At 37.9% G+C, this 144179-nt stretch overlaps 2 protein-coding genes and 2 non-coding genes across 6 annotated transcripts; 3 read left to right on the top strand and 1 right to left on the bottom strand.

Moving 5' to 3' along the window:
- Window positions 1-8038: 8038 nt before the first annotated feature.
- LOC135231498 (U6 spliceosomal RNA) lies at window positions 8039-8145 on the bottom strand. The gene has a single exon (XR_010322192.1). It is a non-coding gene; the product is annotated as a U6 spliceosomal RNA (small nuclear RNA).
- A 19820-nt stretch (window positions 8146-27965) lies between these two features.
- MOB1B (MOB kinase activator 1B) lies at window positions 27966-94189 on the top strand. 2 transcript variants are annotated; one of them, XM_010594149.3, is made up of 6 exons: window positions 27966-28139; window positions 66815-66981; window positions 76517-76610; window positions 85045-85178; window positions 87879-88042; window positions 91239-94189. In XM_010594149.3, the coding sequence occupies exons 1-6, from the start codon at window positions 28126-28128 to the stop codon at window positions 91314-91316; spliced, it is 651 nt and encodes a 216-aa protein (XP_010592451.1). In that variant the 5' UTR covers window positions 27966-28125; the 3' UTR covers window positions 91317-94189. The 2 variants fall into 2 exon arrangements, with proteins under 2 accessions (XP_010592451.1, XP_064141794.1); XM_064285724.1 differs by lacking the exon at window positions 27966-28139 and adding an exon at window positions 28304-28824.
- A 7190-nt stretch (window positions 94190-101379) lies between these two features.
- LOC111751734 (U6 spliceosomal RNA) lies at window positions 101380-101484 on the top strand. Its single transcript, XR_002786824.1, has one exon. It is a non-coding gene; the product is annotated as a U6 spliceosomal RNA (small nuclear RNA).
- Window positions 101485-103553: 2069 nt separating this feature from the next.
- DCK (deoxycytidine kinase) lies at window positions 103554-133480 on the top strand. 2 transcript variants are annotated; one of them, XM_064285723.1, is made up of 8 exons: window positions 103554-103916; window positions 109992-110107; window positions 117417-117524; window positions 123733-123926; window positions 124917-125064; window positions 127241-127356; window positions 128026-128116; window positions 130132-133480. In XM_064285723.1, the coding sequence occupies exons 1-8, from the start codon at window positions 103826-103828 to the stop codon at window positions 130156-130158; spliced, it is 891 nt and encodes a 296-aa protein (XP_064141793.1). In that variant the 5' UTR covers window positions 103554-103825; the 3' UTR covers window positions 130159-133480. The 2 variants fall into 2 exon arrangements, with proteins under 2 accessions (XP_064141793.1, XP_003414209.1); XM_003414161.4 differs by lacking the exon at window positions 117417-117524 and having other exon boundaries at window positions 130132-133459.
- The last annotated feature ends 10699 nt before the right edge of the window (window positions 133481-144179 follow it).

Genomic DNA, 144179 nt, shown 5'->3' with positions numbered 1-144179 from the left:
CGGTTCTCAGCCCCCTGCCTTGTTCAGAGCGTGACCCCCTGCTGCAATCAGATACAGGTATATACACCAATCACCCCTGCCCCTCTAAGACTGTATGACAGAGCCTGTACCACATACTTGATATCAGCTACCCGGAAACCTGAGCTGAATTCATACAAGAAAACTGAATGGACTCCTAGACTGATATACCTGATAACAGCTCTAGCCAGCTGGGGACAGGACACCAGAGCTCCAAAGGCAAAAGTAATCAAGCTAGCTCACTCAAGCAACCCATAGGGGTATACCAAAACAAAACAAAGCAAGCAGCTACGACACAGTAAGCAAACATAAACTAATACAATAACTTGTAGATGGCTCGGAGACAAGAGTCAATATCAAGTCACATAAAGAAACAGGCCATGATCACCTCAACAGGTTCTCAAAACAAAGAATCCAGGGATCTTTTAGATGTAAGTGCATTCCTGGAATAACCAGAGGCAGAATACAAAAGTTTTGTATACATAACCCTTCAAGACATCAGGAAGGAAATGTGGTAATACGCAGAACAAGCCAAGGAACACACAGATAAAGCAACTGAAGAACTCAGAAAGATTATTCAGGAACATAATGAAACATTTAATAAGCTGGAAAAATCCAGAGACAGACAGCAATCAGAAATTCAGAAGATTAACAACAAAATTAGAGAATTAGAAAACTCAATAGAAAGTCAGAGGAGCAGAATTGAGCAAGTAGAAGCTAGAATTTCTGAACTCAAAGATAAATCACTTGGCACTAATATATTTGAAGAAAAATCAGATAAAAGAATTAAAAAAAAATGAAGAAACCTTAAGAGGCATGTGGGACTCTATTAAGAGAAATAACCTAGGAGCTACTGGAGTACCAGAACAGGGAGGGATAACAGAAAATACAGAGAAAATTGTTGAGGATTTGTTGGCAGAAAACTTCCCTAATACCGTGAAAGATGAGAAGATATCTACCCAAGATGCTCATCAAACTCCACATAAGGTACATCTGAAAAGAAAGTAACAAAGACATATTATAATCAAGCTTGCCAAAACCAAAGATAAGGAGACAATTATAAGAGCAGCGAGCAATAAAAGAAAAGTCACCTACAAGGGAGAGCCAGTAAGAATAAGCTCAGACTACTCGGCAGAAACCATGCAGGCAAGAAGGCAATGGGATGACATATTTAAAAAATTGAAGGAAAAGAATTGCCTGCCAAGAATCATATGTCCATCAAAATTGTCTCTTAAATATGAAGGTGAAATTAACACATTTCCAGATAAACACAAGTTGAGAGAACTCGTAAAAACCAAACCAAAACTACAAAAAATACTAAACGGAGTTCTTTGGGTAGAAAAATCAATAATATCAGGTATTGACCCAAGACTAGAACACTGGGCAGAGCAACCAGAAGTGAACCCAGGCAGGGAAATCCAAAAAAAAAAAAAAAAAAAAATCCCTACACAGGGTAACGGCGATGTTATTATGTAAAAGAAGACAACATTAAAATAATAAAGAGGGACTAAGAAATGTAATCATACACCTCCCATATGGAGAGGAAGATATGGCGATACAAAGAAATAAAAGTTAGTTATAAATTTAGAAAAACAAGGGTAAATAATAAAGTAACCACAAAGGAGATAAACTATCCTACTCATCAAAATAAAATACAAGGAAAAAATACAGTCTCAGCAGAAACAAAATCAACAACAACAAATATGAGGAAAAGACAATATATAAAGAAAATCTACTCAGCACATAAAATCAAGTGGGAAAAAGAAGCTATCAACACACAAAAAAAGACATCAAAATGATAGCACTAAATTCATACCTATCCATAATTACCCTGAAGGTAAATGGACTAAATGCACCAATAAAGAGACAGAGAGTGGCAGAATGGATTAGAAAACAAGATCTGTCTATATGCTGCCTACAAGAGACACACCTTAGTCTTAGAGACACAAACTAAAACTCAAAGGATGGAAAAAAATATATCAAGCAAACAACAATCAGAAAAGAGCAGGAGTGGCGATATTAATTTCTGACAAAATAGACTTTAAAGTTAAATCCATCAGAAAGGATAAGGAAGGACACTATATAATGATTAAAGGGACAATACACCAGGAAGATACAACCATATTAAATATTTATGCATCCAGTGACAGAGCTGCAAGATACATAAAACAAACTATCAGCATTGAAAAGTGAGAAAGACTGCTCCACAATAATAGTGGGAGACTTCAACACACCACTTTCAGTGAAGGACAGGACATCCAGAAAGAAGCTCAATAAAGACACAGAAGATCTAAATGCCACAATCAACCAACTTGACCTCATAGACATATACAGAACACTCCACCCAACAGCAGCCAAGTATACTTTCTTTTCTAGTGCACATGGAACATTCTCTAGAATAGACCATATATTAGGTCATAAAGCAAGCCTTAGCAGAATCCAAAACACTGAAATATTACAAAGCATCTTCTCTGACCATAAGGCCGTAAAAGTGGAAATCAATAACAGGAAAAGCAGGGAAAAGAAATCAAACACTTGGAAACTGAACAATACCCTGCTCAAAAAAGACTGGATTATAGAAGAAACTAAGGATGGAATAAAGAAATTCATAGAATCCAATGAGAATGAAAACACTTCCTATCAGAACCTTTGCGACACAGCAAAAGTGATGCTCAGAGGCCAATTTATATCAATAAATGCACACATCCAAAAAGAAGAAAGGGCCAAAATCAAAGAACTATCCCTACAACTTGAACAAATAGAAAGAGAGCAACAAAAGAAACCCACAGGCACCAGAAGAAAACAAATAATAAAAATTAGAGCTGAACTAAATGAAATAGAAAACAGAAAAACAATCGAAAGAATTAACAAGACCAAAAGCTGGTTTTTTGAAACACTCAACAAAATTGATAAACCATTGGCCAAACTGACAAAAGAAAAACAGGAGAGGAAGCAAATAACCTGAATAAGAAATGAGCTGGGCGATATTACAACAGACCCAACTGAAATTAAAAGAATCATATCAGATTACTATGAAAAACTATACTGAAACAAATTTGAAAACCTAGAAGAAATGGATGAATTCTTAGAAACACACTAAAAAAAAAAAAAACCTACCTAAAATAACACAAACAGGTAGAAAAACTAAATAGACCGATATCAAAAGAAAAGATTGAAAAGGTAATAAAAAAAACTCCCAACAAAAAAAAGCCCTGGACTGGATGGCTTCACTGCAGAGTTCTAGCAAACTTTCAGAGAAGAGTTAACACCACTACTACTAAAGGTATTTTAGAGCATAGAAAAGGATGGAATACTACCAAATTCATTCTGTGAAGCCACCATATCCCTGATACCAAAACCAGGTAGACACCACAAGAAAAGAAAATTATAGACCTATATCCCTCATGAACTTAGATGCAAAAGCCTCAACAAAATTCCAGCCAATAGAACTCAAAAACATATCAAAAAAATAATTCACTATGACCAAGTGGGATTCATACCAGGTATGCAGGGATGGTTCAACATTAGAAAAACAATGTGATCCACCACATAAATAAAACAAAAGACAAGAATCACATGATTTTATCAATTGATGCAGAAAAGGCATTTGACAAAATTCAACACCCATTCATAATAAAAACTCTCAGCAAAATAGGAATAGAAGGAAAATTTCTCAACATAATAAAGGGCATTTACACAAAGCCAACAGCCAACATCATGCTAAATGGAGAGAACCTGAAAACATTCCCACTGAGATCGGGAACCAGACAAGGATGCCCTTTATCACCACTCTTATTCAACATTGTGCTGGAAGTCCTAGCCAGAGCAATTAGGCTAGATAAAGAAATAAAGGGCATCCGGATTGGCAAGGAAGAAGTAAAAGTATCTCTATTTGCAGATGACATGATCTTATACATAGAAAACCCTAACGAATCCTCCAGAAAACTACTGAAACTAATAGAAGAGTTCAGCAGAGTATCGGGATACAAGATAAACATACAAAAATCAGTTGGATTCCTCTTCACCAACAAAAGGAACATCGAAGAGGAAATCACCAAATCAATACCATTTACAGTAGCCCCTAAGAAGATAAAATACTTAGGAATAAATCTTATCAGAGACTTAAAAGACTTATGCAAAGAAAACTACAGTACACTTCTGCAAGAAACCAAAAGAAACTTACATAAGTGGAAGAACATACCTTGCTCATGGATAGGAAGACTTAACATTATAAAAATGCCTATTCTGCCAAAAGCAATCTATACATTTAATGCAATTCCGATCCAAATCCCAACGACATTCTTTAATGAGATGGAGAAACAAATCACCCATTTCATATGGAGTGGAAATAGGCCCCGGATAAATAAGGCATTACGGAAAAAGAAGAACAAAGTAGGAGGCCTTACTTTACCTGATTTTAGAACCTATTATACCGCCACAGTAGTCAAAACAGCCTGGTACTGGTACAACAACAGATACATGGACCAATGGAACAGAATTGAGAATCCACATATAAATCCATCCACATATGAGCAGCTGATATTTGACAAAGGCCCCAAAACAGTTAAATGGGGAAAAGACAGTCTTTTTAACAAATGGTGCTGGCATAACTGGATATCTATCTGCAAAAAAAGGAAACAAGACCCATACCTCACTCCATGCACAAAAACTAACTCAAAATGGATCAAAGACCTAAATATAAAATCTAAAACGATAAAGATCATGGGAGAAAAAATAGGGACAACTTTAGGAGCCCTAATACATGGCATAAACAGTATAGAAAACATTATAAAGAATGTGGAAGAAAAACTAGATAACTGGGAGCTCCTAAAAATCAAACTCAACGCACTGGGTTTTTTTTTTTTTTTAATGCTCATTCAAAGACTTCACCAAAAGAGTAAAAAGACTACCTACAGGCTGGGAGAAAGTTTTTATCTATGATATTTCTGATCAGCGCCTGATCTCTAAAATCTACATAATACTGCAAAAACTCAACTGCAAAAAGACAAATAACCCAACTAAAAGAATGGGCAAAAGATATGAATAGACACTTCACTAAAGAAGACATTCAGGTAGCTGACAGATATATAAGGAAATGTTCGTGATCATTAGCCATTAGAGAAATGCAGACCAAAACTACAATGAGATTTCATCTCGCTCCAACAAGGCTGGCATTTATCCAAAAAACACAAAATAATAAATGTTGGAGAGGCTGTGGAGAGACTGGAACACTTCTACACTGCTGGTGGGAATGTCAAATGGTACAACCACTTTGGAACTGGATTTGGCTCTTCCTTAAAAAGCTAGAAATAGAACTACCATACGATCCAGCAATCCCAGTCCTTGGAATATATCCTAGAGAAATAAGAGCCCTTTACACGAACAGATATATGCACACCCATGTTTATTGTAGCACTGTTTACAATAGCAAAAACATGGAAGCAACGAAGGTGCCCATCAACGGATGAATGGATAAATAAATTATGGTATATTCACACAATGGAATACTACGCATAGAACAGCGAGGAATTTGTGAAACATTTCACAACACAGAGGAACCTGGAAGGCATTATGCTGAGTGAAATTAGTCAGTTGCAAAAGGACAAATATCGTATAAGACAACTATTATAAGAACTTGAGAAATAGTTTAAACTGAGAAGGAAACATTCTTTTGTGGTTATGAGGGGGGGAGGGAGGGGGGGTGGGAGAGGGGTATTCACTAATTAGATAGTAGATAAGAACTACGCTAGGTGAAGGGAAAGACAGCACACAGTATGGGGGGGTCAGCACAATTGGACTAAACCAAAAGCAAAGAAGTTTCTTGAATAAACTGAATTCTTCGAAGGCCAGTGTGGCAGAGGCAGGGGTCTGGGAATGGTGGTTTCAGGGGACATCTAAGTCAATTGGCATAATAAAATCTATTAAGAAAATATTCTGCATCCCACTTTGAAGAGTGGCATCTGGGGTCTTAAATGCTAGCAAGCAGCCATCTAAGATGCATCAATTGGTCTCTACCCACCTGGATCAGAGGAGAATGAAGAACACCAAGGACACAAGTTGATTACGAGCCCAAGAGGCAGAAAGGGCCACATGAACCAGCAACTACATCATTCTGAGACCAGAAGAACTAGATGGTGCCCAGCTACAACCGATGACAGCCCTGACAGGGAACACAACAGAGAACCCCTGAGGGAGTAGGAAAGCAGTGGGATGCAGACCCCAAATTCTCATAAGACCAGACTTAATGGTCTGAGACTAGAAGGACCGCGGTGGTCATGGCCCCCAGACCTTCGCTGCCCCAAGACAGGAACCATTCCCGAAGCCAACTCTTCAGACATGGATTGGATTGGACAATGGGTTGGAGAGGGATGCTGGTGAGGAGTGAGCTTCTTGGATCAGGTGGACACTTGAGACTATGTTGGCATCTCCTATCTGGAGGGGAAATGAGAAGGTGGAGGGGGTTAGAAGCTGGCGAAAAGGACACGAAAAGAGAGAGTGGAGGGAGAGAGCGGGCTGTCTCATTATGGGGAGAGTAATTGGGAGTGTATATGGGTTTTTGTGTGAGAGACTGACTTATTTGTAAACTTTCACTTAAAAAGCACAATAAAAATTATTTTAAAAAAGTTTCCTAATTTTTTCATGATTGACAATTTTTTTTAATTTATCAAATTTATTGGTATCTGGTGTATGCATCTATGTGGATTGTGTAGTCATATCACACTTACAAAAGCCTTCTCCCTGATGAGATTATTAAAAATTCTTTCATGTTTTTTCTAGTATTTCTATGGATTCAATTTTTTTTTATGTTTAAATATTTGACCTATCTGGAATTTAATTTTGTGTAATAAATTGATGTAGGGATTCTACGTTTTTTAGAATAATCTAGCATTGTCTTTCTTTATATATTTTTGTCTACTTTCATTCTTTCTTGTGTGACACATGCAGGTTGTTGCAGAGCCGAAGCAGTCACAAGACTACTAGGATGAGGACCCCAGCCAGTAGCATCAACATCAGTCTAATTTGGTTGAGACACACACACACACACAAACGAGACACTCAAAGTGTTGGCAAATGAAAGCAGTTTAATTACTCACAGAAAACAGACAGCAAACAACAGGAACAAGTTCACGGTGAGCAGCAACCCTGCTTGGAAAAGCTGTATGGGCAGAGATGGAGACTCTGCGTGCCCCCGCTTTGCCCCGTAGGTGAGGGGGCTCAAAGTCCGTTCCCCAAACAGTTTATACTCCATGAGGGCAGCAGACCAATGGGAAAAGAAGTCAGGAGAAGAAAAGGGAGGTAAAAGAAAAATAAAGATGAATTTTATGTACTTAGTAGCCCAACACTTTTTTAAGTTTTTGGAATAATTTTAGCTTTTTTTTTTTTTTTTATTGTGATTTAGATGAATGTTTTCGTAGCAAATTTGTTACTCATTAAACAGTTAATACACAAATTGATTTGTGATATGGGTTGCCAACCCTGCAGTGTGTCCATACTCTCCCATTTTCCACCCCAGTTTCCCTGTTTCAGTTCATACAATTTTCCTGTCCCTTCCTGCCTTATCTTTGCTTTTGGGCTGGTGTGCCCATTAGTCTTGTATACACGATTGAACTATGTAGCACATCCCTCATGTGTGTTATTTTGGCCCTATAGACCTGTCTAATCTTTGGCTGAAGGATGAACCTCAGGACTGACTTCAGTATTGAATTAAAAGGGCGTCCTGGGGTCATACTCTCATGGTTTCTCCAATCTCTGTCAGACCAGCAAGATTGGTCTGTTTTTTTTTTTTCTGGTGAATCTGAATTTTGTTCTACATTTTTCTCCCGCTCTGTCCAGGACCCTCTACTGTGATCCCTGCCAGAGCAGTCGGGAGTGGTAACTGGGCACAATCTAGTTGCTTTGGGCTCAGTCTGGTCGAGGCCATGGTAGTTGCGCTCCGTTAGTTCTTTGGACTAATCTCTCCCTTGTGTCTTTGGTCTTCTTCATTCTCCTTTGCTTCAGCTGGGATGGGACCAGTAGATGTAAAAATATGAAAGGGTTCACCAGTTTGCACTTAATCCTTGCACAGGGACCATAGTAATCTTCTCTGTATCATCCCGATTTTAGTATATGTGCTGCAGAAACGAGCACAGAATACTTTTAGGCTTGATAGGAAACCTAGAGCATATTTATAAACATGCAAATAAAAATTTACAAATTTTAGAATTGTTTTTCAAATAACAAGGACTTAGAGCTTTGTTTACCAAACTTCAGTTTTCCCCCCAAATACGTTTAGATGTTATTGTAACTAAGTACAATTTTTACCTAATTTTTTTCTCTAAATCAGTCTTTCTCAATCAGATATAATTTTGCCCCACCGGGGCCATTTGGCAATTTCTGGAGACATTTTTGTCATAACTGGGGGAGGGGAGGTACTGGCATCTAGTGGGTAGAGGCCGGGGATACTGCTAAACATCTGCAATGCACAGAATAGCCCCCTACAACAACAAATTTTTTTTTTTGGTTTTTTTTTAATTAACTTTTATTGAGCTTCAAGTGAACATTTACAAATCAAGTCAGACTGTCACATATAAGTTTACATACACCTTACTCCGTACTCCCACTTGCTCTCCCCCTAATGAGTCAGCCCTTCCAGTCTCTCCTTTCGTGACAATTTTGCCAGCTTCCAACTCGCTCTATCCTCCCATCCCCCCTCCAGACAGGAAATGCCAACACAGTCTCAAGTGTCCACCTGATATAATTAGCTCACTCTTCATCAGCATCTCTCTCCTACCCACTGTCCAGTCCCTTCCATGACTGCTGAGGTGTCTTCGGGAATGGTTCCTGTCCTGGGCCAACAGAAGGTTTGGGGACCATGACCGCCGGGATTCCTCTAGTCTCAGTCAGACCATTAAGTATGGTCTTTTTGTGAGAATTTGGGGTCTGCATCCCACTGATCTCCTGCTCCCTCAGGGGTTCTCTGATGTGCTCCCTGCCAGGGCAGTCATCGGTTGTAGCCGGGCACCATCTAGTTCTTCTGGTCTCAGGATGATATAAGTCTCTAGTTCATGTGGCCCTTTCTGTCTCTTGGGCTCTTAGTTATCGTGTGACCTTGGTATTCTTCATTCTCTTTTGATCCAGGTGGGTTGAGACCAACTGATGCATCTTAGATAGCTGCTTGTTAGCATTGAAGACCCCAGCCGCCACATTTCAAAGTGGGATGCAGAATGTTTTCATAATAGAATTATTTTGCCAATTGACTTAGAAGTCCCCTTAAGCCATAGTCCCCAAACCCCCGCCCTTGCTCCGCTGACCTTTGAAGCCTTCAGATTATCCCGGAAACTTCTTTGCTTTTGGTCCAGTCCAGTCCAGTTCAGCTGACCTTCCATGTATTGAGTATTGTCCTTCCCTTCACCTAAAGCAGTTCTTATCTACTAATTAATCAGTAAAAAATCCTCTCCCACCCTCCCTCCCTCCCCCCCTCATAACCACAAAAGTATGTGTTCTTCTCAGTTTATACTATTTCTCAAGATCTTATAATAGTGGTCTTATACAATATTTGTCCTTTTGCTTCTGACCAATTTCGCTCAGCATAATGCCTTCCAGGTTCTTCCACGTTATGAAATGTTTCACAGATTCGTCACTGTTCTTTATTGATGCGTAGTATTCCATTGTGTGAATATACCACAATTTATTTAACCATTCATCCATTGATGGACACCTTGGTTGCTTCCAGCTTTTTGCTATTGTAAACAGAGCTGCAATAAACATGGGTGTGCATATATCTGTTTGTGTGAAGGCTCTTATTTCTCTAGGGTATATTCCGAGGAGTGGGATTTCTGGGTTGTATGGTAGTTCTATTTCTGTTTAAGATAACGCCAGATAGATTTCCAAAGTGGTTGTACCATTTTACATTCCCACCAGCAGTGTATAAGAGTTCCAATCTCTCCGCAGCCTCTCCAACATTTATTATTTTGTGTTTTTTGGATTAATGCCAGCCTTGTTGGAGTGAGATGGAATCCCATCGTAGTTTTATTTTGCATTTCTCTAATGGCTAATGATCGAGAGCATTTTCTCATGTATCTGTTAGCTGCCTGAATATCTTCTTTAGTGAAGTGTGTTCATATCCTTTGCCCACTTCTTGATTGGGTTGTTTGTCTTTTTGTGGTTGAGTTTTGACAGAATCATATAGATTTTAGAGATCAGGTGCTGGTCGGAGATGTCATAGCTGAAAATTCTTTCCCAGTCTGTAGGTGGTCTTTTTACTCTTTTGGTGAAGTCTTTAGATGAGCATAGGTGTTTGATTTTGAGGAGCTCCCAGTTATCTGGTTTCTCTTCGTCATTTTTGGTAATGTTTTGTATTCTGTTTATGCCTTGTATTAGGGCTCCTAAGGTTGTCCCTATTTTTTCTTCCATGATCTTTATCGTTTTAGTCTTTATGTTTAGGTCTTTGATCCACTTGGAGTTAGTTTTTGTGCATGGTGTGAGGTATGGGTCCTGTTTCATTTTTTTGCAAATGGATATCCAGTTATGCCAGCACCATTTGTTAAAAAGACTATCTTTTCCCCAATTAACTGACACTGGGCCTTTGTCAAATATCAGCTGCTCATATGTGGATGGACTTAAATCTGGGTTCTCAATTCTGTTCCACTGGTCTATGTGCCTGTTGTTGTACCAATACCAGGCTGTTTTGACTACTGTGGCTGTATAATAGGTTCTGAAATCAGGTAGAGTGAGGCCTCCCACTTTCTTCTTTTTCAGTAATGCTTTGCTTATCCGAGGCTTCTTTCCCTTCCATATGAAGTTGGTGGTTTGTTTCTCTGTCACCTTAAAAAATGACATTGGAATTTGGATCGGAAGTGCATTGTATGTATAGATGGCTTTTGGTAGAAGAGACATTTTTACTATATTAAGTCTTCCTATCCATGAGCAAGGTATGTTTTTCCACTTAAGTAGGTCCTTTTTAATTTCTTGTAGTAGAGCTTTGTAGTTTTCTTTGTATAGGTCTTTTACATCTTTGGTAAGATTTATTCCTAAGTATTTTATCTTCTTGGGGGCTACTGTGAATGGTATTGATTTGGTGATTTTCTGTTCGATGTTCTTTTTGTTGATGTAGAGGAATCCAAGTGATTTTCGTATGTTTCTCTTATAACCTGAGACTCTGCCAAATTCTTCTATTAGTTTCAGTAGTTTTCTGGAGGATTCCTTAGGGTTTTCTGTGTATAAGATCATGTCATCTGCAAACAGAGATAATTTTACTTCCTCCTTGCCAATCTGGATGCCCTTTATTTCTTTGTCTAGCCTAATTGCCCTGGCTAGGACTTCTATCATGATGTTGAATAAGAGTGGTGATAAAGGGCATCCTTGTCTGGTTCCCGTTCTCAAGGGAAGTGCTTTCAGGTTCTGTCCATTTAGAATGATGTTGGCTGTTGGCTTTGCATAGATGCCCTTTATTATGTTGAGGAATTTTCCTTCAATTCCTACTTTGGTGAGAGTTTTTATCATAAATGGGTGTTGAACTTTGTCAAATGCCTTTTCTGCATCAATTGATAAGATCATGTGGTTTTTGTCTTTTGTTTTATTTATGTGGTAGATTACATTAATGGTTTTTCTGATATTAAACCAGCCTTGCATACCTGGTATAAATCCCACTTGATCGTGGTGAATTATTTTTTTGATATGTTGTTGGATTCTATTGGCTAGAATTTTGTTGAGGATTTTTGCGTCTATGTTCATGAGGGATATAGGTCTGTAATTTTCTTTTTTTGTAATGTCTTTACCTGGTTTTGGTATCAGGGAGATGGTGGCTTCATAGAATGAGTTGGGTAGTATTCTGTCATTTTCTATGCTTTGAAATACCTTTAGTAGCAGTGGTATTAACTCTTCTCTGAAAGTTTGGTAGAACTGTGCAGTGAAGCCGTCCGGGCCAGGGCTTTTTGTTTTGGGGAGTTTTTTGATTACCGTTTCAATCTCTTTTTTTGTTATGGGTCTATTTAGTTGTTCTACTTCGGAATGTGTTAGTTTAGGTAGGTAGTGTTTTTCCAGGAATTCATCCATTTCTTCTAGGTTTGCAAATTTGTTAGAGTACAATTTTTCGTAATAGTCTGATATGATTCTTTTAATTTCAGTTGGGTCTGTTGTGATGTGGCCCTTCTCTTTTTTCGTTCGGGTTATTTGTTTCCTTTCCTGTATTTCTTTAGTCAGTCTAGCCAATGGTTTATCAATTTTGTTAATTTTTTCAAAGAACCAGCTTTTGGCTTTGTTAATTCTTTCAACTGTTTTTCTGTTCTCTAATTCATTTAGTTCAGCTCTAATTTTTATTATTTGTTTTCTTCTGGTGCCTGATGGATTCTTTTGTTGCTCACTTTCTATTTGTTCAAGTTGTAGGGACAATTCTCTGATTTTGGCTCTTTCTTCCTTTTGTATGTGTGCATTTATCGATATAAATTGGCCTCTGAGCACTGCTTTTGCTGTGTCCCAGAGGTTTTGATAGGAAGTATTTTCATTCTCGTTGCATTCTATGAATTTCCTTATTCCCTCCTTGATGTCTTGTATAACCTAGTCTTTTTTCAGTAGGGTATTGTTCATTTTACAAGTATTTGATTTCTTTTCCCTAGTTTTTCTGTTATTGATTTCTAGTTTTATTGCCTTGTGGTCTGAGAAGATGCTTTGTAATATTTCGATGTTTTGGATTCTGGAAAGGTTTCTTTTATGACCTAATACGTGGTCTATTCTAGAGAATGTTCCATGTGCGCTAGAAAAAAGTATACTTTGCAGCAGTTGGATGGAGAGTTCTGTATAAGTCAATGAGGTCAAGTTGGTTGATTGTTGTAAGTATGTCTTCCATGTCTCTATTGAGCTTCTTACTGGATGTCCTGTCCTTCTCCGAAAGTGGTATGTTGAAGTCTCCTACTATAAATGTGGAGGTGTCTATCTCACTTTTCAGTTCTGTTAAAATTTGATTTATGTATCTTGTAGCCCTGTCATTGGGTGCATAAATATTTAACATGGTTATGTCTTCCTGATCAATTGTCCCTTTCATCATTATGTAGTGTCCTTCTTTATCCTTTGTGGTGGATTTAAGTCTAAAGTCTATTTTGTCAGAAATTAATATTTCTACTCCTCTTCTTTTTTGCTTGTTGTTTGCTTGATATATTTTTTTCCATCCTTTGAGTTTTAGTTTGTTTGTGTCTCTAAGTCTAAAGTGTGTCTCTTGTAGGCAGCATATAGACGGATCGTGTTTCTTTATCCAGTCTGAGACTCTCTGTCTCTTTATTGGTGCATTTAGTCCATTTACATTCAGCGTAATTATAGATAAATAAGTGTTTAGTGTTGTCATTTTGATGCCTGTTAATGTGTGTTGTTGACAATTTTATTTTTCCACTTACTTTTTTGTGCTGAGATGTTTTTCTTAGTAAATTGTGAGATCCTCATTTTCGTAGTGTTTAACTTTATGTTTGTTGAGTTGTTACGTTTTTCTTGGCTTTTATCTTGAGTTATGGAGTTGTTATACCTCTTTGTGTTTACCTTAATATTTACCCCTATTTTTCTAAGTAAAAACTAACTTGTAATGTTCTATCCTGCCTTGTATCACTCTCCATATGGCAGTTCTATGCCACCTGTATTTAGTCCCTCTTTTTGATTATTGTGATCTTTTACATTTTGACTTCATTGATTCCTTGTTATGAGCATTTTTTTTTTTAATTAATCTTAATTTGTTTTTGTGATTTCCCTATTTGAGTTGATATCAGGATGTTCTGTTTTGTGACCTTGTGTTGTGCCGGTATCTGATATTATTGGTTTTCTGACCAAACAATATCCTTTAGTATTTCTTGTAGCTTTGGTTTGGTTTTTGCAAATTCTCTAAACTTGTGTTTATCTGTAAATATCTTAATTTCTCCTTCATATTTCAGAGAGAGTTTTGCTGGATATATGATCCTTGGCTGGCAGTTTTTCTCCTTCACTGCTCTGTATATGTCGTCCCATTCCCTTCTTGCCTGCATGGTTTCTGCTGAGTAGTCTGAACTTATTCTTATTGATTCTCCCTTGAAGGTGACCTTTCTTTTCTCCCTGGCTGCTTTTAAAATTTTCTCTTTATCTTTGGTTTTGGCAAGTTTGATGATAATATGTCTTGGTGTTTTTCTTTTTGGATCAATCTTAAATGGGGTTCGATGAGCATCTTGGATAGATATCCTTTCGTCTTTCATGATATCAGGGAAGTTTTCTGTCAGGAGATCTTCAACTATTTTCTCTGTGTTTTCTGTCCTCCCTCCCTGTTCTGGGACTCCAATCACTCACAAGTTATCCTTCTTGATAGAGTCCCACATGATTCTTAGGGTTTCTTCATTTTTTTTAATTCTTTTATCTGATTTTTTTTCAGCTATGTTGGTGTTAATTCCCTGGTCCTCCAGATTTCCCAGTCTGCATTCTAATTGCTCGAGTCTGCTCCTCTGACTTCCTATTGTGTTGTCAAATTCTGTAATTTTATTGTTAATCTTTTGGATTTCTACATGCTGTCTCTCTATGGATTCTTGCAACTTATTAAATTTTCCACTATGTTCTTGAATAATCTTTTTGAGTTCTTCAACTGTTTTATCAGTGTGTTCCTTGGCTTTTTCTGCAGTTTGCCTTATTTCGTTTCTGATGTCTTGAAGCTTCTCTGAAGTCACTGGCGAAAAACAAGGCTCCAGGAATTGATGGAATATCAATTGAGATGTTTCAACAAAGGGATGCAGCGCTGGAGGCGCTCACTTGTCTATGCCAAGAAATATGGGAGACAGCCTCCTGGCCAAGTGACTGGAAGAGATCCATATTTATGCCTATTCCCAAGAAAAGTGAACCAACCAAATGCAAAAATTATAGAACAATATCATTTATATCATCCACAAGCAAAATTTTGCTGAAGATCATTAAAAAATGGCTGCAGCAGTATATTGACAGGGAACTGCCAGAAACTCAGACCAGTTTCAGAAGAGGATGTGGAACGAGGGATATCATTGCTGATGTCAGATGGATCCTGGCTAAAAGCAGAGAATACCAGAAGGATGTTTACCTGTGTTTTATTGACTATGCAAAGACATTTGACTGTGTGGATCATAACAAATTATGGATAATGTTGCGAAGAATGGGAATTCCAGAACACTCAATTGTGCTCATGAGGAAACTTTGCATAGATCAAGAGGCAGTTGTTCGGACAGAACAGGGGGATACTGATTGATTTAAAGTCAGGAAAGGTGTGCGCCAAAGTTGTGTTCTTTCACCATACCTATTCAATCTGTATGCTGAGCAAATAATCCGAGAATCTGGACTACATGAAGAAGAACAGGGCATCAGGATTGGCGGAAGACTCATTAACAAACTGCGTTATGCAAATGATACAACCTTGCTTGCTGAAAGTGAAGAGGACTTGAAGCACTTACTAATGAAAATCAGAGACCACAGCCTTCAGTATGGATTGCACCTCAACATAAAGAAAACAAAAATCCTTACAAGTGGATCAATGAGCAACATCATGATAAATGGAGAAAAGATTGAAGTTGTCAAGAATTTCATCTTACTTGAATCCACAATCAACACCCATGGGAGCAGCAGTCAAGAAATCAAAAGATGCATTGAATTGGGCAAATCTGCTGCAAAGGATAAAGTGTTGAAGAGCAAAGACATCACCTTGAAGACTAAGGTGAGCCTGACCTTAGCCATGGTATTTTCAATTGCATCATACGCATGTGAAAGCTGGGACAATGAATAAGGAAGACCGAAGAAGAACTGATGCCTTTGAATTGTGGTGTTGGCGAAGAATATTGAATATACCATGGACTGCCGGAAGAACGAATAAATCTGTCTTGGAAGAAGTGCAGCCAGAATGCTCCTTAGAAGCAAGGATGGCGAGACTGCGTCTTACATGCTTTGGACATGTTGTCAGGAGGGATCAGTCCCTGGAGAAGGACATCATGCTTGGCAAATACAGGGTCAGGGGAAAAAAGGAAGGCCCTCAACAAGGTGGATTGACACAGTGGCTGCAACAGTGGGCTCAAGCATAACAACGATTGTAAGGATGGCACAGGACAGAGCGGTGTTTTGTTCTGTTGTGCATAGGATCGCTATGAGTTGGAGCCGACTCGATGGCACCTAATAACAACAAAAACAATAACTAACACTTATTGAGCAACAGGAACCCTAGTGATGCAGTGGTTAATCGGCAGTTCAAATTCACCCGCTGCTCCTTGGAAGCCCTAGGGGCAGTTCTAGTCTGTCCTATAGGGTCAGTATGAGTCAGAATTGATTTGATGGCAATGGGTTTTATTGACCAAGAGTATATTTTAAATATTGTTCTAAGAGCATGATATGTAACATCTCATTGAGTCCACACATAAACCTTATGTGGTGCATGTTGGGCAACTTATGTTATACATAAGGTTACTTGTGAATCAGAGCTGACTCGATCTATGGCAACCAACAACAACAACACAGATGAGCAGACTGAGAAGGATTAATTAACCTATCCAAGGTCAAACAGATAGTAAGTAGCTGGACTTGGGTAGTTTGATGCTAGAGATCTTAAGGTTAACAAAGAAAACCCATTGCCAGCAGAGTGGATTCCAACTCATAGTGAACCTATAGGACAGACTAGAACTGCCCCATAGAGCTTCCAAGGAGTGGTTGATTGATTCGAACTGCTGACATTTTTGTTAGCAGCCAAGCTCTTAAGCACTGCACCACCAGGGCTCCAAGCTTAACAAATAGGCTATACTTCATATCACTACTATAAATGGAAACCAGTATCGCATGTCTAATGTGGAAGAAAAACATAAAAATAAATACAATAAGAACAAGATGTTAAGTTCTAGATTGATATTGTTGCCTGCTGAAGTCTCTAGGTCTAAAACCTGTGCTTTCTGTGGGACACTAAGTATCAGAAAGGTGCTAAAGACATACTAGGTCTCTGGGTGGTAGAAAAGGTTTGTACTGGACTACTAATCTAAAGGCTGGTGTTTCAAACCCGTCCAGTGGCACCATGGAAGAAAGGCCTGGCAGTATGCTTCCATAAACATTACAGCTAAGAAAACCCTAGGGAGCAGTTTTACTCTGTAACACATGGAGTTGCCATGAGTCAGAATCAACTCGACAGCGACAAGTTTGGTTTTTTGTTTTAAAGACACAGTACCATGAAACCAAGACTTTCTTCTTTATATAATCAGAAGAACTAAATGAATTTAAAAAGGAATAAATTTCCTAATACGTGAGTTAATATTATACAATGCTGTGTTTATGAACCAACTTAATATCCAACTCTTAAATAATATAAAGCCCCGAGATGGTTTAATTTTTCCTGAATTTGATAGATCCAGGTTGAAATTCTGGATCCAGTACTTTCTATTGGGGCTGTAGTAGATGTGATTTAATTTCCTCATCCATAAAAGTGGAACAATAAAATCTGCTTCATAGGGTTGTCACGAGAATAAAATGAAATGTAGTCTTGCAAGGTTACTGGCAGAAAAATACACAGCAGAAAATAATTATTAGTTCCTCTCATACCTTGAAGATTCTGTGGTCTGTTTTCAGTACTGGCTTAGACTTGCATATGTATCCATGATTATTTAAGCTGTGTATGAGCCATGGCAGGTCAGGCAGCCACAGGTGGCTCCTGGGTATCACAGGGAACAAAGAGTTGCTTTCAGTCCTATCCAGAGTAACCCCATGGGCCTTCTGGGAGGAACCTGCCTTTTGAACCACGCTGTGTAGTCTGGTGAGGGTTGTTGATGATCCAGGCTAGATTTATGGAGATTGTAAGCATTGAAGGCCCTGTGACAGTGACTCTGATAGATGACCCACGTCCCTGGGGGTTGCCAGAGGGAGGAAGGAGGCAGGTGGCAAAGGGGAGGCTTTGTTTCTAGCAACAGAGCAATGGTTCCATTTTAACTTCTTTACCCACACACAGACACATACTTGCTCCATTTGGCCATACAGTCATTGAGTTTATGGCTAAGTATTGTACTTTAAGTTTTCACAGTACCTCCTATAGGATTGGATTTGTGATTCTGTTCAAATGAGTTCAAACAAGCATTGGAACTATTGCCTCCTTAGCTGTCAGAAGTCCTTTTCCTTTTTGCTGTGATTTCAAAATTTCTTCTCTACATGATTCCTGATGCTTTTTTTTAGTACTTATTTAGATATTCTTTTAACAAGACTTGAGATTTTCATGCCATAATTTGGGGTAATTAAAATGCAAATACAACTAGAGAGTGAATACATTGACTTCAATTCAAAATATCTACTTCCTACTAGAATATAAGCTTCTTGAGATCATGGACTTTGTATCATACCCTACCGTATGAGTCGGATGCGACTCGATTGAAGGCATTGGTTTATATCCCCAGTGCTTAGATAAGTAACTGGCATATGGTTGGTGCTCAAAAAATATTTGTTGAATACTAAAGTGTAAATGGCAGATAGCAGTCAACATTTCCTTTGCCTATACATGTATTTTTTCATGCCTCTGGGCTTTACACATGTTGCATCCTTTTTCTGCAATGCCAAACCAAACCTGCTGCAGTGGAGTTGAACTGCCCCATACGGTTTCAAAGGCTCTAAATCTTTAGGGAAGCAAACTGTCACGTCTTTTTCCCGTGGAGCAGCCGGTGAGTTGAACTACCAGCCTTTTGGTTAGCAGCTGAGTGCTTAACCACTGCGCCACCGGGGCTCTTCTTTGCCTTTTACTCCTCCATCACCTTCTTCCTCACCTGGAGAAAGTCTACTTACCCTTTAAGGCTCTGCATAAATGTTAATTTTTGGTAGAACTCTTCCTGACACCTCTTTCCTTAAATTAGTTACACTGTTTTACCAGTTGGATTCCTGTAACCCTTTGCATATATTCATGTTAAAAGAGCAATCATTTTGTGCTGTAATTGTTTATATACCAGTCTCTGCCATTAGCCAGTGAGATCCTTGAGGGTCATGATGGATGTTGTCTAATTCCTTTGCATTCTCACCTTTTACATGGTGCCTGGCTTATGATAGATCTTCAATAAATGTTACCGATTAACACATTGACTACAACTTGCAAATGGTCATTTATCCTGCAGAGCTCCAGAAAGGCCTTAAATAAATAGGAGTGCTTTACAAGGTAACTTCTCTCAAAAGCCTTGTTTTGTGTAGGAAATCTTCCTGTTCACTATGGTTTTATTTTGCTAAATTCTTTGATTCTATACTCAAAAAGGAATGATTACTGTGAAAACACAGAATATGGCTTATATATAAGGATTTGTAAATATCTGGTCATATATCAAGCTGGGATTGATTACCTTGGTCTTCTGTTCTATGGATGCTTCCTGGTTACTGTGATATCATAGAGATCTCATGAATAATGGTGTTTTGGGAGGGTTAGAATATTTCTCCCAAGGAAAAACAAGTAGTTTGCCTATCTGGGACCAGATTCCTGTCTGTGCAGGGCAGGGGAAGTATGTCATGTAAAGCGGTATCTCATGTCTCTAGCTATAAGAGGACTGTGGTCTGCTCAGGTTGTTATAGCTGTGACTATGACAACTACAGAGAGACGCCAAGAAGAGGGTGCGGTAATAGCCACAGGCAAGAGAGAACAAATGGCCAAGACTAGGGACTACCTTATGTCCCTGGGGGTGCCTGCAGCCCAGTGGCTGTATAGGCAGGGATTCAAGATCAGATATTTAAAGATTTGACTTCCACATTTTATTATTTACACCGATGGAAGCCCTGCACTGCTCAAAATTGATCCCTTTCATGCTTCCATTCTGCTTTATGTCACTCATCAGAAGGGAATGGAGTAGGGAGAAGCAGCGTAAATGCCTAGGGCACTACCCAAAGGGCTGCAGCTCTTGGGAACAGGCACTATTTAATTAAGCCAACTGTGAAGTTCTGTGGGTGAAAGTAACAGCTGCTGGTTCCTAGGATATTTTTTAAGTTGCACCCAGTTGGAATACTCTCTGTGTCTATATATGGTCCTCCACACTAAAGCACCTCGTGCAGATGGATGGGCTAAAACATAGACTCCTTGAAAACTACATTATCACCTCTTAATGCTTGACAGCACATCAGCAGCCTGCTCACTGGGAAACTTCAGTAAGGTTAAAAGTTAAGCCACTCATCTGACAAACCCAGCAGCGATTTCTCCATATCCCCCACATTGTTGCTAGGCTTTTCTGAGATTCAAGGAGAGACTTATTTGCTTTGTTCCCATATACTTTCAAGCTGCTTAGTTACCACATCTTGTTCACAACATGCACTGCAGGCAGACTAACTTTTAAGAGCACAGCAGATTGAAGCAGCAAGCTAGCCTAGCAGATTGAGCCCCCTGAGCCCATGCGCTATATGCAGCAAACCAAAACACAGCTGGTGGAGTTAATTTTAGACTTTCCGACCTTGGCAATGTCCTATCATTTTGGGAGAAAACAGCTTTGAGGAGACTTATAAAGGACCCTCTCTCCTCCTCTCTATGCAGCTTCCTTGTTTAATGGGAAAAACAACAAATTGTGGGCAGCGGTAAAGTTGACAGATCAAGAAATTCAGTCCAACATTTATTGAGCAAGCACAGGTTCAGGCAAGAAATCTTTTATAATTTTTGTCCTGTGGACTAAGATCTTCAACGTTATGCTTTAAGTAGCACCTTAGGGAAATTTCTAAAAGATTGGCTTCCCAAAATAAAAAAATCAATTTCTATATTGTGGTGCTACAAAACACCCAAAGTGGGTTGGCAATGATGAGTGGGGTTTATATTAAATAATGCTGTTTATAATGTAACAACAATTTAAATGGGAGGAAAATATATCAGTGATGATGAAGATGGCGGGGATCAGGAAATGCTTTGTTTTGTTATACATAAAGTCACTATGAGTTGAAGCTGACTAGTTGGCAACTAACAACAACAAAACACATTGACTTCTGAGTCCCTGAGTGGTGCAAATGTTTAATGCACCTGGCTGCTAACCAAAAGGTTGGAGGTTCAAGTCCACCCAGAAGCACCTTGGAAGAAAAGACTGGAGATCTACTTCCAAAAAATCAGCCATCGGAAACCCCATGGAGCACAGTTCTACTCTGACATTTCATAAGGATGCCAAAAGTAAGAGTACACTTGACAGCAACTGATTTTTATTCTGACTATACAGGGTCGAATTATTCTCTGACACTCCAGAATAGGTCAGATCCCCTTAATATACACTCACATAACAGGGTGGACATTTCCTTTATGACACACTGCTTACAATTTTTCTTTTATTTATCTGATTGTCTATTTTCCCTAAAGACCTATATAATTCATGATGGCCCTGTATTTATTTTTTGTTCATAGAGACCTACAGTAGACACTCAATAAATATTTGCTGAGTGAATAAGAGATTTGAGTCTTGCCATTCCCTAAAATCTAGACATTCTATTGCACAACCTCAACTTTAAAAGAATAACCAGCTTGAAGGGAAGGAGGTTGGGTTAGGGTTGGGGTCAATAGAAGATTCATTCTTCCACTTTAAATATTACATAAGAACCTTTATTATATTTTTTTAAATTTTATTATGCTTTAGGTGAAAGTTTATAGTACAAATTAGTTTCTCATTAAAAAAATTATATACAAATTGTTTTGTGACATCGGTTGCAATCCCCGCAATCTGTGAGCACTCTCCCTCTTTCTCTTTCCACCCTGGGTTCTCCGGGTCCATTCATTCAGTTTTCCTGTGACTTCCTGCCTTCTCATTTTTGCTTTTGGGGAGGTGTTGTCCATTTGGTCTCATATATATGATTGAACTAAGAAACACGGTCCTCATGTGTATTATCATTTGTTTTTTAGGCCTGTCTAATCTTTGGCTGAAAGGTGGACTTTGGGAGTGGCTTCAGTTCTGAGTTAGCAGATGTCCAGGGGCCATAGTCTGGGGGTTCTTCTAGACTCTGTCAGACCAGTTAGTCTGGTCTTTTTTTGTGTGTGTATTTGAATTTTGTTCTACGTTTTTCTCCAGCTCTGTTTGGGACCCTTTATTGTGGTTCTTGTCAGAGCCATCGGTGGTGGTAGCCAGGCATCATCTAGTTCTTCTGGGCTTAGGCTGGTGGAGGCTGTGGTTTATGTAATATTTTCCTTGTGTCCTTGGTGTTCTTCATTCTCTTTTGCTCTAGACAGTATGAGACCAATGGATGTATCCTAGATGGCCTCTTAGATTCTAGGCTTTTAAGACCCTAGAATCTACTCACAAAAGTAGGACATAGAACATTGTCTTTATGAACTATGTTATTCCAGTCAACCTAGATGTCCCCCAAGACCATGGTCCCCAGCCTTCAGGCCGGTAACTCAGTCCATCAAGGTGTTTGGATGTGTCAGGAAGCTTCTATGACTTTGCCTTGGTCAAGTTGTGCTCACTTCCCCTAAGAAGGTTTATGAGTTTTAGTGAAACATGAATGCACTGAAAGATGCCAGCCTTCATTAAACCAACCTTTCATGTTTCCACACTTTTCTGTTGTATCAAATGAATATGTCCTTGAGAAGTTTTTATGTACAAATGACATAGAATTAAAACCTATAGAGCATTGATAGAGTCAGGCTGAATTATTAGCTGTGTTAAGTGGGATTGTGTAGCATGCCAAAATTCACTTAGAATATATCCAGGCTAATTTAGGCCATCTTGGAAGGGAAAACTGATTTTCCTGAATTAAGATTATATTTACTAGCTGTGTGATCTCGAGCAAGTTACTTAACCTCTCAGCATTGGTTTCCTTATCTATAAAATGGGGGAAATACAGGCACTCCCTGGAATAGGAAGGAGATCCGTTCCTGCGTGTGTCTTCAATAATTTGTAGGTAAGTCAGAACAGGTAGATACAGTTATTATTTAACTTTACTTTAATGTAAGAGGAATCCCTGGTGGCTTAATGGTTAAGGGCAACAGCTGCTAACCAAAAAGTCAGCAGTTCAAATCCACCAGGCACTCCTTGGAAACTCTATGGGGCAGTTCTACTCTGTCCTATAGGGTCGGTATGAGTCAGAATCTACTCGAAGACAGTGGGTTTGTTTTTTTAGTGCAAGAAGTCGCAATCGACTCAAAGGCAATGGGTTTGGTTTTTTTGGTTTTAGCGCAAGAAAAAGCTCAAAGCCTTTCCAATGATTTAAAAGCCGCACTTACAGCAAGTAAAGGTGATTGTGATGAATTTGCTGTGAGTAGGGGTTGGTTCAATTGTTTTAAAGTGAGGACAAATTTACATTAAAAAAAAATTTTTTTTTTTTTTAAAGGGTAAGTACAAGAAGTTGTCCTTAACTTGGACTTTTATAACCCAGGGACTTACTGTAATACCTAATACCAACCTCATGGGACAGTGTAAGGAAAAAATGAAATAAACATAAAATAGAAGAAGTTTAGCAGAGTGATTGTCCCATAAGAAAGTCAATAAATGGTAGCTATAAAAACACACATAAAAACAATCTTATGTAGTTGAACCAATTAGGTGAAATACTTAGCATGTCAATTTAAGTATTATACAATCAAAACACTCCTACACAACAGAGTACACTTCACTGAGTCACTAAGGATTTGTTGCCCAGGTATAGCTTTTCTAGCATTTGTTGTTCAGGAATCTATTCTTCCAGAGTCAGATCACAGCTGCTTAAGAAATACTAATGCACGTACTAAGGCACAGGGTTTGAACTCAGCATTTCTCCGCTCTAGCATCGATAACATCTGTTTTAGCCTTACAGGTAAAAGAACATCTTTATATATTAGACAGAAAAATCTGCCTCAACAGGTATTGGTGACAGTTGCACAAGGTGATTAATGTAATTATTGTTTCTAAATTGTACACGTGAAAAACCTTGAATTGGTAAATCTTTACAACAACAAAATAAGCTGCATAATGTGAGCACAAGGAAAGAACCCTCTAGTCCAAAACATTATCTTCCATATCAGCTCTTCTTAAAGCCCATCAATTTTAGCACTTTTTCTAGGCCTTTTCAAAAGGAGACCCATTTTTGTTTGTCTTTTTATTACAGAAGATTTAAAAACTAAACAAAAATAGAATGGTACCGTGGCTACCCCCAACCTCTATACTCATCATCTGGCTTCAACAGTTATCAACTCACGGCCAGTCTTGTTTCGTCTATACTTCTGTCCATTTCCCTCTCCCATGTTATTTTAAAGCAAATCTGACATAATTATTTCATCTCTAAATCATTTTGGTACATATTTCTAAAACATAAAGTCTCTTTTAAGAAAAAACACAACCACATCATTACCCCAATTCACAAAAAATCCTTATTGTTATCAAATATCCAATCAGTGTTCAAATTTCCAGTTATATCATAAATGACATAAACATTTATGGTTGTTTTTCAGGCTGCTTGTTTGAATCAGGATCCAAATGAGGTTCACACATTGCAATTGGTTGATATGTCTCCTATGTCTCTTTCAATCTCTAGGTTTTTCTTCCAGTTCTATTTTTTCCTTGCAATTCGTTTGCTGAAGAAATCAGGGCTTGGATAGTTTCCTCACAGTTTAGATTTTGCTGATTGAATCCATGTGGTGTCACTTAACATGCTTTCTTACACATTCTTCTGTTTTCTGTAACTGGATCTAAAGGCTTCATCGGGTTCTATTTTTTTGTGTGCAAGACTTCTTCATAGGTGCTTATGTACTCCGTCATCAGGAGGTACATAAAGTCTGGTCCTCGCTCTTACTATGATATTAGCAGCTGTTGATCAATGCCTAGATCTATTAATCTATGAGGTTGCAAAAGTGGTGATAGTCTAAATAATAATTCAATCGTTTCTACTTCATTTTTTAATCTGAAATACTTCTATAAGGAGAAATTTCCCCTTATTGACTGGCTATAACTAGTATTACTTCATTCAGGAAAGGTCATGTATTAATCAGTACCTCGGAAGTGATTAATTTATCTGAACAAAAGTACTATCATCTTCTTTAAGGTGGTAGAAATCTTAACCTTGACAGAGAGGAAAAATGTGTGTAACCTAACCCAGTACCGTCGAGTCGATTCTGACTCATAGCGACCCTATAGGACAAAGTAGAACTTCCCCATAGAGTTTCCAAGGAGCGCCTGGTGGATTCGAACTGCCGACCCTTTGGTTAGCAGCTATAGCACTTAACCACTACGCCACCAGGGTTTCTATATATATATATATACACATTTATATACATATATACACATTTATATACATGTATATATATTTTTTGTATGTATTTCCATCCATCCATCCATCTATATACACATATGGAAACCCTTTTGACATAGTGGTTAAGAGCTACAGTGCTAACCAAATGGTCGGCAGTTTAAATCCACCAGGCGCTCCTTGGAAACCAGATGGGGCAGTTCTACTCTGTCCGGTAGGGTCGCTATGAGTTGGAAGCCACTCAGTGGCAGTGGGTTTGGTGTGTGTGTATATATATATATATGTCAGCTGTTAAATCCAGACAACTCTCCTTAGCAGGTGTTTTTGCAGATTCTCTCCTCTGCCAATCTTTCTCCTGATTCAGTGTCATAGGAGTCACCTAAGCTGTGTCAGACAAAAAGTTAGGCTACTTAAGTCAGCCTATCAAATCAGGGAAGAGTTGGGCATTGTGTGCCAGTCATTTGAAGAATGCTCCCGGCACGACAAAATTTTAGAACTGGAAGATATTTTACAGATCATGTAATAATCTGATGCCTTCGTTTTAAAGGAGGTAGAACTGAGGTTCTGACAGATTAATTGATTTGCTCTTCTCAAATAATTTCTGAGAATTCTGGTAATTCAAGTCTTCAAAAGAACCATAAGGAATTATATAGCATGCTAGTTTTCATATCAAGATCCAGAACTGAGGGCTTATATATCAAAAATCCATTACATTCATTATATTAAGATAAATCCTTCGTCTCTTCCCTTGTTTTCTGCATCTTTTGAGTCTTGAAGTCTTCCCAAAATATTCCAGTAACCCTCTGCCGGTCCTTAGGTAAGTGTCAAGATTCCAATATTTTATATATTTTTTAATGTCTTGCCTTACCAAGTGCCAAGCTAATAATGCACAATGTTGTTAGCTGCCGTGGAGTCAGCCCCTGACTCACGGGAACCACATGCACAGTGGAAGGATACACCGCTCTGCCCTGTGGCAAACCTATGATCATTTGTGGATTTGACCATTATGATCCACAGGGTTTTCATTGGCTGACTTTCAGAAGTAGATAGCAATGCCTTTCTTCTTAATCCATCTTAATTTGGAAGCTCTGCTGAAATCTGTTCAGGATCACAACAACATGGAAGCCTCCACTGACAGATGGCTGGTGATTGCACACGAGGTACATTGCCAATCAAATAAATTTCAAATTTGCACCCCCTTGAAATCTACTATGCCCTTTGTGATGATATGCCAAAAACCAAAAAAACTAAACCCATTGTCATCCAGTCAATTCTGACTCATAGTGACCCTACTCGACAGGGTAGAACGGCCCCAAAAAGTTTCCAAGGAGCAGATGGAAGATTTGAACTGCCCAGCCTTTTGGTTAGCAGACATAGCTCACCGTAGCTCTTAACCACTGCACCACCAGGGCTCCAAATATCTGAACACTAATTTTTGTCCTGGTTCTTTGAAAGCTTACTTGTAGATTTGATGATGTTGTGAGTAAAGAACAGGGACACTTTTTGTGTAAAATACTCCCCCCACACCTCCCACCCTCCACCTCCCCAGCCCCCCCCTCCCCGAAAAAAATCTATCTTGGAAGAAGTACAGCCAAAATGCTCCTTAGAAGCAAGGATGGTGAGAGTATGTACTCACATACTTTGGACATGTTATCAGGAGGGATCAGTCCCTGGAGAAGGACATTATGCTTGGTAAAGTGGAGGGTCAGTGAAAATGAAAACGACCCTCAATAGATGGATTGACACAGTGGCTGCAGCAATGGGCTGAAGCATAACAATTGTGAGGATTCCTCAGGGCAGGGTTTCCTTCTGTTGTACATAGGGTCACTATGAGAGTGAACCGACTCAACGGCTAACAACAACATATTTTCCTAGCAATTGATAATGCTATGGTGACTCGTTCAAGGAATGTGGGCCATTCTTAAATATATAAAGATTTGCCCCATGCCCCTTAACCATGTGAGAATGAAAGGCTCTCCGTAAGGGGGACTGGTGCTTTCTCGCCTCTACAACGTTTTGCGCATGAGTGTCCAGCGGTTATAACTGACGTCAGCCCATACGTGCGTAATCATTATTGCCACTGCTGATCAGCCTACCACGCTGGGACCCATGATGAACTGGCCTCAGCTCTCCCCCTTGGCACCTTCGGTTTTCCCAGTTTTGAAGACAGTCTAGCTTGCCAGTTCAGACAGTGATGATGGACCTTGACCTCCTCCTAGTTCAGGGTTTTAAAATATACCTACAAAACGACCAAGATGTTGAAAATTAGTCCCTTTCCTCTCCCGTGGCAGAGCCACACCCAAACCATTTCAATCAGATGAAACTCCATCCTATTTTTAAATACCAGCAGAGAAAGAGTTTCCATAACCTTTCATCGTCCCTTGCTGGGCACGATGGATGGAACTCTGGTGGCAATTCCACCCCTCACTGCAAGGCCCTGACATCCTGGATTTGAAGCCCACTTCCTCCCTGACCGCTGAAACCCAGCACAGCAGCCCGGAGCGTTCTGCCGGGACCCCCAACCGGATGGATAGGCCTCAGTGAACCCGGGATCCCGAGGCACTCGCCAAGCGTGGTTTCTGGCTGCAAAGGTGACTAGAGGTGAGCGCACCCTTAGCCGCAGCCAGAGGGGCGGGTTGGGAGCGCACCGCTCTCGCGAGAGCTGTCGGAATCGGGGGTGGCAGGGGGCTGGGGAGCAGGACTTGCGGCATGGTTGGGGGAGAGGCGCGGCGGTAGCTTTGCGTTCTCGGAGGAGCTGGCTGGCTGCCCTTGCCCCGCCTACCTTTCCTTCCCCTCCCACTGAGAGATTCGAGCCGTGCGCTTCCCACTTCCGCCCCCTCTGCCTGCCATTGGAACTAGCGAGGCCGAACAAGTTGCTGCCGAGGAGCAGCCGGCGCACCCCTCCTCCTTCTCCCTCCCGCCTCTCCTCTTCCCTGGCAGCCGCCGCCGCTGCCGCCCCGAGGCCCCGCGACCGCTGAGCCTGCAGCCCACGCCGCAGCCGACATGAGCTTCTTGTTGTGAGTAGCCAGGTCCCGAGCCCCGGCTTTGTTCGGGCGCGATCTGGGCCGCCGGCCCCTCACCCGCTGCCCCGCTCGGTCCGGCCGTGCCGGATGCGGGCCGCCTCGGTCCTTGCTGCCCGGGCGGGCGTTTCCACCGAGCAGGGCTCCGGGAACCTGCCGGGAACGCTGGCGCTGCCGGACCGTCGCCTCCTACCCAGCGCTCTTCGAGCGCGCGTGGACTCCTCCAACCCCTAACGAGGCTTTCTCCCCGGACCCCAAGGTCCCGATACACGCCTCTCCCTGCTCCCGGGTTTCTCCCATCACCTCAACCTCTCCCTTCGTACTTATCCCCGGGTTTGTTTGTGTGTACGCTCTTCATAGCTACCTCCCACTCTTCCGCGTGACCCGTATCCAGCTCTTGCGGGTCCGCTGTGCCCGTCCGGGCTGCCAATTTTTTCTGATTGTCATGCACTGAGATAAAGCTTCGTACTTTTCCCGTCGCTCCAGGACTCTTTTAATCCCCCCCACCTTTTTTTTTAAAGGTCTTAAAGGAGCCCTAGTGGCGCAGTGGTTACGCGCACGGCTGCTGACCAGAAGGTCAGCGGTTGGAATCTACCAGCTGCTCCGCGGGAGAAAGATGTGGCAGTCAGCTTGCATAAAGATTATAGCCTTGGAAACCCTGTGGGGGCAGTTCTAAGTTGCTGTGAGTCAGAATCGACTGGACGGCAGTGGACTGGGTTTGGTTCTTGGGGGGCGAGAAGTTGGGGAGACAAGTCCTGTGGATGTTAACACTGAAGTGAGGCTGCTTGCTGCTCAGTATCTCTTGATGGCAGCTGGGGATCCTGGGGGCAAGAATCTGGAGCAGCTTTTTGCTTTCCCTAGGCACCCTTTCTCCCAGTGTGCTTCCCTGAAGAGTACGGGCTTTTATTCTTTCAGACAACCACCAAATACTGTCTGGTGGGTAGCGTGCCCTAGGTTGATTAGGTCCACTGGAGAGTTGTTTTGCAAGTCATTTGTAAAGGCCAACTTTAGCATCACGTTTAGTGCTTGTCATTATTTCACTTATTGTTTATTTCAGAGGAATTTGAGAGGGGAAGGGCAGTAAGATGGAATGACCAGATGGAGTTATGGAGGCAAAGTACAAGCTTTCAGTCATCCTAAAACAGGGAATTACACCCTGAGGAATTCCTCTTTTGACAGCTTTGTTTTGCCTAGAAAACTCATTAAAATCTGGAGGTTGAAACCCACCCCAAACTCTACTTTAGAGTCGTGGAGAAAATAGCATTTAAAAATTACCTTCTGGTCCGATTTTTTTTTTCCCCCACTTCCTGTAATATTGAGTTATCAAATTGGCATTTGAATCCTGACACTTCAACCCACACTAATTTTCACAAATCTGGAAATTTTTTTAGTGCATGTAAGCAAAATTGAGCTGTCACAGAAGGCTGACCACCAGGACTTGCCAATATTTCTAAAAAGCACAGGGGACCTGGCCCCTGGCTGGTGTCAACCTGCCTAATGTGTTTAATCTTATGAAACCCCTTTGTTAGGCTCATCCTAGAAGTTGATTTTGTCAGATTGAAATAGTGCTAGATGAGAGGACTGAGTGACTTTAAAGAAGTCTTTGTTTCCAGTTTTAGTTTGAATCGACATGTACAGGCATCTCAGCTTGAAGCTTGAGTATAATTTTATATTGCTGATGTTTGATTCTTTTCAAGATTTAAAAAACTGTTTTGGAAATAGTAATGTAGATGATGTCAGTGGCTGCTGTTGGTGGGCTTGAGTCTCTTGGAACTCATAAGCTAAATTTGTCCAAGCTGGGAAGAGCCATATTTGGCTGGAAATAAGGGGTGGAGAAGGTCCTGGTACTATTTTCTGAATACAAATACAATAGGTTCCTATTTTTACATGGCTCGATGTTTATAGATTCAGAAATGGCATGGATAAGTTCCCTTTTTCCTGAAGCACATTAGCTATGTAAGAAAAATCTTGCCATAACTGATGTATATAGCACATTAGGGGGTTTGCACTCTTTGAGGCACAACTTTTCAGTCAGTTCACGTAGCATTTAGAGTATTCGCGACATTTAGCCCATCCATGTGCTACACAATACAAAAAGTTAATCAGACATTTTTAGATTTAGTGTTTGTCTACCAGTAGCTTAAAATCTAAAGGGAAGACCGTGTAGATCAGTATTGGAAGTGAAAGGGGAAAGTTTTGATTATTTTATCTGTTTGTCATTTGGTATAGTTTCCTGAATACTATTTCTGTACTAAAAGATGCGTAGAGAAAGGAAGAGTTACAGTTTCGGAGTTAAGTAAAAATATTTTCCTCCAGTTCTTGGAAGCCTACTTAGAAGGCTACTCTAAGTGGATGGAACAGAGGAAATAAGGGCAATGTGAGATAGGGTTCAGAAAGTGATGATTCATGACTCATGAGGGCTGTAAGAAATGGAAAGAATTTGAAATTATTCATTGTGCCAGGCACTGATCTAGGCACTGGCTATCATTAATGAATAAAACAGACAAAAATACCTGCCCTAGTTCTAGTAAGGAACCATAAACTCTAAACATCAGTAAATTATATATATGGTAAAACCAGTTGCCGTCAAGTTGATTCCAACTCATGGTGATCCCATGTGTGTCAGAGTAGAACTGTTCTCCATAGGTTTTCAATGGCTGGTTTTTTGGAAGTAGAACCACGTCCTTCTTCTGAGGAACCTCTGGGTGGACTTGAACCTGAAACATTTAGTTAGCAGCTTTGCGTGTTTAAGAGCTTGCACTAACCCGTGACTCCTTATTAGGAGGTTGTAATCCATGGAATAATCTGAGAAGCTGGACTTTATGAAGAAGAATACAGTATCAGGATTGGTGGAAGACTTATTAACAACCTGTGATATGCACATGATACAATCTTGCTTGCAAAAAAAACCAAACCCACAAACAAACAATACCTGCTGTCTTTGTTGTCAGGCAATGATTTAACTGATTTTAGTACTTCAGCTCTGGGTGGCACAAATGGTTACCATTTGACTGCTCAGCTACTAACCTAACAACTGGTGGTTTGAACTACCCTCCCCACCACCCCCGCCCATGGCAGCCTGGAAAAAAGACCTGGAGATCTGTTTCTGTAAAGATTACCAAAAAAGTCCAAATCTGCTATTCTGACTCGTAGTGAGTGACCCTATAGTACCCGGTAGAACTGCCCCATCGGGTTTCCAAGGAGCGCCTGGTAGATTCGAATTGCCAACTTTGTAGTTAGTAGCTGTAGCTCTTAACCACTATGCCACCAGGGTTTCCCTGTAAAGATTACAGCCAGGAAAACCCTATGAAGTAGTTCTACTCTGTAACACATGGGGTCGCTGTGAGTTGTAATCAACTTAACAGGAATGGGTTTTTGGTTTTAGTACTTAAGCATTCTCACCTGTAAAAAAAATTAATAGTTATCGTAATAATAATTATAGTTTGCTGAGTGCTTACTAGGTGCCAAGCACTAAGTGCTTGAAATAATTAACTCAGTTTAGTTACTAGCAGGAACCACATTTTATAGATGAAGAAACTGGTACAGAGAGTGTCTTAATTACCTAGTGCTGCTGTATCAGAAATACTACAAGTGGGTGGCTTTAGAGAACAGAAATTTATATTCTCATAGTTCTGGAGGTTAAAAGTCCAAATCAGAGCCTCAATAGTGTTGATTCCTTGTTTGTCTGTAGCCCTGGGCATTCCTGGGTTCCTTGGCAATCTTCTCATGACATCTGTTTGCCACTCTGTGTGCATGTCTCTGTGCCTGATGTCTTCTTTTTGTAACTCAGAAGTGATTAGATTTAGAACCCACCTTAGGTGTGATCTAATTGACACAACCAAGAAACCCTGTTTTCAAACAGGATTACATCCACAGGTATAGAAGTTAGGATTCTAACACCTGTATTGGGGGATACAATTTAATCTGTAACAACCAACCAAACCAAACCTGTTGCTGTCAAGTCAATTCCGACTTATAGCGACCCTATAGAACAAAGTAGAACTGCCCCATACGTTTCCAAGGAGCGCCTGGTGGATTCAAACTACCGACCTCTTGGTTAGCCGCCATAGCTTTTAACTACTGTGCCACCAGGGTTTCATAACAGAGAGGTTAAATAAATGACCCAATGTTGTGTAGCCAATAAGTGACATAGCTGGGTTTTGAATCCTGGTAATCTAGATCCAGAGATCCTGCTTCAGACTTCCTTATGTATAATTGATAAAACTCTAAGAAAGGTTTTATTTGAATAGGCCTTATTTTTAAGATAGGTCTTCTGTTAGCAGGTATTGATACCTCACATGGTTCAGACCATTTTCTGAGGTTTACCAAAAATATAATGATGACAGAGAAAATAAAAACTTTTAAGTTTAAATAATACTTTAAAATTATTTTTACCTTCTATTTTTAGTGTAAAAATAGTACACATTAGAAAAATCACTGGATTGTGCAAATGGTGAAGTGCGTGACTAAGGGTCGACTGTCCGAACCCACACAGTGAGGCCTCAGAGAAAGACCTGGTGATTTGCTTCTGAAAGGGAATAGCCACTGCAGACTCCGTGGAGTGTAGCTCTGCTCTGCACACGTGGGGCTGCCTTGAGTTGGAACTGACTTGATGGCAACTGGAACTGGAGAGAAATCACAAAATACTCATAAGAAAAGGAAAAAAGAAAAGCTTATAATCACACTCTAGAGATAACTATTGTTAGTATTTTAGGATATAACTTCTTAATTTTTTCTGTTGCGTTTTTGTCTGTATATTTTAAAATAGCAAATGAATCCCTACTGTACAAAAACCAGACCTTTTTACTTGCGAATCTTTTATGTCAATAAATAACATCTACAATATCATTTTGAATAGCTGTCGACTAAGTATTATCCTATACTTTTGTAATCTGACAACCTAATTTAATGTTACTTTTTCGGGAGTGGGGAGTAGAAGTTAGCATATAGGGCATTGTTGGTTCAGCGATAGAATTCTTGTCTTCCGTGGAGTAACACAGGTGGGCGACCCAGGTTAATTTTTAGTGCACCTCATTCGCAGCCATCATGTGTCAGTGCAGGCTTACATGTTACTGTGATGCTGAACAGGCTTCAGCAGAGCTTCCAGACTAAAACAGACTAGGAAGAAAGGCCTGGCAATCTACTTCCAGAAATCAACCAGTGAAAACCCTATGCATCACAACAGTTTGATCTGCAACCAATCATGGAATTGATGCAGGAGTGGGCAGCTTTTCGTTGTATTGTGTACGGGGTCACCATGAGTCAGGCAGACTTGACAGCAGCTAATAACTGCAACAACAGAAGTAAACGTTATCATCTATTCAGAACTGTGGTTTTGGGGTTATAGATACTTGGTTGGCCTTAGTTTACTTTTCTCATCTGATGCAGGATTGCTTTTATTTTACATAAATGAGTGCAAAATAATTGCCATGTGATTACTTTTACCTTTATTGACATTTTTTCCCCAGGTGTGATAACAGTTTTTATACCTTTGGGGTTTCTGATATGTGAAAAAACATGTAATATTTTTCTCTAATTGTATCTTTTATTAGGAGGTACTGAGGCAAAGTAGCTATGTGTTACTTTATTTTTATTTTATTGTGCTTTAAGTGAATGTTTACAATTCAAGTCAGTTTCTCATACAAAAACTTATCTACATGTTATTATGTGACCCTAGTTGCTCTGCCTACAATGTGACAACACACTCCTTCTCTCCACCCTGTATTCAACCAGTTCCTGTCTTCCTCTGCCTTCTCATCTCGCCTCCAGACAGGAGCTGCCCACATGTCTCTATGTGTTATTTCTTAAAAAATATGAACAAGTGGTACCTTTTAGGAATGTCAGACTATGTCCTATAACTTATTTTTGCTACAGATTCTCTTAAAAAAATTATTATTTTTTTGTTGTTGAGAATACACACAGCAGAACATACACCAATTCAACAATTTCTACTTGTACAATTCAGTGACGTTGATTATGTTCTTCAAGTTGTACAACTATTCTCACCCTCCTCTTCTAAAGTGGCCCTCCCCCATTAACATAAACTCACTGCCCCATCAATTACCTGTCCAGTTGCTGTTGTTAATTTGATCCCATATAGATAGTTCTTAAGAGAGCACAGTGCTTCTGGCAGACATTGTTTACTAATTAAGCTAAACTGTAAAAAAAAAAAAAAAAAAATTTTTTTTTTTTTTTTTTTTGTAGTTTGGTTTAAAGAACACTTCAGGGGACATTTTTGTTTTAAGGTTTAAAGTTTAAAGATTATCTGAGGGCAGTAGTATTGGGAGTTCTCATAGCCTCTATGGCTCCAGAAAGATTGGATTACGTGAGAATTTGAAATTCTGTTCTGCATTTTCCCCCTTTTGATCAGGAATCTTCTATGGAATTTTTGATCAAAACATTCAGTAATAATAGCCGGGCACTGTCCAGTTCTTTTGGTCTTACGGCAAAAGAGACAGTCGTTCTTGGAGGCAGTTAGCCATGTGTTCCGTTTCCTCCTCCTGTTTCTGGCCCTTCTTCTTTCTTGTTACTGCGGACAAATAAAGACCAATTGTTGTACCTTGGATGGCTGCTTGCAAGCTTTTAAAACCCCAGGCACTACGCAATGAACTAGGCGGTAAAACAAAAGCACTAAACATGATATTAGCCTGATTAACTGGGGTGTCCCAAGAAACCATGACCCTAAATCTCCAGATCAAGAAACCGAATCCCAGGAGGTGCTTGGTTGTACATAAGCAGCTTCAGCAACTATTCTTTTTCTTTTGCTGTTGTTGTAAATATATCTAGCACGCAACATTTGCAGTTCAACTTTGTACAGGTGTACAACTTACTGACATCAGTGACATTAAATGGCCATGCAATCCTTACCCTTAATCAATGTGATTTTCCCATCACCGCATACTAAATACTTCATAAGCAATAACCCCATTAGTCTTGTGATAACCAGTAATAAACTTTGGTCTGTATACATTTGCCTGTTCTTGTCTTTCTATATAAGTGAGGTCATACAGTATTTGTCCTGTGATTGACATATTTCACTCAGCATAATGTCTTCAAGCTCCATTCACGTTCTAGCAATATAGAGAAATTTTTAACCGTCCTTTCCTCCCCCCACTTCTATATTTGTTTTGTATTAATTAGCTTAAGGCCATCTTTTATGACAAGTTTAAATTGAAAGTGTAGCTGTGAAATCTTTTCATTTGCAGTAGTGTTTTATAAAGTTATTTTGAAACAGTTTCAAACTTACAGAAAAGTACAAAGACTAACACAAAGAACTCCCACATATGCCTCATCCGGAGACCCCCTTGAGTTTCCTCAGTTGCCCCAATAATGTTACCTCAGGATCCAGTCTTGAGTCACATGTTGCATCCAATTATGTATATGTAGTTTCTCAGGCCTTCCTTGATTTTCATGACCCTTATATTTTTGAGGATTATAGGCAGTCATTTTGTGGAATGCCTCTCAATTTGGGTTTGTTCAATGTTTTCCTTGTGATTAGACCTACTTTTTCATTTGGGGCAGAAATATAATGAAGTGAATGGTGTTCTTCTCTTACTGCATCTTCTCAGGTGGCACATAGTGCCTATTTGTCTGTTATTGGTGGTGTTAATTTTGATCCTTTGATAAAAGGTGTCTACCAAGTTTTTCCACTGTAGAGCTATTTTATCTTTTTTTCCTTTTTAATTAATACTTTGTGGGGAGGTATTTTGAGACTATGTCACTATCCTGTTTCTCAGTCCATTTTACCCACCAGTTTTCACATCCATTGATGTTTTCTCAATTACTGTCATTATTGCCAAAGTTATTTCTGTTCTGTCATTCCTTCTATACTTATTATTCGGTATTTCTACTGTAAAGAAGAACTTACTCTTCTTTCCATTTGTTTATTTTTTTTTTTATATCAGTGCCAACACACAGATTCCTGTTTTATTCAATGGATTATAATCCATAACAATCATTATTTATTTTAGTACTCAAATTGTCCCAATTTTGCCTAGTGGGAGCCCTGTTCTACATGGCTTGTGCGTCCCTTTGACTTGTTCCTATTTTTCTCTTCTGAGTGCTTCCTTACTTTCTGGCAACACAAAATATTCTAGTTTCATTTTCTACTTTCTCTGCCCTTGCTCTGAAATGGGCCATTTCTCCAAGGGCTTGGGTTCTATTTGGTGGAGAATGGTATTTCAAAACCAAAATCTGGGTAATAGATGTGTTCATTACTAAAGATGTGTTGCATATCCCAAGCCTTCTCGGTGGACAGTGATATAAAATACACACTTACCCTGTACACATTTACATCTATACATTTTTCCTATGTCTTTCAGAGCCCTGGTGGCATAGAGGTTAAGAGCTATGGCTGCTAACCAAAAGTGGTTTGAATCTACCAGTCACTCCTTGGAAATCCTGTGGGGGCAGTTCTCCTCTGTCCTGTAGGGTTGCTGTGAGCCACAATCCATTCCATGGTAATTGGTTTTGGGTATCTGTATGTATTAAACAAGTTCACACTGATACCTGCAGTTCCAAATCAATAGCACAGGATTCATTCATCCCTTCCCCTTTCCATATTTTTCTGTCAGTGAGAAAGGTGGCTCCCATAATCCTCATTATACTCATTTGCCCAGTCCCCTGTAAACAACTATTCTCTTGACCCTGCCTGGCAACGCTCCTTGTGACTGTTGTCCAACCACCATTATTGCCCTACTCCTCTCCTTGGGCATGTGTGGATGAAAGCACTCTGAGACTCCCTCATTGGTTATGGTGTATGATAGTAATCTGTGATGTCTTATAGGCCATTAAGCATTAAAAAAAAATTTTTTTTTCTATGAGCCTCTGTTTAGGACCAATATTCCAGAGATGTTGGCAGTGTTGTTGTTTTTGTTAGGTACCATCGAGTTGGTTCTGTCTCATAGTGACCTTATGCACAACAGAATGAAACACTGCCCGGTCCTGCGCCGTCATCACAATTGTTATTCTTGAGCCCATTGTTGCAGCCACCGTGCCAATCCATCTCATTGAGGGCCTTCCTCTTTTTCGCTGATCCTTTACTTTACCAAGCCTGATGTCCTTCTCCAGGGACTGGTCCCTCCTGATAACATGTCCAGAGTATATGAGACGAAGTCTTGCCATCCTTGCTTCTAAGGAGCATTCTGGCTAAACTTCTTCCAAGACAGATTTGTTCTTTCTTTTGACAGTCCGTGGTAAATTCAGTAGTCTTTGCCAACACCACAATTCAAAGGCATCAGTTCTTCTTCAGTCTTCTTTATTCATTGTCCATCTTTCGCATGTGTACGAAGCAACTGAAAAATACTCTGGCTTGGGTCAGGTGCACCTTAGTCCTCAAGGTGATATCTTAGCTTTTCAACACTTTAAAGAGTTCTTAAGCAGCAGGTTTGCCCAGTGCATTACATCGTTTGATTTCTCGACTGCTGCTTTCATGAGCATTGATTGATTGCGGATACAAGTAAAACGAAATCCTTGACAACTTGTCTTTTCTCCATTTATCATGATGTTGCTTATTGATCCAGTTGTGAGGATTTTTATTTTCTTTATGTTGAGATGTAATCCATACTTAAGGCTGTGGTCTTTGATCTTCATTAGTAAGTGCTTCAAGTCCTCTTCACTTTCAGCAAGCAAGGTTGTTTCATCTGCATAACGCAGGTTGTTAATGAGTCTTCCTCCAATCCTGATGCCCCGTTCTTCTTATAGTCCAGCTGCTCGGATTGAATAGGTGTGGTAAAAGAATACAACCCTGATGCACACCTTTCCTGACTTTAAACCAATCAGTATCCCCTGTTCTGTCTGAACAACTGCCTCCTGATTTATGTACAGGTTCCTCATGAGCACAATTAAGTGTTCTGGAATTTCCGTTCTTTGCAGTGTTAATCCATAATTTGTTATGATCCACACAGTCGAATGCCTTTGTGTAATCAATAAAACTCAGGTAAACATCTTTCTGGTATTCTCTGATTTCAACCAGGATCCATCTGACATCAGCAATGATATCCCTGGTCCCACGTCCTCTTCTAAATCCAACTTGAATATCTGGCAGTTCCCTGTTTATATAATGTTGGGAGTATTAGATATTCTGAATATAAAAGGCCTAACTCAGTAGATGGTAGTTATGTTCAGCAGTGATAACTAATCTAGTTTGTTGTAGATCTCATAGTGTGATTGTTGCTAGTAGATGTTATTACTTATATAAACTTATTCACCATTTCTTATTACCTAAATCATAACCAATTTCTGTAGTTTATGATAATACATATCACAGCTACTTTGATTTTCTGAGGTAACAAAAGCAGGACTCTGAAGGTAAGCAAACATTCTTTGGGTAATAGTTTACCTCATAGCCAAGCAGCTTTGTTATTATTATTATTTTTAGTGGAAAGTTTAAATTTCCTTTTATTGCTACTCTTGTTTTATCTTTCTGCCTAAATTCTTTCATTGGTCTCCATTGGAAATTTGATGCAAATAAGTCAGTATAGTCTTGGGTACTGGTATCGGTATAGTCTTGGGTAATAAAAAATATTGTTTATGTAAGTGTTCATTTGTGGAAATAGATAATGGTGTAACTTAAATACTAGTATCCTGCAAAAACTGAGTAAGTGGAAACAGTGGCAGGGCGGGGCGGGGGTACTGTTTTATGGGGACTATTCTGGTATCTCAATACTTTGGGTCATGTTCTAGATAGATGAGCAGCAGCATGACCCTGCTGCTCTTTAGGGAATCTTTTGTTTGCTAGTGTCCTGTAGCATTAGGTTTAACTACTGAAATAGCCTTTTGTTTAAAAACTCCCTTGGTTGTAGTTTTTACTCATATGTGCTTGGTTCCATCCTCTGTTCCACTTCCCTACACCCTGCCGAATATTCAACTGGCTATTTTAATTTCTACTCTTAGCAATTGCACCTTTGAGTCAGCGAACAACAAATATTTCAAAAGTGAAGTCTCTCATCCTAAGCACAGCATTGTTTTGAGCCCTGGTGATGCAATGGTTAAAGCGCTTGGGCACTAACCTTTAGGTGGTCTGCTGTTTGAACCCACCAGCTGCTCTGAGGGAGAAAGTTGTAGCAGCCTGCTTCCGTAAAAGATTTATAGACTTAGAAACCCTATGGGGCAGTTCTGCTCTGTCATGTAGGATATTTCTCAGAATCTACTCAAAGACTGGATCTGGTTTTGGCTTATGTCTCTAACCTGTTGTTAAAGACTCCCAAAGAGGTCCTATCTGTAAGAATGCTCAACCCTTTAGTCAATCTTTTGCCAACCTTGTGAGTTTTAAATTTGGGCAATAGCAAGCCATCAAAGACTGAATTTATTTGAAATATCATATTTCTAATTATACCAAAAAGTATTTTAATTTTAAATGGTTAGACATTTGGGAACCAAAATATGCCTTAATTGAACTGAATTGATTTTAGCTTTTGTTCATGTGGGAAGGTATTTGTAAGGTGTTGGTACTATGTTGTTGAGTGATAACTATAGTGGCCTACGGATGTCATTGAACATTAAAAAAAACACCTTTGAGAAGAAAGTCTGCTCTTGGTCCACTGATGATAGTGGGGCAACCTCTAGGACTGAGGAGATCAGTATCTCTATAAACCTATAACCCTTGAGAAGTCTGCTTTAGACCCTTAAAATGTGGAGCTTTGGCATTGCGTTGGAGCTTGTTAAAAATGCAAAATTTCAGGCCCCAATCCTTGAATTAGGATTAATTCTAATAAGTAGCCTAGATGCTTTGGACAATAGTAAATGGAAAAAAAAAAATGGGGTTAGGTGATTTGAAATAAGGTGAAGAAAAATTCTTGGAATTCAGTATAATACTACCTCTGTCCCTGAAAGACTCCACAAGGCCCTTAATGGTGTTAGGTTCCCTTGTTGTCTTTGCAGCACTTTGCATATCTGTAGTTATTTAATTATCCGTAATTACTGTTTAAGGTCTTTTTTTCCTTCTGGGCTATAAATTTCATGAGGGTTTGTTCCCCATTTGCCAGCATGTTAGTATATTGCTTGGCAAATATGTTTTGAGTTAATTTTAATTTTGGCAGACTGATGGTTGTCACGGAGAGAACAGTAGCCTAGGAGTGAGGAAATCTGGGTTTTGGTCTTTGATCTGTGAGTAGCCATGTAACCTTAGGTGGGTCACTTAATTTCTTAGTCTCTGTTTTCTTTGACTGGGGCCCTGTGGCACAGTGGTTAAGAGCTCAGCTGCCAACCTAAAGGTCAGCAGTTTGAATCTACCAGCTGCTCCTTGGAAACTCTGTGGGTCAGTTCTGCTCTGTCCTATAGAGTTGCCTACTGAAGGAGATAGTAGGGGTGTGGGGAAATACCTATTTCAATGGGTTAATGTGAGAACTGAGTGAGACAATATATGTGGAAGCTTTTCATAAACCAGAGAGTCCTGTACAAACACTGTCATTATCCTTGCTCATGAAATTCCCAAGCCAGTATATCAACTCCTTCCTCATTCCAAATTTTGTTTAGCTATCTTACAAATGCATGGCCTTATTGCATAATACAATAAGTATTTATTGAACACCTCCTCTGTGTAAAGCAAAGTATTAGGTGCTGGGGAAGGGGAGAAAGGTAGGAGTTCAGAAATAAATAAGATGTGGTCTGTGCCCTCAAGAATCTTAAAATTAGATACCGACATGTTCTATGGATAAGTTCATAGTTTTTAATTAATTGGTTCAAGTCCACTGGCTAATGAAGATTAAAGATCATGAATGTTGCATCGAATATACAATCTTATTTGAGGATAGATGTGAAATAGTTGCAGACTGTATTTATCAAGTTTTAAGATGTATGTTAGGGATTGAATTGTGCTCTCCCCAAAATATATGTTGAAATCCTAATCCCTGTACATGCGAATATGATCCTGTATGGAAATAGGGGCTTCTTTTGTTATGTTAATGAGGTCATACCAATGTAGGGTGTGTTCTAAACCTAATCACTTCAGATTTAAAAAACACGGAATAGACACGGAGACATGGGCTGAGGAAGAGAGATGAAAGAGACAGATGTATCTACAAACCCTAGAAAGCCAAGGATTGTTGGCAGCTGCCAAAGCTGAAATAGACAAGACTCTCCCACGAGAACCACACCCAGAATTCACACTTCCAGCCTCCTGAACAGTGAGAAAATAAATTTCTGTTTTTTAAAGCTACCCACTTATGTCATTCCACTTATGGCAGCACTAGATAACTGAGACAATGCATATAGTATGTTCAGGTACTCAAAACAGCAGGAATTCTGCAGAGGTTGTCCCTATTGGGTGGATTGGGTTTTGTTCATGTTGCTGCTTTGCTCTTAACTCCGTGTTTTTTCATAGAGAAATCCTTTGGCCCACCCCATTCCTGTTGCTCACTGGGGCTTTTCACATAGAAATTGGAGTGGGTTGGAAGTGGCTGATAACACCCCACAGCAAGGAGGGCCTGCTCGGTATGGTGTTTGCTTACTATTCCAGCCTCATCTGCTTCTTCCAAATGCGGCCTTCCCCTCAGAGTCTCAGCCATTTTATTTGCCCTTTTTTTTTAAACATACATTTCTCTATTGTGTCCCTGCCTTTGTGAAGGTCCTTCCTGTTATTCTGGATGGATTGCCCTTCTCCCCACTCCCTCCCTTTAGTCCGGGGCGGGGGCCGGGGGGGGGGGGCAGCTCTTTTTCCCTGACCTATGCCCTCTCCCAAATTTGTTAGATACTATTTCAGTGCCCTTCAGAGTCCTTGTTATAACACTCATCTACAGTATATAATTGTACTTGTCATTTTCAGGTCCTTCTTCCCCATTAGACTGTGACCTTCTTGAAGATGGGCAGTTTTAAAAATCATTGAGGGTCAGGGTCAATATAAATAGGTGGCCACAGTGCACAACAAGGTAGGAAGGTTTGGAATTCCTATTTATTGAATCTTCATCTCACGGTTTTGTAGAGACCTTGTTGTCTTTTTACCCTTCTTTCAAGGATTGCACATGACAGGGACACATTTCCTACCTGCCAATGTGTGCTGTAGATTGTGTTCCCAACACTAGTGAGTGTAAGTGTCCATTTCCCTGCATCCTCACCCACCACTGCATCTTTAACAATCTTGAAAGCTTCTTGGGCTTTTTATATTAATGCCAAGGAAACAGGTTATTAGTAGAGATTTCTGTCCCCTTTATTTCTAATGGCATGGCATAGTTATGGTACATGTATCCTCTGCCATCAACCTTCTTCCTTATTTTAAAAGGGAAAATAATATCTTTTAGGTTAAAATTCAGGATGGTGCTCTTTTCTGATAAATGAAATAAAAAAATGAAGTTATGTAAAAAGAAATGATTGAATATCCTTTAAAAATTCTTTGTGTGTTTTATAGTCACAGAATGAAGTTTTAAAATACTAGTAATTTACTAAAAATTACCGTTTTTCTTCAAGGTCAGCATGTATTACAGTTGTAAAGGGGGATTTACAAAATTTACAAAAAAATTTTAACTCATATTGGATTTTTTGTTTCTTAGTTACCTTTCTGATATTTTAATGCAGAGAATAAACTGATAATTCCATGCAAATAATACACGTTTTGGAGGCAGATGGCATAATTGGAGCTGTAGAAATGACTTGTTTTCCAAAGTATGAGTAAATTAAAAAAAACCAACAAAACCAAACCTGTTGCCATCCAGTCGATTCCAACTCATAGTGACCCTGTAGGACAGGTTTTGCCCCATAGGGTTTCCAAGGAGCCCCTGGTAGAGTTGAACTGCCATCCTTTTGGTTAGCAGCTGTAGGTCTTAACCACTACACCATCAGGGTTTCCATGAGTAAATAGTAGTGTCCAAATGCTAGTGCATGTACGTGTGAAGGTTATGCCTTATGGAACGTTATTGTTTTTGAACATTTACAGATTAAACTATGATAAGTTGTTATGACAAACTCAGGACACTACCATTTTATCAGTAAAAACTTTGCATAATTGTATTAGTGAGATGCGGCTAGCCTAGTGAATTTGTTTTTTTTTTTCTTTGTGGCAGTTCTGATACTTGTATTTCACTTAGTTCAGAAAGAAACTGGGGGGTGAAATATATAGAATAGGTTAATCTATAGAGACAGAATTTAGGTTGGTGATTACCAGGGGCAGGAGGGCATTGAGAATGCTTTACAAGTGTGGTGTTTCCTTTTGGGGTGATAAGAATGTGTTAGGAGTAGATAGAGATGATGGTTGTACAACGTTGTGAATGTACCAAATGCCACTGAATTGTTCACTTTAACATGGTTAATTTTATGTTTTGTGTATTCTACTCAATAAAAAATTTTTTTTTCAAAAGGAAGACGAGGTCCCTTCAATAAAGGAACTCCCATTAAAGACAAGAGAAAGAGAGAGAGGGAGAGAGAGACAAGGGGGAGAGGGAGAGGAAAAAAGTAGGAGGAAAGGGGAAACTTTTACATTTAGTTTTAGGCATTTTTTTTTTCTCTTAATAATGTAAAAACTTCTTCTTAGGGTTTCTTTGATTGTTCCACTCATTTGTGTTATACTTCATTTCTGTTAAACTTTTTTTAGATTTAAATGGCTGCAGTTGAAGCCCATTCCAGGCAGGAAGCATTGCTGAATCCCAGATAATGTAAAATATCACTTTTGCAGTTGACTGTTTTAGGATCAAAAACCTGGGTTTTTATCCAGTCCTTCTTCTGCCTTGTGTTCCCAGGTTTGATTGCATTTGTGTGTTATTTTCCTAATGGGGCTTTCCTGACATCACACTGATAACCAGAAGCTATTCTTGTTAGTCTTCCTTCAAAGGAATTATAATTGCCTTTTGCTTGGTATGGTAAGCTCATGCTTATTGTGGTCTGAAAGGTGGAAACCCTTGCTTCCCAAACAGAAAGGGAGAATGAAAAGATCTTGAATAAAAGAAATGTTTTGCCTTAGTTACTTTATAGAAGATATGGTGCAGTGAATTACTTAATATAGCCCTTCTAGCACAGTGTTTGTGACTTCCACAAATGATTGGGTGGGACTATGTAAAAAAGGTATATGGAACCCTAATGAGGTGTGGCAGTTAGTGTTGTATGTTGGCTTGGCTAGGCGGTGATTGCTAGTATTGTGTGGCTTACCTCCATTTTGTGATCTGATATAATTATTCCACCTATCCTCCATTTTATATGTTATAAATCCTAACTTTTCTATGTTAATGAGGCAGGATTAGTGTGGAGTGTATCTGAGTCACAGCCTTATAGGAGGGCATGACTCAAGTCCCGCCCTTACTCAAGTCACACCCTTTCTTGGGGTGCGGCCTGCATCCAGTGTATAGTGTGGGCGCTCTGGCGGGGCCCTTTGTCTCTGTATCTGCATCCTGTGTCCAGCTTGTTGTTGTCTGACCTCCGGTTCTTGGGACTTGAGACAGCGGCCTGCTGTCTGACCTGCTGATTCTGTGATTCACCAGCTTCCACAACACTGTGTGCCAGCAACCAGTGGTCTGATCTGATTCGCCAGTTTCCTAGCCTTTGAGCCAGGAGCCTGTTGCCTGGCCTGCCGATTTGGGTTCTTCAGCCCCTGTGGCCACGTGAGTTAGGAGAAGCCTATGCCAGATCCACAGATTTGGGACTTGCCAGCCTCCACAACCACGTGAGCCACTTCCTTGATACAGTTCGTGAGTTCTGTGAGACGGTGCAGTGAATTCTGGGACCCAAAGACAGGAGGGAGGGTACTGAGGGGAAGAGGAGTAGTTGATGTTAGAGATAATGGAGTAGTTCAGCAATTTGGAAAAGTTGGACATTTGGGACATCTTTAACCTCCACCTCATAGAAACAGCTTTGTGCTGATCCTTATAAAAGAAATTATTCATTTAGAAGGATTCAAGTATTCTTCTGATTTGCAGTTATCCCATAAAATAGTATGTCTAGAGCCGGTGTAGGCCTCTGGCCTTGGAATTTAGGTAGTGATAATACAGAACTTTCGTAACCTGGGCAAAATCATTACACTTTTGTTTCTCTTTTTCTTATTTATAAAAGAACAGTTTTTTATTTGATAATGTGCAGTCTCCCTTTTTTTAATCTTCCTACTGATGTTTGAGAAGATTCTTGGTGACTTGTGGAGTTGGTAAGAATGAGATCAAAACTCTGGATAAACAGTTTACATTAAGTGATTTTAGGGTCAGAAGAGAGTACAGAGGTTAGTCGTATCTCTTCCTTTTAGATGAGCCATTTGAAGCTCTGGGATCTTGTGATTTTTTTGCAAGGCCATACTTTGTTAATTGTAGAAACAATTTTTTTTTTTTTTAATCTTACTGTGCTTTAAGTGAAAGTTTACAAATCAGGTCAGTCTCTGATACAAAACCTCATATACACCTTGCTATTATATACTCCTAGTTGCTTTCCCCCTAGTGAGACAGCACACAGCTTCTCTCCACCCTGTAATTCCGTGTCCAGTCAGCCAACTTCTGTCCCCCTTGGCCTTCACATCTCCCCTTTGGACTAGAGTTGCACACAGTCTCATGGGTCTAGTTGATCCAAGAAGCTCGCTCCTCACCAGTATCATTTTCTGTCTTATACTCCAGTCCAGTCCCTGTCTGAAGAGTTGGCTTTGGGAATGGTTCCTGTCTTGGGCTAACAGAAGGTCCGGGGACCATGACCTTTGGGGTCCTCCTAGTCTCTGTCAGACCATTAAGTCTGGTCTTTTTACGAGAATTTGAGGTCTGCATCCCACATCTTTCCTGCTCCTTCAGGGATTCTCGGTTGTGTTCCCTGTCATGGCAGTCATCGGTTGTAGCCGGGCACCATCCAGTTCTTCTGGTCTCAGGCTGATGTAGTGTCTGATTTATGTGGCCCTTTCTGTCTCTTGGGCTCATACTTACCTTGTGTCTTTGGTGTTCTTCATTCTCCTTTGCTCTGTGTGGGTTGAGACCAATTGATGCAACTTAGATGGCTGCTTGCTATCCTTTAAGACCCCAGACGCCACTCTCCAAAATGGGATGCAGAATACTTTCTTAATAGATTTTATTATGCCAATTGACCTAGATGTCCCCTGAAACCATGGTCCCGAACGCCTGCCCCTGCTATGCTGGCCTTTGAAGTGTTTGGTTTATTCAGGAAGCTTCTTTGCTTTTGGTTTAGTCCAGTTGTGCTGATCTCTCCTGTATTGTGTGTTGTCCTTCCCTTCACTTAAATTAGTTCTTGTCTTCTTCTATCTAATTAGTGAATCCCCCTCTCCCTCCCTCCCTCCCCCTCTGGTAACCATCAAAGAATATTTTTTTCTCTGTTTCAACTATTTCTTGAGTTGTTATAATAGTGGTGTCATAAAATATTCGTCCTTTTGCAACTGCCTAATTTCACTCAGCATAACGCCTTCCAGATTCCTCCTTGTTATGAAATGTTTCACAGATTCATCGTTGTTCTTTATTGATGCGTAATGTTCCATTGTGTGAATATACCATAATTTATCCATTCATCCATTGATGGGCATCTTGGTTGCTTCGATATTTTTGCTATTGTAAATAGTGCGGCACTGAACATGGGTGTGCATATATCTATCTGTGTAAAGGCTCTTATTTCTTTAGGATATATTCCAAGGAGTGGGATTGCTGGATCATATGGTAGTTCTAGTCCTAGCTTTTTAAGGAAGTGCCAAATCAATTTCCAAAGTGTTTGTACCGTTTTACATTCCCACCAGCAGTGTATAAGTGTTCCAGTCTCTCCACAACCTCTCCAACATTTATTATTTTGTGTTTTTTTTTTTTTATATTAATGCCAGCCTTGTTGGAGTGAGATGGAATCTCATTGTAGTTTTGATTTGCGTTTCTCTAATGGCTAATGGGAAACCCTGGTGGCGTAGTGGCTAAGTGCTATGGCTGTTAACCAAGAGGTTGACAGTTTGAATCTGCCAGGCGCTCTTTGGAAACTCTACGGGGCAGTTCTACTCTGTCCTATAGGGTTGCTATGAGTCGGAATCGACTTGACAGCAGTGTGTTGTTTTTAATGGCTAATGATCGTGAGCATTTCCTCATGTATCTGTTAGCTACCTGAGTATCTTTAGTGAAGTGCCTGTTCATACCCTTTGCCCATTTTTTAATTGGGTTATTTATCTTTTTGTTGTTGAGTTTTTGCAGTAATATGTAGATCTTAGAGATCAGCTGGTGACTGGAGATGTCATAGCTAAAAATTTTTTCCCAATCTGTAGGTAATCTTTTTACTCTTTTGGTGAAGTCTTTGAATGAGCATAGGTGTTTGACTTTTAGGAACTCCCAGTTATCTAATTTCTCTTCTGGTGTCTGTACAGTCATAGTAATGTTTCGTATACTGTTTATGCCATGTATTAGGGCTCCTAGCATTGTCCTTGTTTTTTCTTCCGTGTTCTTTATCATTTTAGATTTTATATTTAGGTCTTTGACCCATTTTGAGTTCGTTTTTGTGCATGGTGTGAGATATGGGCCTTGTTTCATGTTTTTGCAGATGGATATCCAGTTATGCAAGCACCATTTGTTAAAGAGACTGTCTTTTCCCCATTTAACTGACTTTGGGCCGTTGTGAAATATCAGCTGCTCATATGTGGATGGATTTATGTCTGGATTCTCAATTCTGTTCCATTGGTCTATGTATCTGTTGTTGTACCAGTACCAGGCTATTTTGACTACCTTGGCAGTATAATATGTTCTAAAATCAGGTAGCGTGAGGCCTCCCACTTTGTTCTTTTTCAGTAATGTTTTACTTATCAGGGGCCTCTTTTCCTTCCGTGTGAAGTTGGTAATTTGTTTCTCCATCTTATTAGAAAATGTCACTGGTATTTGGATCAGGATTGTGTTGTATATATAGATCACTTTGGGGGGAACAGACATTTTTACAATGTTGAGTCTTCCTGTCCATGAGCAGGGTATGTTCTTCTACTTACGTGGGTCTCTTTTGGCTTCTTGCAGTAGTGTCTTACAGTTTTCTTTGTATAGGTCTTTTATGTCTCTGGTTAGATTTATTCCTAAGTATTTTATCTTCTTAGGGGCTATTGTAAATGGTACTGATCTGGTGATTTCCTCTTCATCATTCTTTTTGTTGGTGTAGAGGAATCCAACTGATTTATGTATGTTTATGTGGAAACAAATTTTAATGAGATTAATTTTGATTATAAGAAACCCTGATGGTACAATGGTTAATTGCTTGGCTGCTAACCAAAAAGCCTATAGTTTGAACCTACTAGTTGCTCTGCTGGAGAAAAGACCTAGCAATCTGCTCCCATGAAGAATGTTGTTGTTTTTAGGTGCTATCAAGTTGGTTCTCACTCTAGGGACGCTGCGTACAACAGAAGGAAACACTGCCTAGTCCCATGCCATCCTCACAATTGTTCTTGTGTTTCAGCTCATTGTTGTAGTCACTGTCAGTCATCTTGTTGAGGGTCTTCTTCTTTTTTGCTGACCCTCGACCTTACCAAGCACGATGTCCCTCTCCAAGGACTGGTCCCTTCTGATAATATGTCGTAAGTATGTTAGATGAAGTCTTGCCATCCTTGCTTCCAAGGAGCACTCTGGTTGTGTTTCTTCCAAGACAGACTTGTTCATTCTTCTGGCAGTCCATGGTATATTCAGTGTTCTTTGCCAAGACCATAATTCAAATGCATCAGTTCTCCTTCACTCTTTCTTATTCATTGGCCAGCTTTCACATGCATATGAGGTGATTGAAAATACCTTGGCTTGGGTCAGGCACGCCTAAGTCCCCAGAGTGACATCTTTGCTTTTTAACACTTGAATGAGATCTTTTGCTTGATTTGATTTGATTTCTTGACCTCTGCTTCCATGGGCAGTGTTTGAATTCTTGACTGCTGCTTCTTTGGGCATTGATTGTAGACCCAAGTAAAATGAAATCGCTGACAACTTCAGTCTTTTCTCCGTTTATCATGATGTTGCTTATTGGTCTGGCTGTAGAAGATTTTTGTTTTCTTTATGTTGAGGTATAACCCATACTGAAGGCTGTAATCTTTGATCTTCATCAGTGTTTCAAGTCCTCTTGGCTTTCAGTAAGCAAAGTTGTGTCATCTGGATATCGCAGGTTGTCAGTGAGTGTTCTCCAGTCCTGATGCTGCATTCATCTTCATATAGTCCAGCTTCTTGGATTATTTGCTCGACATAAAGATTGAGTAAGTATGGTGAAAGGATACAACCCTGCCACACACCTTTCCTGATTTCCTTCACCAGATTACAGTGAAGATTACAGCCTAGGAAACCCTACGGGGCCGTCCTACTCTGTCCTGTAGAGTCACTCTGAGTCAGAATTGACTTGATGGCAAACAACAACAAAAAATCTTGATTATACCAAGAATTCCAAGTGTCTTATAATTATTGTTGTATTGTGTGACATTGGATGATTTTCTACTCTTTTGTATTTATTAAAAATGCATAGTATGTACATATAACTCAGCTTATGTCTGTGGACTAGCTTCTAGCTACCAGGGATAAACAGATGATACAGCTGTATTTAATTGGTATCAGTTCTTGAGCAGTTAGTATGTACCAGGTGCTTTATATTTCCATACACATTGTTTAATTTTTGGAGCCATCCTGTATGGTAGGTAAATGCTTTTGAAATAATTTCTGTAATAGAATGTCTAAGAATTATAGCAGTTGCAGCCGCCAGCTCGTAAGCATTAGGATGAGAAATCTCTGTATCAACGGTTTTGGTATTCTTATCTGTGATGTGCTGTAAAAGTGCTGATATATATGTAGTGTACACTATTCTTAAGTTTTAAAGATAGAGTAGTTCATTAGCATTTCTATAAATAAACCGTTATGTTGCTTTGTTTAGATAAGTATTCAAACTTAAAAAAAATTAAGGTTTCAAACCTTTTTTTAAGTTTAGTTTTTATGTTTTGTCATTGTTGTTTGAACATAGTTTAATTTAGAGTCAAGTAATTCTATAAGGCTTCGATGAAAAACAACCTCTCTTCCTACCTTCTAGATACAGTTACTTTGAACTGTATACCCAATTGTTTTGATATTTAATTTCATATCTCTAATGTATTTAGATAACTCTGACATATCTCTAACTGCAACAGTGGGCTTAAAAATATCAACCATTGTGAGGATGGCACAGGACCAGCAACGTTTCGTTCTGTTATACATAACAAGGTCCCCATGAGTCAGAGACGATTCAATAGCAGCCAACAACAACACATTTATATTACTATTTCTTGATTTTTTTTTGTTTTGTTTCTAGGCATTAATATTATTGAATTCTTATTACCAAAGAAGTAGGCTCAAGGAGTTGATTCCTTTAAGTTTTTTAATTTTTATTTTATTGGGATGTGATTTACAACCAGTGAAAAACTCAGATCTTAAGCATGTAATAGATGAATTTTTTTTTTTTTTAATTTTTGGTGAAAATGTACACAATAAAACACACCAGCTCAACAGTGGTTATATTCAGTGACATTGGTTACGTTCTTCAAGTTGTGCCACCTTTCTCGATACTCGTTTCCAAATTATTTCACCATCGTTAACACAAGCTCACTGCACCCCGGAGCTTCTCATCTTACCTTTCTAGTTGTTGTTAATTTGTTCTTATAGATAGGTCATTCTTTAACAGAGTATAGTGCTCAAGGCAGACATTCTTTTCTAGTTAAGCTAAACTATTTTTTGGTTTAAAGATGACTGATAGTTTCAGTTTTAGGTTTAAAGATTTCCTCAGAGCAAGTTTTTTTTTTTTTTGGGGGGGGGCCATCTAGCTTGAATAGTTGGATTAGTTTTGACAAATATATACACTTCTGCAATCCACACCCCTTTCAAGACCTAGAACATTTCCATCACTTCAGAAGGTTCTTTTTAAAGTAAAACCAAAGGGCATTCCTTTTGGATCTTTGAGTTTATGCTAAAAGCACACACTTCTCTGCCTCATTTCACGTAGATCTGGAGATTCCATTAGCTAAGTGAGTAGCTAAGCATTTATGGAATAAAAACAAGCAGCCTGCCACCTCCTGCTCTTTGCACATGCTGCTAGTTTTCCCCCACTGGGCAATACAGCTGTTTTAACTATGGTGATTCTTCAGGTGAGCGAAGCACTGAGATGACACCTGTACCTCACCTCTTGGGTCATTAAAGAGATTGGTTCGTGTTAATTCTTATAATTAATCTTGTCAAATACACTGTTCCCCATTAGTCCTGCAATGATGTACAAACATGTAATATAACTAGTGAGTAGAAGAGCTTTATAAAAAACTTTCTCAGAAATGGTTCTAAGAGCATTAACCTTTTTTTTTTTTTTATAACATTAATAGCAATTATTTATTGTTATTAAATTGCTTCTGGAAAAAAAATACCCAAATGAATAAGATATATGGGACCTGCCCCTAAGTTGTTTGTGGTAATAGGGGAGACAGACAAGTTAGCACCAGATTCTAGTAGTTTGGTAAATACAGTAATAAAAGACTGTAGGGAGCAGTGCATGGAGGAAAGGATTGGTTAACTCTTTAAGGGCAGTTGCTCTGAGAAGGCACCTAAACAGGTTTATGTGTGAATGATTGAGAAAATCAGTTAAGCCAAGCTCTAAGTTCTTCTTTTCCCTCTGCCGGTACCTTTAGTGAGCCTTCAAGTGGGTGGCCACTAATCCAGATTTTGGGGGCATGATACTCATGTATCATTTTGGATAAATGAATAAAAAAATGAATACAAATAAGTCAGGAAAGTGGATATTTAGAATTAGAAAAAAAATCATAGCATATTACAAATTAAATAAAGTCAAAAAACTTAATGAACATCACAAAATATAGAAAAATAGCATCTTTATGAGTTAACTGCCTGATATTTCTAATGCTTTTTTACTTCACTTTTTTTTTTGACTGTGTACTTTTTGACCGTTTCTTCATATATCAACAATTTAGTAAAGTACGATTGCTATTTTCTCCAGGGAGAATAGAAAATTTACTTTTTCCCCTAGCATGGCTGATCAAAATGTGTTTTTTATTGATAGTTTAGAAAATTTTCAGATTCACAACTCATTAATAATGTCATGTACTATTTTAAGATTGTTATCAATTTTGGAGAAACCACAACTAAATTCCGTATGTGAGGTACAGTGTTCCCGCATCCTTCTGTGCCTATTTCCCGTGGAGCTTATTATAGCTAGAGGACTCTAGTCCTGCACCTTAGTGTTAATGACTTGGTATTCCCGAGCTTGAATGACTAACAATAATCCAATTACATGTGTTCCTTGCAAACTACATATATCCTAAAAAAAAAAAAAAATCCTTACTGTTGAGTCAGTTCCAACTCATAGCGACCTTATAGGACAAACTTATAGGTAAAACTGCCCCATACGGTTTCCAAGGAACAGCTGGTGGATTTGAACTGCCAGCCTTTTGGTTAGCAGCTAAACTGTTAACCACTGTGCCATCAGGGCTCCACATATATCCTCTAAACCTAAACTAAATATATGTCCAACTGGACTTCCCCTTTGCCATATCCCCAGAATTCCGTATTATCCAAGGAGGAATTACGGTGGAAGGGGAGTTAGCAACAGCAGTCTTAACCAATTGCAGTTATCTTACTTTTGCAATTTTTATGAAAACGTAATGACCATGGGAAATACATTGCTAAGATCCTTTCCTGGGCCTTGGGATGGGCCCTGCAGTTGAGGGCACCTGAAGTTTAAGCTTTATTAGTGTCATGGTAAATGCAGTTCTGCAATCTTGTGTTGTAATTTTGTATGTGGACTCTGTATGTTCGGCTGCATTAGTTTAAAACATAATGTTTATCCTACTGTGTGTATGTATTAAAAAGCACTTTAATGATGAAGGTGCATCTGACCTAAGCCATGGCCTTTTCAGTTACCTTATGTGGATGCAAAAATTGGATCCTGAAAAAGGAAGACAGAAGAATTGATGCATTTGAACTGTGGTGTTGGCAAAGAATATTAGACTATACCATGGACTCCTAAAAGAACAAACAAATCAGTAGTAGAAGAAATATAGCCAGAAAGTTCCTTAGAAACAAGGATGGTGAGACTTGGGCTTACTTACTTTGGACGTGTCATCAAGAAAGACCAGTTTCTAGAAAGACATTATGTTTGGTAAAGGGTCAACGAAAATGAAGGAAACCTTCAGTCAGATGGATTGACATAGTAGCCATAGCAATGGACACAACATATCTACTATCTTGAAGACAGTTCAAGGTCAGACAGTGTTTTGTTCTATTATGCATAAGGTTACCATGAGCTTATGAAAACAGTAACATGTATATGTACTATATACTGTGTTAGTTGAATCTGTCATGATTAGGCCTATTTGTATAAGCTGAAAATAGAAATTATTTAGCAAATGTTGTTAAAACATCCAGTTTTGGGCCTGGAAGCCTCTATGAGTTTAGCTCAACAGACATTTATTGAGTGTTTGTTCTGACCCAGGCCTTGTGCTAGGTTCGGGAGATGCAGTGTTTTTTTTCTAGTCAGGCTGGCTTCTTTATTACAAAAATTTGATTTCAAAGCATTTAGACCACAAAACTACAGATTGTGTAGAACACCTATTGTGTTATTAGTCCATATTTGCAGGCAAATGTTGGGCTATAGGAATTGAGGGCAAATCTGTTTTCTAGTGTTAATTTGAGATCTGTATCTGATGTAAAGATTGTTCTGTTATTGCCAAGCCTGCTGACTTGAACTTTTATTGCACCCTCCTAATGGGCTGTGGTTTTGGATTAAATACCAAGAGAAATTCTGTTCCTCTACTTTGAAAAAAAAAAAAAGTAAGCAATCGGTGTCCTTATATTATAAGGAAGTGCATATTCATTTGTAAAGTGTGGTTAAATTACTTTAAATGCTAGGAGGAAACTACAACTTGCTTAGTTATTAAAAACATAAAAGCTACCTTTACTTATGGGAGGAGTAAACTTACTTAAATTGTTGAGATGTCTTGCTTTGGTTGGCCCCTTTTTAGCCGAGGTTTAAGTAGGGCAGGACTGTAAAGGGTCTAAGAATTGAAAATGAAATTTTGGTGTTGGAGTTAAAAAATATTCCCAGTCTACTTGTTGCTTCCCTTGTTCCAGTTAAAATCTTTATGTTTGTTGTACTGAATAAAGATGATAGATCTCTCTTTCTTTCTTTTTAAAGATTAGAACTAGCTGCTTACAATAAGAACAAGATTTTCCCCCCTTCAATATCCTCATTATTTAAGTTAGTAAACATTTATTAGGCATCTCTTTTGTTCCAGTTTCTGTGTTAGGTGTTAGGGGTTCAAGAATGACTTAGACATGATTCATATCCTTGAGTAACTCACAATCTTGTGAGAGGAAAAAAAATGTAAACAAATAAGCATGAGGAGGTGATGTTTTAAGCTGACCCTTTATGGATGCCCACTTTGTTAGCAGAAATGTGGCAGGGGGATAAGTGAGGATGGGTATTTTGTTTGTATATATACATATACATAGTCATCATTCACTGAACATTTTTAAGCTGTTGCTTCCTATATTGAGCATTTGTGGTGACAGCTACCTCAAAACTAAGGTGCCTTAAATGCATTTGCTCATTTAATTTTCACAATAGGCCTGCAAAATTAGTGACATCATCCTCAATTTTTTAGATGTTAAGTTTAGGAGGTTGTATAATTTGCCCGAGATTTGACAGCTAGTAAGTTACAAAGACAGGATTTGAACCTAGCTTTTCCTAACTCCAAATCCTTTTCCCTTTACTATATGCCGAACACCATGTTAGGTGGTGGTTAACAGAAGTGAAGACGACACAGTTTCTCACCTTAAAGAGCTATTTAACAGAGAACAGGCATACATATACACAATAAGGGGATACAGGTGTTTTAAGCTACAATGAGACAAAAGAGGGAATGGACAGTTTTCTGTGGAAGGTTAGGAAAACTTTCCTAAAAGAAGAGGAGATGTTTAAACCCCTAGATATTCCTCACTTGAAATACTGGGATACGTGACATTCCTGGAAACTCAGTTGCTGGGTTGCTGCTCATTCTGAGCTCTGCATTTGCAAGTTTTGATCTGCCGCCTTTAATGGCCCAAAACATCGTACAGGATACTGAAAATGGAGCTGCTGCTGTTGTGTGGATATCACCCAGATTTGACTATGGGCCCTTCCTGAAATCTCCTGTGGTTTCAGTACCTCTTTACTGACTGGAAATAATGGATTTAGTGCTGGACAAAGGATGCTATGAGAACCTCAGAGTATGATTGGAGTTGAGTGATTAAACTTTAGTGTCTTCATCTGTAGCTGATATAATGCCTCCGATAACTTCAGAGATGCAGAAACCAATTGGCCTTTGCTTGTGAAGTGCTTTGTTATTTTCTAAGGATGAGACTATAAAATTTTATGAGGTATTTACTAAATTAGCCAACCTTCCACATACCCATTCTTGATGAAGTCACTGAGTTACTGAAGTGTTGTGAACATTTCTAAATTGAGAAGCAACCCATTTAGCAGTTTAATATACTAGTGCAGTGTTTTTCTAATATGTGTTAAAAGAGCAGGATGTTCAAATGTGGGAAAAATTTTCTTTGACTAAAGATGATTGAATAATTTTAAGTCAGACAGTTTTGTTCTACTAGGCTGGGAATGACAAACTGAAGAGGAATGGCAATGCATTCATCGTCAAAAAGAACATTTCAAGATCTATCCTGAAGTACAGCACTGTCAGTGATAGGATAATATCCCTACGCCTACAAGGAACACCAGTTAATACTACTGTTACTCAAATTTATACACCAACCACTAATGCCAAAAAAAAAAAAAAAAGATGGGGAAATTGAAGGTTCTTACCAACTTCAGCTGGGTACCAACTTCAGCAGTCTGAAATTGATCAAACACGCAATCAAGATGCATTGATAATTACTGGTAATTGGAACGCGAAAGTTGGAAACAAAGAAGAAGGATCAGTAGTTGGAAAATAAGGCCTTGGAGACAGAAATGATGCCAGAGATCACATGATAGAATTTTGCAAAACCAACTACTTCTTCGTTACAAATACCTTTTTTCAACAACTTAAATGACAGCTATACACATGGACCTCACTGAATGGAAAACACAGGAATCAAATCAAATCAGTCTGTGGAAAGAGAGGTAGAAAAGCTCAATATCATCAGTCAGAACAAGGTCAACGGCCTACTGTGGAACTGACCATCACTTGGTCAGATGCAAGTTCAAGTTGAAGCTGAAGAAAATTAAAGTAGGTCTATAAGAGCCAAGATACAACGTTGAGTATATCACACCTAAATTTAGAGATCATCTCAAGAATAGATTTGACACATTGAATACTAATGACCGAAGACCAGATGGGTTGTGGGAAGAATCAAGGACATCGTACATGGAGAAAGCAAAAGGTCATTTAAAGACAGGGAAGGAAGAAAAGAACAAAATGGATGTCAGAAGAGACTCTGAAATTTGCTCTTCAGTGTAGAATAGCTAAGGCAAATGGAAGAAATGATTAAGTAAAAGAACTGAACAGAAGATTTTAAAGGGCAGCTTGAGAAGACAGAGTAAAATATTATAATAAAATATGTGGAAACCTGGGGTTAGAAAACCAAAAGGGAAGAACATGCTTGGCATTTCTCAAGCTGAAAGAGATGGAGAAAAAAATTCAAGCCTCGAGTTGCAATAGTTAAGGATTCTGTTGGAAAAGTATTGAATGATGTAGGAAACATCAAAAGAAGATGAAAGGAATACACAAAGCCACTGTACCAGAAGAATTGGTCGACATTCAGCCACAGGAGGTAGCATATGATCAAGAACCAATGGTATTGAAGGAAGAAGTCCTAGCTGCACTGAAGGCATTGGCGAAAAACAAGGCTTCAGGAATTGACAGAATACCAATTGAGATGTTTCAACAAGCAGATGCAATGCTGGAGGTGTTCACTCTTCTATGCCAAGAAACTTGGAAGACAGCTACCTGGCCAACCGACTGGAAGGGATCCACATTCGTGCCCATTCCAAAGAAAGGCGAGCCAACAGAATGCAGAAATTATGGAAAAATATCATTAATATCACATGCAAGTAGATTTTTTCTGGAGATCATTCAAAAGCAGTTACAGCAGTACATCAACAGGGAACTGCCAGAAATTCAAGCTGGATTCAGAAGAGGATGTGGAACTAGGGATGTCATTGCTGATGTCAGATGAATCTTGGCTGAAAGCAGAGAATATCAGAAAGATATTTACCTGTGTTTTATTGACTATGTAAAGGCATATGACTGTGTGGATCATAACAAATTATGGATAAGATTTCAAAGAATGGGAATTCCAGAATACTTAATTGTGCTCATGCAGAACCTTTACATAGACCAAGAGGCAGTCATTCAAACAGAGCAAGAGGATACTGCATGGTTTAAAATAAGGACAGATGTGCATCAGGGTTGCATCCTTTCACCATACTTATTCAATCTGTATGCTGAGCAAATAATCTAAGAAGCTGAACTATATGAAGAAGAATGTGGCATCATAATTGATAGAAAACTCATCGACAACCTGCGATACACAAATGACATAACCTTGCTTGATTAAGGTGAAGAGGACTTGAAGCACTTACTGATAAAGATCAAAGACTATAGCCTTCAGTATGGATTACATCTCAACATAAAGAAAACAAAAACTGGCCCAGTAAGCAACATCATAATAAATGGAGAAAAGCTTGATGTCAAGAATTTTACTTGGATCCACAATCAACCATGGAAGCAGCAGTCAGGAAATTAAACATTGTTGCATTGGGCAAATCTGCAAAAGACCTCTTTGAAGTGTTCAAAAGCGAAGATGTCACTTTGAGGACTAAGGTGAGCCTGAACCAAGGCATGGTATTTCCAGTCACTTCATGTGCCTGTGAAAGCTGGGCAATAAGGAAGACTAAAGGAAGAATTGACACCTCTGAATTATGGTGTTGGCAAAGAATATTGAATATACCACGGACTGCCAAAGGAACGAACAAATCTGTCTTGGAAGAAATACAGCAAGAGTGCTTCTTGGAAGCAAGGATGGTGATACTTCATCTCATGTACTTTGGACATGTTATTGGGAGGGACCATTCCCTGGAAAAGGACACCATGATTGGTAATGTAGTGGGTCAGTTAAAAAGAGGAAGACCGTCCACGAGATAAATTTACACAGTGGCTGCAACAATGGGCTGAAACATAACAATGATTGTGAAGATGGCGCAGGACTGGGCAGGGTTTCGTTCTCTTGTACTTATGGTTATTGTGAGTTGGAACCAACCGGGTGGCATCTCACTACAACAGCTAATAAGATGTTTGGGAAACCGTAGTCTTAAACTAAACCATAAAAATTAAGCCATAAATAGTTTTCTTTACTATAGAACTTCTCATAGTTTATGAAATGCTTGTTGCTTTAATAATATTCTAGTGCATCTTTTAGGAGTCCCTGGATGGTGCAAACAGTTAAGTGCTTGACTACTAGCCGAAAGGTTAGCTGTTCGAACTCATCCAGAGATGCCTTGAAGGACAGGCCTGGTGATGCTTCCGAAAGGTCACAGCCTTGAAAACGCTACGGAACAGTTGTACTTTGCATACATGGGGCTGCCATGAGTTGGAATCAACTCAGAGGCAACTAACAACAACAATGCGTCTTTTGGCACGAAATGACGCTAACTACTGAGGGTGTGTGGCTGATTAATTATCTTCAGCTTGTTCTTTCTTTGGAGCCTCAGACTTATATATCCAACTGTCTATATAACGTATCCTTTTGGATATCTAATAGGCATCTCAAGTTAATACGTCCAAAACAGTGCACTATTGATCTTCTCTCCAAACCCATCTTGATAAATGGCATACGTTTTTACCTAACTGAGGCTAAAAATATAGGAGTCATCCTTCATTCCTCTCTTCTTCATCGTCCTACATAAATCACGAAATCCAGTAGTGTGTCCTGTTGGTTCAACTTAGAAATATCTGTAATCTGTCCTTTTTTCTTCCATCTCCATTAGTCCAAGCCATCATCTTGTCTTTTTTGCCGTAGCTTCCTAACTGGTTTCCCTGCTTCTACTTTTGTCTTCCTCGCCGTCTGTTTTCTTCACGGCAACTAGAATGGTCTTTTTCTTTCTTTCTTTTTTTTAAATGATACTGAGTTTTTGGTGAAAGCTTACATAGCAAGTTAGGTTCCCATTTGACAATATCTGCATGGATTGTTCAGTAACATTTGTTACATTTATCACAATGTGTCATCATTCTCTTTAATTAATTGTGTTCTATTTGTTCCATTTCCAGTACGCTAGCTTTCCTGCCCCTTATCTTCTCTTCTTTGCTTTTGGGAAATTCTTGACATTTTGATCTCATAATCCGTAGCTGTTGAGTCTGATTTGTAGCGACCCTATAGGACAGAGTAGAACTGCCCCATAGGGTTTCCAGGTGTAATCTTTATGGAAGCAGACTGCCACATCTTTTTCCCACAGAGTGGTTCGTGCGTTTGAACTGTCGACCTTTAGGTTAGTAGGTGAGCACTTAACCACTGTGCCACCAGGGCTCCTTTTTGGTTTATTACAGGTGGTTTTAAAGTAGAACATCAATCTTACAGGTAATATCCTTTATTTTCTGTGCCACTCTGCTATTTCACTAAACTGTGATCTCAGGGGATATAGGCTTGTCTCAGGGCGATAGTCTCATGGAGTCTCTAGTGTCCTAGTTTGTCTGGCTTTTTTTTTTTTTTTTTTAAAGAATTTGAGTTCTACTCCACATTTTTCTCCCTTTCTATGCGGGACCATCTATTGTGACCCTGGTCAGAATGGCCAGTGGTGATAGCCGAGTACCGTCTAGTTCTTCTGGTTTCAAAGTAGATGAGATTGTGTCTCGTGTAGGCTTAATTCTTCTTTGAGCTATTGACTACCTTCTTACTGTTTTGTTCCTGGCGAGTAGAGACCCATAGTTATCTCTTAGATGGCCGCTCTCAAGCTTTGAAGACCTCAGACTACTTGCTTCATTAGGATGCACATCATGTCCATGTCTATAAACTTGTTTTTCTTGTTCTTATTTTTATTAAAAGTGGTAGATCTGGAAAATTAAATCAGTATAAGAGGGAATAAAATATTTGCAATTCGTATTTTGCATAAGAATGATTATTGATAGTTGGGTTGAACAATACCCATTTCCATTGTTGATTCTGACTCATAATATACCTATAGGACACATTGGAACTGTCCCATAGAGTTGCCAAGGCAACTCTTTATAGGAGAAGACTTCCACATCTTTCTCCCCTAGAGCAGCTAATGGTTTGGAAACATTGACCTTTCTGTTAGCAGCCGAGTGCTTTAACCACTGCACCAGCAAGCCTCCTTGGGTTGGACAATAAAGGGATAAAAATTAAGAGTAATGATAGATACCAATGTTGAGGCGGTGGGAAATGGTTTGTGAGATTTCACCTAGGTGTCACTGTGGGACCTTATCTATTCTTTAGGGTCTCAGAGAGGAAATAAATGAAGCTGTTGACATTTACAAAACGTAGATTAAATTGGAAGACTAATTATAAAGGATGTGTGTCCAGAGCCTTCCCTTGAGACTCAATTATTTACTAGTCAAACCATTCTATCTTGCACTAAAAATTGATTTGCCGTATTATATGAATGTAAGAGGACTGGGGAAGACAAACCTGAATCCTGAATGTTTATTAGGAAAGAGAAGGGCTGAGAGTAATGCTGTTAATTATCAGTACAACACATCCTGATGTTCATATTCTAATCAGAAAGCTCTGAACTCTCGCATTATCATGATGCTTTGTCGGGAGCTATACAAGATAAGTTAGCAATCTAATCCATGTTCTCTAAGACCTAAAATAAGTGTGTAGCTACTCTCATACATTGTTAGCAGAATTGTAAAAGGGTTCAGCTTATTTGGAGAAAAAAAAATAGGCAATTTATAAAATGTAAAAATGCACATGCCCTTTAGTACAACAATTCTACTTTAGGAATGTATCCTTCATATATGCTTAAAAAAAAAGGCATATGTGTAAGGAAATTTACTGCAAAAGATTGGAAACAACCTAAATGCTTGTCGATAAGAGACTGATTTAAATATATTGTTCTATATTCATACAAGGAAACATCATGTAATTTTTAAAAAGAAGAAGTAGATCTACTTGTATACAAGAGTCTGCTGGATATATCAAGTGAAAAAAAATTATGTAGTATACTATACTATGTCACCATTGTGTAACATGGACAAAAACAGACACAAGCATTCTTATGCTTGTATAGACATAGACTCTGCATAAGATAAAGATATCAGTAACAGTGATTTCTTCTGAGGAAGGGAGAGGGGGAAGGGCAGCATACTTTCTGTTTTGATTGTTTTTGAACATTGACATAATATATTTTTAATATGCCATGTGAGATACATGCATTTGGCCATACATTGTTACTATGCAAACTTGTACTAAATGATGAGAACTTGTGTGTACACGTTTTATGTTTGTGATTTTTTACGCAAGGATTGACATAAGTCAGTTGGTCTTTTGACCTAGGAATGAGGAACAGTATTGTTAACTTTACCACCCCTTCCAGGGTAGGATGGATACTGGTAGGAGGAATTTCAGGCAGCAGCTGAAGAAAAAGCTGAATATAGCTTTTCAAGAGTATAGAGTTCTTAGGTGTTCAGCCTGAACGAATCAGAGGGGGCAGATGCAAAGGATGGAGGATTTGAAAGTATGAATGGAAATGGAAATGGTGAACAGAGAGAGGTGACAGTGTTCAGGGAACAAAAAATGTTTTACAAATATTACCTTGTCTCCGAATACTACCCATTTGTAGCAAGTTATTTCTCAGACTTTCAAAAGCAAAGTAGTTGAAGCCCAATGATAATTTGTGGTGTTCCTAAGCAACAGAAGAAGAAAATAGCAAAATGAGGAATAGAGCCTTATTTTCTTGATTTCCAGCTTAGCCCTGAGATTATTCTGAGATCATCTGAACCTTGAGGTGGGAATAGCACAAAATAAAACAAATTTTTAAAAATTCTGTTTTCAAGTTGATATGTAAAAGCATTTGTTTTGAAAGTACAGTTCTGTTTCTCCTTGTCCAGTCTCAGGAATAAATCCAGCTTTGGGCCCTGCGCTGTGAGACATTCTGGTTCAGAAAATGGGGGGATAATGAAAATATTAACATTTGCACAACAAATGTTTTAAAAGCTTTTCCACATGTGTTATTTCTTCATCTTGCAACTGTTTTATGGTTTTTATTAGACTCTCATTGTTAAAGGAAAAATAGGCTCTGGAAAGTTAGGTAACTTGCCTGAGATAACACAGCTGATCATTGTCAAAGCTGGGCTTCACAAAATCTCAGTTTTTTTTCTCCCCCTAAAGTGTAAGCTTTTATGAGGTCGATTGACTTACCTTGGCTGAAGACCAACTGTGGCAGAGGCGTTGAGCAAGGAAACATTTAGGAGGCCTAAAAGTTTGGGGCAGAGTGATTTGATTAGTAGGTGATTGGGGATTATGTAGCAGGTGAGGCCTGACCCTCCTGAGTACCAAACCAAAACCAAACCCAGTGCCGTCGAGTTGGTTCCGACTCATAGCGGCCCTATAGGACAGAGTAGAACTGCCCCATAGAGTTTCCAAGGAGCGCCTGGCGGATTCGAACTGCCGACCCTTTGGTTGGCAGCCGTAGCACTTAACCACTACGCCATCAGGGTTTCCCTCCTGAGTACAGCCACCAAAAAACCAAACTAGTTGCTGTCGGGTTGATTTCAACTCATGGTGACCCCATGTGTGTCAGAGTGGAATTGTGCTCCGTAGAGTTTTCAATAGCTAAGTTTTCAGAGACACCTTTCTTCTGAGACGCCTCTGGTTGGACTTGAACCTCCAACCTTTCTGTTAGTACTGAGCACATTAACCATTTGTAGTACCCAGCTGCTGTCTTTGTAGTTGTCATATACTTTGCCGGCTCCGTTCAGAGCTGCTTGTCATATCCTCAGTTGCTGTATTAATCTGAGCAGTAGACTAATTAAAGAGGCAGATTTTAATTTACATACTGCCTGAGGATAAGCACCACATTAGTCACAGGAGAGCTATTTTTGTAATTACTATATAAATTTTAATAAAAATCATTTTGTGAAAAAAATGTTCGTCAAGTGTACTCTCTCACACTAAATTTTGATAACAAAGGGTAGGAAGAAGCAGAAAAATAAGTCTCAAGTTCATTAGGTATAATGATCTTTGTAAGTGTTTATGTATTAGGGATCCTAAGAGAATTAGGGAGCCCTGGTGGCACAGTAGTTAAAGTGCTCTACTGCTAACTAAAAGGTTGGCGGTTTGAAACCGCCAGGCTCCACAGGAGAAAGATGTGGCAATCTGCTTCCATAGAGATTTACAGCCTTGGAAACCCTATTGGGTAGCTGTGAGTGGGGATTGACTCAATGTCAGTGGGTTTTAAGAGAATTTGGTGTTTAATGTATTATCCAATTAAACTGAAGAAAGTTTCCCCATGCTAATGTGGGTTCAGAGCCTACTCTGTGTCTAGTATTTGAATTTTGGATTTACTGAGTGTTCTGGAAAGACATCGGTTTTAAGCAGAGGAGTACCATCGCCTGGTTTGTGTTTTTAAAAAGATCCTTTTGGCTGTTGTGTAGAGATATCTTGTGGGGTAGGGGTGGGAGGTAGAGTTGAGGAGCATCAATTCATTCTAACTAAACACCTGAGAAGAGACATATAATTAAAGGAGAATGACAGTTTATTAGAGTGAAAATGGCCATCATTTGAATTGGATATTTGGGTCTACTGGTAGATACTTGGAACCGTGATGTGATGACACAGTGGTTAAGAACTTGGCTGCTAACTAAAATGTAGGTATTCGAATTCACCAGCTGCTCCTTGGAAACCCAGTGGGGCGGTTCTGCCCTGTTCTGTAAGGTCGCTGTGAGTCAGAATTGATTTGACAGCAGTGGGTTTGGGTTTTTTTTGGTTGACCCTTTGGTGCTGTATAATTTTTTTTTAAAGTAACATAATACTAAAGGGTGACAAGCTTTACTTTTTGGGGCTAAATTGTTACTTAGTTTAAAGGTCCCTTCAGGATATAGTTTCAGTTCAGGGTTTGAAGAGCAACTCAGGGCCGTAGTCTTGGTGACTCCTCCAGACTGAATACTGTATTTTTATACAAATAATGCACACCTTCTATGTTTGCTTACCAACTGTGCCCACCCCTGTGAGTATTACTTCAGTGCCACTTTCCCAATTTTGTTTTTAACATGTTACTGTTAAAAAAAAAATTAGTATTCATGCTTATGAAAATACCTCACGTGAGGAGAGCACAGTTGGTAAACAAACATAGAAGGTGCGTGTTATCTGTGTAAAAATATGGTAGGTTCAGTAAGTATGGATTCTTTAAAAATTTGAAGTTCTTTTCTACATTTTTCTCCCTTTTTATCAGGATTTTTCTATTAAGTTCTAGATCAGAACATTCAGTAGCGGTAGCTGGGCGCCATCTAGTTCTTCTGGTCTCAAGGTGGAGGAGACAGTGGTTCATGTGAACAATTAGTCCTTAGTCCAGTTCCTTCTCTGATTCTTTGGTTTCCTTCTTTCTCTTTTGTTCCAGATGACAAAGATCAATAATTGTATCTTAGATGCCACACATAAGCTTTTAAGACCCCAGCCACTACTCACCATACTGGGAGGTAGAAATAAACTTTAAGAACTATATTATGCCAGTTGTTCCACGAAACTATGGCCTTAAGCCCCCAAACCAAGAATATTAATCACATGACGTATTTGGAGTATCAGCATCTGTAGCCCTTCTTTTTTTTTTTGTTGCAAAACATTTTAACCATGTTTAAGTATACAATTCAGTGGCATTGATTACATTCACAATGTTGTGCATTCATCGCCACTGTCTACATCCAGAACTTTTTCATCATCCCAGACAAAAACTCTATACCCATTAACGTCACATTCCTGTCTCCCCACAACCACCAGTTACTGTCAAGTTGATAACGACACATGGTAACCCCATGTGTCGCAGAGTAGAACTGTGCTTCGTAGAGTTTTCATGGCTATGACCTTTCGGAAGCAAACTGCAAGGCCTTTCTTCTGAGGCACCTTTGGATGGGTTCAAACTGCTAGCCTTTTGATTAGTAGCCTAGCATTTAACTTTTTTTGCCACCCAGAAACATTTCCTCTCCCTTTAGCCCCTGGTATTTGTCCTTTTGTGTCCGGCTTATTTAGCATAATGTTGTCAAGGTTCATTCATGTGGTAACATGTATCATAACTTATTTCTTATGGCTGAATGAATAACATTCCATTGTATGTATATACCACATTTTATTTATTCTTTAATCTTTTGATAGACATTTGGGTTATTTCTACCTTTTGGCTATTGTGAATAAGGCTGCAGTGATCATTGGTATACAAATATTTGTTTGATTCCCTGTTTTCAGTTATTTGGGTAATATATCCAGAAATGGAATTTCTGGGTCATATGGTAACTCTATGTTCAACGTTTTGAGGAACCACCGAACTATTTTCCACCGTGGCTACACCAGTATATATTCCCACCAGTAATAAAAAAACATGAGTTTTAATTTCCCCTCATCCTTCCCAACACTTGTTATTTGTTTGCTTTTTTTTTTTTTTTAATAGCCATTCTAGCAGGTACGAAGTGGTATTCCATTGTGGTTTTGCTCCTCAATACTTTTTAAAAGTTCCTTAAGTGATTATGGCCAGGGTTGAGAACCACCTCTTCATCTTGTTAAAGATATCCACTAAGGACAAGAGGGAGGGAACTTGGGGAGTAAGCTTGGGAGAAGGAGCTAGTGAGTGAAAAGCTCTGGGAAGCTTGGAAAGTACAACAACCATGGTTTATCTTCTTGGAAATCCACTTTCATATTCATATATTCAAATGTCTGACAGTTTTTGGTGCAAGAATTTAGTGACATTAAACTCTATAGAGAGTTCCCATTTACCTAGCCTCTTCTAATTCTTTCCCACTTGTTCCTCTTCATATGAAGAGAAGAAAGGGAGTATTAAGGAGTGGCTTTTTTTTTTTTATATATAATAATAGAATTTGACAAGAACATGCCAGCACAACAGAAGAATTCGTCTCCTAAAAACCCTTAAAACCATTTCTAAGCCTAGTTTCAGTTGATCCATTAAAAGGTGTGTGTAGTTAAAATTTATAAAAAACATTTGGAAATTTCAGCAACCAGCCATAGTAATATCTGTCCACTTATCTGTTTAACCAGAATTTGAGATTAAGCTTGCATCCTATAATTATAGGTGATTCCTGTAATTGGGTAGAAGAACATGTAACTTATTTCTTGCTCTAGGATTTATATTTTTTATTGTATCTTTATTCTATAAGAAAGAAGCAAATTTATTTGTATTAGGATGAAAGACTTAGAAAAGGGTGAAAAGAAAAGAAAATAACTAAAAATCAACATGGAAGTACTCTTGTTTTTGTAAATTACAATCTGTAATCATGAGTCATTAATTTACTGTGAAAAGCTCAATTAGTTGCAAGCTGTTAAAAATTATTCTTCCCCTTGGAAGTTGCAGTAGGGGATGTAGAGAAGGTTTGCAGACGTTTTAGGTACTGAACACCATAGCTAGTACAACCATATTGCTGGAATTTAAATTACCTAAGATAGCTGTTTTGTTAATATAGCTTAGCTCTAATGCTGATGGAGATTGGAAGTATATTTGCTGTTTATTTGGGGACATTTACCATCACCTCTGTTTTATCCAGTAAGATAATATAGTAGACTGTGTTGAAGAGCATGCCTTATATATTGAAATGCCTTTTTGTTTTTCTTTTCTATTCATAGTGGTAGTCGCTCCTCTAAAACTTTTAAACCAAAGAAGAACATTCCAGAGGGTTCTCACCAGTACGAACTTTTAAAGCATGCTGAAGCCACACTTGGCAGTGGCAACCTCCGGATGGCTGTTATGCTTCCTGAGGGGGAAGATCTAAACGAGTGGGTTGCGGTGAACAGTAAGTGGCCTTTTCATTTCTCAGTAGACTCTGAATTAGGTCAAGAGCCTCACTGTAGGTGAGTATTGGAGTACCATCTATTTAGGATCTATTTGGCAACCTAATATCACAATATAATGATGTCTTAATCCAATTTTAGCCACTATGTTATTTTATATCTGAATACGGAGTTTTATGAAATTCTTGTAAAAAAAATATAAGAGCATAGATTTATTATCTTTAGTGGAATAATAACAACTAACATTTATCAAACACTAATTATGTGTCTGTCACCCTGCTATCCTTTTCTGCATGGACTATTTTATCTTCATAGTCTCATGATGTAGGTACTGTTATTATCTATAATTTTATAGATAGGGAAGCTGAGAGAGAGATTAGTAACTTGCCTAGGTCAAACAACTGTTGAATGGAAATGGCAGAGCCTGGGCTCACATACAGAGCTATAGCATTTCAGAGGCCGCACTTTTAATCCCTATGCTAAATTGCCTCTCTCAGTATTGTACTCAGTTAGTTGTCTAAACTGTGCTTTTTTTTTTTGAAGACCCTTCGGTAGTGATATTATAAAATTAGCAAACTGTGTCTATAAAAAATAGGCATTCTTAACTACTAGGAGAATAACATATAAAAGTAAATATTTTCTTGGGAATTGAGCCAGGAAAAGTTGGGGAATAAAAGTGATACCTTTAATATTCAGGATTTTCTAGCATTAGTGAAACAATAGAATTTTATAATTTGATGGACATTTATATGAATATAGTAAAAATAAAAGGAAATTTAATTAAGATAGGCTTTGATTAAGGGAAAGTGAAACAGCATTTTTCTTTTAGTATTTGCTGGTATCTTATTAATTTGAAATATGCCATGGGGTTTATAAATTGAGCTGTCACCTACTGATGACTTTTAGGAACCAGGAGGATTTTATTGAGATGTCTTAAGACCTTATTGTGACAGCATTTGTAAAAGAGCAATGTTTACTCTAATGTGGATATCTTCTTGGATCTAGAGAGATTTTAGTTACTAAAGAAATGAAGTGAAATTTATTTGCTTTATTGATGAGACCCATCTTACTTATAAGGTAACGGTTCGGTAGCACCTTGAAGACAGTGTTCAGAATAAATTTCCAGTATATGTGAATATCTTTTTATTTTGTTTTTCTTTATGCTGTTCCTGTATATGCCTTTTAGAACCACTTATTTGAGCTTACTAACTAATTTAAAAAATCTAAGGAAGGCAGGGAAACACTGGTGGTGTAGTGGTTAAGAGCTACGGCTGCCAACCAAAGGATCGGCAGTTCGAATCCACCAGGCTCTCCTTGGAAACTCTATGGAGGAGTTCTACTCTGTCCTATAGGGTCGCTATGAGTTGGAATCGACTCGATGGCACTGGGTTTGGTTTTTGGTTTTAAGGAAGGCAGATACAGCTTTTGTATCACATGAACTTCTGACTTTTAAATATAAAAGGAGATTATCATCTTCTGACTGTATTCCGTCTCTCTCAATTGCCAGAACTCAGTGTCTGTCAGTACTCCTGAAACTCCTAGAATTTGGGGAATTTTTAAAAGTTCACATGCATTCCACAATTCTGCTATAATTGGACAAAATTTTCTCTGGATCGAAGCATTAGAACATCTTCTTAGAACATAGAATTTTGCCTTGAAAATATAGCATTTGAATTGTTGTACTCTGAAATTTTCTTTCTTTATGGCAGTCTTCCCAAATGACACTTGAAGAAGTGAGAATAGGGTTTGAAATTGTACAGATACTCACTTGGCAGTGATTGAGTAAACATTAAGTAAACATTTTGCGTACATAAAGGACTGAAGGAAATTTGATAAGATTGGCATCTTAATGGCCTTTTGGCTTCAGTACACTTGCCAGATGAAGATAAATGGTAAAAAAAAAAAAAAAACAACCAAACCAAACCCGTTGCCATCGAGTCGGTTTTCACTCAACAGCTACTTTATATGACAGAGTAGAACTGCTCCATAGGGTTAAGATAAATGGTAGAAGATAGTGGTAGGATTAATTTAGTATAACACGCATTACTGTTCTAGTTTCATCAGCAATTAACTTTGACTTTTTTTTCCTTCTAAATTTATTTGGTTTATTTTTTATTGTGCTTTACAGAGCAAATTAGTTTCTTGTTAAATAGTTAATACACAAATTGTTTTATTGACATTGGTTACCAACCCTGCAGTGTGTCAACACTCTCCCCTTCTCCTTCCTGGTTTCCCTGTTTCCATTCGACTAGTTCCCCTGTCCCTTCCTGCCTTCTCGTCTTTGCTTTTGGGCTGGTGTGCCCTTTAGCCTCGAATGCGTGATTGAACTATGAAGCACATTCCTCAACAACATGGTACTGTTGGCCCTGTAGACCTGTCTAATCTTTGGCTGAAGGGTGAACCTCACGAGTGACTTCAGTACTGAGTTGAAAGGGTGTCCAGGAGCCGTACTCTCAGGGTGTCTACAGTCTCTGTCAGACCAGCAAGCATGGTCCTTTTTTGTGTGTGAATTTGAATTTTGTTTTACATCTCTCTCCCACTCTGTTCAGGACCCTCTGTTTAGTGATCCCTGCCGGAGCATTAGGTGATGATGATCCGGCACCATCTAGTTGTTCTGGGCTCAGCCTGGTGGAGGGTGTGGTAGTTGTGCTCCGTTAGTCCTTTGGACTAATCTTGCCCTTGTGTCTTTGGTTCTCTTTATTCTCCTTCGCTCCAGCTGGGGTGGGACCAGTAGATGTATCTTAGATGGCCACTGGCAGGCTTTTAAGACCCCAGATGGTACTCACCACAGTCAGATGTAGAACATTTTCTTTTTATAGATAATGTTATGCCAGTTGAGCTGGATGTCCCCTGAGACCATGGTCCCCAGCCCTCAGCCCAGTAGCTTGGTCCCTCAGGGTGTTTGGAAGTCTTTGTGAAGCTTCTATTGACTTTGCCCTGGTCAAGTTGTGCCGACTTCCCCAGTATTGTGTACTGTCTGACCCTTTACCAAAGTTACCACTTATCTACTATCTAGTTTGTGTTTTTCCCCCTCCACCCGTCCCCTCCCTTGTAACCATCAAAAATTGTTTCTTTCTGTGTGGAAGCATTTTCATGAGTTTTTATAATAGTGGTCTCATACAGTATTTGCCCTTTTGTGATTGACTTGATTCACTCAGCATAATGCTCTCCTGATTCATCCATATTGTGAGATGTTTCCCAGATTCATCATTATCCTTTATCATTGCGTAGTATTCCTTTGTGTGTGCGTACCATAGTTTGTTCATCTGTTCATCTGTTGATGGGCACTTAGGTCATTTCTGTCTTTTTGCTATTATGAATAATGCCACAGTGAACATGGGTGTGCATGTCTATTTGTGTGATGGCTCTTCTTTCTGTAGGATAAATTCCTAGTAGTGGGATTGCTGGATTGTATGGTATTTGTTTCTAGCTTTTTAAGGAAGCACTGTATCATTTTCCAAAATGGTTATACCACTTTGCATTCTTACCAGCAGTGCATAAGAGTTCCAATCTCTCTGCAACCTCTCCAACATTTGTCATTTCCTGTTTTTTTTTTTTAAATTAGCTCCAGTCCACGGCACTGGGTTTTTTTTTAATGGTGGGGTAAAATTGTATCTCATTGTGGTTTTGATTTGCATTTCTCTAATGGCTAGTGATCTGGAGCATTTCCTCATGTGTCTGTTAGCCGTGTGAATGTCTCTTTGGTGAAGTGTCTGTCCATATCCTTTGCCCAGTTTTTAATTGGATTATTTGTCTTTCTATCATAGAGGTGTTAGATTTTCCTATAGATATTAACCTTTGTCGGATATGTCATAGCCAAAAATTTTTTCCCAATCTTTTGGTTCTCTTTTTATTCTTTTGTGAAGTTTTTTGTTGGGCATAAGTGTTTAATTTTAGAAGATCCCCATTATCTAGCTTATCTTCTGGTGCTTGCCTATCGTTAATTATGGTTTGTATCCTGTTTATGCTGTATATTAGGGCCCCTGGTGTTGGAAACTCTGGTGGCATAGTGGTTAAAGCACTATGGCTGCTAACCAAAAGGTCAGCAGTTCGAATCCACCAGGTGCTCCTTGGAAACTATGCTGCAGTTCTACTCCGTCCTGTAGGGCCATTGTGAGTCGGAATTGACTTAACAGTAATGGGTTTGGTTTTTTTTTGGTGTTGACCCTATTTTTTCTCTGTGATCTTTATAGTTTTTGGTTTTATATTTAGGTCTTTGATTCATTTTGAATTAGTTTTTGTGTATGGTGTGAGGTATGGGTCCTATTTAATATTTTTACATCCAGTTTTGCCAGCACCATTTGTTTAAAAGACTGTCTCTTCCCCGTTTAATGGACTTTGGGCCTTTGTCAAAGATCAGGTGCCCGTAGGTAGATGGATTTACATCTGGGTTCTTAATTCTGTTCCATTGGTCAATATGTCTGTCGTTTTATCAGTATTAGGCTATTTTGACTACCATAGCTGTATAGTAGGTTCTGAGATCAGGTACTGGGAGGGCCCCTACTTTGTTCTTCTTCAGTAATGCTTTACTTATCCAGGGTCTCTTTCCATATAAAGCCAATGATTAGTTCTTCCATCTTGTGTTAGAGAATGCTGTTCGTATTTGGATCAGGATTACATTGTATTCGTAGACTGCTTTGGGTTAATTTTGACTCCTTTTAAAGTTTTTTATTTTTTTTCTGTTGCCCTAGAGAGTCTGAATTAAAAAAGCATAGCCTTAAGCTCTGGGGCCCCCCAGCACTCCCTCACTTGTGACTGACTGGATACAGATTTAGGGGTTCCTCTCTCCCCTCAGTATACCGGCTGTAAGCTCAGAGGTCTCCCATATCCCCCCCTCACTTTAGACCTGTTGGCTTCCTTACTCCCTGGGGTTCGATTATTATCTAGAACAACTCATGGAACTGAAGAAATCACTATACTTATGATTATAATTTTATCAAAAGTATACATATCAGGACCAGCATAAAGAAGAGATGCATAGGGCTAGGTCTGGAAGGGTCCCTAACATGAAGCTACAGTGTACCAAAAAGGGTGCATTATGCTTCTGAGAACAGATGTCTTTTGCCAACCAGAAATCCCATAGAGCTTCCATGTTACGGCCATTATTGAGAGTGTATTAGGTAGGCATAATTGTTTGACTCATTCCCCTTCCCCTGAGGTCAGCTGATATCATGCAGTGGGTCTTTCTGGCATGGCCAGCCTGCACTTGAGTCAGTTCATTAGCATAACCTGTCAGGTCTGTTCTAGAGCCCTTTTAGATAAAAGACACTTCAATCACTGGGGAAATTCCAGGGTTTTAGAGGTTATCTCTCAGCAATCAAGGACAAAGATTCCTTCTGTTAACTTCTTTGCTCCACACTTCTACAACAACTTAAATACCTCCCTTTTTGAAAAACTTAAGAGACATCTGTTCCCTATTAGCCTGTAAAGTCCATGAGGACAAGGGATTTTGTCAGTTTTGTTTCTTATTGTATTCCTAGAGGCTAGCATAATTTCATATCTAAAGTGCATGCATTGTCTGGAAAGAGGTAAAAGTGTTAATTGTTGTTTGGCTTTGATAAATTAAGGTTGCATGATCTACACTCTAGGGCAAGGCTGATAAACTTTTTCTATAAAGGGCTAGATGGTAAATAATTTATGCCTTCCAGACTATATATACTCTATCACAGCTATTCAGCTGTGCTGTTGTACAGGGAAAGCAGTCACAGACAATGTGTACCTGAATGGATGTGGTCATGCTCCAATAAGACTTTATTTATAAAAATAGGCAGTGTGCTGGATTTGGCCTGTGGGCCAGAGTTTGCCTACCCTATTGTAAGTCCACCCTTGCTGAACCTATCACCAAAATAATAATAAATGAATGTAAAATTACCTAGCCAATTGGAAGAAAAAATTTACTCCAGTAGATTGTTGAGTAGAAGTGGTGGTGAGTATTCTTGACTCATTCGTAATCTGAGAAAAAACAAATCTACATGCTACTTCCAAGAGACATACTTTAAATACACTGATACAGGAAGGTGAAAATTAAAAAGTAACCTACTGACCCCCTCAAAAAGCTGATATAGTCATGTTAATATCAGATAAAGTAAATATTAAGAAAAAAAGCATTAATAAAGGAGATTTTAAAACGATAAATAGTTCAATTCACAAAGAATGTATAAAATTCTGAATTTATATGTCTTTAACATCTCAAAAAAATACTAAAATTAGTTGACAAAACTAAAAGGAGAAATAGAAAATCTGCAGTTAAAATGGTAGATTTTAATGCTTTTCTCTCAGTAACTGATAGTGTAGAGAAAAAAACAACAAGGAGTCAAAAAGTGTTTAAGCAACGTGATAACAGATTTGACTGGAGGGACACATCACCTAAGCACTTTAGATTTTACACATGTATATTTTCAAACATTGAAGGGACTGAAATCATATGAAATATGTTCTCTAACCATAATGGAATTTAGCTAAAAATAACAAAAACTAGAAAATCTGTATGTTTAAAAAGGATCTATTTTGATGGAAATTAGAAAATATTTTGAACTGAAATATTCTGAAAACGGGGGGCATGTAGCTAAAGCCACGCTTAGAGGGAAATATAGAGCCTTGCATATATATATTAGAAAAGAAAAACGATTGAAAATGAATGATCTAATCTCTAGAGGTTAGAAAAATAACAGCAAATTTTATGCAATGAAAGTAAAAAAAGAAGTCAGTAAAGATAAAGGCAGAAGTTAATAAAATAGGGCAAATATAGAGTAAAGAGAATCAACAAAGCCTCCTCACTACCCCCTAAAAAAGTTGCTTCCTCGAAAAGTCTAGTGAAAATTATAACCGTTGACAAGACTGCAAGAAAAAATTAAGAGAAAGCACAAATAACAAATATCAGGAATGAAAAAGTGAATATCTCTACAGACTATAGCATTAAAAAATCAGAATATTATGAATAAATTTCAAATTATATCAATAAATTTAAAAGTTTAATTGAAATGGATAAATTGCTAGAAAAATTCAACTTAGCAGAGGTAACAGAAGAATAGAAAGTCTAAACAGTCTTGTGTCTTGGTCATCTAGTGCTGCCGCAACAGAAATACCACAACTGGATAGCTTTAGCAAAGAAAAATTTATTCTGTCACAGTCTAGGAGGGCAAAAGTTCAAATTCAGGGCCTCAACTCCAGGGGAAGGCTTTCTCTCTCTGTCAGCTCTGGGGAAGGGTCCTTGTCACCAGTCTTCCCCCGGTTGAGGAGCTTCTCCGCACCGGAACCTCAGGTCCAAAGGATGCACTCTGCTCCTGGTGCTGCTTTCTTGTTGATATGAGGTCCCCATGTCTCTCTTTTATATCTCAAAACAGATTGGCTCTTTTGAGATATAAAGATTGGCTTAAGACTCTATCTAATCTTGTAGATCTCATCAATATAACTGCTACTAATCCATCTCTTGTAGATCTCATCAATATAACTGCTACTAATCCATCTCATTATATCACAGTGATAGGATTTACAACACGTAGGGAAATCACATCAGATGACAAAATGGTAGACAATCATACAATACTGGTACTCATGACCTAGCCAAGTTGACAGATATTTTGGAGGGACACAATTTAATCATGACATCTTGTAACTATTTAAAAAAATAAAATCTAATTAAAAATATTCTTACGGTAGAGATTTCTACCAAACATTTAAGGAAAAAGTAATACCAGTCTTTCTCAAGCTCTTACAGAGAATGGAAAAACTGCTATTTGTTTTATGAGGTCTTCATGGACATTGTGAGAAAGGGAAATACGGTAATCTCACTTATGAACTTACTTGTAAAAATCCTAATAAAAATATTAGCAAACAGAATCTAGCAATATATAAAAAGTATAGCATATCATGACCAAGTTGAGTTTATTTCAGGAATACAAGGTTAGTTTAACATTTGAAAAGCATTCATTGTAATTCACCACGTTAGCCCAAATAAAGGAGGAAAAAAATTCTATTATCTCATTACATGGAGAAAAGCATTTGGTAAAATTCAAAATCAACTCATAATAAAAGTCTCAGCAAATAAATAATAGGTGAGCCGTGTCTTCTGATAAAGCGTATCTGTATATTCTCAAAAAAGGCTATAGCAAACATTATACTTAATAATGAAATGTTAAAGTTTTTCTCAGATTAGGAATGAATGAGTCAAGGATGTTCACCACCACCGCTTCTATTCAACTTTTAACTGGGGTCTTAACCAATGCATTAAGTCTGGAAAAAGAAACGAAAGACCACTACTGGAAAGGAAGACAGAACACTTTCATTCACAAATCAATAGGAATGTGTATGTAGAAAATCCAAAGGACTATACATCATAATTAGTATTATTAATAGGTGAGTTTAATAAGGTTGTTGGTTCTGAGGTTAATATAAATCATTATGAATAGCATAAAAATATCAAAAATCTAGGAATAAATCTAATGAAATGAATGGAAAACTATTCCTTTGTAATTAGTGTTTTTGTGGCCTTCTTAAAAAATATATCCATACCGTAGGCCATGAAAATATTTTTCTATACTATTTCCTAGAAATAGGCTTTTACATTTAGGTGTGTATGGTGTGAGTAAAGAGTCAAGTTTTTTTTTTTTTTTAAATAGAGCTAGCCAGTTGACTTAGAACTATCCATTGAAAAGACTGTTCTTTTCCCATTATTCTGCAGTGATGGCTTGTTACCAGAAACAGATGCAAGCAGAGATGAAACACTTGTTTTAAATCAAGTGTTTCATCTCTGCTTGCATCTGTTTCTGGACTCTCTATTCTGTTCCCCTGGTTTACTAAGACCACACTGTTTTTATTCATTGTAGTTTGTAAGTCTTGATATGTAGCCCTTCTACCTTATTCTAAGAGTGTCTTGGATATTCCTGGCCATTTATATATTCAAATTTTCATGGCTATGGAATGACATTCCACTGTCATTTTAATTTACAATTTCAGGATTCTTAATGAGGTAGAGTATATTTTCATATGCTTTTTGACAGTATGAAAACCTCTTTTGTGAAGTGTCAGTTCAAGACAGTTTCACATTTTTCTTTTGGGTTGTCTTTTTCTTATTGATCTTTGTTGTCGGTGGGTGCTGTTGAGTTGATTTTGACTCATAGCGACCCCATGTGACAGTAGAACTGCCTGATAGGGTTTTCTTGGCTGTAATCTTTACAGGAGCTGGTCACCAGACCTTTTCCCTGCAAAGCTGTTGGGTGGGTTTGAACAGTCAACCTTTCAGTTAGCAGCCAAGTGTAACCAAGTACAGCCACCAGGGGTCCAAATTTTTGTTGGTTATGTGTTACAAATTATTTCTCCCACTCTGCGACTTGCCTTTTTGCTCTCTTAATGGTATCTCTTGATGAACAGAAACTCTTAATTTCAATATAGTCCAGTATTGTGGTTTCTGTGTTTATTGATCACTGTTCCTTTTTGAAAAAATATACCGATAAACCCATGATTATGCTTGAGTAAAATAAAAATTTAGTTTTTATTTTAACCATTCTCTTTTACTTATTACTTACATTTGCTTTGTAGCTGTGGATTTCTTCAATCAGATCAACATGCTTTACGGAACCATCACAGATTTCTGTACAGAGGAGAGTTGCCCAGTGATGTCGGCTGGCCCAAAGTAAGACATGGTTAATTATCAGTTCTCATTTTTACATTATGTCATGGTTCTTAGATAAGAAGAAAGTTTCTGACTGTGTGTTTTCTGTTCTTAGCACCTGTTTCAGTGGTTCACCAGATTCCTTGGCCTGAGCTTTTTGGTCCTCACTGTTTTGTCCTCCATTTTTTTTTTTTTCCTGTTTGCTTATATAACTGCTCTGGTGTATCCAAACTACCCCAACCCAGTGCCGTCGATTCGATTCTGACTCATAGCGACCCTATAGGACAGAGTAGACCTACCCCATAGAGTTCCCAAGGAGTGCCTGGCAGATTCGAACTGCCAGCCCTTTGGTTAGCAGTCATAGCGCTTAACCACTATGCCACCAGGGTTTCCGTATCCAAACTAGATTACTGAAAATGCTTGCTGATCTGTCTGTTTCCTTATACCCTTAAGATTTGCTCATTTTGTTTTTTCTCTTAGATAGTTTTCTTCTCTTTTCCATCTCCTTCCTGTCATCTTCTGCTAATATTTAAAAAAAATCTTACCTGTCTTCATGGCCCAGATCAAATCTTTCCTTTTGCATGATGCCTTCTAATTTCCTTGGAATAGATGTGATCTTTTTCTTCTTTAACTTTTTTATCTTTATAATGATTAAATTTCTTTGTTACATTATACTTCCTATCCTATTTATACATGTCTTGTTTAACCTGTTCTTTAAAATCCATTTGGTGTGAGGACAGTGCCTGTTACCTAGTTAGCACTCAATAAATGTTGGTTGGATCAATTAATTTTTGGAACTTTGTTGGCTATTATTATTACTGTTACTCATAGTAACAATAACAGCTACTGTTTATTTAGTGTTTCCTAAATGCAAGACTTTTTTTTTTTTTTTTACTTCATACAGCAACTCTATGCAATAAGAAAAGTGTTGCTGTTCTCATTTTACAGGATAAAAATTGAGTCTTAGACTGATTTGTCCAAGGTCTGATTGTCTATAAATAGGCATTGGTGGGGTTGAAACTCAGAGCTTTTTGATTCTAGTTACTCTTAATTGCTTCACTGTATCATTTTCCATATTATAAGCAGTATCATTTGATGTTTATAAGGCATAATGTAGAGAGGTCTCATTCTCAGTGCTGACTTTTTAAAAAGGATGTTCTTCCTTTCTATTATATACAAGACGTGAATATCAAAACAATACAAACTACCCAAACATTCTAGTACTGAGGAATATTAACATTCTAAGTAGTGACCTTAGATGGTTATTTTAATCATTTATTCTACTATTACTTTCACTGCTCAGAGTATTTGGAGTAACTTTTAAATTGTCATGTCACGTATAGATCATGCAGGAGAAGACAGCTTTATTACTTCATAGTCATACCTATTATTATTTTTAACAGATTCACATATTGATCAAAGGAATACCTTGTTGGAGTCACCTACCTTATTCCTCAAAATAACTCCAAATGAGTTTTGCTGTTTGTAAGAATCAGGTCCTTTTAAAAAGAATGACAGTTTGCCATCATTGAGGATGTTCAAAACAATATGCTTTAAACTCTCCTGGCAATTTCAAAAAAGAAGCATTTAAATGATTTTGAACATCACTGAAATAGAATGCCTTGCTTCTTGAGGTAACCTTTTTTGAAAATAACTTATTTTGAAATAATTTTGAGGTTACAGTAAAGTTACCAGAATAGTACAAAGAACTCCCGTTTCCCTTTCACCCAAATTCCCCAGTTGTTAACATTTCACTACATTTGCTTCATCCTTTCTCTGTATGTATACCCTTTCTCTGTCTGTATACCGATTAACATTAATTTTTTTTTTCTAAACCTTTTGAGCAAATTGTAGACAGGATGCTCCATCACTCCTAAATATTCCAATGTGCATTTTTCACAAAGATAGTCTTCTACATAACCAACATACAAACCTTTCAAATCACTACCTCTAGTCTAGAAACCCCCTTGCATGTCAGTTTATCGAACTGTGATGGCCTACGTGTTGCTGTGATGTGGGAAGCTATGCCACCAGTATTTCAAATACCAGCTGGGTCACCCATGGTGGACAGGTTTCAGTGGAGCCTCCAGACTAGGACAGAAGAGGAAGAAGGACCTAGCGGTCTATTTCTGAAAAATTGGCCAGTGAAAACCTTATGAATAGCAACGGAACATTGGTATAGTGCTGGAAGATCAGCCCCTCAGGTTGGAAGGCACTCAAAATATGACTGGGGAAGAGGTGCCTCCTTAAAGTAGAATCAACCTTAATGATGTGGATGGAGTCAAGCTTTCAGAACCCTCATTTACTGATGTGGCATGACTCAAAATGTGAAGAAACAGCTGCATACATCCATTAATAATCAGAAGATGGAATATATGAAGTATGAACGTAAGAAAGTTGGAAGTCATCAGAAATGAAGTGGACTGCATAAAAGATCAATATCTTAGGCGTTAGTGAGCTGAAATGGACTGGTATTGGCCATTTTGGGTCAGACAATCATATGGTTACTGTGCCGGGAATGACAACTTGAAGAGGAATGGCGTTGTATTCATCATCGAAAAGAACATTTCAGGATCTTTCCTGAAGTACAATACTGTCAGTGGTAGGATAATATCCATACGCTTACAAGGGAGACCAGTTTATATGACTGTTATTCAAATTTACATATTGAGTTGGGCGAATCTGCTGCAAAAGACCTCTTTAAAGTGTTGAAAAGCAAGGACATCATTTTGAGGACTAAAGTGTGCCTGATCCAGGCCATGGTATTTTCAACTGCCTCATATGCACGCAAAAGCTGGACGATAAGAAAGACTGAAGAACTGACGCCTTTAAATTATGGTGCTGGCAAAGAATACTGAATAATATCATGGACTGCCAAAAGAACGAATAAATCTGTCTTGGAAGAAGTACAGCCAGAATACTTCTTAGAAGCAAGGATGGTGAGACATCATCTCCGATACTTTGGGCATGATAATAGGAAGGACCAGTCCCTGGAGAAGAATATCATGCTTGGTAAAGTGGAGGGTCAGCAAAAACGAGGAAGACACTCAATGAGATGGATCGATACAGTGGCTGCAACAGTGGGCTCAAGCATAGCAAGGATTGTGAGCACAGCACAGGATCGGGCAGTGTTTTGTTCTGTTGTACATGGGGTCACGATGAGTCAGAACCAAACACCTAACAACACCACCTAACAACAACAGGCTACAAACACCATTCACATTTCATCAGCTGCCACCCTCAACAGTGTCTCGGTTTTTCCTTTCTGTTTCAGAATCCTGTCTAGGATGTGTATTGCAATTATTTGTCATATTCTTTCAGGTACCTTCAACCTGGAATAGTTCCCAAGTCTTTACGTGTATTGGCTTCTGTGCAGGAAAGAGTTAACATAGCCGACCTGACTTCTCTCTCTCTGGAAATCCATTCTTGCAAGGTTGGCCCTCGGATTTCAGAAGGGCTCCCACCACCCTAACTGATAAGAGTGGCTTACCCTGCCTAAACTGTGCAAATTATATGGTTTATGATGAACACCTGCTTTCCTTCTGGGAGTCTGGAATTTTGGTAGGTTCCAGGCAGAGGGTGCCTCCAGTAAAAACCCTGGACACTGAGTCTCTAATGAGCTTCCCTGGTAGATGACATTTCACATGTGTTGTCACAACTCACTGCCGGAGGAATTAAGGACATCCTGTGCTACTCCACTAGGAGGGGACTTTGGAAGCTTACACCTGGTTTCCTCTGGACTTTTCCCTTTGCTGATTTTGCTTTGTATCCTTTCACTATAATAAATTATAGCCATGAGTACTGCTATGTCTGAGTCCTGTGAACCCTCTTAGAAATCATCGAACCTGGTAATATCTTCGGGAAACCTGACCCAGCCTTACATTTTCTCGGAGGACCCTCATCTTGGGTGACTTTGATGTTACGTTGTGGCTACACGCAGGCTATACATTTGGCAGAAACGCCACAGAAATGGTACTCTGCCTTTCTCAGTGGATCACACCAGGAGGCACATAATGTTGACCGATGACATCACTGGTTATGTTAACCCTGATTACCTTGTCATGTTGGTGACTTCAACCTGGAACAGTTTCTTAGTCTTCACTTAAATTTCTTCACCTTAAATTCATCAGTTTTCCCTTTGTAATTGAACTAATATATATTTTTGGAGGTATTCTGAGATTACACCAGTATCCTGTTTCTATGAACTAACGAAACTGTGCCACTTAAAATGTTGCCCTGACTCCTTCCCCTACAGAAACTTCTAAATAGCTGGTCCAGGAAGAATTTACCTAATTCTTCAGAAGTAACGACCATAGGATCTATATATTATAAAAACAAAAAATTGATGAATGAAATAGAATAATCACAGGTGAAGGACATTTACCAGAAAAACATTGCCATTGAATAAAAGAAATTTTGTTCAGATAGAATGCCACTGACTGAATTTATTGTCAAACGCATGAAGAGCTCATAGGAGAGGAATAAGAACTAATGAAAGGCATAGCGATACCATATAAGGAGGTAAAACATAAGCTGGCAGTTCTCAGGAAAGGTGTTTAAGAGAAATAAGGCCACATGAGAAAAGGCACAAAGGTAGCCCTTTTTTCTTACATTTTTACTCAGAGACACTGGTGTCTCCTAGTTTCGTCAAAGGTAGAGTGCGCATTTCTTTTTCCTATTGCTGTTTTGGGATGATTTCTTAGAGGAAAAGGGAGCATTTTAAAATGAAATCCTCTTTTGGTACTTTTTAGTTCTTACTAGTATTACTGGTGTTTATCACATGTGAAAATAGCTGTTTTTAATTTTGCAATTTATATGGTTAGTTATGCATTTAGAAATTAAATAGCACCTGTCTGCTAAGAAAGCAAGTTCCTTAGGCTTCCAGAGCTGTTTGTCTCTCTGCGTGTGTGTGTGTGTGTGTGTGTGTGTGTGTGTGTGTGTGTAACCTTAACTAAAGCTACTTATAAAAATAGCTGGTTTAAATACAATGTTTCCAGGAATAGGCATGGATTTTTTTCCTTCTCTTCTCTCCTTCTGTCCCTTCATTTTAGAGTCTTGACTTTGGTCTGTCATTTCTGCTATGAAGATATAATCATGTTTGTGGTTTGCCATCTTTACCAGTAGATGCAGGATTGCACCAAGGAGAGGCATTTGGGAATAGCTTATTGAGTGATGACTCATAAGCCTTTGGTTTCTGTTACTATTTATTATCATTATTAGTAAAGAAATGATGAGTATTTTGGCATTTGCAGTTTAAAAGTTCATACCTTATTGACAAATAAATTTTAAAGAGAGTGGCCTGTCTGTCGTAGAATAAAAAAATAGGTGGGGAAAAACAGTTACAAAATAAATGAAGCCATCTTAGGTATAAACATGGCAAAAGAAAAAAGATCAGAGAATTCATAGTTATAAACTCTCGAAGTATAAGCTATATACAGTTTTATTTTTCAAAAAGCCTTAGGATACTGAAAGTTGATAAATTTTTTTGAAAGCTTCAGGATATTGTTATGTAAAAGCAAGAAAATGATTCTTTGGTTTACTGTGTCTCCTTTTGATCTTTGCATTAAAAAAATGAATATGGAACACCTGAAGATCATGAGAAAATCATTAACAAGATAAAACGTGATTTGTGAGGGAAAAGTAATGATGTTAAGGTATCTTAACATGGGTGAGTTCCTGTTTTCAGTGAAGAATAATGATGGCAAGTCCTTCATTTATAGTCTCTATCTCCAAGGGGATCAAACAAGAAGAAATAAGCTTAAATCGAAGTAGGACTTCAGTTTTACCTTTTGACTTGCAAAGTGATTTAACACTGGATCAGGATACCAGCAAGTTATTTGGGAAATAAGTGAACTTGACAATCATCCCAGTTGTGCAGAGTTGGCAGTAGAATAGCTACCAGAATATTTATTTAGGCATATCTTATTTGGGATTATTGTTCTCAGGTGTAAGTGGCTACGCTTGAGTAGAAAGCATCTTCATATATCCAACGTTGAGAGAATTTTTATCTTTTAAGATACCCCATAGTATTTTTCCATGATATATTCTGTAATCTCTTTTGCTAGGCTTACTGACCTATCATTCAGTCAGTCTAAAATTTGAACCAGGTTAGAAAAACACAATTGATTCAAAGAAAGAAGCTAAGTTGTAGAAGTAAACTTTTGGGAAACTAAAAAATTAAATGGTAGTTCAGTTTAGAGATTTCCATACTTTGGCATTTTAGCTGTTTGCATATTCCTTTCCTTAAGACTCAGATACCATGCGTATGTTTGTGTGTGTGTGAGTGCAAATGTGTGACTTTTAGTAGGGTTATCATATTAGAATTTTTACGTGTTCATTTACAAATCTCTCTTCTGCATTAGTCCATTCTCTATTGTGTTAGTCTATCGAGGGTAGGAAAAATGCCTTTGATTTTTGTATTCTTTTTTCTTGATACAGTATCTCTTTCATAGTAGGTACACATTAAATGTTTATTTAACTAGTGGATGGTGTTCTGTTAATACCCAAAACCTATAGGCATCTTTATTTGGTTACCAATTTTCTTTAAAGATATATTTAGCTCCTCAATTAAATGTACTCAAATATTGAGTAATTCCCTTTATTCATCTTACACTGGAGCTTCCTGTCATTCTATTAACTTAAAATTTAAAGTTCCAACATAAAAAGAATTGTACTACATAAGGAGAAATGCTTTTCAAGGAAGAAAAACAACCATTAAGTTCAAATATGGTCCTCATAAAACTGGGACGTAAGCTAGTTTTTCAAATATGGCATTCTATGATTCTAAATGTTGTCTGTAAAGGAAAGCTAAGTGAGAAAATTAAAACATGAGGAGAGCATGTTGTTGTTGTTGGGTGCCATCGAGTTCGTTCAGACTCATAGTGACCCCATGTACGACAGAGAAAACACTGCCCAGTCCTGCACCATCCTCACAGTCGTTGCTGTGCTTGAGCCCATTGATGCAGCCACTGTGTCACTGCATCTTGTTAACGGTCTTTCTCTTTTTTACTGACCATCTGCTTTACCAAGCATGAGGTCCTTCTCCAGGGACTAGTCCCTCCTGATAACATGTCCAAAGCATGTAAGATGAAGTCTCGCCATCCTTGCTTCTAAGGAGCATTCTGGCTATACTTCCAAGACAGATTTGTTCATTCTTCTGGCAGTTCATAGTGTATTTAATATTCTTTGTCAATACCATAATTCAAATGCATCAATTCAGCTTTCACATGCATATGAGGTGATTGAAAATACCATGGACTCAGTTAGGTGCACCTTTGTCTTCAAGGTGACATCTTTGCTTTTTAATACTTTAAAGAGCCCATTGCAGCACATTTGCCCAGTGCAATGTGTCTTTTGATTTCTTGACTGCTGCTTCCATGGGTGTTGATTGTGGATCCAAGTAAAATGAAATCCTTGACAGTGTCAATCTTTTCTCCATTTGTTGCTTATTGGTCCAGTTGTGAGGATTTTTGTTTTCTTTATGTTGAGGTGCAATCCATAGTGAAGGCTGTAGTCTTTGACCTTCATCAGTTAAGTGCTTCAAGTTCTCTTCACTTTCAGCAAGCAAGGTTGTGTCATCTGCTTATCGCAGGATGTTAATGAGTCTTTCTCCAATCCTTATGCAGTGTTCTTCGTATAGCCCAGCTTCTTGGATTATTTGCTCTGCATACAGATTGAATACCTTTGGTGAAAGGATACAACCTTGATGGACAGTTTTCCTGATTTTAAACCATGCATTATTCCCTTGTTCTGTTTGAACAACTGCCTCTTGGTCTATGTACAGGTTCCACATGAGCACAGTTTAGTGTTTTGGAATTTCTGTTCTTCACGATGTTACCCATAATGGATGTTTGCAACTGTTTCTTCTCATTTTGAGTGGTACCATATCAGCAAATGAAGGTCCTGAAAGCCTTATTCCATCCATGTCATTAAGGCCAACTCTACTTTGAGGAGGCAGCTCTTCCCCAGTAGTTTTTTGAGTGCCTTCCAACCTGAGGGGCTCATCTTCTGGCACTGCATCAGACAATGATCCACTGCTATCCATAAAGTTTTTACTGGCCAATTTTTCAGAGGTAGATCATCCTTCTTCCCAGTCTGTCTTAGTCTGGAAGCTTCACTGAAACCTGTTCACCATGGGTGACCCTGCTGGTGTTTGAAATATCAGTGGCATAACTTCCAGCATCACAGAACATGCAGGCCACCACAGGATGACAAACTGTCAGATGAGTGGCAGGACGAGAGCATAGAAACACAAAAAAATGAGTTTGGATCATGATAAATGCAAAATAACTCATTGGCAATTTAAAAGTGCATCTTTATTTGGAAGAACAGATGGCTTAAAACTTCTCTGTGTATACATTCATGTATACACATATATAATATAAAAATATGAGTCATAAATATATACTATAGGTGTATACTAATATTCTGTGTGTTTTTTATCTTTCTAATGCAGGTATGAATATCATTGGGCAGATGGAACAAACATTAAGAAGCCTATTAAGTGCTCTGCACCAAAGTATATTGATTACTTGATGACTTGGGTTCAGGACCAGTTGGATGATGAGACGTTATTTCCATCAAAAATTGGTATAATTGTTTTGTACTATTGGGATCCATTATGTTTTATCAAATTTTATGTGTTTCTAGAATTGTTGTGCTCCCCACCCCAACCCCACTCCTGGTTCCAGTTGGAGAGGTTCTGTAGGGCTGTGTCTATATTATGTAGTTCCCAAGAAAAGGCACAAAAGTTCTTTTTCCCATTGATAAAATAAGCAAGCTGTCCTGTGGGAGTTGAGCCTCCTCCCCTGTCACATAGCATTTTTAAATGCATATTTTTTGAAAGATAGGTTTATTAGAAAATGATCTACCTTTCCTGACTTAAGATAATCATTTATTTTGTTAAATTTTTGGTGCTGCCCCACGTTAAAATATCATTGATTTTATTTCCAATCAGAGAGGGTTTTTTAAAGAAAATAATTATAGCCATGAAGTTAAGAATAAATTTATTTCCTTACTGATTAAGCCCTTCTGTAGAAGTTCTGTATAGGTTTATTGGCTTTCTGTTCCAGGAGCCATACAGATTACCATAGCTATCAAAAGAATGCCGATTGTATGTATTTACAGATGTGCTTCCTTTTTCATACTAAGTTTAATTATGAACATTATGGTAAACCTCTGTATAATTTTAAACGAGAAAGTCAGTATGTGGAGGTTGGTAACAAAATCTGGCCTGCGCTATGGAAAAAGGAGAGAATGGATATTTGGTAGGCAGATAATAACATCTGCTGCATTCATATCTATTTCCTCTTCAGGGAAAGAGTTTATTTGGCTTGTATCCAACTTTATATATGTGGCAAAGAGGGAGTTTGACTTTATAATCCTCAGAGTTAATCTTACATATTCTGAAATCAAGCTATTGGAGAAGAAAACAAAATCTGAGGGGTTGGCCTGTTAGGGACTAAGTGACTTTTGGTTTTAATATTGGCTTTAAGGGCATACCTTTCAAGAGGAAATCATTCACATGTAGACCATTCCTATGTTCTTACCTTGTCAAACCTCTTACAATTCTATGTTCTGCCGCCTTCTTTTAAAAAAATTAAGAGCTTGCTCTTCTAATGATTAAAAAAAAACCTTTTTGACTACATTTTATGCTTTTCGTATTTGAAAGAAAGGTGTGGTGGAGGAGAAAGCAATGTATGTAGTTGCTGTTATTATGGCTGTTTTAAATTAAACACATTTACTGAATGCTTTACCCACTTTGGAGCCTTTGTCAGAAAAGGGTCTTTTTTTTTTTAGGATTGAGGGACTTATATACTTCATAGTGGTTTTGGATGAGTACTCTTATCTTTTTATCTTCCACAATGTATATATTTTTAACTTTTTATCTTTATTTATAAATTTAACTCAATCTCAGGCTTACATGAAATTTGCAAGGATTGTACAAAGAATTCCTGTATATCCACCGCCCAGGTTCTTCACTTGTAAACATTTTACCACATTTCCTTTATCTTCTCTGGCTCTCACACACACATACGTACACATACTTCCAGTTTTTTCTGAGACGTTTAAGTTTCATACATGATGCCTCTTCACATGTAAATACTTCAATGTATATTTCCTTAGAAAATCATAGCACAGCTGTCAAAATCAGGAAATTAACACTGGTATAATACTACTGTCTAATCTACAAATCTTATTCAGATTTTTCACATTCTCCCAATGTCTCTTACAGCAAAAGAAAATCTTTAGTTTTCATTTTCATTCACATGTCATGTCTCTGCCCTTCTTTAATCTGGAATATGAGTACTTCAGTCTTTTTTGGTCTTTGATATTTTTGAAGAGTACAGGTCCATTATTTTGTACAATGTCCCTTCATTTTGGTTTCCTTGTGACCTGTAATATTTTTTAAATGAACAGTAGGCTGTGTGGTAACTTTGAACCCAGTAATACCAGTATTTGGAGTCTCTGGGTGGTGCAAATGGTTAATGTGCTTGACTGCTAACAAAAACCTTCTGAAAGGTTGGATGTTTCCAAGTCCACCCAGAGGCATCTTGGAAGAAAGACCTGGCAATCTACTTCTGAAAAATAAGCCATTGGAAACCCTATGGAGCATGGTTCTACTCTGACATACGTGGGTCACCATGAGTTTAAATCAACTTGATGGTGGAAAAAAATATGTGCCAGTGTTTGACGTGTGTTTTGCCAATCTGGGTCATTTAGCCATTTTAACAAAGGATATGGGATTTTTTCTTTTTCTAGTTTGTTTAGTGCTATAGATGTGCTCTAATTCAGAAAACGAGCCCAGTTGAGCAGAGACTGTAATTTCAGGACAAATGTAGATCTGGAGTAGTAATGGAATAATTTCCATAGTAAAAGTATAAAAATATGTTGCAAGCATTTTAAATATAACTAAACATGGTTTATGCATTGTGTTCAGCAAGTATTTGCATTCACACTTGATGTTAAGAAATCTGACGATTTGAGCATGAGTTTTAGTTCCACTACTACCTTAAGCATTTATCAGTTTCTTTTTTTGTAAAGTGGTGGTTTATGTTAGAAGCATAAAGGGCTGTAGTGAAGACTAGTTCTTATTCCGTAGACACTGATTCATGATACTTTGAGAACTTCTAAAAGGTACATTGGGTACATAAAGTTATAACTTCATAAATAGTTCCTCTTTTCATCTTTGTCTTTGTAATTTATGTTGCCAATTGCTGACAAGCTCATATTACCCTGTTTTCGTTTCTTTTTGTATTTAATAGAGGGGGTTGTTTATCTATTTACTAGGTGTTCCGTTCCCGAAGAATTTCATGTCTGTGGCAAAAACTATACTCAAACGCCTCTTTAGGGTGTATGCTCACATTTATCATCAACATTTTGATCCTGTGATCCAACTTCAGGAGGAAGCGCATCTCAATACATCTTTCAAGCACTTTATTTTTTTTGTCCAGGTGAGTTGGATTAGGAGGTCTTTGGCGCTTAGTGTAAGCATTTGTCCATAGAGTCCTAAGGTGAATGATGTGTCCATGCTGTCAGGATAGAATTTGCCATCTCTCCTTCTAGTCTGCATCCTCCCCTATACCTGCCATGATGATAAGGACTTGGCCTTTTGTTTCTGAATTCCATTAGTCTCCAAACACCTGGCATACAAGTCTAAAGTGGATCTGAGAGGTCGTGCTTTGGATTTGCTTCAGTTTATAGGCCATAGTGGAAGGGCTGAATAGGGAACCTGGCAGTTTGGCAGGTCTCTTGAGAGCTTTCTAGCACTCCTCCAGCTCCCCTCAGCCCCTACTATAACATACTCTTTGCCGTCACGTTGATTCCGACCCTATAGGACAGAGTAGAACTGCCCCATGGGGTTTCTAAGGAGCAGCTGGTGGATTTGAGCTGCCGACCTTTTGGTTAGCAGCCAAGCTCCTAACCACTGTGCCACTAGGGCTCCTCTATCATATAGCCTTGGTCTTTTTTTAGCTGACTCTGACCTGGAAATGGGCTTTGAATATCACACCTTTTATTCCTTCTTTTTAAAACCACACTCTGAATAACTTTTCAGCTATGGGGTACCCATCATATCTGTAGAAAAAAGAAATGTCCAAAGGAGTAATTCTATTCCAGAGATCCATTAGTCTTTGATCTGACTTCCTAGCTGATCTCCCATTTCTTCTGTCTTGTTTATCCTCATTGAAACTGGCCTTAACAGTTGGAGACTAGGAGGTGGGGGATATTCCCATCCTGCTATAATAACTAAAGCAGCAGCAAGCAGGGGTGAAAAAGAGGTGGAAATGAATGAGCTAACACCAGCGTGTTTTTTTTTTTTTTTTTGATGGAGGTGGAGAGGGGAGAGTTCCAAGACTTAAGTTTGTGTTGTTTTTGTATATCTGTGGGCATATATTTATAAATTCTCCCCTACCCCACTTAAAAAAAAAAATCTATTTTCTGTCTGTACACTTTCTCAGATGGAAGGCATTTTATGTCTCGATTTCACTTACATAAAAATATTTTAGGAGGTGGTAACTTGCCAAAACTATTGCTTTTGACAGTTACTTTAGTAGGATATCCCATTTATAGACACTAAACCAAAAAAACAAACCCATTGCCATCAAGTTGATTTCAACTCATAGTGACCCTATAGGACAGAGTAGAACTGCCCCACAGGGTTTCCAAGGAGAGCCTGGTGGATTCTAACTGCCGACCCCTTGGTTAGCAGCTGTAGCTCTTAACCACTAACCACCAGGGTTTCTGTATAGACACTGTGTATCACTTCTCCATTATTTGCTAAGAAAGAATACAGTCTACATTAAGATCATACAGTAAGGTAAAACTAACAGCTGGGTAGGAGAATATCCTCTCCGAAACCACCAAAACCTGAACTTTAGCAGTCATATTTTGTCTCGATCAAAGCACAGATGCAGACATTAGACTACTGCAGATACTGTTTACACATCTGATCCTATTTATATCCCAGGACACTGAACTGTTTAAAGGCAGGTCCATTAGTTATACAGAATCACACTTTGATTGGGCAAGAGGGGCTCTGCCTTGGGCTCCATAATTTAGAGGATCCTGTTCTGGCCCTTCTCCAGTTGCACCTTCCCCCATAGCGTGAGGAACTCTCAGGGCCAAGGCATACCTACCCAGAGCCCTTCCGGTGCATGCTTGGGTACCCGAGATAGCGGAATTCCTTGTCCACATGTTCCTAAATCCACATTCAGGGTCTTCACAGATTTTTCTTCTTGGGTCCCTTCTCTTGAGGGGAGGTCACCTTTGTACATCTGCTAGTATGTATACCTATAGGTGTGAGGGATAGCCAAGTGACAGCTCTTTTTGAGGGGGGGTATAGCCATTGCTTAAATGTGCTAGCCAGGATGTCCACATGCATGTGAGGCCCCTTGAGGTGCAGGATGGAGCTGGGGGTTGAAAGAGCTGGGAGGTGTGATGAAGGCCAGGGACTGGGGGCTGGCTCTCACCATGTCACTGCTTTTCAGTGCAGAAACCTGAGGAGCCTGAGAATTCTAAATTTGAATCTGCTTTCCTGGTCATTATGAAAGTATATTTGTCAAATTAGGAGGCTAGATGTATTTAACACTTATTAGCTTAATGTATAATTTAAATATTTAATCATATCCATTTTTGTTCTTGGCCTGCTATTAAATGTCCCCTAATGTTTGTTCCCAAAATGTTTGTTCCCAATACTAGTGTAGTGCTTGCCACACACTGGATGCTAATAAATGAATGAAATTGGCAACTGAGAATGCCCACACCATAGCAGAATATCAAAAGATAAGAACTATATAGACAGTCTCTAGGTATTGGCATTGTAATTTATAGTTCAGGGGAAATCTATTCAGAATTGAGCTTCAGAATGACAGAGGTGAAACTTCTGAAGAAGCCTGAATTAAATCAAGGTTTTCTTCCTGGAGCTTTGTTGTTAGTTGTGGTCGAGTCCAACTCATGGTAACCCCATGTACTACAGAGTAGAACTGCTCCATAGGGTTTTCATGGCTGTAATCTTTATGGTAGATCACTAGGCCTTTTCTTCCACAGTACAGCTGGATGGGTTTGAACCATCAGCCTTTAGGTTAGCAGTCAAGTGCAAACTGTTTGTGCCACCTAGGGACCTTAGAGAATTGCAGTCTATTATTCATGTCATTTTCATGCTACATAAATTTCAGATATATTAGTTGATAGCCTTTTACCCTTCATATAATGCTGAAGTTTGCCTGTTTTTTTTTTTTTTTTTTGCCCCTACTTGGCTGACTATACTTAAATGATGCCCAGGTTATTCCTTATAAAGTAACTTAGTGGTGGGGGCAGCAGCAGCACCAGCAGCAGCAGTGACTACTGCTAGTGAGTGTTTACTTTCTGCCAGGCATTATATGAGATGGTAAGCACACAATATCACATTTAGTCCTCACAATAATGTCATAAGATAGGTGGATTTATCCTAATGTTACAGATGAAAAGACAGCATGAAGAGTGGTTAAGCGATTTGCTTAATGACACAGAGCAAGTGAGTGGGGAAAAAAAATCAAATCGACTTTTATTTACTTCAAAAGCTAATTGTCTTCCAAATGTTAACAGAAGTCTGCTTTGGAATGCTATGCAAATAATACGTTTTGCTATTTTTTCTACTTTTTTCCTGCATAGGAATTCAACCTTATTGATAGAAGAGAACTTGCACCACTCCAAGAACTGATTGAAAAACTCACCTCAAAGGACAGATAAAAGGATGCAGAGCTGTGCAAATTGTTCTCACATGGAGCTGTGTAGAATAGATCTTTTAATCTGGGTTGTTTTTGTGTTAGGTTTGAAGGTCTTGTTTGGGTTCCTTTTTCTTTATTCTGAATAAATGAAATCATATTCTATTGCTAGAGGCAACCAAGAACCATTGATAGGGATAAATTTTGTCTTAGTGGTATCTTTTTTGACTTAGTTTTGTTTACTTGAGTTTTTTTTTTTTTTTTAAATATTGTGTGTTGACAGAAAGTACTTAGTGGTTGAACTGCTGATGGATGGGGTTCTGTGTTGTATAAATTGTGGCCAATTTATGAAGTCCTAAAAAGACTTACGTTTTTAAGTGCCTTGGCAGGCTCACTTCTGAGGTGCAAAGCACAGACAACTGAACAGGGCTGAAAACAATATTAGAATTACTACCCAGGGCACTTACTGATGCATGTTTTAAAGTATCTATAAGCCATAGTTAACCTAAATTGGTGATCTCCAGCTTTTACATTGAAGAATCACAATTTATAAAGGTGTGCATGTAGAACATAAAAAAGTAATATTTCCTAATTATTTTTGATAGTGATGGTAATATATTCTCCTCTACAAATGCTTAAAGTTCTACAAGCAGGTATTTTTCCATCTCTTGATATCTGTGATATTGAAACTTGAGGATGTTGGGATGCAATACTGCATTTTAGCTCCTTTCTACACATTAACTGCACTGTAGGTGTAAAAAATTCAGGTTATATATAGGATTGCCATCTTCGGAGGTGATGCTGAACTGTGAGGTTTCTTAGCAATTGCCAAATGAGCCATAAGTCTAAAGAATCCCCTTCTACTCTAAAGAGGAGAGAATAGGAGCATGTGTTTGGTTGGGACAATTAGTTTGTATGGGGAGGGGATAAAGGGTAGGATTGAATATGGGGAGTCACGTTCACGAACGTCCTGTCTTAAAACCCTTGAATAGAATGGCATGAAGATTTTAATCAATTACTTATAAACAAAGTCTTAAAAGTCTTCCTTTTAGGAATCAACTTCCATGAGAAGTTAAAAATAAATTATTAATTTTTAGGTTGTTGTTGTTACTTGTTGAGTTGTGATTCCAACTCACAGTGACCCCATGTGTGCATAGTATAACTGCTCCATAGGGTTTTTAAGGCTGTGACCTTTTGGAAGCAGATCACCAGGCCTGTTCTCCAGGCCTGTCTTCCAGGCCTGGTTCGAACCACCAAACTTTGGGCTACTAATTGAGTCCTCAACCTTTTGCGCTACCCAGCCTAACCATTAAAAATGGAATTTAAGGACAGTTTGGGGACATCAATCACTTTTCAGCATATCCATTCAGTGAATGGAGCTGGTGTTTGCCTATCATTTTAAAATGATGCACTACATAGTTTGTTTACTATAGAGCTGATTTGAAGCATTTTGACTTCTGATCGTTTCATTGGGAAAGGAAGTCTTTTTTCTTTGCAGTGATATCAAACAATGATAAGCTAATTCAGTATTTATTAACTTTTAAATTTTATTTGCCATGACTTTGTAGTGAATTATCTCCCCAGTAACAAGTCCAGAAATTTAGTTTTCAAAATATTAACATTTTCACTTCAGTTTTAATTGTCATTTCTGATAAATCTGCTTCCTTCAATTAGAAATATTGACCTTTTTCTTTGTAGAATAGAAATGTGTGCTATAAAATTGTGTAGCAATGATATGATTTAATGCCATTACAATTATGATCACTAGGAACTGCCTTTTTCTCCATTTCATTTCTAGCAATACAACATTAAGTACCACCAGTAAAAAGTAACAGGGGAACCCTGACAAAGGCAGACATATTGGTAATGCTTATTTATAAATTGCAGAGAGAGCTAGCTGATTTCTTTAGAACAGATCTCTTAGTATCCATATAGGTGGTATCAACCACTCCAGGTTGATTAAGAAACAAATTTGAAGTCAAGTGATTTTGGGTCCTATTTATATAGGAAAATAAAACACATGAATACTCAGATTGTCTTCCATATTGCATTTGACTTCATATTAACCTAGTAACATAGGGGTTGCAATAGCCAAGTATAGACAGAACAGTGAAAGAAACTGTTCTTGCTCTTGTAAGGCTTATACAATAGTACACTGTAAAAATGGAAAAATGTTTCTGTAAATAAATATTTAGAAGTAGGTCTTACTTTCCCACTGTATGTAGACAGGTGTTTGTTTTCACCGTGCTAGAATCTCAGGTGCCTGCCTCTGAGTATTCCTTTCATCAGAGCTATTGGGAGTTAAGGAGATATGTGTGTGTATATGGTAACAGAGTATAGACATTCTCAGCAGGGAGGGGCCTGGCATTGTACATGGTGTTACATGGCTCCATGAAGGCAAACACTGAGACCATATGAGAAAAAACAATCAGTTGCTTTGATCTGGATGTCTCCCGTGGGAAATACTAAGATTCCCTGTATAAAATAAAGATCAAAGCTTTGTTTTGCAGCAGAGCTTGCTTATAAATGTCTATTGGATTCTCTTCAGATCTCCTTATTTAAGTAGCCAAGATAATTATTTCTCCCCTTTTCTTTATACAGAGGATATAAAGTAGAAGTCGTTTTTTTCATCCTTTGATAAAAGCATCCTATAAAAAATAAAGTAGTAAGTTAGCACAAAATTACCGTCACTCACAATGCTTTGGTTAAATGTTGATAGGAAGCAAGCTTCGGGAACTAACTTTAAATGATGGAGTACCGGCAGTGTAGAGAAATTAAAAACAGGACGAGTGAAAATCTTTTAGTTAGCAGTAGATGGTGCTACTGGCTTTCATTTGCCAACTTGATCATTCTGTTCCCCAAGGCATTAAAAAAAAAAAAAATTAGACTGCACTAAAACAGTAAGCATGTGTTAGCCGATAGAGATCTTGAAGGTCAGTTTACCTTAAATGCAAATAGATGGCTCTCTTAACTACCTTCCCTCTGTCATTTGTAAATCTAAATGGTCAGCATAAAATGGATTACGTAGAAGATGGATTGAGTATCTCAGACTGAGTTACTGCCTGGCTTATCAGAAAAGTACTACAATTTCTTATATTCAAGAAATAGAAATGATGTGGATATTTATATTTTACATAATCATCAGACTCCATTTTATCAACTATTTGCATTTTCCTTAAGGGAAAATAGCAAAATGACAGACTTCTTTTATACCTTTGTCTGTTCCCTCTCTGAGAGAGGTTATGATAACCACTGAATGATAGAATATCTGAGATACAATTATCAAGTTGTTAAGACTTTCTTTTAAAATAAATACATCATACCTTAAATATCCAAATGAGAGTTGATCTTCACATTTGTTCCCTTGGGGGCACTGCTTATTTCTGCTCTGGGGCAGAAGTAAAATGCTTTTAGAGTCGACTGATGACTATGCAAGAAAGTCAGTTTTATCATTTTAGTTACACCAAATTTTTTTTGCCCGATTAAGATGACCTATCCACTAGGTCAGCTCTAATGACTTGGCTGTGTTATAAAAACTAAGCCATTAGGACAGTTCAATAGAATGTTCCACAGGCTCTGAAATTGCAAAAGAGAGTGTTTTGAGCATTGGTAGCATCACTGAATAAGGGAATAGTTTCCTGTTCCTACCTTAAAGTGGATAATATTTGGATGTATAGGTTACACTTCAAAAAAAAAAAAAAGCAGTATTACCTTACAGTTGAATATAATTTTAAAAAATCAAGGTCTTTCTCTAGAACTTTTCTATTTTTATTCCTTTGGCTAAAAACTTTGGAATTCTCTCTTGAGTATTATAGTTTCGACTGAGGGGACAGATTGGAAAAATGAAGATCCAATATTTAAGATAGTAGTTTAAAGAAACAACATCCTTTACCGCCCTCATTTCCCGTGGTTGCTTTTAAAGATCTTTTTGTTCAAATGAACCATTAGACTTTAATAAAAGACTGGAGATCTTGTACAAAAAAACTTGAATATATTTTATATATTATGTGGAATTTTAAGCCTACATATCACAGATAAAATATGTAGAGCTGTATATCCATTTCATATATCATTCATTAGCTTTAAATTTTTGAATGTCTTTTGAAAAGATGTGGGACCAGAAGTATATTTGTAATTTGAAAATGTGACTGCGTAGGAAGCTTAATCTTATTTTGAAACTTAACTTGGATATTAAGAATATATCAACTCTTAGAAACACTGTTCTAGATCTATACTTTTAGGACCATGCCTAAAATAATTTAAATATCAGAGTTTTGTCATAATGTTAAAATTTACCATAGGAATCACTGTTGTTCAGCAATTTAATTATATAAAAAAAACCCAGTTATGGTAAATGTTTAGATGTAAAGCTATCTCAAGCTTTAATGGAAAAGTTTTAGATGTAACAAAAATTCTGACTGCAGATGATCTGAATTTTTTACAGCTTTCCTAATTAAGCTAATCACAGAGAAGGAGTCAGTAAAGATTTTAATCTTAAGTGTGATGCCACAGATTTGAATTTTAGAAAAGCCATTCTAGCAGCCTTGTGGGAGATGGATTAGAAGGGTGTGAAAACTCAAAGTTGAACAAGTGAGGGTCTACTGTAATATCTGAAAAGAGAGACAGAGTGACACCTGTGAGAGCTGGAACTAGACAGGATGGCCTCGTTTATCCAGGTCTTGCAAGTTTTCACCTTTGACAGGGTGCAGTCTTACTGCTTTTCTATCACTTTAGTGGAAAATACTTGAGTTTTCCTTCTCTGACAGTTTTCTACATTACACAGGTTACAGCTTTCATAGGTTTTACTGTATAAAACTGCTCCATGTCTGTCACTGGTAGCTGTAGCTGTACTGATACTTAAACTTTGACAAAAGAAAAAATACAGATTAAAATTTTGAGTACCCTCAGTTTTACAAGTGTGATGCAAGTTTCTTTTTCTCCATATAGTACTATATAATAGAAAACAGTGGACTACAGTTCTCAAAGAGTAAAGTCACTGACCTTTCCAGCTGTTCTTTACCTATCACCTCCTCCCTGGAGGTAAATTGCTTTCTTTTTGGCTGTTGACTTTCCATATCTGCCCATTCCTTCCCTCCTCCCCTGTGAAAACAAAATAGGTTGATCATGCCAGTCTTCAATGTCAGTGATTCTGAAGTACTGGCAGTACATAAGTTTCATTCGGAAGATGCAGCCTACAAAAGCATTTTTGGCTTGTTTTGACACTGCTTTTTAAAAATTGGGTCACTGAAGCTGTTAGTGATAATTTTTGTTAATATTTATCTTTCATATATTTTTAATGATAAACTCTTACTGGTAGGTGTTTCTTACAGGTTCTCACACTTTTTCATTTTTATGGTTTCTGAAATTCTTAATTGTGCAGGTTGTAAAATAGTGCATTTTCATTTTAAGAGCACTTCTCATATTCTTCAGAGGTGACTATTTTTAGGGGAAATAATTTTTGCAGCCACTAAATTGTATTTGTTATTTTTGTACATGCCTAACTAGGGTGGTGAGGGCACTAGTCTTGTAGGGAACACTCTTCTGTTTCAACTTTTCCTATATATTTTAGCTGTTACTTAAAATTACCACTAGGAGCAATGTCACAAATCTAGGTTGAGAGAGAATACAATAAATATTATGACACTTAGAAAGGCTGAATAGGAGTGATTTCAGAGGACAAAAACAGAAGAATATTGCCAGCGCCATGACTAAGGCGTAAGGGCAGCATTCATACTGTGCAAGTGTTGAAAAGAATGCAGGAAGATGGGGATCCTGCTCTCATGGAGACAGTTTCTCTTTATGTTAAAGTAGCTGGAAGGGGGAAAAACAGTCTAAAATATGAACTACAACATGGGACGCTCTACTGTAAGCTAACTGTGCCAAGATTTCTCAAATTGTAGGTATTATGGATTAAAGTTTAACCATTTCATTTTTAGAGGGGATACTGAATGTCAAAAATCTGTAATATGTTTTATTTGAGAAATGTAAATAATGTATACAGACTTGTATGTGATGGGATGGGAAATATTTAAAGTCTAGGTTTTTGTTTTTAAAGAAGAAACTGAATGATGTTTATAAGAAAAAAATAATAAATAGTTATGTTTGGCCACAAACCGACTTTGTATTACTGTTTATTTTTGCTATAGAATGCCTACACTGAACACATTCCTAGAGAAGCATGGAAGGTATATGGAATATGTTGAGCATTTAAAATGCACTAGGCATTTTTTTCCTGTAGTGTTAACAACAATCTTGGAAGTTAGTATCCCACTGTTTTATACACTAGAAAACTATAGCTCAGAGATTGAACAAATGACTGATTGGGACTAGGATTTAAGCCCAAGTGTGCCTGACTTTGAAGCCAGTGGGTTTTTTTGTTGTTACCAGTGTGTGCTTTTTAAATACATACTAATATCATGAGAACAGTTAGCAAAATAATGAATTAATATTGTTGACCTTTCTATCAAGCTAAGGTATCTAATATTTTGTCTTGAATATAGACCATTAAAGAGTATCAATAAGCAGTGTTGGAGATTACAAGCTGATACCAAATCTTTAAAAGGAAATGTGTATTTTAGAGTATTCTCAGAGTAGTATTTAAAAGTATGTGTACAGGCATTTGTGTTTGGACCTTCAGATTATATCAATAGTAGTAGCCCATAGTTACTCAATGTCAATAGTTGGTATTTGAGGACAAGACTAGGAGTAGAAACACGCTGCCGTGGATTATGTCTGCATGCTTTAAAAACACCTTGTTATTCTGCAAATACTATATTTACAAAGCATCTACTGTGTGTAAAGAATTACATATATACACACGCAGTAAAATTAACTTTGTATTTTGATAGGCTCATTTACCTCTGTTGTACTAAATTTAAACTGTTAATTCCTCACTATATAACGTTGTCTGGAATGAGGCATTTTACCAACATAAAGGTTTTAAGTAATTATTCCTTTAACGCTTAAACAACAAATGATGCTGGGGCAACTGGCTGTCCACATGCAAAAGAATGATATTGGATCCCCACTTCACCCCATATACAAAAAATAGCTCAAAATGGATCAAAGATTTAAATGTAAGAGCTAAAAGTATAAAACTCTTAAAGAAGAAAACATAGGCATAAATCTTCAGGATCTGAGTTAGGCAATGATTTAAGATACTACAACAAAAGCATGAGCAACAAAAAAAATAAAGTGAACTTCATCAAAATTAAAAACTTTTGTGCATCAAAGAACACTTAAGAAGGTGAAAAGGCAACCTATAGAAGAAAATATCTGCAAATCATGTATTTGATAAGGGTCTAATATGCAGAATATATAAACAACTATAAAGACAATTAAAAATAGGCAAGGATTTAAATAGACATTTCTCAAAAAAAGATATTACAAATGGCCAATAAGCAATTCAAAGATGCTCAACATCATTAGTTATTAGGAAACTGCAAATCAAAACCTCAGTGAGATACCACTTCCCACCCACTTTGATTGAATGGCTAAAACAAAAAAGTGGAAAATGACGAGCATTGACGAGGATGTGGAGAAACTGGAACCCTCATACACTGCTGGTAAGAATGTAAAATGATGCATTCACTGTGGAAAACAGTTTGGAGGTTTCACAAAAAGTTAAACATACTATTACTGCGATGTGATGAATTATTTAGTATGGCTTTTCTCACCATGGTCTTGTAACTCCCACCCACCCAGGTGACTGGGCAGGGATGTGCAAAAAAGGTAACTGTGGCTCACCAAGGGGATTGGTCAGTTTTGCCTTAAAAGACAGCCAATTCCAGAGCAGAAGGAGGAGCCCACCACCACCAAGAACAGCCAGGAGCTGGCACTCCTTTGGACCTGGGATCCCTGCACTGAGAAGGGGGGGAGGGGGTGAAAGGGAGAGAGCTGTAACCCCAAAGACCTGAGAAGCAGTGGCAGGAGAGACCCAGCAGGAGAGGTGCAGAAGGCTTCCCGGCCCACAGAAAGAGAAAGGTGAGTGCCTTTGGGCACAGGCGTAGGGCCAAGGAGAGGCGTGCCCGCCAGCAAAGCTAAGAAGAGGCTGTCCTGATGGAAGAACTGTCCTGAGTGTTCTTGAGCCTGAATTGTACCTGTTGCTTCCGTAATAAACCCCATAATCATAAGTATGGTTTTTGAGTTCTTTGTGGCCATTGCAATGAATTATCAAATACAGCAGAGAAGTATAGAGTGCTGTGGGAGGGAACAAAACCAAACCAAATCCATTACCGTGAAGTTGATTCAAAATTGGTAAAGATGGCGGAGAGAGGAGGCTTGTCTGGCCTCTGCCTCACAGCAATCAACATTGGGCTGTTGATCTTGATTCTCCTTCCCCATTATGAAGTGAAAGGAGGTCAGACACTGCCCCCAAACTGTTTTTACAATTACCATGTATGACCCAGCAATTCCCACTCCTAGGAATATGCCCAATAGAACTGAAAACATGTACACAAAATAGTATACATGAATGTTCACAAGCATTACTTAAAACAGCCCAAAAGGGGAAAACAACCCAAATGCCCATCAACTGATGAATGGATAAATAACCTGGCAGGAACAGCTTTGTTTGCAGTCTTGGTGGTGCAGTGGTTAAGACCTCAGGCTGCTAACCAAAAGGTCAGTGGTTTGAATCCACCAGCTGCTGCTTGCAAACCCTATGCGGCAGTTCCACTCTATCCTATAGGGTCGCTATGAGTTGGAATTGACAGCAACAGGATTGGTTTGGTTTTCACATGTCCATACAATAGAATAAATATTATTCAGTCATAAAAAGGATGAACCTTGAAAACCTTATGCTAAGCGAAAGAAGGCAGACACAAAAGGCCATATATTATACAATTCCATTTATATGAAATGTCCAGAATGGGCAAATCCATAAAGATGGAAAGTAAATTACTGATTGCCAGGGACTGAGGAGAGGGAGGAAGGGGGACTGACTGCTAATAGGTACAGGGTTTCTTTTGGGGTGATGAAAATGTTCTATCCCACCTGTATAACTTTGTGAATATCCTAAAAAAAAACCTTGAATTGTATACATTAAAATTAATTTTATGCTTGTAAAGTATATCTTAAAAAAAGAAATGAGTACTGATATACGCTATAACTTGGATGCACCTTGAAATAATCATGGTAAATGAAAGAATCTAAACACAAAAGGCCACATATTGTTATGATTCCATTATATGAAATGCCCAGAATAGGCAAATCCATAGATAGAAAGTAGATTAGTGGTTGCCAGGGGCTGGGGGTGGGGGGCAGGGGACAGTGACTACTAATGGGTATGGAATTTCTTTTTGGGGTAAGGAAAATGTTTTGGAATTAGCAGTGGTGACAGTTACACAACTTTGTAAATGTACTAAAATCCACTAAATTGTATTACTTTAAAAGAGTGAATTTTATGGTATGTGAATTAAACCTCAATTTTTAAAATATTAAAGAAAAATCCTTACTATGAAAATAAGTAGCCTCCAATTAATGCTCTTCACCAGTTCAGGAAATTAGTTTATTTCATCAATTCATTCACTCTCGCATTTGTTCATTTAGCTAGCATATTCTGGCCACCTACTATGTGCCAGACACTTTTCTAAGCCCTGGGACCCAGGACTGAACAAGAAAGACATGGTCCCTATTCTCATGGGGGAAGAGGAGGATAACAAAGAGGACGTAGAAGAAGAAAAAAATAAAGCCAATAAGAAACTACTGGGTGGTGATAACAGTGATATGATATAAGGCACTACATTAGATTGGGTAGTCAGAGAAGTGTCCCCAACGCCAGAAAGACAAGAAGCAATCCATTTGTAGATATAGGGAAAAGTGAAGAGCATATACAACTACTGCAAAAGCAACTTTTTCAGGAGTAGGGGGGAAAAAAGGTTAACTGTGGCTATGGCGTCATGAATGATGGCAACAGTAGTATGAGAAGAAATTAGAAAAGCTAGCAGAACCACACTAGCTAAGACTTTAAAGCCTAAAGCAAGGGATTTAGATTATCATTTTAAGTGTAAATGGGAAGGCAGTGGAGGTGTTTTAAGGAAAAACAGTAGTAGTGACATGATTTAGGGCTAAAAAAAAAAAAAGACCATGTGCTTGCTTCGGCAGCACATGTACTAAGATTGTAATGATACAGAGAAGATTAGCATGGCCCCTGAACAAGGATGGCACATAAATTTGTGAAAAAACATTTTTATAACATGGCTGTACCTTGACAGCATAATGCTAAGTGAAATAAGTCAAGCATAAAAGGACAAATATCATATAATCTCTCTTTTATAAGATGACAAGGATATATACAGACAGACCAATGTGCATTTGTGGTCACCAGGGAGAGGAAGGGAGAGGGGAAAATATGCTTTAGATGGTAGAGAGTTGTTATTTTTGGTGATGGAAAAAGTGGCACTGAAGGTGGATGTAGTCAGCACAGCACAACCATGGGCACAGCACAAGCAAAGTAAAAACCAGTGTTTGAGCACATATGGCTGGGTATAGGCATACTGGTACATGGGTGGATACAAAAACCCAGTGCTGCAGTGAGAAAAGATAGAAGTATCCATACCAAAAAAAAAAAAAAACCAAACCCATTGCCGTTGAGTCTATTTCGACTCATAGTGACCCTACAGGACAGACTTGAACTGCCCCATAGTTATTAGGATCTATAAAAAAAAAAAAAAAATTAGGATCTATAGGTACGTATAAATACAATAATGTGGGTGCAGGCACACATATTCACTGAAGACACAAATATGAATACTTCTCAAACATAACCAAACACCTTCCAAGATTGGTTTTCTGGGTTTGAAAGCTCAGGACCATAGTCTCATGGGACAACTCAGTCAACTGGCGTAACAGTTCACAAAAAATCTTGATCTGCATCCTAGTGAAGAGAGTAGAGTCTGGTGTCTTAAAAGCTTGTGAGTGGCCATCTAAGACACAACTACGGGTCTCTACAAAAAAAAAAACCAGGCAGGAGCAAAACAATAAGAAGGTAACCAAAAGCTCAGAAAAGAAGTATGTCTACAGGAGTCACAACCTCATCTACTTGAGACCAGAAAAACTAGGTGGTGGTTGGCTGTCACCACTGACCATTCTGACCAGGGTCACAATAGATGGTTGTGGACAGAACGAGAGAAAAACGTGGAGCAGAACTCAAATTCTAAAAAAAAAAAAAGCCAGAGAAACTAGAACAGTAGCGAATCCCTGGAGACTATCGCCCTGAGACACTCTAAACCTAGAACCAATCCCTGATATCACCTCTCAACAAGATAGCAGAGTGACACACAAAATAAAGGATATTTTCTGCAAGAGTGATGCTCTACATAAAAACCATCTGCATTAAACCAAAAAGAAGCCCTGGTGGGACAGTGGTTAAGCACACACCTGCTAACTGAAAGGTCGACAGTTGGAACTCACCAACAGCTCTGTGGGAGAAAGATGTGTTAGTTTGCTTCCATAAAGATTACAGCCTTGGAAACCCTATGGGGCAGTTCAACTCTTACGGGTCGCTAAGAGTTGGAATCGACCCCAGGGAAACAGGTTTGGTTTTTGTTTTTTGGATGAGTCTTCTGGCATAGTACATGGCAAACTACTAGGCACTCAAATTCAGCATTTGTGAACTATGTGTTGTCATGGGCTGGGCATACAAAGTTCATTAAGTCATAGTCATGGTGAACAGAATCTTACTTGGTGTGTTAACTTCTACACAGCACAGACACGCATCCAAATCAAATGGAGAAGATCAGGAAAGGCTTCTTGGAGATGGCGTCTTACTACCTAAATTCTCTTCCGAGTTCCACTTACTGACCTTGAGATTTTGAACAAGTAGCCTCTTAGGGCCTGTTTCCTCACTGGTAAAATGTGGGCCAATGGGATCTCCGTCACCGTATTGCTAGTTAATTCCCGAAAAGCGCTGTAAGAGCATAACACATTTCCGGAGGTTCGAGCTGCCCAGCGGCACTGTGCCTGATAGTGTTCCTCCAGACTCCCAAAGTGGGGTCATCTATTTAATTTTCTACCAAACGGTGCCTCTCTGGCGAGTTAAAAAATGTGAAGTCCAAACAATTCTGCCCAGACCATCCTGATCAAGCCGCACTGGCGACGCCATTCTCCGAAACCCAGCCCACAACACGCCCGCCCTTCGGCGCCTTCCTGCGACCCAGGAAGAGGCGTGCCGCCGCGCGTGCGGCCCCTCCCGACTCTCTTGTGACTCGACGTACGGGGACGCGCACGCTGGGGCCCGCGCTGGAGGAGGTGAAGGGTAAGGGGCCGAAGGAGGCATCCCTGGTTCTGGGGAGGGGAGGGCGTGGCTTCTCCGCTGGGCGGGTGTCCGCCCCGCAGGCCCCTCCCCGTGGGCAGCTGTCTCCGCGCGCCAAAATCAAACCCCGAGGTCCGCGGGCCAGGGAGCCAGTGAGCATTTTGGCTGCAGGCGGTAAATCAGCCTAAGCCCGGAGGCAGCGCGAGCCCCGGGGCACGCACCTGCCGCTACCGCCCAGGCCTCCCTGCCTACCGCGCTCGGGGCCGCAACAAGACGACAGAATGGCTACCCCGCCCAAGAGAAGCTGTCCATCGCCTGCAACCAGCTCTGAGGGGACCCACATCAAGAAAATCTCCATCGAAGGGAACATCGGTAAGAAGTCCCCGGAAGTGTTGGAGCCAAAGCAGGGAAGTTATGGCGGTTCCGGCTGCTGAAGCGCCGTCTTTACTGCATCTCTCTGTTGCTCCTCTGGGAGGGCGTTCGTCCAAGCCTGGCTGTGTGGACGCAGCCTCGGCTTCCATTCCCGCCGAAAGCACCCTTCCCGCCCGCCCCCGGTTCCCTCCCGTGTTCCAGGCGCTGCGGCGCCCGCCCTGGCGCCAGGTCGAGCGCCGACACCCTTGGGCTTTATGAGGCGCCCCAGGGGCCCGTTTCAGCGTCTCGGTTGGGAACGCGCAAAGGGAAGGTTTTTTTTTTTTTTTTTTTTGCTCAGGTTCCTTGAGGCGTAATTTAAATAAATTAAATTCACATTGTTTAGTTGTACTCCTCTATGAGGTGTATGAGGTATATAAGGTCGTGTATCCGCCACCACAATCAAGATAGAGAACATTTTCATCCCCTCAGAAAGTTCCCTCCAGTTGCTACATTGTCAGCTAGGTACCCCATTCCTACCTTCTGGCAACCACTGATCAGGTTTCTGTCTCTACAAAAAAAAAAAAAACAGTTGCCCGCAGGTGATTCCTACTCCTGGCGACCCCGTGTGTGCAGAGTAGAACTGTGCTTATTCCATTGGGTTTTCAAAGCTAAGGTCACCAGGCCTTTCTTCCGAGGCACTTCTGGGGTAGATATGCCTCTAATCGCCGACCTTGCCAATCATTTAACCGTTTACACCATCCAGGGACTCCTCTATATAGTTTTGTCTTTTCCAGAATGTCATAAAATTGAATCACAGAGTATGTAGCCTTTTGTGCCTGGCTTTTATTTAGCATAATCCTTCTGAGAATCATTTGTGTTGCTTGTATCATTTGTGTGTTCCATTTTGTGTGCTGAATAGTATTCCATTGCATGGATGTACCGCAGTTTGTTTATTTAGCAGCTGTGGGCGTTTGCGTTGTTTTCAGGTTTTTGTCGATAATCAAGCCGGTTCCTCACTACCTACCCAGCATCCAAGTAACCATTGGGTTATGTTATGATTCAGAGATCACTAATGTTTCTGTTAAGCCAAATGGGGGCAGACTACATACACCATCCATGTCACTTTGCAAGATACAGATGAACTTCCTGTTCTCCTCCACTGTATTGGCGTAACACAGGAAATCTATGCCAGGCACTTCCTGTTTTGATAGTTTTTTTTTTTTGCTCCAGGTGGGCTACCGACCGTTCATGCATACAGCAAAAAAAATAAAATAAAATAAAAAAATTCGTAACTACTTCTTTAACCACATTCTGAGCATTTGTACCTTCCTGAAAAAAGCAAGGCAAACAGATGTTTTAACGGAACTTAAAGGAATAGAAAAAAGCTCAACACACTCTCGAAGAGGCCTTCTTGTTTCATTGTTCCAGTATTGAGGCAGCAGTGGAAAAGACACATATAAGCAGGTCCTCATTATTTCTTAGCAGTGTGCTTTGAGGGCGGGTGTTCACTAGTATTCCTCACAATTATCTATTGGATGATGAAGACTATATATCAAGACAGGTGAAGTAGTTGAACAAAGCCATCCCAAAAGTGAATTTGAATGAACAACCCCTCAGATCAGTACCCCAATGAATTAATTCCTTCCCTTCTGCCAAATCCGGTTGGGCAACATATATCTAGAAATCTGCTTTCCCACGTAAGCATCTTTAATCTTCTGAGCACTTGAAACAATTTCCTAATAGGTCACCGCATCTCCAATTTCTCTTAACTACTTCCAGAGCAGCCTTTCTGTATACAAGTGTAATTGTATTACTTTTCTGTTTAAAGTTATTCACTGACCTCTCCATTACCTACACTGAAACAGGAGTTGCAAACTGATGGCCGGTATTTGCACAATATCGGCCTATATAACTTTGAAAACATTTTTTTGAATTAGTTGCCAGCATTTAAAAATTGCGATTTCCCATAAACATTTAGATTCTTGGCTTCTCTTGAAAAATCTGAAGATCTCCTAACATGGGCTTACATCTCTCTATGGTACCCATTGATATTTAGATGAGGCGTGTGCCTTACCACTTACTGGCTTCCTGACACTGAGGCTTTGTCAGTTACTGTTTGTCATTGCTCTTCCCTTGTTGTTTTGATTATAAAATTAATAGGAAAGACATATTTCCAGCTGTTTTGATCATTTACTTTCCCTTGTGGCCCGTGATGACACTTGTGTTTGAGACCTTTGACTTAATGGCTAAGGATTTAATTAGCATGGTATACAAGACCGTTTAAGATCCTTGGTCTCTTTGATCCTTGCTTCCCTCTACTACCCCAACTGTAAACATTTTTGCACACCTGGGATCAGCCATGCTCCCTCATGTGGTTTCCCTGTTGAGAATGACTAATTTGCCTGACAAAACTCATCCTTTAAACTTCACTTTCCTTTTCTGTTCTCTTATACATTGTATTATAGTTGCTTGTCTGTGTGACCTGTCTGCCGAACCCATCATCTTATGGGCTAGATCCTAACATTTTCATCTTATTTGCCCAACGCAAATAAGCTACAAATGTGAATCTGAATGTAGAAGACTATTTTTCAAGTTCTCTATTCAGGGAATATTTGAACTGTAACTGGTTAATTTGATACATATGTAACCCTTCTCATGTTTTTTACTATTAAAATAGTCTCTTACATTAGATTAACGGAGGCCTTACCTCCTTTTTCAGATCTTAATAGTCTGTACAGGATGACTTTTGGCATCGTAATGCCTTTTTGGCATCGTAATGCCTATTTGGCATTAGGAACTATTAGTTTCTTTGGCTATTTAAATTGTTAATCTCAGTGTCCTTGGTTCTGGTCCCTTTTGCCTTCATAGAGCATTAACTTATTCATTAACTTGTTTTCTAGACTCATATCCACATCCCCCAAGTTAAGGACCTGAATATTCATCCCATTGGGTACTAAAAATAACTACTGTTACTCTGCTTGAATGAAATATAATAATTATACAGGGAAATCTGTGAGGGTCAGAACTCACTGGGACTAACTTGGTTTTCTGAGTCTCGCAAGCTTTCTGCCCTTGTCAGGGTATAGTCTTACTTTTCTATAACTCTCTGTTAGCAGAAAATAATTTGAGTTTTCCTTCATGTCCTATAGGGTCGCTATGAGTCGGAATCGACTCAGCAACACTGGGTTTTGGACTTCTCTGACAGTTTCTGCCTTACAGAGTTCTGGCTGTCCTGGGTTTTACTGTATTTTGAAGTTTGTGTTTGTAAGCAGCATCAGAAGAAAAAGCAAAAGGCTTTCAGACTCCTGGTGATGCCTGATTTTTAATATATTTTCCTTGGGCTCTCTTTCTGAACACCATATTCTCCTTTCCCTCTTCCATCTGGCTTAGTGTTTTGGTGGTCATTTTAAATGTTTGCACTTACCATTCTTTGCTCTAAATGCCTTACAGTCCCTCTACTTGCTTACCTGCTGTATAAAAGCTGAGGTCACTGGTGTTTTCCTCATAATTAAATCTAATAGTCATCCAGTTTTGCCTTGAAAGTTTTTCTTCTTTCCTTTGGAGATAATTGACTTTTGAGCTTTGCTTCTCAGCTGTTCTTTCTGTGCCACCTTTCTGTTTACCCACAGTTTTCTTTCTCTGTTGTAGTCTTAATGTTCTTCCAGTTTTTTCTTCTTTTTTGTAAACCTCATATGAGATCATAGCTTTTAGTATAGTTCTACAAGTCAAAGGTAAGTTCTTTTTATGCTTCTTGGTTCCAGCTAAGGAGCCCTGGTGGCACAGTGGTCAAGAGCTCAGCTGCCAACCAAAAGGTCGGTGCTTCAAACTTACCAGCTGCTCCATGGGAGAAGGATATGGCAGTGTGTTTCTGTAAAGATTTACAGCCTTGGAAATCCTGCGGGACAGGATTTGGAATTGACTTGATGGGAATGGGTTTGGTTTTGGTTCCAATTTATAAGAAGAAAACGCTTGACTTATAATTGTACCAAAGTTGTTTATTCATATGTTCGTTTATATGTGCGTGTGTATGTCACTTATAGAGACAGAGAACAGACTTTATGCTGATCAGCAGATGTCTAATATAACCACATTTGGTGGCTTCAGATAGAAAGGGTGTGGTAGTCATTAGAAATAATTGCTACACCCTGTTGGATTCCAGGTCAATACTGCTCTTACTATTAAATGTAATATATTCCTAGGTAACTTTAGAATAGTGAACATGGTATGTCTTGATTACACATGAACTGTTTTCTGTATAGGTATCTCAGAAATTGTTGAATAATCAGAGAGAACCAAAAAAAAACAAAAACTAAACCTGTTGCCGTTGAGTTGATTCCAACTTATAGCAACCCTGTGGGATAGAGTAGAACTGCCATTAGGGTTTCCAAAGAGAGCTTGGTGGATTCGAACTGCCCACCTTTTGGTTAGAGTGCACAGTTACTATGAAAGTGAAGCATGATTTTTTTATTTTTTAATTTTTATTGTGCTTCAAGTGGAAGTTTACAAATCAAGTCAGTCTCTCACACAAAAACTTATATACACCTTGCTACATATTCCCAGTTGCTCTCCTCCTAATGAGACAGCCTGCTCCCTCCCTCTGCTCTCTCTTTTCATGTCCATTTCGTCAGCTTCTAACCCCCTCCACCCTCTCATCTCCCCTCCAGCCAGGAGATACCAACATAGTCTCTCAAGTGTCCACCTGATCCAAGAAGCTCACTCCTCACCAGCATCCCTCTCCATCCTATTGTCCAGTCCAATCCCTGTCTGAAGAGTTGGCTTTGGGAATGGTTCCTGTCTTGGGCTAACAGAAGGTCTGGGGGTCATGACCACCGGGGTCCTTCTAGTCTCAGTCAGACCGTTAAGTCTGGTCTTTTTATGGGAATTTGAGGTCTGCATCCCACTGCTCTCCTACTCCCTCAGGGGTTCTCAGTTGTGTTCCCTGTCAGGGCAGTCATCGTTTGTAGCCAGGCACAATCTAGTTCTTCTGGTCTCAGGCTGATGCAGTCTCTGGTTTATGTGGCCCTTTCTGTCTCTTGGGCTTGTAATTACCTTGTGTCCTTGGTGTTCTTCATTCTCCTTTGGTCCATGTGGGTTGAGACCAATTGATGCATCTTAGATGGCCGCTTGCTAGCATTTAAGAGCCCAGATGCCACTCTCCAAAGTGGGATGCAGAATGTTTTCTTAATAGATTTTATTATGCCAGTTGCTTTAGATGTCCCCTGAAACCATCGTCCCGAAACCCCCGCCCCTGCTACGGAGGCCTTTGAAGCATTCAGTTTATTCAGGAAACTTCTTTGCTTTTGGTTTAGTCTGGTTGTGCTGACCTCGGATGGGCCTTTCTTTTAGGCACCTCTGGGTGGGTTCAAACTGCCAACCTTTAGGCCAGTAGTTAAGCACTTATGTAATAATAATAATAACAATAATAGTACTATTTCTCATTCCGAAACCCTAAGCATTGGATGCATTTTCATGGTGATTTTATCATTTATTTGGCTGTTTCTTAAAAAAAAGACCTGAGCTTGTTTGTAGACTGAGTGAATGGAGCCATAAAGAGGAAAATTTTTGAAATATAAGAGCCTGGAATGCCTCACTGTAATGATAGTTTACTTATTTATCATAACTAACCCTCACAGCAGTTTCCATGAGGGAGGTACTCATTTATATTATGAAGAAATAGGCTCAGAAAGATTGAGCAACTTGCCCCAAATCCCATTTCTAATAAGTGGTAGAGTAGCTTTAACTACTTCCACAAAGTCATTTCTAATTGGTTAACTAAGGAAAGTGAGTATAGGACTAGGGTTTTTTTCTGCTTTAACGACTTGCCTAAAAATTCCCCCCAGTTTTAAATTCTTCTCTGCCACAGCATTGCTAAACTATAAAACAATAGCAAACAAATGTACTTAACCCAATTGGGCAGGGACCTTTTTAGTTTTCATTAAAAAAAAAAAAAAAAAACCTAGAGAAAAATTCAGGAAATTGAATTTTTTTTTTTTTGAGTGAAGATTTCTGTAATAAACTTTGTAAAAGCCAATTGCGATTTTTGCCTTTTTTTCTGACAAGTTTTCTTCTGTAATTTTACCTTTCCTCTCATAACAGCTGCAGGGAAGTCAACATTTGTGAATATCCTCAAACAAGTCTGTGAAGATTGGGAAGTGGTTCCTGAACCTGTTGCCAGATGGTGCAATGTTCAAAGTACGCAAAATGAATTTGAGGTATGAAAATAAAATTTAACTAAATAAACTGAAAATCTTTTAGTTTAGAGGAACATTAATATTTAATCTCATGGCCTTTTTTTTTTGTTTTGCTTTCCAGTACAATTTTCAAATCTAGCTTTAAGTCTATATCTTCATCTGGGTGGTAGTTACATGAGTGGATTGTATATATGTATATATGTAACCCAAAACAAAACCTATTGTTGTAAAGTTAATTACAACTATAGTGGCCCTACAGGACAGAGTAAGAACTTCCACATAGGGTTTTCAAGGCTGAAATCTTTTCAGAAGCAGACTGACACATCTTCCCCCTGTTGAGTAGCTGGTGGGTTTAACCCAGCCCAGTGCTTTAACCATTGCATCACTAGGGCTCCATGTGTATGTATGTTTGTGTGTGTGTATACATATATATGTAAACATTCATTGAACTGTACACTTAAGATTAGTAAACTTTATTGTAGCCAATAGTTAATGAGTTTAAAAAGTTTTAAAAAATCAAAATTTAAAAAAAACTAATTGTAATTAAGATTCCTTGAGTGATATTTTACAAACAAGAAAACTACCCAATTAACTGAATTTTATTCGTTTACCTATCAATCCTTTTGTTGTAGAGAAAACCATTCATCTCTCGTTTCTTTGTATTTTATCCTTGTAAAACTTTCACCCTGAGTAGTGCAAGTTTTAATTTTCTAGCACTTTTCCATTCTACATTGCAAATGAGAAAGAGAAGCATTAACAGTTAAATTTTATCTTACAGCAAAATCTTTGTTGAGTGTGTGCGTGAGAGAGAGAGAAAAAAAAAGAGAGAATGACTTTGAGTTCATTGATTTATATTTCACCTAAGATTTTAATTTCTGGAGAAATGAGAATTCAAAGAAAGCAGTAAAGACAAATCTGAATTAAAAATAGAAATGCATGCTAAAAACTTATATTGTTAGATCTGAGTATTGAAAAAAGTGTCTGTTTTTAATGCTTAGTTGTTGGTATGAGGGAAGTATTCCATTGTGTTCATATGTCACTATTTTGTACCTTTGATTGTTTTTTGAGTGGCTCCCAGTTGTTTGCTGTTATAAACAATGCTGCTATTAATCATCGTACACATAGTACAAAGTTTTCTCTAGGAATAGGAAGTAAAATTTCTCGTTTTGGGGTAAACATATGATGCTTAACTGTTTTTCCAAAGTGGTTTACCAAGTATAGTCCTCACAGTGTACTCAAGCTGTCATTGGCCCATTAAATATTGTCTTTTTAATTTTTGCCATTCTGCTGAGTAATGTCTTTTATGCTTTGAATTTGTATTTTTCTGTTGTGAGTGAGATTTTTTTTTTTGAGTGAGATTACGCTCTTTTTCCTATGTTTATTGGCTGTTTAGAGTTCTTTCCTGAAGTGTGCCTGTTGAGGTTCTTTTCCCAATTTTCCTTAGGATCATCTTTTTCCCCCTGAATTTTTGAACACTTTGAAGTGTCTCGTCCATGCTTGCTTACCTTTTGAAATAGAGACCTATTATAAAAATACCTCTCTTTCCTCTCATTTCTTGGGTCAGCTGTCAGTGCAGTTATTCTCAGGTGTTAAGGAGAAATTAACATGATTAAATGAATGTCAGAAATATAGAACATTCTTTTGTTGAGAGAATATTAGACTAGATCAGACGAGGTGACTTCATTTAAGGTCCATCGTGACTTCAGTTCATTGGCTCCTAACTCCTATTAAATATGGATAACTGGTTTGTTGGTATATTAAGTAATGGCTCTGCTTCTCAGAATGCCTCACATTAATGAAGCTGATACATAAAAACCAAAATGCCAAGAATTTTAGTTCTAGAAATGTAATTATCATATTCACTGAGTAGGGACCAATCTGTTCTTTCTGTGTAGTCTGATAATTCTTAACCAGTGGAAGGAAACTCATAAGAAAGAATCTCAAGGGTTTGGGGTGCTTTTTTAAATAACAAAAAAATCCCCTGGGGTTTCATTTGCATGGAATGCCTCCTAGTTAAAAATCAGTTCCCTAGTAAATCACCATTAACATTGGAGTGTATTGAACTCTTTAGTTATGTTGGGGACAAGCTGAAAAACATTGCTATTCAATATACATAGGAAGGTACTTTATAATTAAAGAGTGTAGAATTAGAGCCAAGAGGAATTAGTTTGATAATCTCAATGAGTGATATCATTAGACTACGACAGTTAACGCATCTGTCTCCATTTTAAGACTTTATGGCTTCATGGATCTGATACTCCAAGTTTGTGGGGGATACCTTTTCTTCCCAGGTATTAGAGTCAGAATGCCAAACTGACCTTTCTTTATAGTTACCATGCAGATGCTCTTTTAATAACTTTTAATATGTTGTTTCATTAGAGAGAATTCACTGCAATTCAGTTGTGTCTCTGTGATGTCACAATATGATGGTCTTCACTGGATTTTGGTGTATGTTCTCAAAGGGTACCTTTAATTTTTGTGAGTCAAGGACTACTATCTTGTTAGTTCTCTGTTCTTATTTTAGGTGGAGTTTCAGACAGCAATAGGGTATTATTTGCAGGATAAGTTTATGGAGTATGAGGGTGGTGGTGAGTGGGTAGGTTCCCTGTATCTTTGAAGAATTTTTACTTTTTTTCCCCCTAGTCCCTCACTTAAGAAATGAGATTCTCTTCCTTCATCTTGAATCTGTTCTCCCCCAGACCTGTCCCTAATGTGTTTCTTGGGGGTGATATTGTGAATCACCCACCATCCAAATCTCTTTCTTAAAATAGGGTCAACAATGAGAAGGGGACTCTGTTCAGACTCCGCTCTGGCAAGGCCATTCCTGCTTTGGGCATGGCCCATTAGATCAGACTTCTTGGCAGTTGCTGCAGAATTGAAAGAGTTGAGCTATTGGTACCTCTGGTCTCTTCCCCTACACAGTAACTAAATTTATGCTTAGCTTTTTTATTTTTTATTTTAAAGCTCTTTATTTAACCTGCCACCTAGTGGCTGAAAATATTAGCTACCATCAGATATGGCAAAATATTAACAGGCAAAAATTATGCGACAGGCTCCCCTCCCGTTTTTTTCTCCCCTCCTTAAAAACATATCACCCAGATAATTATTAGTCTTTGTATTGAAGGTTTATTTTAAATAAGGATTTGCTTTATTTGTTGATTTTTTTTTTTTTTTAATATTATTTAGACCCAAAGCTTTGATTTAATTGCTTCCTTTCAGCGTATTTTTGAGATATACAGAATGTTAGGGAGATATCTTCATTCTCCCTTTTTCTTTTTTTCCTCATTGGGCTCAATTCTTTGGGGGGAATCTTTGTTATTACTTGTTAAGTTTTATTTTACTTTCATCCAACACTTCTTGCCACTAAGAAGGTGCTGAAAATTTAGTAATTTTCAGAAAGAAGGGATAGAATATATGTGTGTGCAAAACAACAGCATATTCTCTGACTTTTGAAAATTAATTAAGGAATGCTTGATAAAGTGTTTCCATTTGTACCTTCTGAAATCACCTGATTGCTTTTGTTTGTCTTGTTTGATAGATTCCCAGCATCTTTGATTGAACTTATTAATTCACCTCTTTTACAGTGTTTACAAAGGTTTTACAAAGGTTAGACAAGAATTAAAAGCTAAATGATTTTATGTTTATTTCATGTTTCTATTTTTTACTTAGTAATCTATAAAAAAAATACTTTCTGTTAAATAATGAAGTGTTCTATCACAAAGCGATTTATGGATATGAATTATAGAAAAGAGAATTAAAATTATTCATAATGGTTGAGATAATCATTTATAATATCCAATTTGGGGCAGGGAGATAAATAACTTTTTAGTATTATAAAAGTAATATGTGTCTACTGCTGGCATTTAAGAAGATATAGACAACCTAACGAGAGAAGTAAAACTTACCTATAACCTTATCTCACAGAGATAACTACAGATCATATTTGGTGTAACAGTATATAATTTTGTACTTAAATTAGCTTTTTTCCCCATAATGTTTATGTCAAAGGCAATTAAAAATACCTTTCAAAACAAAATGTCATTAAAAAGTTATTGTAAACAATTTTTAAAAGCAGCATATTTTAATGTGAGCATGTACCATGATTTAATACAAATGCCCAGTAATAGTGGAATGATAATCTCTTATTTTAATAGTGCTATGATAAACATTTTTGTGTTTAAATCTGTATTTTGGACTATTTCTTTAAGATAAATTCCCAAAATTGCAATTACTGGGTCAAAACATACAAATCTTTTTATAAATACTGCTAAATTGCCTTCTAGAAATGTTCTACCAACATTTACTTCATGTAGTTTGGCTCTGAGACATTTAGATTTTTATCTGGGTACCTTTTAGAGAGGAATAACTGATAATTAACACTCAGTTTTGTAAAGATGATACGTAATATTTTTTGCGAGGTTTCTGATATATATTTTATTCCTAACACTTATAATTGCATACAAGAAAAACAGCAATTTGTAGTCTCAAATATTTCATTGCATAGGATCAAAAGACAGCATTTTATATGGACTTCTAGATGATCTGGAAGAACTAGAAAATGATACCCTGGCTTACTGTTCGTTTTCTAATTTGGTACACTGTTAGACTAAGACAAAAACTAACACTTGCTCTGTTAAATTTTAAAAATGACTAATTGGAGTTAAGTCTTATGTTCTTTGGTATCAAATGAAGTATTTTCATCTTCTGCTTCATTATTGAATTACTCTAGCATCAGAAAAGTTTCAGATTTCTGCCCACTGTATAACAAGGAGCCCTGATGGCGCAGTGGTTGAACACTTGACTGCTACCTGAAAGGTCAGCAGTCCGAACCCACCAGCTGCTCCGCAGGAGAAAAGACATTATGATCTGCTCTTGTAAAGATTACAGCCTAGAAAACTCTAAGCGGCAGTTCTATTCTGCTTTACGTAGTTGCTGTGAGTCAGAATAAACGCCATAGCACACAACAACATCATCTATATAACAAGCCCATTTCATTTTACATGTGTACAGAGGACTCCCTGAGACTATTTACCCTAAGATACTCTTTAAACCCTGAACTGAAACTATCTCCTGAAATCACCTTTTAGGGAAATAACAGTGGCACACAAAATAAGGGATGTTACCTGTAAGTATAGTGCTCTACTAAAATGCCATCTGTATGAGACCAAATGGTCAACATTTATTCTAAAGCAAAGATAAGAAGGTAAGGGGTCAGGGAAACTAGAGTACTGGAAATGGAACAACTAAAACACAAAGAGAATGTTGACACATTGTGAAAAATGTAACTGATGTCAGTGAACAATTTGTATAGGAATTGTCAAATGGGAACCTAATTTACTGCGTAAACATTCACCAAAAACAATAAAATATTATTTAAAAAAATTAACATGTGTAGCTTAGTTTGTTATCTCAGCATTAGTCACAGTGCATAGCAAACTGATGTGTTTTTCAGATGAACCAAGTTCACTTCTAATAGATTTTATTAAATGTATCTGATAGGTAGATTGAAGGTAACACTTAGTATAATAAACTCTAAAATCCCCTTGATTCAAAACAATAAACATTTATTTCTCAGTCAGAGAACAGTTCAGTATGGTATTTGGTGGATAGCTTACCATGTAAGCCTCTTCTTATTTGTGGCTCATCCGACCTTTAGAGCACTGTTTCAAACTTAGTGTGCATTAGAACACCCGAAGACTTGTTAAACATGTATTTGGGCCCCACTCCCAGAGTTTGTGGTTAAACAGGTCTGAAAATTGGCATTTTTAACAAGCTACCAGGTGATGATAACTGTTCCTATTAGGGGGACCATATTTTGAGAACCCCCCTTCTCTTAGAGCTGAATCACACTGCTCTAGGACAACTAACAACAGTTGATCCTTTCTGAGGTTGCTACTAGGTCTTTGGAATTTGGAAAGAGAATATTAGAAGTGGGAGTGACTAGTAGATAAAGAATCATCATATTTGACAGATTTTTAATGCACCAAGCCTGGAAATGGTATACATTACTTCTGCTCTCCTTCTGTTTAGAACTGAGTCACATGGCTATAATTAACTGCAAGGGAGACTGAGATATACAGTCTAGCTGTGTGCCCAGGAAGAAAAGCAACTGGGTTTTGGGGGGAACACATAGCAATGTCTGCTACACGTACGTTTCTTAATAGAAACAACCCTAAATTTACCTTGTTAGTGTAATTTAAACTCAAAAGTGCCATGTTTAATTAATTTCTGTGGAAATTGTTGAAGTTATTTTAAAGTCAGCCCTTGTGTTGGACATAGGTATTTGTGAAGCAAAGATAGCCTTAAATAATGTTAAAAATAAATCAAAACTCAAATTGAAACATAAGGTTTATTCTGAGCAGTTATTCTGTATTCATATAGGGAGACCATATTGACTCCAGAAAAAAGCAAAATGATCCAAAGTAATCTAGTTACAATGAAGCTTATCAAGCGGATGGAGAATAGAAGATTCAAACGTTGGCTAATCTTAACATGATTGATTGAACTCTGCCTTCCTGTTTACTGAAATCAACTGATAGGTTACTTCTGGCCTGGCTGCTAATAATTCGGTTTCCACTCACCTGCAGCCATGAAACTTTTTGAGATTTAAATTATGAGGTAATGGTTTGTTGACTATTCTTCACTAGCAGAATAAGACAAATTTATACTGCTGTAGAGCAGTTTCTGGCAGGCTTTTGCCTTTTGAGTAAGGCTTTTGATGGTTAATATTTGGTTTCATGGGTAAGAAAAGCCTTAAAAGCTCAGATGATGATAAAACCAAAAATTGTTTGTTTTTGTGGTTAGTTTTATGTTTTTAAAGAACTCAGATGTATTATCTATATTGAATTTGTTTTTTTATTGTCATTGGTGAGTATTCCATGCCTAAGGTAAAATTATTAAAATACAGAGCACTAGTTAGTCATGCACATAGTATCAGAATACCTTCCTTCAGTAAATCAAATGTAAGCTCTTGTATGAAACAGTTTCTTCTTTCAGGATGATGAATAAGTGGAAATGCAGTATATAATTAAATTAATAAAAACTATTTAATAAACCCTGGAAAATAAATTTGTTTAAACAGTTTGGGAAAGCAACTAACTACAAACTTAGTTTAATTACCTCGGTATTTTATAATACTTTTGACTATTAGTCTCTTGTCATTTTTTGGCATTTTGGGGTAAGAGGGAAGGTTTCCTTAACTGTGTGGTGTGTGGTATGTAATTTAAGTTCTTTGCCTCAAAGTGCCATGTGTTTACATAATTTTTCAATTCTTAACTGAAACTTTGAGACCAGTTACATTATTTACACTCTGGAATTTTTTTTTTTTTAGGAGGAATCCATCTACTTTGAGCATGAACTTCCAGGAAGTGTTCAGGGATCTTTATTGGGACTAGAGTTGAGAAAAGGATTTAAGCAAAAGATTTTTCATGCCTTGAAAGTATGCAAGATCAAAGACTTACACATCTTTACACGACATTTATTTGGCTCTGAAATCACAGAAAAGGCTGATGAAGCATCCCTTACCCACTGAATGAACCTATGAAAACAGCTCCCTAACCTTCCTTTTGTCTGAGGTTATGTTACCAGATGGAAACCCCAGGTTCTTAACTTGGCATGACTAGTATTGGCCAATAAATGAGAGACTTAGGTGGGAGAACAGGAGAGGCACCTTTATTTCATTGTATAAGAAACTGGAGTCAGTTGGAGCTGTTGCTGCCAAGACTGCTCACCAAGGGCAGGCAGGCAAGTTACTTTTAAAGGGGTTTACAAGGAAGTTCATACAAGTTATGTCAGCAACATTCTTAAACATACTACGTAGGTACAGTGGGATTTACATATAAATGCAAAGCTGACCAGGCGGTGGGGGATGGCATCAAAGAAAATGGTTTTTTAATACAACATCGTAGGGGAGGAAGCCAGGTAAAGAATACAGAACGGTGGGGGCTCTGCCTCAGTTATAGAATCTTTGACCTTATAATCCAGATGGTAGATATACTTTTTTTTTTTTTCTTTCTAAAAACACTGATGTTTAAGACAATATGATGTTAGGGTGGAGCTTGACCTTAGTTTTCTGACAGGCCAGGAAATATCATTCCTAGTCCTCAGAGGGAACACTGTACTTGTCTTCTGGGATATTTTACCTTCTGCTTGAGTAAAGGGGAGTACTCACTCCCCTTGAATACTCAAGAAGAATGAGTAAAGAGAAGTTGTTGTTTGCTGAAACAATTAGGAAGAATGGGATAGGTGTTCCTATAAATGGAGGCACTAGGTCTATGGACTTTATTGAGCATGTGTAGATCCTTTAACAGGAATCAAATTGACTACATCTGTGGAAAGAGACAGTGGAGATGCATGATATCATCAGTCAGAACAAGGCCAGGAGCTGCCTGCATAACAAACAGACCATCAATTGCTCATGTTTAAGTTCAAGTGGAAGCTGAAGAAAATTAGAGCAAGCTCATGAGAGCCAAAATATAACCTTGAGTATATCCCACCTGTGTTTAGACACCATCTCAAAAATAGATTTGACACACTGAACACTAATGACAGAAGACCAGACAAGTTGTGGAATGACATCAAGGACATCATACATGAAGAGAGCAAAAAGTCATTAAAAAGACAAGAAAGAAAGGAAGGAAGAAAGAAAAGACCAAAATGGATATTAGAAGAGACTCTGAAACTTCCTCTTGGATGTGGAGTAGCTAAAGCGAATGGAAGAAATGATGATGTAAAAGAGCTGAACAGAAGATTTCAAAGGGTGGCTTGAGAAAACAAAAGTATTATAAAGAAATGTGCAAAGACCTGGACTTAGAAAATCAAAAGGGAAGAACATGCTCAGCATTTCTCTAGCTGAAAGAACTGAAGAAAAAATTCATACCTCGAGTGGCTTATTAATATTGAAGGATTCTATGGTGAAAATATTGAATGATGCAGGAAACATCAAAAGGAGATGGAAGGAATATACAGAGTTACTGTACCAAAAAGAATTGGTTGACCTTCAGCCATTTCAGGAGGTAGCATATGATCAAGAACCAATGGTACTGAAGGAAGAAATCCAAGCTGCACTGAAGGCATTGGCGAAAAACAAAGCTCCAGGAAATGACTGCAATACCAACGGAGATGTTTCAACAAACAGGTGCAGCACTGAAGGTGTTCACTCAGCTATGTCAAGAAATTTGGAAGACAGCTTCCTCGCCAGCTGACTGGAAGAGATCCGTATTTGTGTCCATGCCAAAGGAAGGTAATCCAACTGAATGCAGCAATTATTGAACAATATCATTAATATCACACACACAAGTAAAATTTTGCTGCAGTTCATTCCAAAGTGGTTGCAGCAGTACATTGACAGGGAACTGCCAGAAGTTCAAGCCTGGTTCAGAAGAGGATGTGGGACGAGGGATATCATTGCTGATGTCTGATGGACCTTGGTTGAAAGTAGAGAATACCAGAAAGATGTTTACCTGTGTTTTATTGACTATGTAAAGGCATTTGACTATGTGGATCATAATGTCGCAATGAATGGGAATCCCGGAACACCTAATTGTGCTCATGAGGAACCTGTGCATAGACCAAGAGGCAGTTGTTTGAACAGAACAGGGGATTATTGCCTGCTTTAAAGTCAGGAAATGTGTACCTCAGGGTTGTATCCTTTCACCATACTTACTCCATCTGTATGCTGAGCAAATAATCTGAGAAGCTGGACTATATGAAGAGGAACACGTCATCAGGATTGGAGGAAAACCCAGTTACAACCTGTGATACACAGATGACACAGCCTTGCTTGTTGGAAGTGAAGAGAACTTGAAGCACTTACTAATGAAAATCAAAGACTACAGCCTTCAATATAGGTTGTACCTCGACATAAAATAAAAGTCCTCACAACTACACCAATAAGCAACATGATAAACGGAGAAAATATTGAAGTTGTCAAGGATTTAATTTTACTTGGATCCACAATCAACGCCCACGAAAGCAGCAGTCAGGGAATCCAACGATGTATTGCATTGGGCAAATCTGCTGCAAAAGACCTCTTTCAAGTGTTAATAAGCAAAGATGTTACTTTGTGGACTAAGTTGTGCCTGACTTAAGCCATGATGTTTTCAGTGGTCTCATATGCAATCAGAGCAGAGGCCAGGCTGAGGGGCCAAGAGTGAAGCCTGCCTGTGGGCACAGCTTAGAAGCTGTCCTAACTGAAGAACTGTATCCCTAGTCATTCCTGATCTAAATTGTAACATCTTACTTCCCTAATAAACCCCATAACTGTGAGTATGGTCTGTGAAGCCTGTGTAGCAATTGCAGTGAATTATTGAACACAGTAGAGAAGTAGAAGTGCCATGGGAAGGATGGCTGGTGTTAAAATTGGCAAAAAGGTTGGAGGGTGGAGGTGTAGTTCTCTCTCCTGCCTCTTATGAAGTTCGATGAGGCCAGACATCACCATCTGTGCCATTTTTACAGACCTAAATCATCTTTTTTCAACCTTTTTTGATGCTTGTACTACTACTTCAGAAATTAGTGAACAAGTCTGTATATAAATATTCTTCAGGATCTTGGTCTACCTCTTTTCTAATGATAGGTAGCTGTCTACTATGAGTCGGAATCGACTCCAGCGACACTGGGTCTTTTGGTTTGTCTACACGTCTTGTTCATTTTAGTTACCCATCTGGACCTTTCGAATCTACATTTGCCTTTTTTCTCATTCACAGGGGAGATTATTTAAGTAAATTCACCATTTAAGTCACTTGTCAAGAAATTGGTTTAATATTTTTTTTCCTCCATAGAGCACTGTTTGAAATAACCTTAATATGTATTTTTCAAGTTCACTGATTATTTTGATTGGGTTCCATTTCTATAATATTTTAAATCAGTGATTTAATTGGTTATTTTCCTAAATTAATTAATTAGGTTTATCGAATATGTAATTATGTTGTTATATTTATTTAACAAAGATATTTGAAACACATACCTCGTGAATCCTAAATTATTTGAGATACAATATAGCATCCATTTAAAAACTGTTATTTTATTTAACTAAACAAATATATACATATTGTCTATAATTACTAAGTAAGCCAAGAAGTTTTTATGTGGGTTAGATTCATTGATATTTACCATAGAAATTAAATCTGAGAAATTTTAAAGACATCAATTACTTTATTTAAAATTACAATAAACTAATTACATGTTAACATAAATAATATATTTTGTAGAACAGAAGAAATTCAGTGAGAAAATTGGCATTGCTTTAAATTTTTACAAATATCTTTAATGTCTGACTTGATAGCAAAACCTAGATTCTCATATCTGCTTCAGCTTTCTGTCTGTGGCAGTATCACATGTCATATAGCCTCTGGGAAACTGCTATATATTCATGAGAGTGGAAAAAACCAAAAATTTCACTCTTAATATTATTATGAAAATAGGCTTTTCCTTTTGGACCCCTGAAGGATCTCAGGGGCCCCTGGTGGTTTCTCTATCACACTTTGAGAGCTGCTGCCCTTGAAAATATATTACTTCATCTATCGAAAACAAAGACTCAAAATAAAAAAATAAATAAGACTGTAGAAAATAAGGTTCCTTTAAAAAAATAACATCTAAAAAATTAATTTTTTTAGCATATCCAGTCTGTGTTCAAATTTCCCCGTTGTCTTGTACTTTTTTTTTTTTTTTTTTAACAGTTTATTCAAACCAGGAGTTAAACAAGGCCCACTCATTATATTTGGCTGATGTATCTTTTAAGCTTTAATCATTGGTTCTCTCTTCCTGTTTTTTTTTTTTTTTCCTTTGCAATTTTATTTGTTGAAGAAATAGGCCATTGTCCTGTACAATTTCTCTGCTTTTGGATTTGGCTGAGTGCATTTGGCGAAGTGTGAGTTAACAGGTTTCACCATTCTCTGCGTTTCCTGTACGTTTGTAGTTAAATCTGAGGCTTGATTAGATTTAGCTTTGATTTTGGGGGGGGGGGTGAGGGAGGGGACAAGATTTCTTATGTGATGCTTTTATTCCTTTTGCATTACATTAGGAGAAATATAAATGCCTTCTTTTATCTTTCATTGCTGTTAACTGCCTTTGAGTAGGCCCCGACTCCTGGCAGCGCCATGCACAGAGGTGCCTGCACATGAAGTGCCTTGACCAGCAATCAAATCCTGGTCTCCCTAATGGAAGGCGGGAATGCTACTGCTGAACCACCCCGCTAACCCCTTCTTTTAGTGATGTTAGTTCAGATGTTGTCAGCCTAGTCCATCCATTATAAAGTTCCCTTTCAGTTTCTGTAATGATTTTAGCAACTATTGTTAATATTGCATGTCAATGCTATGTTTCATCAGGTATTGCAAAAGCTGATAATGTAATTCCAAGCTTTCTGATTTTATTAGCTGGAATTCTTCTGTAAAAAAGACCTTTTCCTCATGAACTACTTCACTACTCTGAAATAGCATGCATACAGAACAGGCCAGAATAAAATGCTTGATTTTTCTTTTTTTCCTTTATCTACAAATTTACAGAATAACTAATTGGTATTCTAGAAACCTCCAAAGATGACTAAAGTGATTTTTTTTTTTAGATCTGAATATTATGAATGAATGGATTTTGCATCACAGTCATTGCTTTTGATATTCAAATTGTCCCATCTTTGACCAGTGAAAGCCCCTTCATTTTGGCTTCTTTACCTTTGACACAACCCCAGTAGTCTTTGATAGCTTCCTTGTTTTCTGGAACAAGATATGTCAAGTGACCTTTGTGTTCCTTCCTCAGACCTGGTATCAACTATGGAACTGTGTTTCCTTTCACTTGGAAATGGCACTTAGAGGTCAGAATCTGGGTGGTAGATATATGTTCATTGCTGCTGAGTTGTCATTGTTTAAAGGCCTTTTTGGTGGACAGAGCCAGGACACTCTGGCTATATATATTTCTATATGTTATAGAAAGAAAAATAATTGAGTTTTTAATGCTATTTCCAATTCAGATGTAAGATTACAGAGTTTTTACTTGATTTTTTAAAATTTTTATATCTTTTTAAACGCAGGAACTGTAGGTTTTAATGATATGATTATTGAACTGCAAAATCTTGGGGAAATCTGTTTTGTTAGAAGATTTGGGGTCACAAATTCAAATGCCTGAGGGTCAGGCAGCTAACATATGAACAAATCAGGCTTGTTATGAGAGTCCACAAGGAATGGTAGAGGCTGATAGATTGGGGAACATGCGTCCCACCTATGGGAGCATATGTAATTTGGCTCCAGCTTATTTTTGCCAAGTGGAAATGCAGGTGCAGTATTCCTTGATATTCTAATTTCTAAAAGAAGGTATAAATCCAGGTATTTTATGTGAAATTATTTAGCTTTTAAATACTGACAACTAGTTCAAAGTTTTTAAGTCTCGTTAAGGCCAAACAAATAATTTCTTCTAATGGACTATCAGTTTGTGACCTCTTCTAAGAAAGACCTGAGGAATTGGTAGTTTGTACCAGCTTTTCAGCATCTTCCAGACTGTAGGCAACCTGAAAGATATAGTGGGAAAAAGTACAGTGAAGCTGACTTAATCATCCTACTCTGCCTATCATGATGCATTTATTATGCACCTTCCTTTTGGATCTTTTTTTTTTTAAATCATTAACTTCACTTTTGCTTTTTTTTTCATATTCAAAATAGGAACTGACAACATCTCAGAAAAGTGGTGGCAATGTTCTTCAGATGATGTATGAGAAACCTGAACGATGGTCTTTTACCTTCCAGTCATATGCCTGCCTCAGTAGAATACGAGCTCAACTTGCCTCTCTCAACGGCAGGCTCAAAGATGCTGAGAAACCTGTGTTATTTTTTGAGCGGTCTGTGTATAGTGACAGGTATTTGTAAATGGTTTGTACTTGTATGTTTGGAGTCTTTTGACTAAGAACTAGACTTTTTTTTTTTTTTCCTGCTCTCTTGGAATCAAATTAATATGAGAGTCTGCTGGGGAATTTGAGATGGAAAATGATAATCCATATCAGAAGTTCTAGGCTTCATGGGAACTGTGGGGAATATGGTAGTTATTCAAATTTGCAGCAAGCTTTTTTTTTTTTTTGAAATCTCCATCCTTTTTAAAATTCTTGTCTGCTCTGGAGATGGAGAGTCTGTCTATATTCTAGACTTATATAGTATGAGATTAGAAATCTGTGGGGACCTTAGAATTACCCTGCTTACGTAAAGGTTTTTTGACCTCCGAAGTTAGCTCAGAGTAGTAGTTCTCAGACATTTTAGTCTTAGGACCTGTTTACACACTTAATAATTATTCAAGAATCCAAATAGCTTTGGGTATAATTGACACTTATGTTATTAGAAATTAAGATTGAGAAATTTTAAAAATATTTATTAATTTAACATTAACAATAAACTCATTACATATTAACATAAATAACATACTTGTGATTAAAAAAAAAAACACATCTTCCGAAACAGCACAAAAAATTAGAAGAGTGATATTATTTTTGTAAATTTGTAAAATATTTGACCTAATAGCAAAAGCTGTATTCTCATATCTGCTTCTGTATTCAGTCTGCTGTGATATGTTTTTTTGAAGTGCAGTATATGAAGAAAATCTGGCCTCTCACATACCCCCTGAAAGGGCCTTGGGTACTTCCAGGGGCCCTCAAACCACATTTTGAGAACCTGTTGGCCAAGAACGTATTTCCTATAGTTGGAAAGACTTTTTTTTTTCTTTTTCTGTCTGAAGGACTTTCTAGGACAGGTTTCGGAGAATGTTCTATTCCATTTTCTCTCTTGGATCCAGTTTCTCTTTTTTCTTTTTTCATACTTTCTTGAAAAGAATTTAAGTATTGATGTGGACTCTCTTTCAGGTATATTTTTGCATCTAATTTGTATGAATCTGACTGCATGAATGAAACTGAGTGGACAATTTATCAAGACTGGCATGACTGGATGAATCACCAGTTCGGCCAAAGCCTTGAATTGGATGGAATCATTTATCTTCGAGCCACTCCAGAGGTGAGACCCAATAAAGATTTGTTTGTTCCATTACAACTTTAAAGTAATATTTAGAAAGCTTTTCAGTGGAATACAGTAAAGGCAATTTAGTTTAACTCCACTCCCTACCCGCCAGGTCCCCACCTCCAAGTTACAAAGTTCTAACTACATAGAAGCATTCTACTTTCTCAGCAAACTGAAAGTCCAGATTTGGCAATTACTCTTTTAGGTCCTTTTCTCTTGTTTCTCAGTTCTGTTTTATTTTTCTTCATCATTTCTTCCTAACTTTTTCTGGCTGTCTCATCTATCACAGCTAGAGGAAGGAACTTGCTCAAGCAAGTCCTAGAATATAGGCTTCATGAAGTAGGACTTTGGATATGTTAATTATTGTTGAATTTTTAGTTCCTAGAATAGGGCATGGGCATATAATAAGAGCTCAGTAAATATTTGCTGAATGAATGGTAAAGTTGATGGAGGTCTATTTCAAGAAATCTTTTATGGTTGTTCATGGTTTAGAACGAGTAGGTTGTGGCAGCTGTAGCTAAGAAGGGACTTATAAGACCTTACCTATTTTCACGTTAATGGACCTCACTTGAAAATGTGCCTTTTATAATTGGTTGTAACATAGCTATTCTTGTTTACATATGAAATTATATAGTGAATCCAGGAAGATCAAGTGAATGCCTTTCATAAAATTAATCTAAATAATAAGAACTTAACATTGAATAAGAAAATTTCCAGTGTTAGTGCCTGCATTCCTATTGTTTTTCTGGTTATTCCTATTTCTTCCCTAAGTCACATAGTAGGCTCTAATAAATGTAAATATCATGACTTCCAGCTTGAAAGTAGCTACAATACTGTGAGGCTTTAGAAGCTGAATTTTAAAAGTAACTAGCTCTCTAATTCCAGTAGATGATTTGTTCCTCTTCTAACATCAATTAATCTAGAATCAACAATAAGAATTTTTTTTGAAATTCATTATTAAAAGAATTTTTTAAATTACAAAAATAGTAAAGGTGGGTATTACTTTTTTTAATGAAACAAGAACATAAGGAAAACTAAATAAACCCATTCTACCAGAAATATTTATAGTCAGTATCTTAAAGCTTAAAACAAAATTTTATTTTATTAATAGTATTTATAATATCTTTTGATTAGAAGGCCTTAATTAAAAAGAGAAGATTTTTAAATTGACTTTGAAACACAGTTTATATGCTACCATGGTCTCATTATGTATATCATTCAGGTTGGGAGTTCTTATTTCTTGGAATACATGGATGAGCTGAGGATCTGTGAATTCCTATAGATTATGTAAAGTTTTGTGCGTATATTTTCAGGGAGAAAAAAATCTAGGGGCTAACTGTCCAGTGTGGTTATTAAAATTAAATGAAATTTTAAGATTCGGTTTCTTAGTGACCACACTAGCAATATTTTAAGTACTCAGATGCCACATGTGGCCAGTGGCTACCTCATTGGCTAGTAGAGGTATAGGGCATTTCTGTCATTGCAGAAGATTCTGTTGGTCCATGCTGGTGGAGAGCTTTCATCACGTTAAGAACCACTGCCTTTAGTGGTTTTACATTATCTAAACATAGACATTTTATAATTAAGTTTAGTTAACCACAAAGTGAGATTACTTTGATAAATTGGTATACCTTTTAGCTGCCCTCTCAAAAAGTTTTAAATAAATGTTTAATGATTTTTCTTCCTTTTTACCAAACTTAGGAAGTACATTTCATCTGTAGATGCCAAAACTGTATAGACTTTGTTTTTGACCTATTTTTTGAAAGCAATGCTTAGTATAGAGGCACCAAATGGCTATGGAAAGTACAAGAAGGGAAAATGAACTACTTCATAAATGAATGAAATAGAAATTTTTGGCAAGCATAACTAAAGAGACACCAAAACCAAAAACCAATTGCTGTCAAGTCGATTCCATCTCATGGTGACCTCATGTGTGTTAGAGTAGAACTATACTCCATAGGGTTTTCAGTGGCTGATTTTTCAGAAGTAGATCACAAGTCCTGTCTTCCGAGATACCACTGAGTGAACTTAAGCCTCCCAACTTCTGATGTACCACCCAGGAACTCCAAAGAAACACTAGGGAAGAAATTCTTAAATTTGTTGGCAGGGAAGAAGAATAATTCTTCCCTGCCTTTCTTTTTCTTTTTCTTATTGCCTTATTGCTTGCTTTTAGAAATGCTTGAATAGAATATATTTACGGGGAAGAAATGAAGAACAAGGCATTCCTCTTGAATATTTAGAGAAGCTTCACTATAAGCATGAAAACTGGCTACTGCATAGAACACTGAAGTAAGACTTAACTTGTTTTTATTTACTATTCATTTTTCTTGCCTTTATTGAATTTTAATCTAAAATTTGGAACATATAAACAGCAATGTATGAAATTTTTCATTTTCAGCCATTTTATTTATTGGTATTGTAATATCTCCCAGAATTATGTGTGTGTTTTGATTCTTTAGATTGCAGTGAGGTTCTGTTTCCTTAAAGTTTTTATAACTAGCATCACTTAGTAGTATTGTCAGCAGAAAGTAGAAAATATATCTGTGTACATTATTTAGGTGCTATCGTTTAAATGTACTTTAAGATAATAGATTTTAAATTTGTTTCTTATAACATGACTTGGGAAGGAGTATAGCATAGTTGTTAATAGCATGTGCTTCGTCATTATCAGGTCTTGGTTCAAAACCACTTATTAGTATCTGAGTTTGGACAGCTACAGAGCCTAAAAGTGACCTCTCTGAGCCTTAGTTTTCTCATCTTTAAGATACAAAATATTCTCACTTTATGGTAAGTTTTTGAGAAGAATCACATACCACAATTCCTGGTTTTCACCTGAGATTTGTAAATCTAGGTGAGAAAGAAGAGGCTGATTTCCAGTGATGATGTAAGAATTAGTTTATGGTGTTTCTCATTTATTGCCTTCCTGATTATTGTGTTTATCTCTCTCTCTTTAAACAGAACCAACTTTGATTATTTACAGGAGGTACCTATCTTAACATTGGATGTCAATGAAGACTTTAAAGACAAACATGGAAGTCTGGTTGAAAAGGTAGGTTTAGGCAAAGACAATAAGCTAATGATTGTTTTGTCTGAAAAAATGTGCTAACTTATGAGAAAACAATTTTATAACAGAAAAGGTTAACAAAGCTATAGTAAGAAACAGTTAAGAGCTTTGGAGGGCTTTTAGACTGTTTAGATTCTAATCCTGACTTCAAATTCTAGCATTGTGGCCTTAGCTAAATTAAGGAGCTTCTCTATCCTTTAGTTCCTCTTTCTATAAAGTAGGGATAATCACAATACAAATGTTCTTTTTCACCCCCTTTTCCTCTCCTCTATCTCTTTTTCTTTTGCTCTCCGTCACACCACCAATCTTTAGATGTTTTAATGATAAACTACTTGTGCAATTAAATTTATCTTTTTCTACTAAATTCAATATGGAGGATACCAAAATCAGAGGATGTAGATCTCATCCATTTTTACTACATTAGCTGAAGTATTGAGATTAAGGGACTTTTAGTTTTGAGTTTTGGTTGAGGTCATTGCCTAATCATTAGTCATTGTTTTAATCAGCATGAATCTGTCCCCCAGATAATTAGGAGTTTAACATATTCTTCTATTAAGTGAGTCATACTCATATTGACTAGGAGAGAATCTGTTGATTTAACACTTGAGAGAAATTAGTAATGGCAATTGTATGACAAATATCCCTAAAAAAAAAAAAAATACCCATGCTAATTAATTTAACAATCTAAGGTTGAGAAAAGAAGCCATAATTCTTTGTTTAGTTATGAGAAAAATTTGGTATTTCATTTCTCCTGACACAAAATGTTTGCTCTTTACTAAAGTACATACTTGGCATTCATAAAGGATATGTCTCAAGAATTTTGAAAGTCTTAATGTTTACAGATAACTATATAGTGTAAGTATATGTAGGGCAATGACGGTTCAGTGGTAGAATTCTTGCTTCCCGTGTGGGAGACCCACGTTTGAGTCCCAGCCAGTGCACCTCAAGCACAGCCACCACTTATCTGTCATTGGAGGCTTTCATGTTGCTGTGTGCTAAACAGATTTCAGCGAAGCTTCTGGGCTAAGACTAGGAAAAAAGGCCTATCAATCGACTTCTGAAAATGAGCCAATGAAAACCTTGTGGATCGCAGCAGTCCTATCCCGTTGTGCACTGGGTTGCTAATGGCAGCTAACAACAACTATAGTATATAGTTGTTTCTCCCATAATACAAAGTAAAGCATAGCTAAAAATTTAAGTGACCTCTTCATGATGTTAAAATATAAGATAGAATTCAGTTGTGATAATATTAAGATAAGCCATTGCAGTACTAACATCCAAACATCAATTTAATTGGCTCTGTAAAACCACTTTTTAATTTATGTAACCCTTCTATGTTTTGACTAAGAATCATCATTTCATATTATTAATTTTATGTTCATAAATAAAGTTAGCAGTTGGTTTTCTCTTTTAGGGTATTTCCTACAAAGCAATAGTTTTGTCTTTTCAGGAGAAACAACTCTATATTCTAGAATATGTAGAGAACAGTTTTATTGCACTGTGGTGTTGATCAGATGACTTAGTTTATTTACCACTTATGTGTCTTCTTCCCACACACTAGCCTTGCAGAGTACATGATCCAAATTTATTCTTTAGAAAAATTACAAATTATGCCTAGATCTTCAGAGTTGCTTAAACCATTACAGTTATTAATGTTATTAGCAATAAAGCTCCAAATGTCAGTGGTCTCTGGTATTTAAATAAAGAGATTATAAAATTAGCGTTGCTGGTGTTGTAGAACTTTTTCAATCTTAAGTGTAAATTTAATAGCTCCTATAATGACTTTTTTTTTTTTTAAAAAAATGACATTTTAGATCTTTTTTTTTTTTTTAGTACTGCAGTATTTACCAATATTTCTTTTCAAAGTTAAGTAAAATGTTATAGCACTGTGATGGAGTTACCTGTATAGTAACTTTTATGTACTTTTAAATGGAGGTGATATATAAAGATATCTTGAATTAGTCAAGGAATTATATTAATATTTTTTTTCCTTCCCTCAGGTCAAAGACTTTGTGAGCACTTTGTGATCTTGCTGAAGACTGCAGATGCCAGATGTTTCTAGACACTTCAGTTTTGAGTATCTTTGTAGTTCCATATTCATACATGACTCTAGAGAACCCAAGTTTTTTAACCATTTTTACTGCAAGAAAACATTTTTTGTTTTTTAAGATGAACCCTATGCAAAAGTTTACAACTAGTTACTTAACTGGAAAGTTTAATGTTAAATAGCAAACTTTAATTTTACATAGCAAATGGTAGGGTGTCCTGTGTAAATCAGTGCAGTATTAAAAGTTGAGAAGTGGAAATTAAGAACTCTCTAGAATAAGGACGCTGAAATTTAAAATGTTTTCGATCAAGTGCCTCCTTTCCAACCTAGTTTATCTTGAAGATAAGACTACATTTAATACTTAATCACTTCATTGATATTTATTGATGTGTCTATGGCACATTTATACAGCAACCAGTTAGGCTTTGTTCCCAGTTTGGTAGTGATATAACCTATCTTATAAGCCATTTAATCTTTTCTCTGCCTTTGTTTCTTCATCTGCAGCATGGATGAGATGACTTTCATCCTTTTGCATGGGACTTTGGAGATTAAAGAGGAAATGCCTCTATGCTTAAAAGATAACTGAAAATTGTTACTTGAGTATAAAGATTCCATTTACATGGAGCTGAAAATAGCTACTCACATCCTCCCTTCTCAGATTGTTCTTTTAGGATGGAAAATGATTTTTATAGTTGATAGTTGTTTTTTTTTTTCAACTATGATTGTCCTTAAATCATCTGAGTTGGAAGTATAGTTTTCTCTAAATTTCTTTCCAAAAAGGCAATGTTAGTAGAACATAATGAGAGACTAGTTTTTCCGTTTTATTTTCCATTGTTCCTGCACTGGGAGTGAGTAGTCTTTCTTTACTTTACCCTTGGTGATGAGTTAAAAGAGAAACTCTGAAACCAAAGTAGATTATTTTAGCAGTTTGGTCTGTTTAGTCCCAATTCTTATTTCCTACTTCATCTTGTTTCCCCTGCTGTCTGAATTAATTAGGCAGCCTGCTATTTTTAAAGATTAAATAAAAGCCACACATTTCTACTTTGAGATCACTGTGTTCACTCTCCACATCATAGTTTGCACTGCTTCTTTTTAGGGTTTTGCCTTATGTATTTTCCAACAATTTAGGGGAAATTACTGATAAAAATTATCTTGCTTTATATGTTATATATCCTGAAAGAATTATCATTTTTTGATGAGTTAGGAAATATATGTAACAAAAAAGACAGGGTAGAACCATTTCCATCAAAAAGAATCACCAAAAAATCAAACCAAACTTGATGCTGTTGAGTTGATTCTGTTCATAGTGATCCTACAGGACAGAGTAGAACTGCCCATAGGGTTTTCAAGGAGCAGCTGGTGGATCCGAACTGCTGACCTTCTGGTTAGCAGCCAAGCACTTAAGCACTGCACCACCAGTGGGCCGATAAGTGATAAGGCATACGTAATTACTTATCTTTAAGCTCCTTACAGGAGCCCTGGTGGTGCATTTTGAATCCATCAGCTATTCCTTGGAAACCCTACGGAACAGTTCTACCCTGTGTTATAGGATTGCTATGAATCGGAATTGAATTGATGGCAATAGATTTTTTTTTTTAAGCTATTTATATAAATAGTTGTAATTTTAAAAATGCATAGATTCACATTAGGTCTGTATAATGAAAGAGTTTTGTTTTTTTGTTTTTGCTTTTTCCCAGTTTCCCATTGCCGTTGATTTCAACTCAGAGTGACCGTGTAGGGCAGAGTAGAACTGGCCCATAGAGTTTCTGAGGAGTACCTGGTGAATTAAAATGCCAACCTTTTGGTTAGCAGCCATAGCTCTTAACCACCACGCCGCCAGGCTTTCTGGATTGTTTAGTTAAGGTGTGCAGTATTTTTTTCTATGTATTTAACCTTTCTAAATGGCATTTTAGAGAAAAATCCTTTGTTTTATGAAATGAGGGAAGTCATTTTACTTTGAAACTTATTTTCCTTTTAAAAATGTCATCTTTTATACTTTGGTTACTTATTCAAAGATGGTAATTTAGTGGGTTAACTAGTCCAAATGCACTGATTTTGAAAAGGGGACTTAGTTTCAAACGTTAAACACCAGAAATATTTAAACTGACTTATTATATTGTATGAATTTTTTATTTGTCTGTTTTTCTTTGGCTAAATGAATTTGTGTACTTAGTTAAATACTTGCCTAATAAAACCAAACCAAACCAGCTGCCGTCGAGTCAATTCCAACTCATAGCGACCCTCTAAGACAGAGCAGAATTGCCTCATAGGGTTTCCAAGGCCATAAATCTTTATGGAAGCAGACACCCACATCTTTGTTCCACAAAGCAGCAGGTGGGCTGAACTGCTAACCTTTTGGTTAGCAACCGAAAGCTTTAACCTCTGTGCCACCAGGGCTTCTTGCTGAATAAATAAGTATAAATCTCATGAGCTTTAATGGAAGTACATTTGTTGAAATGATTACATCTTTTTAGACTTAAAATTTATTGTACATTTGAAGAAAAATAACAAAGGTGACCGTGGTCTATATAAATGACATTGACTCTTTAAGTGGAGAATTATAATTCAGTGATATTTGCTGACCCTTTTTAAAAATGTCTAATGATTTTGTTTTAAACTGAAAAATTAAAAAGAAGTTAATGTATTAACTTGTCCTGACTCAAAACCTCTACTGGTGGGGTGGTGGACAGAAGAGAAATGAGTTTGCATTATCTCTTGAATCCTATATCATCTTTTTTAAGAGTATACTTTTTAAGAGTACTGCTTTTTAATAGTTCACTGTTTTAAGAAGTTAATAAAATCTCAAAACTTATTTTCCTCATCCAGAATTTTTCTGTTTACTATGTCTGAAACTTAGAATACTATATACTGAGCCATCTGGAAATTGTTGTTAGTTGTGGCTGAATTGGCTCCAACTCACGGTATGTTGTTGTTAGATGCTGTCAAGTCAGTTTTGACTCATAGTGGCCCTGTGTACAACAGAACAAAACACTGCCTGGTCCTGTGCCATCCTTACGTCGTTGCTATGTTTGAGCCCTTGTTGCAACCACTGTGTCAATCCATGTCATTGAGGGTCTTCCTCTTTTTTGCTGACCTTCTGCTTTACCAAGCATAATGTCCTTCTCCAGGGACTAGTCCCATCTGATTATATGACTAAAGTATGTGAGATGAAGTCTTGCCATCCTCACTTGTGTATAACAGAAGGAAATGTTGCTTAGTCCTGTGCCATCTTCATGATTGTTGGTGTGATTGTTGCTGTGACCATTGTGTCAATTGTGTCATTCCATCTCATTTAGGATTGGCCCTCTACCAAACATGATGTTGGCCATCTACCAAACGTGATGTTCTTTTCTAGTGGTTGGTCTTGCCTAATGATGTGTCCAAAGTCAGTGAGTCGATGTCTTGCTGTCCTCGCTTCTAAGGAACATTCTAGTTGTGTTTTTTTTTTTTTAAGACCGATTTGTATGTTCTTTTGGCAGTCCATGGTATATTCATTATTTTTCTCTAACACCACTGTTTGAACACTGGAATTCTTTCTTTTCATTGTTCAACTTTCACAACCTGAGATTAGGTCTGTTATGTTTAAAAGAATAGGAGGTCCCGATGTGTTTTCAAAATAAAGATATAAACCTTAAAATCTCCAGAAAAACGCTAGATAAGTTGCTTAAAGTGTTTCTAAATCCTGGTAAACAGTTGCCTTCTTTGTCTAACAAATCTTAGACCACTTGTTTTTTGGACTTAAAATTAATTTTATACTTAGAAGTAGTTGCAGAAGCATTATGGAGAGTTAACATTTACCCATCACCCTGCTTCCTTCATGATAACATCTTACTGAACCATGGTACACTCATCAAAACCAAAAATTGACGTCAGTACACTATTAACTAAGCTACAGACATTTAGATTTCACCAGTTGTTGGGTAAAGAATTTAGCGTTACCCAAAGTAGGCGGCCTTTGTCCTTGGTTCTTAAGAAATAACCCTTGGAATAATTGGAATGTCTTGGTCTGAGGCTTCCAGGCCACACCTGAGGATTTGTTCTGGCAAGTGGGGCTGACTAGACCAGAAAATATATTCATCAAATATCCACAGGAGGCATGATTTAGCCTATCATGCAGACTGGCCAATAAAAGCCAGAAACACGAAGATTCAGAGTTTCCTGGTTGGCAAAGGGTGGGTGATGCATGTTCTTTGAGACACGGAAGCTGTGTGTTGAGGACCCTCCTATCCCTCACCTGTGCATCTCTTCCTTATGATCATCCTAATTAGTATCTTTGCTATAATAATCTGTAAGTAGAGTGCTTTCTGTGAATTCTATTAAGTCATTTCAGTGAATTATTGAAGCTAAAGGAAAAGGGGGAGGCTGCAGGTGAAAGTGAGGATTCCTGTGGGCTCCAAACTTATGACTGTCGTCTGCCAATTGGCAGTCTAAAAAATGGTGTTCTTTTAATCTGTGGGATCTGCCCTAGCCCCATGTGGTTAGTGTCAGAGGGTGAGCCATGTGATGGCTGGTGTCAAATGATTGAGAAGTGGGGTTGGATTCATGTTAATTCTTACCGACGAAGTCATCCATGAACCAGTGGTATCTCTTTTTAAAAACTTTAAATGAAAAAAGTTCAATAGGCAAGTAAATTGGTATTTTCAGTTTGTGTTGTGAAATTTGATAAAAATCACTCTTTTCTTACCAGGCAACACATTTCATGTTTGTGCCAAAATAATTTTGTGTTTCCTGAGGTATGAGCTGTCTAGATTTACTAATACTTTAGGGTCTTATTGGCGGCAGGGAGGGGGGAGTCAGATTTATTTATATAATAAATTTGTTTTTTTCTTACCCCCAGGTAGATAAATTGAATATTGGAAAAGGAGAGCAAGTTAGTAGAATTTAGTTTTTCTCTATATTCTGTGGCATACCTTGGAGTATTGTAAATTAGTTAGAAAATGTATTAATACTCACCATCAAGGCAGTGAAGTAAGAAGCTCCATGTTCCCATCTCCCCATGGAAACATCAAAAAAAAAAAAATAGAAATTTTCAGAATTAACCTTTTTGGAACTCTGGTGAACAATCAGGGGTTCATAGCAACCAAGCAAAAGCTTTTCAAAACTCTAAGGTTTGTGGATTTTTGATACTGGCTCATGCCCCACCCCCAGCCTCAGCTTGGCAGCAAGCTTAAGGCTGCAGCCCACATTTCCAGCTTGGGACTCTGGTCCCTGATTCTGGAGTGAGCAGTGCACAACTTATTCACAAATTATAGTTTATTTAAAACTGTCAAATGACTACCTAAAAAAACTGAAGCAAAGCGCCCATTTGTTTTGTCCATCTTGGAGGACACTGAGGGCAGAGGAGTGGCAGGCATAGCCTGAGCCACCACAACGTGAACTGAGGAGCCTATGACCTCTTAAGGCAAAAGAGTGAGACGCACAGTGGAAAGCTTAGGGACAAGGTAAAAAAGTTTGGTAAAGAGTTTCTTTGGGAGACTGGGACATTGAAAGGCACCTGTGTATAATTTGGAGAGCCACATGGATGCCCAGTGCAAGACAGACACATGCTTAGAAAAGACCTGAAGCAAACCTAAGCTTTCACCTTGGGCTGATCTCTAGTCTCATTGTAAGTCTAAGTGTGGAAGGAGTGACCCATTACAGAACCAGTCTGAAAATATTGCAAGAGATTTTTTTTCCTATTGTTATTCTTTTATTCTTCTTTTTAGAAATCTTTTTAACTCCTGGCATTCAAGGGGTTCTCTGCCAGAACACTAGGTGAACGTGGCTGAAGGAACAGAAGCTGTAGTTAATATACACATCAGGGAGTCCAGTCTTTGTGAAAATAGTTTGGAGAAGTCACTAAACCAGACTACTTCACCCTTCAACAAAAAACCCTGGAAACCCTCAAGGAAAGAGTCTGATTTCTGGAGTTAATCACATTATGTTATTTAAATGTCTCATTTTCAACAACAACAAAAAAATCAACAGGCATACAGAGAAATAGGGAAGGATGGATTATGCAAAGGAACAAAATGAAACAAGCTATCCCTGAGGAAGCCCCACCATTGAACTTGACTCCATAATCTGTAAGCCACTGAGCTTCATGCCATGATCTATATATGATCTTATACATAGAAAATCCCAAAGAATCCACAAGACAGCTAATAAATGAATTCAGCAAAGTTGTTGGGTATGAAATCAACATTACAAAATTTAGTTGGGTTTCTATACACCAGCAATGAACAATCTGTAAAGGAAAAAAACGACTGTCTTAAATATGGTCAGAAAGCTAAAGGGAAATAATGGGCAAAAGACTAAAGGAAATGAAAATGATGTATGATCAAAATGAGAGTATCAATAAAGGAATAGGAATTATAAAAAGAAACCAAACAAATTCTGGAGCTGAAAAGTGCAATAACAAATGAAAAATTCACTAGAGTGGTCCAACAGCAGTTTGGAGCTGGCAAAAGAAAGAGTAAACTTGAAGATTAGGAAAAAGGCAAAAAGCTTCAGTTCAAGGAATAAAGAAAAATGAAGAGAGCGTATGGGACCTGTGGGACACTGTCAAGCTGAGCAACATACACATTAGTCCCAGAAGAAGAAAGGAATAGAATATTTGAAGAAACAAAGGCTGGAAACTTCCCAAATTTGATGAAAGACATGAATTTACACTTCCAAGGAATTCAATGAAGTCTAGTTAAGATAAACCCAAAGAGAGACACAATAAGACACATTGTAATCAAACTGTTAAAAACAATCTTAAAAGCAGCAAGGGAGAAGTGAATCATCACATGCAAGGGATTCTCAAAAAGATTGTGTACCAGTTTCTCCTCAGAAACCATGGAGTCCAGAAGGCAGTGAGATAACATATATAAAGTGCTGAGAGACAAAAAAGAACTCTTAACCACGAATTCTTAATCTGGCAAAACTCCTTCAAAAATGAGGGTGAAATTAAAGGCATTCCCAGATAAACAAAAGCTGAGGGAGTTTGTTATACCAGACCTGTCCTACAAGAAATGCTAAAGGTCAAAATGAGAGGACCCAACCAAAAAACCAAACCCGCTGCTGTTGAATAGATTCCAAATCATAGCAACCCTGTAGGACAGAGTAGAACTGCTCCATAGGGTTTCCATGGCTGGAAATCTTTACAGAAGCAGATTGCCACATCTTTCTCCTGTGAAGCAGCTGGTGGGTTTGAACCACTGACCATTTAGCAGATGAGTGCTTTAGCCATAATACCGCCAGGGCTCCTAAGTGAGATGACACCAGATAATAAGTTGAAACTGCATGAAGAAATAAAGCTCTCCAGTAAAGGTAGTGTTGTGGGCAAATATAAAAGCACTTTTATTGTACTTTTGGTTTGTAACTCTAATTGTTATGTCCTGTATGATATTAGGAGCCCTGGTGGTTCAGTGGTTAAGCACTTGGCTGCTAACCAAAAGGTCGGAAGTTTTAATCCAGTAGCCATTCCTTGGAAACCATATGGGACAGTTCTACTTTGTCCTATAGGGTTGTTATGAGTCAGAATTGACTTGAAAGTAACAGGCTTTTTTTGTTTTGTTTTTAATATATATAGGATATTAAAATCAAATGCATAAAAAATAATACACATATGTATTGGGAACACGATAGAAAGATGTAATTTGTGACAACATAAAGGGGGAGGTGGAGCTGAACAGAATTTTTGTAATGCAATTGAAGTTAGTATCAACTCAAATAGATTGTTATAACCTTAGGATGATAAATGCAATCCTCATGGTAAGTACAATGAAACATCTAAAAACTTTACACAAAAGGAAAGGAAATCAGAATATTTACAAAAAATCAACAATACAAAAGAAGGTACTATTGGAGGAAATAGACAAAAAAGGGTTAAGATACAAAAAACAAATGGTAAAATGGCAGAAGTAAGTGCTTCCTTAACTGTATTTTAAATGTAATTGGAATAAGCTCTCCTTCAATTAAAAGGCAGAGTGACAGAATGGATTTTTAAAAAATGATCTAACTGTGTTGTCTACAAAATACTTCATATCCAAAGACAAATAGGTTTACAGTGAAAGGTCTGAAAAAGATACTCCGTGTAAATAGTAAACAAAAGTCTGGGATGGTGATATTAATATCAGACAAAATATTAATATTAGCCAAAACTGGTACAAGAGATAGAGAACATTACATAATGATAAAAGGGCCCATTCATCAAGAAGAAATAAAATATACAATTATGGATGTGCCTAAAGCATTGTTCCAAAATATATGAAGCAAACATTGACAATTGAAGGGAGAAATAGTTCTCCAGTATTTAGAGACTTCAGTACACCGCTTTTAATAATGCACAGAACATTTAGACAACAGATCAAGGAGGAAATAGAATATTTGGACAACACTATAAACAAGTAGACCTAGCATATTTATAGAATACCAAACAAAAGCAAAACACACATTCTTCTCCAGTGCATATGGATCATTCGCCAAGAGAGACTATATGTAAAATCACAAAACAAGTCTTAATAAATTTAAAAAGATTGAAATTATACAAAATATCTATCATATTAAAAGGATTATATACCATGACCAAGTGGGTTTATCCCAGGAATGCAAGAGCGATTCAACATAAGAAAATCAATCAATGTAACACACCTCATTAATAGAATGGATTAAAACAAACAAACAAACCAGAAAAACATTGCTGTCAAGTCAATTCTAGAGTAGAACTGCCCCCGTAGAGTTTCCAAAGAGTAGCTGGTGGATTTGAACTGCCAGTCTTTTGGTTAGCAGTCGTAGCACTGTGTCACCAGGGTTAAGAACCATCTCAATAAAGAAAAGGTATTTGACAAAGTCCAGTGCCCTTTGATGATAAAAAACACTCAGCAAACTAGGAATAGAAGGGCTATTTCTCAACTTGATAAAGGGCATTTATGAAAAAGCCTACAGCTAACATCATACTCAGTGGTGAAAGACAGAAGGCTTTCCCCCTAAAATTGGGAACAAGACAAACAATTCCCACTTTCACTTCTATTTAACGTTGTACTAGAAGTTTTAGCCAGAGCAATTAGGCAAGAAAAAAGCATCCAAATTGGAATGGAGTAAGTAAAAGTACCTCTATTTGCAGATGGCATGATCCTATATATGGAAAATCCCAAAGAATCCACAAGAAATCTACTACAACTAAATAAATGAATTCAGCAAAAGTGTTGGGTACAAGAAAAACAACACAAAACTTAGTGGGTTTCTATACACCACCAATGAACAATCTGTAAAGTAACTTAAGAAAATTCTATTTACAACAGTATCTAAAATACCTAGAATAAATTTAATCAAGGAGGTGAAAGCTATAAAACATTGCTGAAAAGAAATTAAAGACCTAAATAAACGGAAAGACAATCCATGTTCATGGATTGGAAGATTTGCTTTAATTAAGATGTCAATACCCAAAGTATTCTGCATATTCAAAGCAATCCCTATAGAAATTCTAGAAGCCTTTTTGCAGCCAATCCTCAGATTCATATGGACTTGTAAGTGGCCTCAAAATAGCCCAAACAATCTTGAAAAAGAACAAATTACGAGGACTTGGACTCTCTAATTTCAAAACGTACTATAAAGCTATATAATCAAAACAGTGTAGTCCTAGTATAAGGAATAGACACAGGGAGCAATGAAATAGAATTGAGTGTCCAGACGTAAACCCACACATCTATGGTCAATTGGTTTTCAACAAGAGTCCCAAGTCCATCTAATGGGGGAGAGAATAGTCTCTTCAACAAATGGTGCTGTGACAACTGAATCTTCATATGGAAAAGAATGAATTCGGATGCATACCTCATACCATATCTGAAAATTAACTCAAAATGGATCAATGGTCGTAAAGTAAGAGCTAAAACTATAAAACTTTAAAAGCAAAACGGGCTGTCTCATTAGGGGGAGAGTAATTGGGAGTGTGTGGCAAGGTGTATATGGGTTTTTGTGTGAGAGACTGACTTGATTTGTAAACTTTCACTTAAAGCACAATAAAAATTATTTTTTAAAAAATGGGGAGGTTAATCTTCAGGACTTTGTATTTGGCAATGGTTTCTTAGATTGTTGTTGTGGTTATGTGACACCGAGTCTGTTCCAACTCATATGGACACTTAGGTACAACAGAACAAAACAATGCCCAGTCCTGCACCCTCTTCACAATCATTACTATGAGCCCATTGTTGCAGCCACTGTGTCAATCCATCTAGTTGAGGGTTTTCCTCTTTTTCACTGACCCTCTACTTTACCAAGGATGATGTGCTCCTCCAGTGACTGGATCCTCCTGCTAACATGTCCCAAGTATGTAAGATGAAGTCTTGCCTTTCTCCCTTCTAAGGAGCATTCCGGCTGTACTTCTTCCATGACAGATTTGTTATTCTTCTAGAAGTCCACAGTATATTCTATATTCTTTGCAGACACAATAATCAAAAGGTATCAATTCTTCCTTGGTCCTCCTTATTCATTGTCCAGCTTTCACATGCATATGAGGTGATTGCAAATACCATGGCTGGGCCAGGTGCACTTAGTCCTCAAAGTGACATCTCTGCTTTTTAGCACTTGAGTTTTTTTTTCAGCAGCTTTGCCCAATGTAATATGTTGTTTGATTTCCTGACTGCTGTTTTCATGTGCACTGATTGTAGATCCAAGTAAAATGAAATCCTTGACAACTTCAGTCTTTTTTTCTGTTTATCAAGATGTTGCTTATTGGTCCAGTTGTGAGGATTTTTGTTTTCTTTATGTTGACGTGTAATCCATCCTGAAGGCTGTAATCTTTGATCTTCATCAGTGCATGCTTTAAGTCCTCTTTACTTTCAGCAAGCAAGGTTGTATCATATGTCTATTGCAGGTTGTTAGTCAATCTTTCTCCAATCTTGATGCCACGTTCTTTTTCATATAGCCCAGTTTCTCAGTTTATTTGCTCAACATACAGATTGAATTAAGTATGGTGAAAGGATATAACCCTGACCTACACCTTTCCTGACTTTAAATCTCACAGTAACCCCTTGTGTTTGAAGGACTGACTGCCTTTTGGTCTACAGCCAGATTCCTCATGAGCACAATTAGGTGTTCTAGGATTCCCATTCTTTGCAATGTTATCCATAATTTGTTATGATCCACATAGTCAAATGCCTTTGCATAGTCAATAAAACACACGTAAACATCTTTCTGGTATTCTCTAATTTCAGCCAAGATCCATCTGACATCAGCAATGATATCCCTGGTTCCATGTCTTCTTCTAAATCCAGTTTGAATTCCTGGTACTTCCCTGTCGATATACTGCTGCAGCTGCTTTTGAATGATCTTCAGCAAAATTTTGCTTGCATGTGATATTAATGATATTTTTCGATAACTTCTGCATTCAGTTGGACCATCTTTCTTGGGAATAGGCATAAATATGGATCTCTTCAATTTGGTTGGCCAGGCAGCTGTCTTCCAAATTTCTTGCCATAGAGGAGTGAGCAGTTCCAGCACTGTATCCGTTTGTTGAAACATCTCAATTGATACTCCGTCAATTCCTGGAGACTTATTTTTCACCAATGCCTTCAGTGCAGCTTGGACTTCTTCCTTCAGTACCATTGGGTCCTGATCATATGCTACCTCCTGAAATGGTTGCATGTCGACCAATTCTTTTTGTTATAATGATTCTATGTATTCTTTCCATCTTCTTTTGATGCTTCCTGCATCATTTAATATTTTCCCCATAGAATCCTTCACTATTGCAACTCAAGGCTTTAATTTTTTCTTCAGTTCTTTCAGCTTGAGAAATGCTGAGCCTGTTCTTCCCTTTTGGTTTTATATCTCCAGCTCTTTGCACATGTCATTATAATACTTTGTCTTCTCAAGCTGCCATTCTAAATCTTCTGTTCAGTTCTTTTACTTCATCATTTCTTTCTTTTGCTTTAACTGCTTGATGTTTAAGAGCAAGTTTCAGAGTCTCTTTTGACATCCATTTTGGTCTTTTCTTTCTTTCTTGTCTTTTTAATGACCTCTTGCTTTTTTCATGTATGATGTCCTTGATGTCATTTTACAACTCGTCTGGTCTTTGGTCATTAGTGTTCAACGTGACATATCTGTTCTTGAGATGGTCTCTAAATTCGGGTAGAATATACTCAAGGTTGTACTTTGGCTGTCGTGGACTTGTACTAATTTTCTTCAGTCTCAACTTTAACTCACATATGAGCAATTGATGGTCTTTTTCACAGTCGGTCCCTGGCCTTGTTCTGACTGATGATATTGAGCTTTTCCATCATCTTTTTCCACAGATGTAGTCGATTTGATTCCTGTGTATTCTGTCTGGCGAGGCTCATGTGTATAGTCGTCATTCATGTTGGTGAAAAGGGTATTTGCAATGAAGAAGTCTTTGGTTTTGAAAAATCATGTGATCTCTGGCATTGTTTCTATCGCCAAGGCCATATTTTCCAACTACTGATCCTGCTTTCTTGTTTCCCACTTTCACATTCCAATCACCAGTAATTATCAGTGCATCCTGATTGCATGTTTGATCAATTTCAGACTGCAGAGGCTGGTAAAAACTTCAATTTCTTCACCTTTGGCATTAGTGGTTGGTGAGTAAATTTGAATAATAGTCATATTAACTGGTCTTCCTTATAGGCATATGGATATTATCCTATCACTAACAGCACTGTACTTCAGAATAGATCTTGAAGTGTTCTTTTTGACGATGAACGCAACACCATTCCTCTTCAAGTTGTCATTCCCAGCATAGTAGACCATATGATTATCTGATTCAAAATGGCCGATACCAGTCCATTTCAGCTCACTAATGCCTAGGATATTGATGTTTATCCATTCCATTTCATTTTTGATGATTTCTGGTTTTCCTAGATTCATACTTCGTACATTCCAGGATCCGATTATTAATGGATGTTTGCAGCTGTTTCTTCTCATTTTGAGTTGTGCCACATCAGCAAATGAAGGTTCTGAAAGCTTGACTCCATCCATATCATTAAGGTTGACTCTACTTTGAGGAGGCAGCTCTTCCCCAGTTGTCTTTTGAGTGCCTTCCAACCTGGGGGACTCATTTTCCAGCACTATATCAGACAGTGTTCTACAGCTATTCGTAATGTTTTTACTGGCTAATTCATTTCAGAAGTAGACTGCCAGGTCCTTCTTCCTAGTGCATCTTAGTCTGGAAGCTCAGCTGAAACCTGTCCTTCATGGGTGACCCTGCTGGCATCTGAATACTGATAGCACAGCCTGCAGCATCACAGCAACATGCAAGCCCCCACAGTATGGCAAAGTGACAGACGCTTGTATAGTTACCATTTATATGGATTCTTAGATAGGACATCAAAAACATGAGCAACAAAAGAGAAAAACAGATAAATTGGACTTCATCTAAAGTAAAAAATTTTGTGCATCAATGAACATATCAAAAAAGTGAAAAGACAACTTACTGAATGGGAAAAAATATTTGAAAACCATATATCTGAGAAGCATTTAATATCCAGAATATATATATAAAACTCTTACAACTTAACAATAAAAAGGCAATCCAGTCAAACAATGGAAGAAGAATTTGAGTAGACATTTCTTCAAAGAAAATATACATTTCATGAACAAGCACATGAAAAGATGCTCAACATCATTAGTCATTAGAGAAATGTAAATGAAGTCCAAAATGAGATACCACTTCACAACAACTACGATGGCTATTAACAGAAAATAACAAGTGTTGATGAAGTTGTGGAGAAATTGGAACACTTGTCCGTTGCTGGTGGAAATATAATATGGTGCAACCATTGTTGAAAATAATTTGTCAGGTCCTCCAAAAGCTAAACATAGAATTACAAGATAACTCTGCAATTCCACTCTTAGGTATATACCTGTTATGGATTAGTTTCCTACTGCTGCAGTAACAGAAATACCAAAAGTGTGTGACTTTATGGAACAGAAATTTATTTTCCCACTGTTCTGGAGGTTGTAAGTCCAAATCAGCATCTCAGCCATGTTGACTCCTTCTTTGTCAATAGCCCTGGCCATTCCTTG

The sequence above is a fragment of the Loxodonta africana genome, chromosome 5 (assembly GCF_030014295.1).
Source record: "Loxodonta africana isolate mLoxAfr1 chromosome 5, mLoxAfr1.hap2, whole genome shotgun sequence".
Lineage (NCBI taxonomy): Eukaryota > Metazoa > Chordata > Mammalia > Proboscidea > Elephantidae > Loxodonta > Loxodonta africana.
This window is presented reverse-complemented; position numbering and strand designations above follow the sequence as displayed.

Bases quoted from the DNA above. Each gene is read 5' to 3' on its own strand.
- DCK (XM_064285723.1), top strand. From the start codon at position 103,826: ATGGCTACCCCGCCCAAGAGAAGCTGTCCATCGCCTGCAACCAGCTCT. The intron at 103,917-109,991 runs GTAAGAAGTCCC...CTCTCATAACAG, and splicing joins CTCCATCGAAGGGAACATCG to CTGCAGGGAAGTCAACATTT. The intron at 125,065-127,240 runs GTGAGACCCAAT...GCTTGCTTTTAG, and splicing joins ATCTTCGAGCCACTCCAGAG to AAATGCTTGAATAGAATATA.
- MOB1B (XM_010594149.3), top strand. The intron at 85,179-87,878 runs GTATAATTGTTT...TCTATTTACTAG, and splicing joins GTTATTTCCATCAAAAATTG to GTGTTCCGTTCCCGAAGAAT. The intron at 88,043-91,238 runs GTGAGTTGGATT...TTTCCTGCATAG, and splicing joins ACTTTATTTTTTTTGTCCAG to GAATTCAACCTTATTGATAG.